Genomic DNA, 117,456 nt, shown 5'->3' with positions numbered 1-117,456 from the left:
TTACTCATCTTAAAACTGAAAGTTTTTTTTCCCTCTAACAGGTGTCTGCCCACCCCCTCTGCCTCTAGTAACCACCTTTCTACTCTCTATTTTTATGAATTCACCATTTTAGATTCCACTTATAAGTGAGATCATGCACTATTTATCTGTCTTGATTTCTTGATTTGACTTATTTCGTTTAGCATGTCCTAGGAGTTCATCCATGTTGAAACAAATGGAGAAGTTTCCTTTTTTTGTTTTGGAACTGGAGAGTGAACATAGGGGAGCTTAACCACTGAGCCACATATCTCCAGCTCTTCTCACATTTTTACTTTGAGACAGGTTCCTGAGGGCCTCACTAAGCTGCTGAGGCTGGCATGTGCCACTGCTCCCAGCAAGAAGCTCCTTTTTAAAAGGCTGAATAATATGTGTGTGTGTATACACATACACACACACAAATAAAACATAATTTCTTTATCCATTTATCCATCACTGGACCACACCTTGGCTGTTACAAATACCGCTGTAATAATCACGGGTGTGCGTTGTGGATATCTCTGTAGTGCTGATTTCATTTCTTTTTGGATACATGCCCAGAGGAGGGGTTACTGGGACATATGTTAGTTCTATTTTTAATGTTCTATTTTTAATGTTCTTCCATACTGTTCTTCGTTATGATGGGACTACTTCACATTCCCATCAACAGTGTGTAAGGATTTCCTGTTCTCTGCACCCCTAAATAACACTCTTATCATTTTGATAATACTCATTCTAATGGTATGAGATAATATCTCACTGTGATCCTGGTTGATATTGTCTGCTGATTAGTGACATGAGTACCCTCTCATGTACCTGTTCGCCCTTTGTTCTTCACTATCTGTGTGTGTGTGTGTGTGTGTGTCTGTGTGTTTCTGTGTGTGTGTGGCTGGGAATTAAACTCAGAGCCTTGAGCATGCTAACTATCTATCACTGAGCTACATCTCCATTGCCAATCTATAGGCCCTGTCTTCTTCAGAAAATGTCTATGCAGTCCAGCAGTCCAATTTGCCCATGGGGGTGGGTATTTGTTGAGGTTTTTTTTTTTTTTTTTTTTTTTTGTTGTTGTTGTTTCTTTATTTTTTTAAATTTGTCCTAATTAGTTATGCATGATAGTAGAATTCATTTTGACACATCATACATAAATGGAATATAACTTCTCATTCTTCTGGTTGTATAAGATGTAGAATCACACTGGTCATGTGGTTATATATGCACACAGGGTAATAATGTCTGTTTCATTCTACTCTCCTTCCTACCCCCATATCCTCTCTCTCCCTTTACTCCCCTCTACCTAATCTAAACTCTATTCTTCACTAACCCCATCACTTATTGTGAATTAATATCAGCATCTCAGAGAAAACATTCAGTCTTTGGTTTTTTGGGATTGGCCTATTTAATTTAGCATAATATTCTCCAACTCCATCAATTTACTGGCAAATGCCATAATTTCACTCTTCTTTAAGACTGATTACTATTCCACTGTGTATATATACTCCAGTTTATTTATCCATTCATCTGTTGAAGAGCACCTAGGTTTTTTCCATAGTTTAGCTATTGTGAATTGAGCTGCTATAAACATTGACATGGCTGCATCACTGTAATATGCTGATTTTAAGTCCTTTGGGTATAAACCAAGGCATGGAATAGCTGGGTCAAATGGTAGTTCCATTCCAAGTTTTCTGAGGAATCTCCACACCGCTTCCCATTGTGGTTGCATCAATTTTCAGTCCCATCAGTAATGTATGAATGTGCCCTTTCCCCCACATCCTCCCCAACATTTATTATTGCTTGGATTCTTGATATTTGCCATTCTGTATGAAGTGAGATGAAATCTTTTTTTTTTTTTCTGGTGCTGGGGATTGAACCCAGGGCCTTATGTCTGTGAAACAAGCACTCTACCAACTGAGCTATATCCCCAGCCCCAGAACCCACTTGAATCAAATGTATGAAATATGATATGTCAAGAACTATGTAATGTTTTGAACAACCAATAATAAAAATTAAAAAAAAGAAATCTTAAAGTAGTTTTGATTTGCATTTCTCTAATAACTAGAGATGTTAAACATTTTTCATATATTTGCTAATTGATTGTATTTCTTCTGTGAAATGTCTGTTCAGTTCCTTAGCCCATTCATTGGTTGGGTTATTTGTTTTTTTGATGTTAAGTTTTTTATAATCCTGGAAATTAATGCTGTATCTGGGGTGCATGTAGTAAAGATTTTTTCCCATTCTGTAGGCTCTCTTAATTTTTTTTTTATTATTTCCTTTGCTGAGAAGAGCCGCTTTTTAGTTTGAATAAATCTCATTTATTGATTCTAGATTTTACTTCTTGTGCTTTAGGGGTCTTGTTAAGGAAGTCAGATCCTAAGCTGACATGGTGAAGATGTAGGCCTACGTTTTCTTCTATTAGTCACAAGGTCTTTGTTTTAGTGCTAAAGTCTTTTTTTTTTTTGATACTGGGAATTGAACCAGAGGTACTTAACCACTGAACAACATTCCCAGTACTATTATATGATTTATTAGAGACATGGTCTCACTGAGTTGCTTAGGGCCTCACTAAATTGCTGAGGCTGGCTTTGAATTCATGATCCTCCTTCCTCAGCCTCCCAAGTTGATGGGATTACAGCCATGTGCACTGCACCTGGCTTAGTGCTTAAGTCTTTGATTCACTTTGAATTTAGTTTTGTACAGGGTGAGAAATAGAGTTTTAATTTAATTTTGTTACATATGGATTTCCAATTTTTCCAGCACCATGTGTGAATAGGCTACCTTTTTTCCAGTGAATGTTTTTGGCACCTTTAATGTAACTATATTTATGTGGTTTTTATCTCTGTGTCTTCTATTCTATACCATTGGTCTACATGTCTATTTTGGTGCCAATACCATGCTGTTTTTGTTACCATTTGCCCATTTTTAAAAGTGGATTATTTGTTTTGTTTTGTTTGCTATTGATTTGTTTTGTTTGCTATTGATTTATTTGAGTTCTTTGGATATTTTGGATATCAACCCCTTACCAGATAAATAGTTTATAACTATTTTCTCCAATTTCACACATTTTTTTTTCATTTTGCTAAGTGTTTCCTTTGCTGAGCAGCAGTTTTTCAGTTTGATTTAGTTACACTTATTTATTTTTGCTTTGTTGTTTGTGCTTTGGGTATCTTATACAAAATACCTTCAGTGGCCACTAACTACACAGAAGCTCCTTTGCTCTATTGTTTCTGGTGATTAACTTACAGATCAGTACCTTTGAATCACTGTTCATAATTTGACAGGATTCCATAGCAAATAAATATTTACCAAATATTTGGTTGATTTTTTAGGAGGCATCACCAGGATCCTTTCTTGTCAGACCTTTCTTTCTTTCCAATTCCTCAATATGTTTTGCATGCATTTTTTTTTACTCTATATACCCCATTCTATTGTAAGTGACAATTCATTTATGTGTTTTCTCTATAATAACTCTCTTGAAGTGGGAAATTCAATGCTATCTTTTCAATTTTTATGTCTTTAGAACCCTGCACATTAGATCACTTTAGGGGAACATTTTAAATGTTCCTATGTTTGGACTCATTCTGGACAATGAAATCTGAATTTCTGTGGGTAGAGGCTAAGCATGGGTATTTCTTCAAAGCCCCCCAGAAGATTACAATAAGTGGTCAGGTTGAGAACCACTAAAACAAATGGAAAAAGGTGTCTTTGAAGACCACACAGTAGAAATGAGCGCCAATTGGGATTTCATGATTAATTATTATTTTTTCCCAAGGAGATATAGGGAAACAGAGATTACAAATGATGAAGATGTTTGAGGATGGGCAAGTTGTTTCTCCAGGTTTAGGAGAACAGGATTTAAACTAGAAAATTAATTCAATGGCAGCATGAAATAGTTTTGTGTTTCTATTAAACAGTTTAAACTTTATTCTGAAGGTTGAGAAGAAGTAGCAAAGCTTGTTACCCAGAGAAATAACATGGTCAGATGGGGCTTTAGAAAGATATTTCTAATTACTGTGTTGAGAATTGATTAAAGATGAACAGTCCCTTGCAGGTGGCACAGGGCTGTAATCCCAGCTACTCAGGAGACTGATACAGGAAGATCTCAGGTTAGAGGCCAGACTCGGTAACTTAGCAAGACCCTGTTTCAAAATAACATTTAAAAAGGGCTTGGATATAGCTCAGTAGTAGGGTATGCTAGCCCTGAGTTTAATCCCTAGCACTGATAGAAAAAAACAAAAGCAGGGTCTGGGGATAGAGCTCAGTTGGTAGAGTGCTGGCCTTGCATGCACAAGATCTTGAGTTCAATCCCCAGCACCACCAAAAAAAAAAAAAAAGTGAACAGACCCATCAGGAGTCTGTTGAAATTTAAGAGCTGGTTGGGGCTTGAAGCAAAGGCAGTGCCACATGGAAACAGATGGCATGGGCTAGTGGTGCTCAATATGGGAACAATGAGCCCAAGAACCAGGGATGCAGGAGCACACACAGAACGTCTCTGGTGACTACTTTTAGTCACCAGATAGTGACATTAATTGAGGAAGAGAATGAATTTGGTTTCAGACATGATGGTCTTGAGAAGCTTACACAAACATTTATACCATAGCAAGGCTCCTTGAGGTGGGTCGACTAGGCTCTCCCAGTTTAAGAAAACCTGGACACCAAGATCTGGAACATTAGGCTGTTGCCTAGAAATAGTGGTCTACCCCTGGGGGAGCAGGCCTGGAGGAATCTACCTTGCCTCAGGACCTAGAAGCCATGTGGATAATAAGACAAACAAGGAATGGCCTATTGAATCCCTGAATTATATCCCTAACTCTAAATAGAGGTGGGAAACCTACCATATTTATGTTTGGGAAGTGACATGACCACTCTACCCTTTTTTAAATGACCCTGGTTTTAGGGCTCATAATCTGGCTAGAGAAGAGGTCTAGGAAACTCATCCTGAATTTGTGCTTGTATAGTAGGCACAATAATCTTATTTAAATTATTGTTTCTTTAGCCTGGCATGGTACCACAACCTGTAATCCCAGCTACTTGCACAAAGGCAGAAGGATCTCAAGTTTGAGGCCAGCCTTGGCAACCTAATAAGACCCTGTCTCAGATTTTAAAATTAAATAAAAAAGGGGGCTGTGGATATAATTCAGTGGTAGGGTGCCCCTGGGTTCTCTCCTCAATATTGAAAAAAAAATCACTGTTTCTTTGAATTGATTTTATTAAGGGACAGAATCTGTGGTATTTTTTTTTTCCTTTGGTGGTGCTGGGGATTGAACCCAGTGCTTTGTGCATGCAAGGCAAGCACTCTATCAACTGAGCTATAGCCTCCCAACACCCAGAACTTGAATATTACAGTGTATAAAGCTCTCAAGGCATCCCTTGGGAGGCACTACCAAATATGCAAATCCCATTACAAAGATGTGATTTGGGAGACTTAAAATGTTGTACTTTAGGGATCAAGAATTTCTGTGTGGAATGGGGAAATCAATAGTAAACATTGCAGATCTGGCTGGCGTTGGATGAATTGGTTTTGAAGCAGAGAAGATGTCAACAGTTACCTGCAGTGGCCACAGGGAAATCCCTAATGCATAGGTATGCTCAGGGAAGACACCTTCCACATCTGTGCACCATTCCTGGTAGGTTGAATGTCATGGGGCAGCCTAGTCTCTCTTTACACTTGGATACCAAACAGGTGTCCCCATTTAAATGGACCTACTATGCCACAACAGGCAAAGTGTGGCTGGAACAAACTTCTCACTCTGCCTCAAAAAAAGACACACATCTGTCCTCATTCTTGGATAGTCATAAATCAAACCAAGAGGTCAGAATTGTCATTGCCAAGGCAGTTGCAAGAGAAGACAGAAGGGCATTTGTTTTTCCTACATTAAATAACAAGAGCTATGTTTTCAAACAATTCCCCGATTCTTAGAATGAAAATCTATTTCATAAATGTCTGGGTAGGAAAGTGGCTTCTTCCTCCTAATTTCCAATCCAGGGAGAGGCAACAGCATGGATGGGTCCCTATGAATTGAGGGTGAGATGAAAAGCCTCCTGTGATTATGAATAGAAACATACAATGAGCCACTCCTCATGACCTACTTAAGGAAATTCCTACGTATGGCTCTCAGGGCTCAATCCTGAAGTGGAGAACTCTTTTTCTCTCTCTAATATACTGTAGATTGCTTGTGCAAGAGAAGTAAAGACTTGCTTAGATAACCGAGTGGACCACCCTGCCCTTCTGTTATCAAAGGGCAAAGGGCTTATACACTCATTGAGGCTCTTCTACATGTGGACACACTGTTTTAGTCAACTTTTTTTTCTCTGCTGTGACTAAAGGACCCAACCAGAACAACTGTAAAGAAGGAAAGGTTTATTTAGAGATTCATGGTTTCAGAGGTCTTAGTCCATAGAAGGCCTGCTCCATCCCTCAGGGCTTGAGTTGAGGCTAAACATCATGGCGGTAGAATGTGGCAGAGGGAAGCAACTCACATGATGATCAAAAAGCAGAGAGAGAGATGTCACTTGCCAGATACAAATATATACTTCATAGCTACACCCTCAATGCCCATCTCCTCCAGCCACACCATACCTGCCTTCAGTTATCACACAGTTAACCCCATAAGGTGATTAATTCACTGGGTTAAGGCACTTGTAACCCAATCACTTCTCTGAACCTTCTGCACTCTCTCAAGACTGTGAGCTTTTGGAAGACACTTCACATTCACACCATAACCATATACCCTGTTCCCAGGACTGTGACTTAGAGGGTACTGTTAACAGCTACTAAGGACCCTGAAGTGGCTAAGAAGAGTCTATCTGAGTTAACCCTTGTCTAACTGATGGAGAATTGATATTGACAGAGGTTAAATAACCTGACTTGAGACCCAGAAAAAAATCTGTGAAATGACAATTCAAATCCAAGCATATCCAACCTTCCCCTGCACCAATACCAGCTCCACTGAGCCACAAGGGTGCCAGCCAGTGTTTATGATATTTAACTGGAATGGAACAAACAAAAAACAATTGTTCAACTGAAAAAAAAAAGAGTCTATCTGAAAATTACAATTCAAAACAACAAAATACTCATGGAAAGATGAAAAAAATAACTTAAGAAAGAAGAGAAGAATAGATGGCAGCCGCAGGTCCACACTTTTGCAAGCTTCATCTCTGAATGGTGATGCCTGTAGGGCACAGCTCCTCTAATCTGGGTCAGTGATACAGGCTTTTCCTTTCCTGTTCCTCTGATCTGAATTGACACGACTGTGAACTAGATTTCAATGATACCAGCATCCCTCTTTCACCCACCTTTCCTGCTACCCTCTCATCCTTCACTGGGCGTGTACACCCCTGCCACACCCACTTTGCTTTGCCAAGGGTGCCCTGCTCACTGTCTGGGCCTGCCCTATACTGTTCAGTAGTCAACTCTGAGTAAGAAAGAAAAGTGCAATTTGAGTTGCATTGTTTTAATTAGGAAGGTTACAGAAAATATTGTACATTTCAAAAATTTTTATCAAAAATATTGAAATTATTGTCCTAAATTAATTTAACAGCTATGTGGAAAATATTGTACATTCCAAAAAATTTTTAATCAAAAATATTGAAATTATTGTGCTAGATTCATTTAACAGCTATGTGCTTATTTTAGCATATATTAGGAAAATTATAACTAGTATTTCCCACTGTTAAATGAACCTGAAGTTGTTAAGCATTAATTATCTTGAGGATTTTTTCCTTCATTTTTTAAATATGCCTGATAAATGAGGTGTGACTTTATCTTATTAATTTTCTCAACCACTGAACTGATAACCCTATTACTCATAAAAAGTTATGTAGATTCTTTTTTTTTTTTTTTTTTTTTTTTTTTTAATTTTTTATTGTGGGTTGTTCAAAACATTACAAATTTCTTGACATATCATATTCCACACTTTGATTCTAGTGGGTTATGAACTCCCACCTTCACCCCATACACAGATTGCAGATTCACATCAGTTACACATCCATTGATTTACAAATTGCCATACTAGTGTCTGTTGTGCTCCGCTGCCTTTCCCATCATCCACCCTCCCCCCTCCCCACCTCTCCCCTCCCCTCCCCTCCTCTCTCTCTACCCCCTCCACTGTATAACCCTGAGGGTCTCCTTCCATTACCGTGCAATTTACCTTCTCTCTCCCTTTCCCTCCCACCTCTCATCCCTGTTAAATGTTAATCTTCTTCTCCTGTTCTTCGTCCCTACTCTGTTCTTAGTTACTTTCCTTATATCAAAGAAGACATTTGGCATTTGTTTTTTAGGGATTGGCTAGCTTCACTTAGCATAATCTGCTCTAATGCCATCCATTTCCCTGTAAATTCTATGATTTTGTCATTTTTTAATGCAGAGTAATACTCCATTGTGTATAAATGCCACATTTTTTTTATCCATTCGTCTATTGAAGGGCATCTAGGTTGGTTCCACAGTCTTGCTATTGTGAACTGTGCTGCTATGAACATCGATGTAGCAGTGTCCCTGTAGCATGCTCTTTTTAGGTCTTTAGGGAATAGACCAAGAAGGGGAATAGCTGGGTCAAATGGTGGCTCCATTCCCAGCTTTCCAAGAAATCTCCATACTGCTTTCCAAATTGGCTGCACCAATCTGCAGTCCCACCAGCAATGTACAAGTGTACCCTTTTCCCCACATCCTCGCCAGCACTTGTTGTTGTTTGACTTCCTAATGGCTGCCAATCTTACTGGAGTGAGATGGTATCTTAGGGTGGTTTTGATTTGCATTTCTCTGACAGCTAGAGATGTTGAGCATTTTTTCATGTACTTGTTGATTGACTGCATGTCCTCCTCTGAGAAGTGTCTGTTCAGGTCCTTGGCCCATTTGTTGATTGGGTTGTTTGTTCTCTTATTGTCTAATTTTTTGAGTTCTTTGTATACTCTGGATATTAGGGCTCTATCTGAAGTGTGAGGAGTAAAGATTTGTTCCCAGGATGTAGGCTCCCTATTTACCTCTCTTATTGTTTCTTTTGCTGAGAAAAAACTTCTTAGTTTGAGTAAGTCCCATTTGTTGATTCTAGTTATTAACTTTTGTGCTATGGGTGTCCTATTGAGGAATTTGGAGCCCGACCCCACCGACTGTAGATCGTAGCCAACTTTTTCTTCTATCAGACGGCGCGTCTCTGATTTGATATCAAGTTCCTTGATCCATTTTGAATTCACTTTTGTGCATGGCGAGAGAAAGGGATTCAGTTTCATTTTGTTGCATATGGATTTCCAGTTTTCCCAGCACCATTTGTTGAAGATGCTATCCTTCCTCCATTGCATGCTTTTAGCCCCTTTATCAAATATAAGATAGTTGTAGTTTTGTGGATTGGTTTCTGTGTCCTCTATTCTGTACCATTGGTCCACACGCCTGTTTTGGTACCAGTACCATGCTGTTTTTGTTACTATTGCTCTGTAGTATAGTTTGAAGTCTGGTATCGCTATACCGCCTGATTCACACTTCTTGCTTAGCATTGTTTTTGCTATTCTGGGTCTTTTATTTTTCCATATGAATTTCATGATTGCTTTCTCTATTTCTACAAGAAATGCCATTGGGATTTTGATTGGCATTGCATTAAACCTATAGAGAACTTTTGGTAATATCGCCATTTTGATGATGTTAGTTCTGCCTATCCATGAACAGGGTATATTTTTCCATCTTCTAAGATCTTCTTCTATTTCTCTCTTTAGGGTTCTGTAGTTTTCATTGTATAAGTCTTTCACCTCTTTTGTTAGGTTGATTCCCAAGTATTTTATTTTTTTTGAAGATATTTTGAATGGAGTGGTTGTCCTCATTTCCATTTCAGAGGATTTGTCGCTGATATACAGGAATGCCTTTGATTTATGCGTGTTGATTTTAAATCCTGCCACTTTGCTGAATTCATTTATTAGCTCTAATAGTTTCTTTGTAGAGCCTTTTGGGTCTGCTAGATATAGAATCATATCATCTGCAAATAGTGATAATTTAATTTCTTCTTTTCCTATTTTTATGCCTTTAATTTCTTTCGTCTGTCTAATTGCTCTGGCCAGTGTTTCGAGAACTATGTTGAAGAGAAGTGGAGAGAGAGGGCATCCCTGTCTTGTTCCAGATTTTAGAGGGAATGCCTTCAGTTTTTCTCCATTCAGAATAATGCTAGCCTGAGGCTTAGCATAGATTGCTTTTACAATATTGAGGTATGTTCCTGTTATCCCTAGTTTTTCTAGAGTTTTGAACATAAAGGGATGCTGTACTTTGTCAAATGCTTTTTCCGCATCTATCGAGATGATCATATGGTTCTTATTTTTAAGTCTATTGATGTGGTGAATAACATTTATTGATTTCCGTATATTGAACCAGCCTTGCATCCCAGGGATGAATCCTACTTGATCATGGTGTACAATTTTTTTTATATGTTTTTGTATCCGATTCGCCAGAATTTTATTGAGGATTTTTGCATCTAGGTTCATTAGAGATATTGGTCTGTAGTTTTCTTTCTTTGAAGTGTCTTTGTCTGGTTTAGGTATCAGGGTGATGTTGGCCTCATAGAATGAATTTGGAAGTTCTCCCTCCTTTTCTATTTCCTGAAGTAGCTTGAAAAGTATTGGTATTAGTTCTTCTTTAAAGGTTTTGTAAAATTCTGCTGTATACCCATCGGGACCTGGGCTTTTCTTAGTTGGTAGTCTTTTGATGGTTTCTTCTATCTCCTCAATTGATATTGGTCTGTTTAGGTTTTCTATATCCTCCTGACTCAATCTGGGCAGATCATATGACTTAAGAAATTTATCTATGCCTTCACTATCTTCTAATTTATTGGAGTATAAGGATTCAAAATAGTTTTTGATTATCTTCTGTATTTCTGAAGTGTCTGTTGTGATATTGCCTTTTTCATCCCGTATGCTAGTAATTTGAGTTCTCTCTCTTCTTCTCTTCACTAGCATCGCTAAGGGTCTGTCGATTTTGTTTATTTTTTCAAAGAACCAACTTTTAGTTTTGTCAATTTTTTCAATTGTTTCTTTTGTTTCGATTTCATTAATTTCAGCTCTGATTTTAATTATTTCTTGCCTTCTACTTCTTTTGCTGTTGTTTTGCTCTTCTTTTTCAAAGATTTTGAGATGAAGTATGAGATCATTTATTTGTTGGTTTTTTCTTTTTTTAAGGAATGAACTCCAAGCAATGAATTTTCCTCTTAGAACTGCTTTCAATGTGTCCCATAGATTCCGATATGTTGTGTCTGTGTTTTCATTTATCTCTAAGAATTTTTTAATTTCCTCCTTGATGTCTTCTATAACCCATTGATCATTCAGTAACCTATTGTTCATTCTCCAATTGATGTATGCTTTTTCCTTCCTTCTTTTATCGTTGATTTTCAGTTTCATTCCATTATGATCAGATAAGATGCATGGTAATATCTCTACTCCTTTATATTGTCTAAGAGTTGCCCTGTGACATAATATATGATCTATTTTTGAGAAGGATCCATGTGCTGCTGAGAAAAAAGTGTAACTGCTTGATGTTGGGTGGTATACTCTATATATGTCAATTAGGTCTAGGTTATTAATAGTGTTATTGAGTTCTATAGTTTCCTTATTCAACTTTTGTTTGGAAGATCTGTCCAGTGGCGAGAGAGGTGTGTTGAAGTCTCCCATGATTATGGTGTGGTGGTCTATTAGACTCTTGAACTTGAGAAGAGTTTGTTTGACGAACATAGCTGCACCATTGTTTGGGGCATAAATATTTATGATTGTTATGTCTTGTTGGTGTATGGTTCCCTTAAGCAGTATGTAGTGTCCCTCTTTATCTCTTTTGATTAACTTTGGCTTGAAATCTATTTTATTTGATATGAGTATGGACACGCCTGCTTGTTTCCGAAGTCCATATGAGTGATATGATTTTTCCCAACCTTTCACCTTCAGCCTATGTATGTCTTTTCCTATCAAATGCGTCTCCTGTAGGCAGCATATTGTTGGGTCTTGTTTTGTGATCCATTCTACTAGCCTGTGTCTCTTAATTGGTGAGTTTAAGCCATTAACATTTAGGGTTATTATTGAGATATGGGTTGTTCTTCCAGCCATATTTGTTTATTTCTGTTACTAAACATTGTTTGTTTTCCTCTTTGATTGTTTCCCCCCCCCCTTTACTGTCCTACCTCCCACTGTTGGTTTTCATTGTTATTTTCCATTTCCTCTTCCTGTAATACTTTGGCTAGGATGTTTTGAAGAGATGGTTTTCTAGCTGCGAATTCTTTAAACTTTTGTTTATCGTGGAAGGTTTTAATTTCATTCTCCATCCTGAAGCTTAATTTCGCTGGATACACAATTCTTGGTTGGAACCCATTATCTTTCAGTGTTTGAAATATGTTATTCCAGGATATTCTAGCTTTCAGAGTCTGTGTTGAAAGATCAGCTGTTATCCTGATTGGCTTGCCCCTAAATGTAATCTGCTTCCTTTCTCTTGTAGCTTTTAAAATTCTCTCCTTATTCTGTATGTTGGGCATCTTCATTATAATGTGTCTAGGTGTGGATCTCTTATGATTTTGCACATTCGGCGTCCTGTAGGCTTCTAGGATTTGGGATTCTATCTCATTCTTCAAGTCTGGGAAGTTTTCTTGTATTATTTCATTGAATAGACTGCTCATTCCTTTGGTTTGGAGCTCTGTACCTTCCTGTATCCCAATGACTCTTAAGTTTGGTCTCTTAATGTTATCCCATATTTCTTGGATGTTCTGCTCATGGTTTCTTAACAGTCTTGCTGAGCTGTCTATGTTCTTTTCCAGTTGAAATACTTTGTCTTCATTGTCTGATGTTCTATCTTCTAAGTGTTCTACTCTGCTGGTAGTATTCTCCATTGAGTTTTTAAGTTGGTTTATTGCTTCCTGCATTTCTAGGATTTCTGATTGCTTGTTTTTTATAACCTCTATCTCCCTGTATAGTTGATCCTTTGCTTCCTGGATTTGTTTGCGTAATTCGTTGTCGAAGTGATCTTTCATTGTCTGATTTTGCTGTTTAATGTCTTCCTTGATACTCCAGATCATCTGAAGCATGTATATCCTGAATTCTTTATCTGACATTCCATCTGCTGCAGCTGTTACCTCTTCTAAAGTTGCGTTGACCTGCATTGCTTGTGGTCCTTTCTTTCCTTGTCTTTTCATACTGCTTGCGTATCTTTCCTGCAGGTGTGGGCGGCGGCTCTGCTCTCTCCTTATTCCAATTGGGGTGTCGTGGCTACCACGCCGGCAGGTCACTGGGCCTGTTCTGGGAGCTGGTGGCGGCTCTGTTCTGCCCCTACTCCAATTGGGGTGACGTGTCTGTCGTACCAGCAGGCCACTGGGCCTGTCCTGCTGGTCGGTCGCAGATCTGCCCACCTTTCGGGCACGAGTGGAGGCTCTGCTTTGCCCCTACTCCAATTGGGGTGTCGTGACTACCCCGCCTGCAGGATGCTGGGTCTGTTCCTGGCAAGGGAGGCGACTCTGCTCTGTCACTACTCCAATTAGGGTGGTGTTTGTACCCCGCCGGCAGGCTCCTGGGCCTGATCCGCCGGTCTGTTGTAGGTCTGCCTACCTTGAAGGCGCGGGCGGCGGATCTGCCCTGCCCCTCCTACCACGCCTGCGGACCCCTGGGCCTGATCTGCAGGTTGATCACTGGTCTGCTCACCCTGCGGGCACGGGTGGCGGTTCCGCTCCACCCCCACTCCAATTGGGGTCACGTGACCACCACACCGGCAGGGCCTGATCCGGGCGTGGGATAAGGATCTGCTCTGCCCCTACTCGAGTTGGGGTGACGTGTGTACCACACTGGCAGGCCACTGGGCCTGACCCGCCAGGCTGTCACAGGTCTGTTTACCTTGCAAGCGCGAAGGGCGGCTCTGCCCTGCCCCTCCTACCACGCCCATGTACTACTGGGTCGTGGGTCTGCCCACCTGGCGGGTGTGGGTGGCGGCTCCGCTCCGCCCCCTCTCCAATTGGGGTCACGCGGTCACCACGCTGGCGAGCCGCTGGGCCTGCTCCGGGGGCTGGCGGCGGCCCGGCTCCTTCCCTCTGGCTCGAGGACAAATTGAGGAGACTCGGGTGACTGAGCCTCACCCCCCTTACCAGGAGACCAACTGCTTATGTCACCGCTGGTATTGATGAAGATCTCTCCTCCACCGCTTTCTGCTGACATCAGATCTCTGCCATGTTGGTATCCTATGCGAATGGCAGCATTTCGTTCCCCTTGCCAGGCAACCCAAGCAATGGGTGAGTCCTGACCTGCCCTCAGCAGGACCCGGACCGAGACACAGTTTCCGCGGGCTCCTAGCCCCGGTCCAGGGAAGTTCCGGGAGCCGGAACTCGGCCGCTCCGTGCTCGGTGTAAGCTCCTATAAGTGTAGGCTCCAAGAAGCAGCCCCCGCGGGCTCAGTTCCGGGAGCCGGAATTCGGCCGCTTAGTGTTTGGTGTATGCTCTGATAGTAGCAGGGTCCAAGAAGCAGCCTCCGCGGGCTCCGCAGCCCTGAGCCAGGGCGGTTCCGGGACAGTTCCGGGAGCCGGAACTCGGCCGCTCTGTGCTCGGTGTAAGCTCCTATAAGTGTAAGCTCCAAGAAGCAGTCCCCGCGGGCTCAGTTCCGGGAGCTGGAATTCGGCTTCTTGGTGTTTCGTGTTTGCTCTGATATTAGCAGGGTCCAAGAAGCAGCCTCCGCAGGCTCCGCAGCCCGGAGCCAGGGCGGTTCCGGGACGGTTCCGGGAGCCGGGACTCGGCTGCCCCGCGCTCCGTGTTCACTCCGATAAGATCAGATTTTAAGAAGCCCCCAGGCGCTGAACCCTAGCAATCTGTCTGCAAGCCGCAGGCGAATTGCAGCCTGAAATTACCTGTTCTATGGCTGAATGAGCTGCGGTCAGTCAAAAACAGGTGTGGTGACGTCAGTTTACCAACATGGTGGCTGCTGGCCTCCTCTGTGGTCTGACCGGTGTGGAGAACCGAGATGGACCGCTTCCTTCCCCGTCTCGAACCCAGAATTCAGCCCTGAGTGCGGTGCTTGCGCGTCTGGCAGAAACTGCAGCGCTGTAACCCTGCGTCTCCGTTATGTAGATTCTTTAAAGAGTATAAAATACTGTCAATCTTTTGGCTCATCCAAAGGGTAGTACTGCCCACATGCAGCTGCTCAATTCTTAGCTGCAAGTGCCTTCTAGCCCCTTCAGCTCTGTGGAAGGGAAGGGCACCATGAAGACTGAGTCACTCCCACACACGCTTACTGTAAGGTGTACAGGAAAGACTGGCTTTGCCGTGTTTCCTAAGACAAGAACTCCAGACAAGAAGTCCAAGAAGTGGATGTGAATTCAAAATCATCCATGGACAACTCCAGATCTTGGAGACTGCTCAAATTAAAAAGGGGTCCATTTCCTGACTTTCAACTTTCACACATGCCCTTTCTTACATTTGATTTCTCAGAGAATGAACCTGCATTCACAGGAGTCATTCTTTCAATCATGAGGAGGAGTATCATTCAGGCTCAGCTCTCCGCACTGTGCCACGCCCTGTGTATAATGGCTCCAGGCTACCAAAATTGGATAAACATTAACATTAGTTAACATTAGATTAACATTAGTTCTAACAAGGCCTCCTTGGGTAGTTAATCAGGACGCTTTAAACTTACCAGGCCTCTAGACTTTCCCCACCTTACGTATGTATGCTTTAGAAAGTTGAAGTTCACTGAAAGACTTCTGTTTCTGCCCATGATTAAGTAGTCTGGATTTTAGAAAATTCAGAGGATATTTGGGCCTATTTTTGCATGGTTTGAATCTAGGGCATCAGAAGAGCTGCTTAGCACCTCACTGTTACTAAAGCTGGCTTTGAACTCATCCTTCCTCTGCTTCCCAAGCCACTGGGATTATTCCTATAATCACCTTGCCTAGCTAGTAATGAATATTTAAATATGCAAGGGAATATTTAGTTTTAAAAGCTTTTTAAAAAAATACTCAAGGAAAACATTTGTAAGACTTCAGGACTAGAGTTCGACTATGAAAGTCAAACAAAAACTGTATATAGAAAAAACATTCTAAAATATTAATAGTTGTTTTCTTTGGATTATGGAAGTATGATTATTTTTACTTTTTTATAACATCTCTTTTTAAGGATTATTACATTACATGTTGATAATCTTAAAATATTTTAAAACACTGAACTCATTAAAAGATTAGGAAAAATTTAAGGGAAGGAACATGCCTAGGAGGCTCCTTCCTAGACAATTGTAGACTATGATGCAGCTGAAGATAATTATTGACAGGTCTAGTGATGTACTCACTTCACCAATGCAAACTCAATTCTAAGTGGAGAAGAAAGTTTTTATCCCATTGACCTCCCCTTCTCTCTTCTTCCATCTTTTTCAAAATAGACATTCAACTTTAAGTGATTCAAAGAAAAGACCATACCTGAAATGCACAAATAACAATTATTATTAATAATGAAACTTAGTATCATTTATTTTTATTATTATCATCATCATTATTGGCTTTAATGAAAAATTTGTAACAATTGCTATAAATGATAGAAATAATAGAAGAAATAAAAATTTCTTCCACTCACTTCTCACCAATCCATAGGGGAAAATACTTTGAACTCTTTCTTAATGTTAAAAATATTTTCACAGATTAAAAAAAAAAAATAGAACTCAGCATGATGGACCATAACTGTTTCTTTTTTTTGTTTTTGTTTTTTTGATACCCAGGGAGTGAACACAGGGACATTTAACCACTGAGCCACAATCCCAACTCTTTTTTATTTGTTATTTAGAGACAGAGTCTTGCTGAGTTGCTTAGGGCCTCACTAAATTGCTAAGACTGGCTTTGAACTTGGAATCCTCCTGCCTCAATCTCTCTAGCTGCTGGAATTACAGAATGGGGTGTGGGACTACTTCAATTGCCCACAAATTTGCTGAATATTTATTATGTATACAACATGTGATAGGATACTTTAGGAAATGCACATATGAGTAAACACTGTCCTTTTCTTTTTAATTTTTAAATTATAATTGTTAATGCATATTAATTGTACAACTTGACGAGTTTCACTGAAACAATACCCATATACTTTTGCCCATATACTCTCTTCAAAGAGTGTCCTTAAACACTCCAAGTTAACATCTCTTTTTCTAATTGCTAATAATAAAAGTAGGCCATTACTTAAACTTTTAAACTTTTTTTTTTTTTTTTTAATCTGTGAAACAGCCCATGGTTGAGAGAAACATTCCAGAGCCAGCTCTATCTGAGGTTAAATTCAGCTTGGCCATTTACAGTTTGAATGCCTTTAGACAAGTCACCAATCTTTTTCGCTATCAGTTTTCTTCTGTCAAATGTGGATAATAATATAAACCATATAGGTGTATAAATTAAACATGATTACATTTATAAAATGTACATTGAAGAGTCTGGCACAGAAGTGTTCAATGTTAGTTTTTTGGTTATGGGGATAATGTGAAATATGGCAAAATTTCTACCTTGAGTTCAATGCTTTTCTCCTTTCCACACTAAAAATTGAATGCCATTATGAAATGGAAAAAAGCTCAAGTTAAATGGAGCAGAAGTTTACATAAGAAAAAAAAAAAGTATAACATTGAAGTCTTCAGCACTATACTTGAGACCAGACCAAAATTCTGTTGGGGGGGAAAAAAAGCAGTTGTTTGTTTTGTCAACTATTTCTCTCGGGAGAATCTTCTAGTAATTAATGTGAGCATTTCCATTTAATATTTCAGGCAGTAGTGGTATCCATGTAGATCATTGTTAAATTCTATTAGAGTACAGTTTAAGCACCAAAAACTTGAATGTAATTTTCATCATTCACAATTTTCAGGTATGACTCCATGATTATAATGAGGAAGAGTTATTAACAGTCAGTAGCTGACTATCTTTTTCAGAATATTTCTCCCATGTGCTTTATTTTTCCTCACATAATTGGAGCCAAAATGGTCACATTTGTAAACATGTGTAAAGGCAATTTATAGTACAAATGAGGTTGTCAAATTGCTACTTTCTCATTTCATTGAGTAAATCTTGAATGATGAATTTAATTTGTCTTCTTCAGACTTATCTGACATATTTCCTGCATGGTCCTTACTACAGCCTCATATATAAGAACCTTTATATTTTGCTCAGATTTTCTTATTAATATGGACTAGTTGTTAAATAACATTTGCTGTTAAAGAATATTTCAATATATTAAAGTTAAATGTTTATTCATGTTTCACTCTAAAAAACAATAGAAAGGATCATTAAATCCAGAGCACAAGAGAATCATATTATTATTCAGTATATATATATATTTTTTCAAAGAATGTCACTACTTCATTTTTTATCATGTATCACTTCTTTTGTGGATGAAAAAAATTTAGATATGTTCTCTTTTTCAAATTCCCAAATTTCAAATTAAAGTAGCAAGAGAAAACAGCAAACCTGAAACTTTTTCCCCCATACCAAGGATTGAACCCAGGGTTGCTTTTACCATTGAGCCACCATCCCAGCCCTTTTAATTTTTTTTTATTTTGAGACACTGTTTTGCTAAGTGGCTGAGGCTGACACTGAACTTGTCATCCACTAGCTTCAACCTCCCAGGCATGTACCATTGCAACTGGCAAAGCTGAGATTTCTAAAATTGTCATTTAACCTCAATAAAGCCCATGTTTTTTATAAATTTATCCCATTATTTAAAAACTCTAAAACTCTAATTTCCTTTTCTTAAAGAGTTTTTTAACCTCATTAGATCACAGTAATGCAAGCTATGTATAGCACGGTGATTTCTTACTAGATAACTCCTTAAATATGCTGCAACTGCAGCTTTCGATATTTTGTCATTCTCCCATTTTGAATATTAGAGTCTTATGAGTAAAAAAATAAGAAAAAAGATTTCACTATTTTAATGTGCTTGTGTTTACAATAGTCAGATTTTTTTCATTATAACTGACAAAAATCCAACTCAAACCAAGTAAAAAGTGGGAATGAATGGAAGAAGAATGGGGTCTGTTATGGAATTGGTAGAATTTCTGAGGGGAGCAGATAACTTCAGTTGCCTCAGGGAGAGGAACTTCAGGTCTCACGTGACCAAGACTTGGCACCATTTGTACCTCATCCGCTAAACTTCTTGTCTCCTCCAAGTGTTTTGTCCATGAAAGCCCAGGATTACAACTTTCTCATTCTATGCCTCAGGAAAGAAAGAGTCCCTTGAAAATATCTCAGAGAAGGATCAGAATGATCTATCTTGGAGACTTAATCACCCTTTAGAACAATCCCTTTCTCTAAAGATGAGGTGCTATGATTGACCAGAACAAGATCCTGTTCCTATCCCTATGGACAAGAGTAAGGTGATACACATAATCAGCATTCCCATCGCAACTAATTGGAAAGTGGGAAGAACAATTTCCCCAAGGTGGGGAGTAGCTGTTAGCAGATGAAAGTGGGAAGGGGAGAAGTATTCTGCACTGATGAAGATAGTAGATATCCTACTTCATGTACAACCAGAGAAGTGAAAAATTCTGCTTTATTTGTGTACAATGAATCAAAGAGCTTTCTACTGTCATGTATAACTGATTAGAACAACGAAAACAAAGATAGTAAATACCTCTAGCTAGAGTGTGGGCAGGTTGAACACTTAGGTTACCGGCTTCTCTGGATACATCTGAAAGTCTGTTGGTGGTTCATATCCTAGGATTTGTTTATATGAAAGACCTTGGAGCTTCCTTGAAAAATCCTCAATCCAGGGCAAGGGATTGTCATGGCACAGAAGTATGCTTTAAGGATAATGAGCTAGGATAAAGGATAAGTAATGGCTATGGATATGGAACTATTACAATCTGTTTACCACTCTGGCCCAGCCCCTGTGGAGTCATACCTAAGTCCTAGAAAGGGGTACAATAAAAATGTGAGTAAATATGAAAGATTATTTCACTATGATCTCTGTGGGACTCTGAAATGAAAGAGGTCAACACAATTCATGACAATAGCTTCTATAGTGACCTGAGGTGAGGGTCAGCAGTGGGAATGTGTTATACAAAGGTGTGACTATCTGGAGGTGTGGCTCACTGGGAGCCCCCTTTATAAACCAGCTACCATGGTCAGAGAATGCAGCTTTGTAGCTATATTGATTCTGTTTTCCCAACAGGCAATCTGGAAAACACATTAAAGCTAAAAATATTATTCACTTATTCCTGTATTCATTAATTCATTGAACAGATGTTTTATGCAATGTGTAGCAGACACTGTGCATAGTAGAGAAGATATTAAAAGGAACATGACATAGTCATTGAAATGAGCACAGACATAGGAGCACACAACCACAATGCAGTAGTGTCAGAGCTAGAAAAGAAGTGGGTGGGGTGTGAGAGCACAGAAGAGAGGGAACAGGGTGTGAAAGAAGATTTTTTTCCTAAAGGGCAACAACTAACTTGAGTTTCAAAAGATGCATATGAATATTCACCCAGCACATTAGGTAAGAAGAGGCATTCTCAAAAGAAGCAGCATAGTAGAAAGCATAATACAGTGCATTTAGGGACCCGAATGGGATGAATTTTGGGTTGGGGAGAGTGGCCAATGAAATACTTCACTATACCAAACTTGTCAAGGATTTTGTAGCTCACTTGGACAGTTGGTATTATGATGGGGAATGGAAAGCCTTTTAGAACTCTTAAGGACAGGATAGTAATAGAAAATTATTTTAGAAAGCTCACTCTAGCTATACTTTGGGTTATGGATTGGAGTTAGCTGAGAATGGAGGAAGTTCAGTTACTTAGAAGATGTAGGTAGGGGTCCCAACTGAGACTCTGTGAGGGTTTAGACTAAGGCAATGCACAGTGACAGAAGGGAAAAAGAGTAAAGGAAGAATGAGAAGATTTGGTGATTAGTTGGATGTGGACAGAGGAGAAGAGATTTTTTTGGCATAGTGCTCAGTTAGGATAGGTGAAGCTACTCTGTGGTCACAACAAACCCTGAACTCTCTCAGGTTTAACCTCAAGGCTTTTTTTTTTTTTTTCATTTGAAGCTATCTGCTTGGAATTCTTGCCCTCTAAGGATGCCACTATAGGAAGCCAGAATATGTCAATCCCAACTGACATGAAGATTTTTGAGCAGAAAAGCCCTCTGCCCTCCCTCAATTTCCCTAAAAGCAGAACATAAACTTGCAAGGAGTCCCCTCCTCCCGTCTCTACCAGGAAGGGTAGAAGTTATCATATGGGGCAACTCTCACTAGCTCAGAGTTGGTTTATCTTCATACGTCTACCTGCCCACGGTGTCCACCTCTGGAGACCTAAACCTGTTTTCCCTTGTTTGTCACTTCTCTTCATTGTTCTTTGTGGAAGATACTGTGTAAGGCAGAGTTCTGAGCCACTGTTCTGAGTTGCCTTTCGTTGAGGTTGCTCCTGTGTGAGGTGCACTGTGCACTTACAATAAAGTGGTTGTCCTTCTCTTGTTAATCTCTCCTTTTGTTACAGGGCTCTGTCCTGACTATGAACTTATGAGGGTTAAGAGGAAATTGTTTCCTCTCTGACACCCTAACTAAGGGGAATGGGGAGTGTGAGAGGAGTAGCGTTTCTTAACTACCATGTGGAAGAGACACTATCACTTCCATTCCCATTTTCCTGTCCATATCTAGAAGGACAATCCCAGTGTGATTGCAAGAGAGGTGAGAAAATGTTTAGAAACATACAAATATTTGATGTTGTTTTCATTAATAGTGTAGATTAACAGTAAAGACTCTGAAACATGCTGTCTGGGTTTAAATCTTAGTTCCTATTCTTACTAGCTCTGTAGCTATGGGCAATCTTCACTTAATAGAATTCTTTTGAAAATTAAATAAAATTAAATGTCCATAAAATACAGAGAACCTAGGATGGTAGGCACTTAATATTTTATGTTATTATTAGCCATCTTAAGATGATTCCAATATTTCATTCTGAATGTGACATGAAAAGGGAAAAAGGAGGAGAATGGAGCAAGCTTAGGGAGGAGAAGTGAATGTGTAGTCATGTTGAGTTTGCAACATCTGTGGGACCTCCAAAGAAGATCCTTCCTAGGCAGTCACAAGACAAAAATGGAGTTTGGGAGACTGGTGGGGGCCAAGAGCTTAAACCCAGGAATCATCAACAAATAGGTGATGCTTTGAAACTTGGCCATGGGCAAGGTCACCTTGGGTAGGTAAATAAGTTCAAGGAAAAAGAATTTTGAGGATGGAACCCTAGAGATTATCAACATTTAAGAAGTGAGAGGGGGGAAAAAGAGTCCACATAGATATACTTATTACAGGGCTGGGGCCTTCCAGGAAACTGAGGCAGCACGAAGACACCTCCAGCCTTGAAACCCTTTTTCTTGTGAGTAAGTCAGAAAGATTTCAGACATGTCAATCAAAGTAACAGGCATGAGTTTATTGAAGAGATAGGAAAAAGGAAAGGGGACATTGTCAAGGGAAAGAGTAGATTCTCTTAGAGAGGAGGGGGACAGTGTGCCTTTCCTGCACTCCAGTTTTTTGTTTTGTTGTTGTTCTTGTTGTTTTATTTGTATTTTGTAGATGGACACAATAGCTTTATTTATTTATTTGTTTTTTTGTGGTGCTGAGGATTGAACCCAGGGCCCCACACATGCCAGGAAGGCGCTTTACCACTGAGCCACAACCCCAGCCCCTGCTCTCCAGTTTTATTGGGGATCCCAGAGAAGTTTCCAGAGAGTTCCACCCATATCCACCTCTTGACTTTTGACTGACAGCAGAATGACATCAGCCTTTAAAATCCCCACTGCCAAGACAATTCTAGGTCACTTTGGCCTATGTTGACTGATTTTTAGTTGGATTCTTTGCCATAAATCCTTACATATTTTATACTAGGAGAAATTATCCTCATCTCCCTGTGTTTTAAGATCTGGTCTGTGAAAGGGTCACAAAAGTCTCCCACTTCAGTAACTTGGGTTCCTTTTATCAACATTATTTTGGACCTTCATTTCTCCTATAGATCACAGGTAGTTTGCTGAGGAATGTGACATAATCTGTCCACTTAAGCCAGGCAGGCTGCAGGTAACTTGCTTCTTGAAAAAAAGAATGTGGGGTCAGTACAGTGGGCCCATTTTATAGAATTATTCCTTTAACCTCATGTTCCCAACATTTGCAGCTCTCTGTTCCTATCATAACCAAATTAGTAGGAGGAAACCAAAAGGAAATAGAAGGGGAGTTTGAGACAGCATTAATCATTTAATAATTAGTAACAACTTACCAATATTTAATTTTTCCTTTAGTTCATGATAATAATACTATTTGATATTAACTTTTTTGATATAAGCTAATTGAATTTAGTTTATAGTTTTAAAATAAATTTAGTTTATAGTTTTAAAATAAATCATTATTAAGCAAGGCACAGTGGCACACCTGTAATTCCCAGCAGCTTGGGAGACTGAGGCAGAAGTTTCACAAGTTCAAGGCCAGCCTCAGCAACTTATTGAGGCCTTAAGCAACTTAGCAAGACCCTGCCTCAAAATAAAATAAAATAAAATAAAAAAAGGTCTAGGGATGTGGCTCAGTGGTAAAGTGTCCCTGGGTTCAATCCCCAGTACAAATAAAGAAGAAATACAAGATAGAGTTGTGGTTCAGTGGTAGAGCTCTTGCCTAGCATGTGTGAGGCACTGGGTTCAATCCTCAGCATCATATGAAAAAATAAATGAATAAAATAAAGGCGGTTGGTCCATCCACAACTACAAAAAAAAATTGAAAAAAAAAAGAAGAAATACAAGCGTAACTAAAGTGGGAAAAAAAATCAGGTTATAATTATCAGCATTTAGAATCAATTTTTTTTTTTTTTTTGGTCAGCATTGAGTTAGGAAAGCAACTCTTCTCTTACCAAAGAAAGATCTTCTTGTTTCTATAAGGAATGCTAATGAGAAAGATACAAATCAGGCCTCAGGAGCAGCAAAAAATAAAGACACATACAAAGTAAAAGTGGTTCAAAAAATAAAGACACATACAAAGTAAAGTGTTAAGTACTAATCCAGTGGTTTCCTGCTCCATAGTAGCAATTGCATGAATCTATAATAGGTTCATTATAGATTGTGGAGAAGCAAAGTACGTGTACTGTTGACGGTGGGCTTCACACTTGCTGGCTACGACACATGACTCCAGCCCAGCTCAATAAAGGGTATTTCTGAAAACCTACAACATAGTGATAGTAGCTTACCCTCTGACTGGAAAAGGGCACATCTGGGGGGAGTTGCTTTGCAGCTTTGATCATGAGCTATTTGGTGTCATTTCAAGTTATTACTATTTTAAAATTTCTAAAATTTCAACCATCTAAACTTTAGTATACTGCCATCAAGTGGTGGGAGGGTCTATAAAAGTAAGAGTGCATTGTATTTTTTCTGCATTTTATTCTACTCAAACTGAGGAAGTTCCCAGTGAAAATGGAAATGACTGGAATTTGTTATAAAGTAGGTATGAGGAGATGGTTTGAACCTCACAAGAGGTGACTTTTTTTAAATAAAAAGCAAATAAAGGTGTGAAAAGGACAATCGGAAAGCTGAAAAATATTGTCACTTCTCCCAGACCTCATAATCTGTGTGGGGAAAGGGCAAAATAAGCTGCCTTCTTCAGAGAGGGCAGAAAGTGGGGGTTTTCACCATTCTGAGCTACTAAATAGTGGACCATATATAGAAGATGTTTAGTAAAGAATTTGTAGAATATAATCTCTTGCTCAGAGAGAAAGTTTGACCTTTACCCTGGCTTTTGGGAAATAAACTGGGCCCTGGGGTTGTTGAGCCTAATAGGAAGATCTTTGTTTGCTGGGCACCTTGAGTCACACACAATAGCCTAGCAGTGTAATTCAGGGTGGGGAGCCAACCACACCTGCACAATCTTAGGGAGGGGACTGGCCACTGCAGAAAGATGAATAGTGTGACTTAAGGTGAGGGCTTTGGTCACATGATATCAGTCAACCTAGAAACTCATTAACCATGTGAGGAATCAACTAATCAGGACTTTGTGATGAAATCCCACTAAAAACTTTTGTAACCTTCAGGTGAGTTTCCCTGGTCGCATGACAATTCTGGGACAGCCAGTTGTCCTGACTCCACCGAAGGAGCTTGAGGGAAACTCCGTGCTTGGTACTTCTACAGCACACTCAATGATCTTTGCCCTATGAGCCTCCTCCCTTGGCTGATTCTCATTTGTGTCCTTTTTTGCAATTAACTATAATCCTAAATATAACAGCTTTCAATGATTTCTGTGAGTCTTTCTGGTGAATTGTCAAACCTGAGGGCTCTAGTCAGGGTTTGAGAACCCTGAACTTGGTGGCAAAAGTAATGACAGTCTTGAGAAGTGCTGCAGTCTGGCTGGGCACAAATCACGAGCCACTGACGCAGGAACAAACTTTATTTCTGAACTCCACCAGCACGCTCCACACACACTCCCGGGAAAAAATGCCGAACCATACCACGTGGCTCCTCCCCGGACACACTACTCCAACAGGAAATCCCTCCTCCGGAATTCCCTCCTACCGCACTTCCCCAACCAATGGGAACTCTCTGGGAGTCCCGTGAGAGCTCCAAAGTAGCAGGTAGGCCTAATCAGACAGCAGGGGTCTAATCTCCAATTGAATGCGCATCTTAACATAATCATTATCATCTCAATGGCTTGCTGGGGTCACCTTTCAACCAAAAATGCTGTGACAATGATTTCTAAAACTAAAGATAAATACATTTTCCATAGGTACTAGTTGGGGATTAAGGATTAGTGAAAATGAAGGCTGAAATGAGATATTATTAATTTTTATTATCTTTTTAAAATTCTTTTAATCTTTGTAGTGTTATCAGAATTCTGGATGTTTAACATTTGATCAGATCAAAATTAAGTGGAAGAAATTGTCATTTGCTCATTTGAGTCATACTTTCCTGTGATAGTGTTCTCTTGGTTTAATGTGGATCTAAATAAAACCTTGCCTAGGGGGAGGGAGGAAGAAAGGGGAAAGGAATAGTATAGGGAAGGAGATTGAACAATTTATGTGCATGTACAAATCCAACTATTATGTATAATTATAATACACCAATAAAAAACTTAAAAAGAAACCTTGCCTAGATTCTGAACTATGACAAGTTTGGACACAGTATTTCACATAAGCTTAGCTACACTAGGGCTCAGGGGGAGCCATATCCACTTCAGTGAAGAGAAGAATCCACCAAATAATCCCCTCAGGAAGTTGAGCTGCAGTATTTGATATTGAAGGGATATTCCACCAAAAAAGCCTAGTCAGCCAGGACACAGACCCTTCTAGTTTCTGTTGAAGCTGACAATGATGCCATCTCCTCATCACTCAATTTGAAGTCAATGACCTGAAAGTTCTGAACAAAGCATGTCCATGTCACAGACTTGGGAATCACCACCATGTGCCTCTGGATCTAGAACAAGATCAGAATCTGGGCCTGAAAGAATTCCCCACGCAAAGACACTTCGCCGGGAGAATTCCAATTTTATTGCAAAAAGCAGTGTGCTTATATAGAACTAAGGGGGAGATGGTAGGGCTTAGATAAATGGCAGGCAACCGTTCATTGGCAAGTTCTTTCAGATATCAGCTCCGGAGCCCAGGAATTAATTCTCATTGGGGCTAAGATTCCCCGCCAGAGAGATTTGAAATTGGCGCCGGCGGGAGAGTTCACACGGGCGGGAACTTTTCGCGCCACTGCAGAAAAGAAGAAGATAGGAAGAAGAGGTGCTTAGGCGCCATGTTGGGGTTTTTTCTCTGGGGTATGGCTGCCGTTTATACTTTTCCCAACAGGGCCAGGGAATTTTTTTTTCTTTGTAACAATCTCTTTAACCGGCATTCTCGAGAAGTGAAGAGTATTTTGGCTTGGGCCAAGGGCTATCTGGAGAGCCCAGGGAGTCCTAGACTGATATAGCAATGTCCTGGGAGTGGCAGTACAGGATCAGTTTCTCCTGGGTGAGATATGGGTGACACACGACCTGAGTAGTCACTGGTTCAGGTCTGAGTCCAGGCTTGCACAAGATGAAAGTGATTGAAGTAGAAGACACCAAGGGCTGTCACCAATCCCTCATTTACCAGCTCCTCCACGACCTTCCAGGCATCCAAGAATGTTAATATACTGATGAGGCTATTGCCTTTATCATCTTTGGGGAATAACTCCTTCCCAGGCTGAAATCCCTGTGGCCAGTGAATAAGACAGATGTTCTGACAGTCCAGTTTTAGATCCTTGAAGGTCTTCTGACAGGCTTCCTTCCCGAGGTTTCTCTCAAAGAAGGTATACCACAACTTTCTAAGAATGAAGAGGTCTTCCTATGGTATAACCTTCTCTTGGATCTTGAATGGCTTCTCCCACCTCATTCTCATTCTAATAGATGCATATACAATCTATCTGGAGATATTCTGCATCAGTGTCCACCTTCACACCTTCTTTGATTTTGACTGGAGTACACTTCAGGTGCCCAGACCCAAAATGGGCATCTTGGCTTTGGTGCTGAACTCCACAAAGGTGGCCTTGGTGGTGCAGAAATAGTTCTGAGAAAGCAGATAGATGTCTAGTGTCATATTATTTTTTAAATTTTTTTTAGCCAAATATCTGGCACATAGTACATGTTCTGTAAATATTAATTAAGAAAATGACAATATTCTAAGATTTTTATATAAGATTCACGCTTTATAAATTTTACTGACTACAGAGTGATGAGTAGCTAACATTTTTACCTTAATTTTCCTTTAAGAAGCTAATTTTGTCGGGTGCAGTGGTACATGTCTGTAATACCAGAAGCTCGGGAGGCAGAGGCAGGAGGATCACAAGTTCAAAGCCAGCCTCAGCAACTTAGTGAGGCCCTAAGCAACTTAGTGAGATCCTGTCTCAAAATTAAAAAAATAAAAAAAGGTCTGGGGTTATGTCTCAGTGGTTAAGCATCCCTGGGTTTAATCCCTGGTATGGAAGGAAGGAAGGAAGGAAGGAAGGAAGGAAGGAAGGAAGGAAGGAAAAAAGAAGAGGTTAATTTCATCTCTGTATCAATTTATGAGCTGAAGGCATAATAATCTTAGGCAAATTACCACAATCAACTACATTGTAGTTACCAATTCTGTACAAATTATTGTTCTTAAATGAATATAGTTTTTTTTAATTTATAGAATCAAACTACCTTATACTTTTTACTATTGTATTTTTATACATTAAGTATGTGAAAGAAACTGATTCCATTTTTTTTTTATGCATTATGACTAGCAACTTGTAGTTGTGTGTGTGTGTGTGTGTGTGTGTGAGAGAGAGAGAGAGAGAGAGAGAGAGAGAGAGAGAGAGAGAGAGAGAGAGATGGGGATTGAACCTGAAACAAAGACTTAAACTTTTCACTTTTGCCTACAACTGTCTGATAGGTAATTAAAAGCAGGATTAAAGACTTAGCATCTCTGCCTCCATTTTATATCTATTTCCTATAGTCTGAGTCACTTTAAATTCCAGAATAACAAGTCTGATGGATAAATATCTTGTGACAAGAGTCAAAACTATGTACAAGGCAACAGCAATTTTCTCATAGTGACAAGAGCCTGATAGCCAAATCCTAAGATAAAGATGGAGACCACTACTGACCAAGATCATCTACCAATATCATCTGCATCAGCAGCTGGAAGAAAAGCCTCCAGCTGTGCAAACACCCAATCCTTGACCTTATTCTCCTTTCTACAAGATCTCAAAGTCATTGTCAGCCCCTGGATAACAGTGATAAGGACACAGTTTCCCTTGTCTCCCAGGATAACTACACTGATTAAAGTTTCTTTCATGCTTTTCACAATTACTTTTTCTGTTTGTTTTTTGGGGCAAGAGTCCCAATCTCATTTGTTGAATTCCCAGAATCAGGGCCTCAACATTCCCAGCCCTGTCAAATTTTGATTACTACAGATCCACAAACACACTTTTTTTTTTTTTGGCCAAGTTTCTTGCATCGCCACTAGTGCTGACTTATTTTTTTGGTAATTAATGCTATTTTAAAAAACTTTTCTTTTTTTATTTTTGTTTTGATGTATCAGACAAGGTATATTCTTAAAATGCTTACCAAGATAACTCTTGAGTAAAAATGTAACTGATATTTTACAGAAATTTCCTGTTATTGTTGATCAAATAGAAGGTGTTTTCAAGTCAGTCCGTTTGGTATTATGATTCTGTGGTGTGTGTGTGTGGGTGTCCCCACACCTGCTATACAATTTATATAATACTAATTAGATGGGTGCTTTCTTGGCCTTGTGAATAAGATATATTCTTTTTTCACTTCCTCAGTCATGAAAAAACATATCCTATCAACTATTCAAAGATAGGCTATCGACCTCCATTGAACCTGCAAGCTGTATATTTACTCTTCTTTTTGAAATTCTGCCTTTCCAGGAAAATACAAGAGGAAGAAGTGACAATAGAGAGGAGCAACGTTAACTGTCCCTCAGTTCTTTTCCCTTGCTCTTCTTTCTTCCTGACCTCTCTTCTTTCCACTCCTTCAGCATAATCGGCTTTAGGCCCATGAGTATTTGGTGAATCACTTTGGCCTTTAGTGACAAAAGTATGCGGGCAAACGTCTCAAGACTTTTGAGAGGGGACGAGCTCTCGAAACTGTTTCTATGGACACAGGACGCGCGTTGTTTTCGGATCAGCGCTGCGGGGAGTTCCGAGCCATCCGAGAAAGTGACGCGCGGTTTGTTTGGAAAATCTGGAGATTAACATTTGTAGGGAGGTAGGAGAGAATCTTTCCACCCGCTCCCCGGCAGGAGGGTCTCGGGGAGAGCGCGGATGGGGGAGGCGCGGTGTCCACCTGGGTGGGGTCTGAGGGAGGCGGGGCAGATAGAAAACCCCTTTGCCTGTTCTTAACATTACCGAGCTGCCTCAATTTTGTCCCAGATTTTGGCTTTAACTCATTGCAGCATAAAGTGTTTCGACTTGGGCTCCCTACTTTCTGAACCGGGTGGAAGGGGCAGGGGAACTGGGGGCGGGGCGAGACGTGGGAGATGCCCTCAAGGGCACATAATTGATGCATTCCCAACTTGCCCAAGACAGAAAATACTTGGAATGGTTGGCAGGAGTTCATCACTCTTGTGGTTGGTAATTATGGTGTGATTTCGAGTTGGCCAATTAATTCATCGAATCCTTATCCTTATTGGTTGCTCACAATATTACCAAAGCCTGTATACCATACCTTTAAAAATCCTTTTATTTTTTTCCCCCTTTGGAAACTTCTCTTTTAATCTCAAATTGGTGACAATTTGTAGTAAAGATTAAAAATGAAGAGTAAGCTTTCTCTCAACTTCTCTTATAACAAAAAGGGGCCAAGAAAATGTATGTTATGTCTTGAGCTGTCAGTCATCATATGTGAACAAATTTAAAACAAATAAAATTTTAATACACGTTAAAAAAAAGAGAGAGAAAATGTATGTTATGTCTCTGAGCATAGGACCAGGTTTACAGTTACCTCTTTTTATAACAAAATTTTTAACTAGTTCTCCCTATTCAATGGCTACCTTAGTTTGCAGGTCATAAAGGCTGGGAGGTAAACAACAGAAATTTGTATATTCTCAAAACTGGAGGCTGAAAACCAGACATCAAGGTGTGGGCAGGGCTACTTCTTCCCAGATCTCTCTCCATGGCTTGCAGGTGTCTGCCTTCTCTCTGTCCTCACAAGGTCTTTGTATGTTATCTCTGACCTAATCTCTTCTTACTTGACATCAGTCATAAGGACCAGGACCCACAATAACAATGTTATTTTAGCTTGACCTTTTTCAAGGTGGACTTTCCAAACACAATCACATTCTGAGGAACTGGAGGTTAGAGCTTCATCATATGAGATGGATGGGAGTATAATTCAGTCTATAACATGGACCATTTATCAACATTTTAGATTTAAAAGAAAAGAAGATTCCTTTGTGTCTGCACTTGGAATATGAAGTGCAGGAATTCACCACTTTTTTCATTATGGAGTAAAAAATTAACCATGTAGGAAGTAAAATGAGGACTTACTGTGGTCTCAGGATAGTGTTTAGAGTCTATGTTAGATACAAACACAAGGCAGGGGCCTTGTCCTCAAGGAATAAATGTTTAAACTGATAAAGCCATAAAATGGAAGTAAATTTTAATGTTTCCATTTTCTAGATAATTGCTCACTTCTGCTCTTCAGTTTGTGAGTTTAGAGATTTTTTTGGTTTCCCTGAATTATTAAGAGGAGATGTTTAGAACTTGCTGAAGAAGCCTTCTCAAGGGAGCTTATTATATTGACAACCCTGGGTTTTGTTCTTTTTCTTTTCAGTCCCCAAGGTGCACACTGTTAAAATAAAATAGTGTCCCTAAAAGTAGGTTTTTAAAAGCTGTATTATTTTAGTAATGACTCATCTTCTGTTGTGCTAATATGTTGATGCTGAAATAAGTCCAATGTGGACAGACCTTCGATTTACTACAAGAGTGATTTTGGAAATGTATTGGGTCCTAATTGGCAAGTTCTCTATTTCACTATATTTTTTTTCCCTCAAGAAATGGTCATTGCTGATCCAGTAATTAAGAACATAAATCTGAGTTTCCTTTCAAAACAGTTTTACTGAGTTTAGATTTGGCAAGAACCACATTGTGTAATAATTCACTGTTTCATGTTTCATCCTCTATCCCGTAAATCATGAAAGAACATTGTTCATTACAGATAAATCGGAATGTTTATTCCTAAAATGTTATATTCAGGGACATCTCCAAATTAAAATGTCATTTTTCAGATTCAGATAGTTCTAAAATGCTCTGCCTGGCGCTGAGGTTCAGAGGTGGGTAACCCAATTTTTGCTTTCAATGAGCCTCAAGACAGTGGAGAAGAGATGTGTCAAAGAGTGAATCTCTTTAACATGAAACAGTGTGTGCTGCGTGTGGCAATGGGGGACAGAGTGCAACAGGAGCTCATAAGAAACAGACTGTCACAAGGCAAGGGATGAGTAGACGCCAAGTAGAGTTCTTAAGAGGACACCTTTACACCAGGATTTGATAGAGTAGGCTTGCGACTGGAATTCAGGAAGAGAGAACATTCTGAGTGGAAGAAAAAGCATGAGTACAGCACATGGTGGGAAAAGGGGTAGGGAATATCCAGGGAAGGAGGGTAGAATACTGCGGAAGATAAAAACGCTATGATGGGAGATCATTGGAAAGGGGAATTGAGCCAGATCTTAGGCTGTCTTTTCTTGAATGGCCTCGTATGTCTTCTGAAGATTTAGGGGATCATTCTGCAACTAATAAGGAGCAAGCCAAGATTTGCACACTAGAGCTGCATCCGATCCTATTTAAGACAGCTCCAATGGCATTTTGAAGGATCAACATTTGAAGGATGCAGAGGAACTTTAGGGGTAAGCAAATTAGAAGGTGCAGTAATCCAGGGGAAGAAAACCAGAAAGCTGAAGATTGGACAGGGAACAATGACAATGGAAATCAAAGCCAGGATCGGAAAGGTCTGGTCCTCTTTGTGTCCATGCAGACTCACTCTTCATGTGACAGACTGTGCCCGTGTCTAGCCCTGAGATTCTATGAGGTAGGCTTCTATGACCACATAAGAACCTTGTATTCTAGATGGAAGCATTGCACCCTAATTGTAAGAACATATAAGAATGCTTCAGTGAGAATTCTTTAAGTGAGATCATCTCTCCCACCTCAGTTACTATATCAGTTGAAAGGGGATAATTAGATCTACTGAATACAAAACTAATTTTTTTCGGGGGCTGGGGTATGGAGACATAGTAATGATTGGGCAATTTTCCTAAATAGTTCCTATTGATTCAATTCTACCCTTGGGTTTTATAGGACCATGAGTTTTAGTTTTGGCTCACTGAACTCTAAATAAGAATTTAACAAAAAATTCAAAATGAAACCAGGAGGAAGTTAGGGAAGGAAACAAGCTAATTAGATGACATTATTACAGAAGATCTTAAATTGTTGGATTACAATACAAGATACCAAAGTGCTTAAAATTCTTAATGTTTCCTAAGTTCCAAAGTGATTTTGTAGAGATATAGTTGAAGAAATATACTGAGAAGGAAACAAGTAGCCAATCAGACATATGGAGACCATTGTTGACTGCTTGGTGGTGGGCATGGAAGAAAAACATAAAATGGTCTACAACTGGAGAACATGCATTTTGCAGCATTTATAGAAAGGAAATCCCATTTTATCTCTAACTGGTAAGTATATCTTCACTTAGATTATTTATTCTATCAAACACTTACATGTTGCCATTTATATTTGCACAATTGAACCTCATAACAATCTTGTGAAGAACTTTTATTATTTCTATTTTATAGATGGACAACACAGCAAGTTAAACACAACACTACATTCACACAGCTGTTATGTGGTAGAGTTAAGAATCAGTGCAGGCAGTCTAAATCTAGTGACCATGTTCTTAAGCAGGATACTAGGCTACCTTTCTAAGTTTGAAAGTTGGGAAGAGTCAATGTTTGCTATATTGCTTTTAAATATGAGAGCTATTCCTTTAATTCTTATTTCCCTTCAACCAATTTTCTCCTTCTCCTCCTCCTCCTCCCCCTCCTCCTCCTCTTTACCCACCTGTCTCTTCTTTAAGCTATGGCTTTATCCAGAAGAACCTTGATAGGACTGTCAAAGATTTGTACATACTCATGAAGTAAACTAAAAGCAAAAGCTTGAATGTAGGCTGAAAGCAGCAATAGCATTTATACTTGTTGCATTTCTTCTGTGACTGATAGTTAACTCATTTAAGATAGCTCCAATGGCATTTTGAATTTAAGTTGTTAGGTACACTTAAATATGAAGATAAATTAGGTTCATAGCTTCAAAAAATACATAGTGAGGAGGAGACAAGGGTATGAAATATTTAGTTAGAGAAGGTAAGTGTTAGTCTAGCAGTGCACATAAGATTTCATATAAACAAAGACATTTGGCTTCTAAATCATAGGATTGGGGAACACTTCCTAGCAGAGGTTTCACTTGTGTTGGGTCTTGAAGGAGGAGGAGAATTTAGGAAGACAAGGAACAGAAGAATGGCATTGTAGACAGAATATCAAAAGTAAAGGAATGCCAGGCATGGTGGCGCATGCCTGATAATCCTAGTGGCTTGGGAGGTTGAGGGAGGAGGATGTGAGTTCAAAGCCAGCTCAGCAAAAGCAAGGTGCTAAGCAACCTAGTGAGACCTTGTCTCTTAATAAAATACAAAAGAGGGCTGGGCTGGGGATGTGGCTCAGTGATGGAGTACCTCTGAGTCAATCCCTGGTACCAAAAAAAAAAAAAAAAAAAAGTAAAGGAATAAATAGAGGTATAACATTTGAGGAACCACAGGTTGCTCATTTCATTGTGATAGAGTTATCAAGTATATTTCAACAACAAGCAAGTTAGGTTAAAGATTTAGCCAGAGGCCAGACTATAAACCTCATATGATAAATTAAGGACCTTGACATTTGTTTGTTTTTTGGCGGGGTGGGGGGGTGGGGGGTTGCTTTGCAATATAGGAAGTTGAACCCAGGAGTACTCTATCATGGAAATATATCCCCAGCCCTTTATATTTTTTTGTTTTGAGAAAGGGTCTCCCTAAACAACCCAGGCTGTCCTTGAATTTATGATCCTCCTGTCTCAGCCTCCCAAGTAGCTGGGAATACAGATGTGTGCCATTGCACTTGGCCTAAAATTTGTTTTGAAAGCAGTTGGAGGAATTGGAGCTCTAAGCAGAAAAACATATGACTATATATTTTTTTTTGAAAAAGTAATCAGATGTGAAGAATAGATTGGAGAATAGAATGGATCCAATGTAAAGACAATTTTTTAAAATATATGAATGTTATCTTTTTATTTTAATTTGTTATATGTAACAACATAATGCATTAGAATTCATTAAAAATATGGAATGCTTCATGAATTTGCGTGTCATCCTTACGCAGGGCCATGCTAATCTTCTCTGTATTGTTCCAATTTTAGTATATGTGCTCCCGAAGCAAGCACGTAAAGACAAATTTTTAAGCTGTGCAATAATCCAGGAAAGAAGTTACGAATCCTAAATGGAGGCAGTAGCAATGTAAATGGGTAAGAATAGAAGAGCTAAAAAGATATTTAAGATGTAGCATATACACATTTAGGTGGGGTGGGAGTAAAAGTTTTCCAGTAAAGTGGGGACCAAATTCTGTTTTTTGAGAAGAGCTGCATCACAATAGCATTAAAAACAGGTCACCAGTCTTCATTTCAATCAATTCTAACTGAGAAGGTCTGGGGTGGCAACTGGGAATCAGTATTTCTTGGAGGTTTCTTGGTTTATTCTGCAGTGTAACCAAGGTTGAGAATCATTATGATACCTAAGAGTGTAAGCTAGAAACCTAAGAGATGCTAACGTGATAATGAAGATTGGAAGAGATTTTTGGTTGGGGGATAAAAACAACAGGGGAAGTTTACTCTGAAATCTGCAGTTGGAGTTCCTATGGGAGATGTAAGTTAGCTGGGGATATTGGTTTGGAATTCAGAAGGGAGATTTTGTTTGAATACAGGTGGCAATAGATGAAGCCATGGGTCTCGAGAGGTTATCTTCCAAGAATATATGGAAAGATGAGAAAGATGGTCAAGCCCTTATGAGCACCAGTATTTAGGGGGTGAACTGAGGAAGAAGGACCAAGTTGAAGACACAAGTAAACTCCAGAGAAGGCAGGAAGATGTGACTGTTGTCAGAGAAACCAATATTAGCCAAAGTTACACCAATTCAAAGAAAGAGCAGAAAAGTATTCATTAACTTGCTAACATGGACTTTGGTCTCTTATTAAGGTTTGGTTTTGGAATGCAAATGAGGTTTTTCAAAGTCTAGCAAAATCAATCTCTTATAGTTTGTATATATTTATATTAATCATTTACAAGGACTGGGGGTCCATTGCATTACCAATCAAGAGGCTTTGGTGAATAACCAAATGTGTCCAACATAGAAAATAAATCTTTAGTCAAAAGTATAAAAGGATTGACCTCATTGGAAATATGAAAAAGCTCAGTACTTAGAAGATATATGAAAATACTCAGCATGGATATTATGAGAAGTTGGATAACAAAGTAACTTTTTTTTTCTAAAAAACTATTTTAGGCCACAATATGTAATGGAACTTATTGCTATTTGAAGTATCATTTAAAATAGGTTCATATATTGAAGAGATTATGTTTCAGTAACACCTCTTTACTGATATAAAATAATAGATCCCTTTTAGAAGACATACCCTCTAGAGTTCATTCCTAAATCTCTGTACTGTTTCTCACCTTAGTTCTTTACCCGGTAGCTTTAACCATTACACAAAATCAGGTGGATCAGATTCTGATTAAATGTGGCAGGTGGGGATTCTGTGTGTACCAGTACTCCAGCAGGATCAAGTATAAACAATTCTTGGGGGGGGGAATCCCCAAATCTGTTCTTCTTGATGGTGAAGGTGAAGCCTTTCCAGATCACTTCCTGAAGGTTTCCACCTTCCAGAAGGTGGAAACAGCTCTCGGCTTCACCTGCAAACTGAAGAGGTGTTTTTTAAAACACACTCATAAATGATGTTTGGCAAGTCTTTTAAAAATATGTTTTTGGTTTTGTACAGTTCAATGAAGTGATGTTAAATTTTTAAAAAATGTAATTCATCCTAAGAAAATATATAAACCATTGGAATGAAAACTTCACATCATGCTATGCTGTTAAATGTCTTATTATTATATAGAATAATAACGTTAGAAATATATTGTAAATATTTCATTTCCAATCATGATTGCAACTGAATTTTGTGATTCAAACTGGATTTTGTTTTAAAATTTAAAATCAATAAAAATACTAAAAATTGAAAAAAGTATTCATTAAATTATAATAGGCCTTTTGTACCCTTGGTTTAATGAGAAAAGCAAGAAAGTTAATTCCTGGTGTTTCCGCACCTCCACCTTCTCCCAGGCCATTTATCAGGCACGATTGGCACATTGCCAAAGATCCATGAAACTGTGTGCAAACTGGAAGAAAAAGTGTTGGTTCCAAAGTATAAGACTTCAAAGTGAATCATATTCTGTTAGTTTCACTAACAAATTTAGTATTCATAAAATTTTTATTGACACTCAAAAATAATTGGTTAGTTTTCCTCAATTTAAAAATTTTGTGATATGTGTAGTGATTTTCCAGAATTCATAGCAATAGCCAAATAATTCACTCATAGCAAAATAATTTTTAAACAAAACCATAAACATTGTTCCATATCATAGGATCCCATATATATAAAACTGGATGACATGGAACATTTTAAAATGTGTGATGTGAGGTTGAAGATGGGAGGACTCTAAAAGTAAGAGGCATAGAACATCTTACTCTAAAATGACCTGCTTTCTGTTCCTTACCACAAGTAAGCAGTGTGCCACAGTTGTCCCTCATATAATTTATACCTTCCCTAAACTGGGAAGCCCATTCGCTTCAATATGCTGGTCTTTCTGGTTATTTACCTTTCTGTCTCTTACTGAGAGGTAGAAATCTTTGATTCCCATGAAAGCAATTGTACTGAGGAATAGAGGTGTCTTACCCCCTTGAATTCACATACAGGGGAAACACAGAAACTAAAATACCTTAGGGCACAAAAGGATTGGTTCCTGGGCCTCAAAAAGAAAAAAATACGTAGTGTTTAAGTAATCTATTATTCTCCTCTAAAATCTGCCCCTGCTTTCCTGTAGGAGACTCAGAGTCCAAGGAATTCACATGTGCCTAACACCTTTATCCTGCATCTCCCCTTGCCCAGATACAACTCTGGTTATGTAGGTCATAATAAGGCAAGCTATCTACCCACGGAATAGAATTTCCTTTGCATAAATTCTTTGTCACATTCGTGCTATGGTTTGGATATAGTTTAAGGATGTCCTCCAAAGGCTCACATGTTGGGAGTTTGTTCCTGAGCCTAGCTAAGTGTGAGGTGATAGAGCCTTTAAGACATGGAGTTTAGTGGGAAATAACTAGATCACAGGAGGTCCTGCCCTCAGAGGGAGTTAGTACAGTTCTCCAGGGACTCTGGTTATTTCTCATGAGAGGGTTGATATAAAAGAGCAAAACTGGCCCAACCTGCTTTCTGGCTTTGTGTCTTGCCATGCTACGATGACTCTCTTTACACTTCCACCATTGTAATATCATCTGCCACGAGGCCTCACTTCAGGCCAAAAAAATGGGGCTGCTTGATCTTGGACTTTGAGTCTCCAAAATTGTAAGCTACACATACCTCTTTTCTTTATGAAGTACTCAGCCTCCGATATTTTGTTATAGCAATTAAAAAAAAAACCCTAATACACATGAAACTATGTCATGAGATGAAGATGAAGTAAGTGGATATAACAAAGTGGCAGAGAGCATGCTGGGACAGGAAGGGGAAAGGTACTATCAGAAGCTTTAAGAATTTATACGTGGTGCAATGTGTGGTAAAGGAAAGAGTGTTGAAAGAACTGAAAGAAATCAAGTACAAAATAATGTGAGCTTGAATCTTTGTTTTTCATGCATAATTGTCTCCATGTGATATTGACTGAATCACATACAATATGGGAGAAATAGTTTTTTTCTTTTGAGCTAGGAAGAAGCTAAGTGTGTACACTAAAAACATTAATGAGTTCAATTCTGTAATTCATATTAACTTATCGGGCTTTGTTTAAATTCATGCCATAAGTTCAGGGGGAAATAGCTTTTTATATGTAAACTAACATTAGAATTAGAAAGAATTGCTAATTGTATGTCTAGTTTAAAAGTCTAGAAAAATACGCTTCAATTAATGGTAGTTATCTAAGTTATGTCCTTACTTTCATCAAGGATTAAGTAAGTTATTCTTAGTACAATGATTCCTAGGAATAATTCTGTATCTCTTATCAATGAATAATTTGGTCCAGTAGTCCTAGCAGTTTGATCCCATAGCTTAGGCAATAGTCATTCTCTCAGTAACCAGCAAACAAAGGTCAGGTGAACTATGTTTGACAATGACTTGGACAACTTTGTCTGCAGACCATTGGAAACACCAGAAAGAAGTATTTTCTCCCATAACAAACAATAATAATAATTAATAATCAACATTGATGAGTTCAGTTCTTTTTGTGACCCATATAATGTTTACACTTAAATGCCACTGGAGCCTATTGAACTCACTGAGAAAAGATTTATGAAATGAATAGTCATCTGCTCAAATTTTTAAAATAAATAAAGGGAGTTTGAAGCTACCCTTCCTGGATTCTTGCCTCCACTCTACCCCAAGATATTTGTCTTGCACCAAGAAGGTACTTTGTGGCCTTCTGTTTTCTCATCTGAAAACAGAACTAAATTAGACAAGGTATTCATGTTTAAATAACTTACCAAACCTAATATAAACTGCTTGACCCTGGATGATATTTTCAGCAATATTAATTAACCAGAAATATGAATTATTGCCACAGTGGGACTAACCAGCTTAGTTGCTATGCCTTCTGTGTGACTAATTGCCTGCTAAATGCTATATTAACAGTCTTGGATCATAGACCAATTTAATTTAAATGCAATGAATTATGTAAATGTGAACTCTGCATTTAGTTTTATTAAAATCATATCATGGCAAAATAAAATAGACATAAATCATGCCACATGTCCTTACTTCAAGCCTGAGTCATGCTAGTTCTCATATGATAATCTTAAAGTTTCTCCAACTCAACTTCCTCTTAAATATAGAAATTCCTGGGACCCACACATATGTGGGAGTGCTAATCATGTGACCTTCTGAAAAAAATGTGGATACATGTATAATTCTATGATTTATTCCATGAATTCTATCACTTATCTAAATAGTAATGTAAAGATGAGTCATCTCTTATGTCTAATCAGTTTCATGTTTAAATTCTAATTGATTCGGAGATTTTTTTCTTCTCTTCCTTTTTAAGTAGGAATTTACTGACAGACAATGGCAGAAAGAGTCTTACAGAAGTTAGAACTCCTGGATAAGCAAGCAAAGATACTCATGAACAGAAGAATAAAGGTCTGTAAAGTGAAAGTTACATTCAATTTAATCATTAAAAAATCAATATTTCAAGGGGCTGGGGTTGTGGCTCAGTGGTAGAGCGCTTGCCTAGCATGCATGAGGCATGGGGTTCAATTTCCGCACCACATAAAAATAAGTAAAGGTATGTGACCATCTACAACTAAAAAAAAACATATTAAAAATTAACATTTCAAATAAGAATAATTTTGATTTTTAGTTAATGATAGATTAATCTGAAAATATAAACTAATTTATAAAAAGCAAATCATTACATTAGGTGAAAGAATCATCTAAGTGGATAATAAAAAGAATTGATTAACTGTACAAGAAAACCTCCAGACAGCTGCTACAGTAGGTTATGGTATATATCACACCTGCTTAGAAATCCTGTGCTGCTGAATATTAAATGTGACTACTGCTATAGTTCTTACCAATGTGTTAAACATATGCAGAGTTACTTAGGTTGGGCATGTTAAAAGAAAGAGAACATTTGGGATAGTTACCAAATTAGAAATAATTAAAACTTACAGAAATAATTGAAGTAAACTATAAATAGGCAAGACTCATAGAATTCAAGAAAAATATTAAAAGAGAATATGGTTCTCAAAACCCAGTTTGGGACATATAGGAACAATTAAAATTTGGTTTTCTGGAAATTCTTTTAAAATTATATACTGGGACTGATGATGTAGCTCAGCTGGTAGAGTGTTTGCCTCGAATGCACAAGGCCCTGGATTCAATCCCCAGCACCATTAAAAAATACACACACACACACACACACATACTCTATATGATCATATTTTAAAACTTTTATTATTTTAAAATTGTAAATATAAAACATACCTTTGGGAACAAGTTAAACAATGCATAGAGATGTATAAAGAAAAGTAGACATAAAGAAATTAAATAAAGAGAAGTTAATTAGTAGTCTTTGGCTTCTTTCCTATAATCCACTCATCACAGGCAAATACATTTTGACAATTAGAGTTTGTTCATTCATATCTTTTTATGTACTCTTATAAAGATATACATAAAGACATTTATCTTTGCATATAAATTTACATGTATTTAGAATAAGAACACACAGACACATAGACACATACCTACAGATTTTATCTATTTTTTAACGAAAATGAGCTAATACATAAATCACTCTGGTATTTGTTTTTTTAAATTTTTTTAAACTGAAAAATATTGTAGACCCAGTTTTTGCAATTACAAAAACCTCGTACCTTTTACCCAAGTTACCTACAATGATGACATCTTATACAGTTGTGGTACAATATTAAAACCAAGACGTTGATACCTGATGTCTGTCAACAGGACTACAGATTTTCTTCAGTTTTTACCTTCAGTTTTTTCATTTTTTGATCAGCATGAATTTGTGTGTGTGTGTGTGTGTGTGTACACCTGTGAGTGTGTATGTGTAGTTTCATGCAGTATTATTCCATTTACAGATGTGTGTAACCACCACAATCAAAATCCAGCCCTTTTCTGTCACTGTACACAACACTCTCATGCTACTTCTTTTATCCACTGCATTCACCATCTCTATATGTGAAAAAGCAGTCACTGATTTGTTTTCCATCTCCACAATTTTGTAATTTTGAAAATGTAATAGAAATAGAATCATCCGATATGTAAAATTTTGAGAGTGACTTTTTCACTAAACATAATGGACTTTGAAGTTCACCCAGAGTTTTGCATGAATCCATAGTTTTGTTATTATAAATAACATGCAAATTTTATTGCTGAGTAGTATTCCGTTATATGGAGGAACAGTTTCAATCACGTATCCATTGAAGGGCATTTGGGTTCTTGTCAGGATTTGGCTACAAAAAAAAAATAAGACTGCTAAAAATAAAATAAAGCTGCTATGAACGTTTTTATACAAGTTTTATACGAGTTTTTGTGTAAATTTAAGTTTTCATTTCTCTGGAGTTAATGCCCCAAAATACAACCACTACTGCAGTCTTTCATCTGAACAGCAGCAAGGCCAGAAAGTTTGGTTTGAATTCCCCCCAGACCCATAGGGTTCCCCTTCCCTGAACCTCAGCCCAGAAATTGCTCTAGGAAGTAATTTGGGCTATTGCAGCATTCACCTCATTTGTTTTTCTTCTTTCCAGGATTCATTCCTGCTGAAGAAGGTAGTTTTCATATATTCTGCCTGATTTTCTGTTTGTTTACAGTAGGAGTTGAATTACTATAGCACTTAATCCTTCATGGGCAGATGCAGAAGCTCCCTCTATCTTTTGACTTTCTTTTTCCTTCCTTCCTTCCCTAATTGCCCCCACCCCACCCCTCCCATCCCCCTCGCTCCGGCGCACCTCTGTACTGGGATGGAAACAGGGATGCCCTACCACTCAGCTACATCCACAGCCGTTTTTACTTTTGAGATGGAGCCTTGCTAAATTGCCCAAGCTGGTCTTGAGCTTGCAGTCTTCCTGCCTCAGCCTCCAGAGTAGCTAGGATCACCAGCATTTGCCACCATTTCTTTAACTTTCCTTTCAAAAGTTTTACCTTTATTTCTCTATGCTGTACTCTGAGAGAATTTTTTAGAGATAACTTCCAGCTCCTTAACTCACTCTTTAGTTATATCTTTTTTCTTTTCTCTTCAGTTCATCTGTGTAAATATTTTATATTTTAATGATTTTTTTTTTATTTTTTGGTCTTGGGGATTGAGCCCAGAGGTGCTTTTCCACCAAGCCACGTCCCCAGCTCTTTTTAGTTTTCATTTTCAGACAGGGTATCTCCAAGTTGCTTTAAAGACATTGTCTTTGCTAAATGTCATAGGCAGGTCTTTCCTTGTAATCTGAATGTTAGAGTTAGAAGGGAGCCTGAGTGGTCATCTAGTCCAGTACCCTCATTTTATAGTTGGGAAGAGCTTGCTCAGGTCACACAGCAAAGGCATAAAAGTTGGGGCACAAGACCCCAGTTTTCAATCTGTATATTCTCTCATTATTGCCTGCCATATGCATTGTGTGTGTGTGTGTGTGTGTGTGTAAAGTGAGATGAATTTTTGTCTTATCCAAACAGGATAGTCCCTCTAGGAAAAGTAATTATTTGTTGTCACTTTGGTTTTGTTGCAGAAAAACAAGCTTCAGTATGTAGGAACAGAAAATACTTTACCCCTGACATTTGATTATCATTCAGAATTTGAAGAGGGTAGTTCTACCCTTCAATCTGCATCGAGGACAGCATCAAAGACCATGGAAGATAAGTCACGTGATGTTAAAAAATCAAAAAAGTAACTATCATAACGACCTCAAACTTTCAGTTTGAAGGTTGGAAGCATTGCTTTATATTTGTATTAAACTATGCAATGTATATAACATGAAAATTTTGTCATATGGTATATTTTATAACAGTTATGAGTTAAAATATACTAGATTACTATTTGAAGATTCCCAGCTTATAAAATATTTCACTAGCATAGATAGTAATTTCAATTATTAATTTTTGTTTTTATTTATTTTTTTAAATACTTTTTATTTTTCACAGTGCTTAGAATGGAACCCAGTACTTCTCACATGCTAGGCAAACACTACCACTGAACTACATCCCCAGACACAATTCTGAATTTTTAAAGAAAGTTAGTCAGTGACATTTCTCCAAATTAATGTCAGGATTTATTTTAAACTTTAATTAATATATTATAAGAAAATTCCTGCCTAGAAAACTAAATAAGGCAGTTTCTTTGTGTACTTAACAATGGATAGCCTAATCATGCCATACTTGGTCTTTCGCTAGCATATGTACATGTGTAATGCTCTGTAATTTTTCCAAGCATCAGAAATGTAGAGAGCCTGAAAAGAAGTATAAAGAAATAGAATCAAACCAGGTCAACTGAATATTGGTGGTAGTGTTGATACTGTTCTTATCTCATTTATTTTATGTCACAATCCAATGTGGGAATTACAGTTTTACAGATGAAAAATCCATGTGTTAGGTTAAATAACTTCCAACGTCACACAACTAGCAAGAGGAAGGATTTAAAGCCTAGTAGTCTGATTTCAGAGCCCATTCTCTTTATCATCATCTGGTTCAATAGGATGACCTCAAGCCTGGGTTTGATGCCCAGATACATGCATCATAGTGCTTTGTAGAGAATATGTGGATAGAAGCAGCTCTATCTTGGGTGAGTAGGAGGATTAAGGTGAGAAGAGCTGGAATTTATTTTGGATTTGTTAAGTTTTAGATGCCTGTGGGGAATTCAGGTGAAGGTATCTGGAAGAAAGTTGGACAAACAACTCCCAGTCTATCATAAAACATGATGTGGAGAACTATAACTATTACTTATTGTTTTACTTGTAAGCATTCTGATAACAGCACAAAATACAGCTCATTCAGATTTTTAAAATTTGTGATTTACCAGAATATCAAAACATGTCCCCATTGAAGCAGTAAGTTAGAAGAAAGCAGTTTGTTCCTAGCACAAGTAAATATCAGTGGTTTACATAATTCAATTTTATCGCAAACTTCTTACATTACTACTTTGTTTTAGGTAGATAAGCCAATAATTTTACTTCAAAGTCATTTATAGAACTGTCCCTATTAATATGTGATATTTTAATAATTCATAGAAAAAATTCATAGAATGGAAGTAGGGAACGTGGGGAAGGACAAAAATCATGTGTGTATACTTACACAGTATATATGGTTATGTTGTGTGGATTCATTTTTTTTTAACAAGAAGAGAAACTCATGTATGGAAAAAATAATTAAATATGAATAAAGGGGGCTGGAGTTGTGGCTCAGTGGTAGAGCACTTGTCTAGCATGTGTGAGGTAGTAGGTTCGATTCTCAGCACCCCATATAAATAAATGAATAAAATAAGGTCCATCAACATCTAAAAAATATTTTTTAAAAACATATAAGGGTGGTAGAGTGCTTGCTTCACACATGTGGGGTGCTGGATTTGATTCTCAGCACCACATATAAATTAGTGAGTAAAATGGAGGTCCATTGATAACTAAAAAAAATTTAAAAAAACATGAATTGAGGATACAGTTGCAGTCTATGTAGATTTTTTTTCCCTCTTGTGCTGCTGGGAATCCAACCAAGGCCTCACACATGCTAGGCAGGTAGTCTACTAATGTGCTTTACCCTCAGCCCATTAGTGAAATTTAATGAAAAAAATTGTTCTCTTAGTTCAATAGACATCATGTAATCTGAGTGATATTAGCCTGATATAAAGATTAAGATGGTGAAGTTTTCAGTCTAATCATCAAGCTTGTATACTAGCTTTGCTTTCTATTAGCTTTACGACACAGGGCAAGTTATATAACTTCTCTATGCCTCAGTTTCCTATTTTTCAGGGGGGGATAGTAATAACATATATTCCATAGGGACTTCATGAGAATTAAATATGTTAATGTATGTGAAAAATTTAAAATTTATTGCCTACACATGGTAGGCACAAAAAAATAGCACAACAACAATAAAATTAAAGCTTAGTTTTTCCAATATACAATCATACATACTGATCTTTAAAAATAAGACAGTAAAGAAATACACTTAAGCTATGTTTACAAGAGGCAAACTTTTCTTTTTTTAATATTTTATGCTTTTGTTATAATATTTGAGTATTTCTGAAGAAATTAATATTTTTGAATTAAGAAAAACATAAAAATTTCTTTTGCTTTTTGATAAAACTCCTTTTAGGTCCTAACTTTATTGAAGGGAAAATTGGGGAGTAGATTAGGATTTATTTTTTTCTATTTTTGTTTTTTAATTTGTACTAATTAGTTATACATGACAGTCAAATGCATTTTGACACATTGTACACAAATAGAGCATAACTTATCATTCTTCTGGCTGTTCATGGTGCAGAGTCACACCAGTAGTGTAATCATACATGTGTATAGGATAATAAAGTCTGTCTCATTCTACCGTCCTTCCAATCCCCACAGCCCCACCTTTTCCCCTCTTCACAATCCAAAGTTCCTTCATTCTTCCCTACCCCACCCCCACCATGGATCAGCATCCACTTATCAGAGAAAACATTCGGCTTTTGGTTTGGGGGCATTGGCTTATTTCACTTAGCATGATATTCTCTAGTTCCATCCATTTACCTGTAAATTTCATTTTTCTTTAAGGCTGAATAATATTCATTGTGTATATGTACCACATTTTCTTTATCCATTCATCTGTTGAAGGGCATCTAGGTTGGTTCCATAGTTTAGGTATTGTGAATTGAGCTGCTATAAACATTGATGTGTCTGTGTCACGTAGTATCCTGACTTTAAATACGTTGAGTATAAACCCAGGAGTAGGATAGGTTGGTCAAATGGTGGTTCCATTCCAGGTTTTCTGGGGAATCTCCATACTGCCTTCCAGAGTGGTTGCACCAATCTGCAGTCCCACCAACAATGTATGAGTGTGCCTTTTTCCCCACATCCTTGCCAATACTTATTATCACTTATATTCTTGATAATTAAGGCAAAAATTTTTAATATCTTTGATAACATGTGATTTAATAGTTAAATGGAATAGGGTGGGAACAGGAAGTGTGAAAAAAAGTGGAGCACTTATGTGAGAGATTTATGCCTAATTTGCTATGACCAACACAGTTCCTCAGTAACATGGGCACAGGTTCCTTTAAGGCTCCTCGAGGATTCTGGGAAGTGAAGGGCTTTACCTCCTCCAGCTCTCTTTAGAGAGAGTTTCAGTACCCATTGAACGTGTTCTCTTCTCTGAGGAGCTGGAAGAGGATTCCCATTAGCCCATACAGTGAAGAAACTGGGGAATCTAGAGCAGGGCTTCTCATAGTAGCTGCTCATTAGAATCACTTGAGAGCTTTTTAAAAATGTACCCAGTCTCCCAACCCTTGAGATCATGAACTGTTAGTCTGTGTGTTTTTCAAAGCCCTCTGGGTAATTCTAATATACAGCTAGTGGTTTGAGAACCATTGCTGTAGACTTCTTCATTTCTCATTTTCTTCATCAAGAGATCCTAGATGACACCTGTGTGGCCAGTGATTCATTACATGAGGCTCTTATATCTTACTGCCCAATTAGAGTCCCAAATAACTGGAGCTTCAGAGGTGCCAGAGGAATCCACCCTCACAGGAAAGAGTGGCCAAAGAGAAATCAAAAGTCATTTAAGGAGACTCATTTGAAGGAGGGAGATGGAACCAAACATTCAGAACAGGTGACTCCTCATGAAGCAAATTTAATGGGAAGAACAGAAGAAAGCTTTAGAAAATATGTGTCTTAAGGACAAATAATCAGAGAGAAAAAGGAGATTAAAAAATAAACCTTTATCACAAACTAAATGGGGAAATTGAAAATAAAATACAGATGAAAAGTGGATAGATACTTTAGAAGATTAAATCAAGGCAGAATCTTGCAAAAAAAATACCTTATCAATTGAAAAGAGACATGTATCACAGTTTCAGTGTACTCAATATGTAAATGTGTATATACTGAATGCATGAATCAGAAGAGAGGAAAATAGATGGTTAAGGAATGATCCAAGAAATATTAGGGAAAAAATGCTCTTCTTTTAAAGAAAGAGTTGAATTTTCAGATCAAAAGGGTCACCAAGGTGCTAAAGTTATGATAAAAATCACTTAATTCTAAGGGCAGAAAAAAACTGTTTGATTACAAAGGAAAGGAAATAAAATTAGTTATATATTTCATTTTCATTTTTAAGGCAAGAAAACAGCAAACCAAATGTGAAAAGAGAAAAAAAAACACAGTAAATTATTTTCAACTTTTGAAATTATATGGTGGTGCTTGTTACGCATAGTGGCAGAGAACTTGGCTGAATTGTGTGTGTTCTAGTATTTTGTGGAATGTAGAGCTTGTGAACAATAAAATTGTGTATTTAGATGGAGAAATTTTTAAGTGTGGTTGGTTCTCTTGACCCATACAGTAAAACACAAGAAGAGATAATGAATTGAAGATAGAATTAAGCAAAAAGGAATAATAAAATATTTGGAAAAGTTTCAATTTGCCCATGTTCCAAATGTGAAAAAGCACATTTAGAAGAGAACACTTAGTTTGTGGTAGACTGACCATTGGATAATAAGATGAATGTGGTTATGAACAAACATGGACCTAATTAGATATCAACAGAAGTCAAGAGTAAAGATGAAATTATAAAGCAGGAAAAAACTATCAGCTGTGACAAAAGAAAACAGAGAAAATGGGGAAAAAATAAAAAAATTTGACTGTTTTTTAAAATTTTTTTAATGACTGTTAAAATTCCCAGACCCTCCAGGGCCAGACTGTAGAGCTGTTTGCAGCATAGATACTATGACATAACTCTCTCGTAAGTTGAGAGACATCTGTATAGATACTCAGCTGCAAACATGCACTATTCTTTTTTTTCCAATTTTTTATTGGTGCATTATAATTGTTCATATTGATGGGATTTGTTGTTGCATATTCATACATGCATACAACATAACAATATGATTTAGTCAGTATCACTCCCCAGCACTTCCCTCACCTCTCACCCTTTGATCTCTTTCCTCTACTGATTTCCCTTTGATATTTAGGAGATCCACACCTACTCTCATTTTCCTTTTTTCTCTATAGTTTCCATATATGTATAAGTTTCACTTATTTCCCTTAACATAATGGTCTCAAGTTTCATCCCTTTTCCTGCAAATGCTATAGTTTCATTTTTATTTATGGCTGAATAAAACTCCATTGTTTGTACACATCACATTTTCTTTATCCATTTATTCATTGATGGACACCTAGGCTAGTTTCATAGTTTGGCTATTGTGAATTGTGCTGCTATAAACATGAGTAAAACATACTCTATTCTTCAAGCAAGAGAAGAAGGGCCCAGAAGCAATTCAGAAAAGCACCAAGTCTGCCACTCCCACCACAGACCCAGAGTGCATGGACAGGCGGATACAGTGCTGTCACCAGCTCAGTTAAAAAGGGTGAGACCCTTCAGTGGCAACATCAGCAGTTTTTCAGCATGCATTTTGAAATTCTTCCAGCTTCTACCCATCACCAAAGCTTTGAATACATTTTTTACTTACAGTATTTTCATTTCACTATGGATTTATTAGAACATAACCCTCTCGTAAGTTGAGAGACATCTGTATAGCCAGCATCATTCTCAGGGTGGGACACTTGACCCATTCCCATTTCAGTTAGAGTCAGGATGATGCCCATTCTCACTAGAGCACCACACAATCATAGAAGTATTTCCCAGTGATATTAAATAAGCACTTAAAATAAAATACAAAATTTTAAAGAAACAGACCAGTTAAATTTAGAGGAGGGACATTCTGTCTACAGTACATAAATGCTGTGATCCTATCTGGTTGACCATTCTGGTATGTGGACTGTCCCTAATTCTGTATCCCACCATGATAATTCAGGTCTGCAATGCCCTCAATTTGTCATGGGACTAATTTGCAGCATAGTTTTCTGAAAAGGTTAGTTAGCTTGTGGAGAGTGATTGTCCTTGGACTGCCCTTAACCCTATCACAAACAGTGGGGTTCTTGTCCCCTCTGTTTCAAATGATTAACATTAGTATTTTCAGCTCCTGCTCAATCTTTTATATTTTTTATTATAATAGTATTAGTTTAATATCTAAATTTATATAACTGGGACTTCATATATTTTCCAAATTTGTTTTTTAGATTTTGTTTTATAAATTTTCTGATTCTTTTAATTTAGATTTGTTTTTTATGTCTTTCAGATGTGTCTATTTCAAAATTGAACCTGAACCCAGAAAGAGTGATTTTGAAAAGTTAAATTTAAGATCACAATTTGTTCCAACAAACATGAAAAATCAAGAAAGTAAGTCAAGGGCTGGGGCTGTGGCTCAAGTGGTAGAGTGCTCTTCTAGCACTTGTGAGGCACTGGGTTTAATCCTCAGCACCACATAAAAATAAAACAAAGATACTGTGTCCACCTAAAACTAAAAAATAAATATTAAAAAAAAATAAAAGAAGTCAAAGGTAATGTTTTATATAACATGTTTCCTTCTCCTTTGATTTGCTAATTTGCTAATATATTTACTATATATTATTGTATATTTTCAAAGTTCTTGATAATTTAATGTCTCTGTTGAAAGCAGGGTATGAGCAATAAAGAGTTTAACGAAGAGATGTTAAATATCACAATGGACAATTTATACAATTCATAATTCATGAATATATTTTTTATGTCTATCTTTAGTATTTCTTTCTTCTATGAGGACAGCAGACGCCTGAATTTCCTTTCAGCGTAACCTTAGGAGTTTCCTTGTTATGGTTAAATAAAAATCAACTTGCTTAACTTAAAATAATCAGTTTTGCCTAATAAGAGACAACTTGCTTAATAGAAACTTACTTTCAGGATTAGAAATTTGGGGAATCAGTGAACTACGAACCAGCAGTACAGACCCTCAGAGAATTTGAATGTGTGCTGTTGCCTTTGGTTTACTTTCTCTGCCATTGTCAAACAGCCATTCACTGACATCATTGTCCTCAGTCTCCTTGACTAAGGCCCCTTGTCTCCACTTTGCCCACACTGCCTCATTTCTGTACTGTATTTTATAATCTAAATACAAAAGATTTGTTTATACTCACTGCCTTTATTTCCTGTTTTTTGTTGTTGTTTTGTTGTTCGTTTGTTTTGTTTTGGGTTTTTTTTTTTTTTTGCTATTGGGGACTGAACCCAGGCCCTCATCCATGCTAGGCAGGAACTCTACCACTGGACTTCATCTCCAGATTTGTTTGTTTTGCTTTTTGTTTTTTGGTGTCAGAGATTGAATCCAGGGTGCTTAATCACTGAGCCCTTTTAAAAAACTTTTTAAATTTTGAGACAGAGTCTTACTCTTAAGTAAGACTTAGGGTCTTACTCTGAACTTACAATCCTCCTGCCTTTGATTCCCAAGTACTTGGGATTACAGGCATGCACCATGGCATCCATGGCACCTTTTTGTTTTATATGTTTGGGACAGTGGTCTCGCTAAATTGCCCAAGCTGGCCTCTAACTTGCATCCTCCTGCCTCAGCCTTCTGAATAGCTGAGATGACAAGCTTGCGCCACCGCACTGGGCTACTTGCTCAATTTCTGTTTAAACTTCAACGTATTTCAATCCAGTTTCCTGCCTTCACCCTTCTGAAACTACACTGCTCAAGATTACCAATGATCTCCACGTTGCTAAATCCCAAAGATATCTCTTTGTTCCCATTTTCTTCCACCTCTACGTACTGATATAGTTGGTTGATGGCTCCCTCCTCCTTCACTTTCATCTTGGAGCTTTTGGGATCCATGTCTGTTTTCCTGCTATCTCATAACGTCTCCGTTTTTTTTTTCTCTGTTATGTTATGTAGGTGCATTTAATCAGAGCTAGTCCTGAGCCTGCCTCTGTTTCTACACTTTCTTCAGGTGATCATATCCAGTCTTAACGTTTTAAAATAGCATAGAGATGCTATTAAATCCTTCGTTTATGTCATGCCTATATTGAACAACATAAATGATACCTCTAGATAAATAAACTTTTCACGGGCATCTTAAACTTAATTCCTAGAACAAGACACACAATTCCATATCCCAATCATTACTCCTAACCTTTTCTCCCCACCCCTTCCTCCAGCATCCTCAAGCCTGGAACAGAAGCCACGTGTGATTCCCCTTTCTCTCACCGCCGAAGTCCAGTCCTTTCCATTCTGACTTATCTTGAATTCATCTCTTTTCATTACTTCTGTACCACCATCGTAATCTAAGCCATCGCTGCCTTATATTTATTCAACCACAGTAGTTTGCCAACTGGTACATCTTTCATTCTTCCCTTTTTCTACTCAGTTTCCTTCTTTCTTGTTAAACCATTATAAATTAAAAAATAACAGACCAAAAAGTGCATATAACATCAAAATGTAAAGTATAACAGCCATTGTAAAAAACCAACACTTACATAACAAGAAAACAGATCAAGAAATAGAATATTGCCAACATCTTGACCTTTTCCAGATAATTTCTCCCTCCCTTTTCCCTAAAGGTTATCATTACCTTAACTTCTTAGGATATTGCTTCCTTCATTTTGTTTATATTCTTACCCTCTGTGTATATGTCTGAAGAATATAGTGTGCCTGATTTTTCTGGTTTCAAAAAAAACTATATATAATGTTATCATACACTATGTTTTTATTTATATTTTCTGTTTTCTTAGCCTTGTCTTCATAAGGTCATTTGTAGTTTTGGTTTTGGTTATTTTTTGTGGTGCTGGAGATTGAACCCATGGGTGCTCTACCACTGATCTACATCCTCAGCCTTTTTATTTTTTATCCTGAGGTAGGGTCATGCTACATTGTGGAGGCTGACCTCAAACTTGAGATTCTCTTTCCTCAACCTCTGGAGTGACTGGGATTAGGCATGGACGTATAGTTCTTTTATTTTCATTGCTGTAGAATATTCCGTTGTGTGAATATTTCACAATTTATCCATCCACTTTTGAATTTGGGGTTCTCAATTTTTAGCCATTACAATGCGAAAATGAACATTCATATTTATGTATTCTACTGTTTCTCAAGAGCATATTACTTGGTATGCTTAACTTTAACTATAAAAAATAAGAGCAAACTTTCCAAAGTGTTTGTACCAATTCATTCTCCTACCAGATTTTTGAGATTTTTTTTTTGTTGTTGTTCTGATTATTTACTGACACTTGAAATTGCCAATTTTTCAAATTTTACCTATCTGGTCATGTATAATAATAGCATGTCATTGTGGTTTAATTTGCATTTTATGATTACTAATAAGGTAGACACCTTTTTCATAGACTATTGATCAATTAAATTCATACTTTTAGAAACCACCCAGGTTTTAAGCTCACTGTAAAATTCAATTTTTGGAAGATTTGGAGATATATGTTTTCCTTCATGTGTGGAAGCTAGAGAGGAAAAAGGAAAATAAAAGTGGTGGGGATCTCGTGAAAATCACAGGGAGATCAATAGAGAAAAGGGACTCAAGGGTGGGAGGTGGGGAGGAAGAGGGGAAGTGTTGGGGAATGATATTGGTCAAATTATATTGGTATATTGTGTGTTGTGTGCATGCAGGAATATGTAACAAAAAAATCCATCAGTATGTATAACTATAATGTGCCAATAAAGATGTGGGAAAGATAAAAATCAAAAACATGTTGCCAACTTACAAAAATTCAATTTTTTCTATTATGTATTCCTTTGTATTTTCTGGTTTCTAGTTTTTGTTGGTTTCATGTATTATGAATATCTTTTCTTTCTCTGTGGGTTTTTCCTTTCACTCTTTATATGGTGTCTTTTCCGTGTGTGTGTGTGTGTGTGTGTGTGTGAGAGAGAGAGAGAGAGAGAGAGAGAGAGAGAGAGAGAATGAATGTGTGGTGCTGGGATTGATCCCAGGGCCTCTAACATGGCAGGCAAGCACTCTACCAGTGTGCTATATCCCCACCCCCTATTGTGCCCTTTTTTTAAAAATAGAAAATACAGGCATTTTATTTATTTTTATTATCATTTTTATATTTATATATGACAGCGGAATGCGTTACAATTCTTATTACACATATAGAGCACAGTTTTTCATGTCTCTGGTTGTACACAAAGTATAATCACACCAATTTAAAAAATATGGAATGCTTCACAAATTTGTATGTTATTCTTTCACAGGGATCATGCTGATCTTCCCTGTATTGTTCTAATTTTAGTGTATGTGCTGCCCAAGCAAGCACCCTATTGTGTCCTTTTGATGAACAGAAATTTATTCACACTAATAAGTTCAAATATACCAAATCTTTACCTATGTGACTAATGCTTTTTGTACTATAATTAGGAAGTCCTTTTGTCCTTTGTGATTGTAAAGAGATTATCTTATTTTTATAGTTAAATGATTTGAAAATAAATTTTGAGTAGGAAGGGGTCTGATTAATTTTTTTCTATGGCTAGCCAGTTATCTCAGCTTGTTATTAAGAAGGCTGTTCTCTTCCTAACACTCGTGGATTGTGTACTGGGGTTGTTACTCTGTGTCATTAGATTATCGGTCCATTTCTGAATCAGTACTACACAACATTAATGTTTGTCTCTTAAAATAAGCTTTACCATCTGGCAGAGCAATGTTTCCCAGAGTATCATGACTATTTTAAAATTCCCATTATTATTTCTTCTTTGATCTATTAAGTAGTTAGAAGTATATATTTTAATTCAAATTATATGAACTTTTCTATTTGTCTTTTTATTGTTGCTTTCTAACACAGTTGCACTGTGGTTAGAGGTTACACTCCATGTAATTTTATTCCTACAGAATTAGCACTAGCATGACCACCAAGTTCATTGTAAATGCACTGTAGATGCTGGAAAATAATGTATATTTTGCAATTGTTGGGTAGTGTGTTCTACCTATGTCTTTTAGATCAAATTTGTTTGCTCTGATTTTCGTTTTTCTACATCGTTAGTAAATTTTTCTGCTTGCTTGTTCTGTCAATAACTGAAAAGTTTTAGACTTGTTTTTCCTATAATGCTGCCAAACTTTGCCTTGTTTTACAAAATTTAGAATTATTATATATTTCCAGTTAATTGAATCCTTTTTCATTATATGACTGCCTTGTTAGACAGTGTTACCAGAGTTACCTCACCTTTCTTCTAGCTAGCATTGTCATGGTACGCCTTTTTTAAAAAAAATCATCTTATTACCACTTTGTATAACATTGTGGTCTAAATTTATCTCTTGTAAATATCATGTTGTTAAATTGAAAAAATCTAATCTTATTTTCTTTGGAATGGAACATTACCCTTATTGTAATTACTGATATCTTTCGATTTAAATCTTCTATCTTATTTCTATCCACCCTGTTTATTCTCTACTTCTTTTTCTATTCTCTTATGTTGTCTTTAGAATTGATTTTTAAAATTTCACTTTTCCCTTTTATTAGTGTGAAAGTTATATATGTACTCTGTTTCTATTCTTTAAATGATCACACTAGAAATTACAAATATGCACTTTTTCAGAATCTAATATTACCTCTTCTGGAAAGAACCCTAAATTATTTTACTGCTCCCTGTCTATTACTACTATTATGCATTTTAATATTGTATTTATTAAAAAACACAGACAGTATTAATAGTATTTTGAAGTGCAACATTGGAAAAACCCTTGTCAACATTAATAATTTCACTAGGATAAGAAGGTAATTTTCATGTAGTTTTTTTGTTTCCATTGAATTTTTGTTAAATGGACCTTATTTTTTAGAGCAGGTTTGGATTTACAGTGAAACTGAGTGGGAAGCACAGAGTTCCTATATACTTCCTGCCTCTCCCCAACTTACCCTCCCCTATTAACAATATGGCTCACTAGAGGATTAAATTTGCTGTCACCTGAGTGTAGTGTGGCACAGCACTATCCCTCACATCTTCATTTAACATTAGGGTTCACTGTTGGTGTTAAACGTTCTATGGGTTTGGACAAACATACAATGACATTATTCACCATTCATCATGCTGAGAAGTTCACTGCCCTAAACTCCTCGGCATTCTGCCTATCCATCCCTCCCCACCCCACCCCACCCCAAACCCCTCTCATCGCTTATCTTGACAGGTTCCCCTTTTTCTAGAATATCACATGGTTGGAATTATACAGTGTGCAGCCTTTTAAGATAAACTTTTTTCCCTCAGTAAAATGCATTTAAGTTTTCTTTATATGTTTTCATGGTTTGGTTTTGTATTCCATTGTCTGAATGCAAATTATTTTACTCCTTTCCTAACTTTTCTGCTCTTACTGTTGTATATTTTAATATTCTATATTTTAAGCACATAAGACATTATCATTATTACTATTACAAAGTCATTGTTCACTTAAATTTTTACTTCTCTGTCTACATCTGGCATTCTTTTTTGTCTTAAATTCCTCCTTTGGAATTTTACCGTCATCTCGTGGTAAGCACTCTCAATTTTTGTTTTTCCAACAAGTCTTTATCTCACTTTCATTCTGGAAGAATATTTTCTTGAGTGCAGACTTCTAGGTTGAAAGTTGTTTTCTTTTCCGCATGTTGCAAATTTCCTTCTAGTACCTTCTGACTTCCATTTCTGTCATTGGTAAGTCAGCCTACTTGCCATTTTCTCTTTTGACTTCTTGTAAGATTTTATCTTTTCTTGCTTTTATGTGTTTTGACTATGATATGTCCAGGGATCGATTTGTCTCTATTCATATTGCTTAAGGGTCACTGAACTTTGTAAATCTGTGTAATGTTTTCATTCACCAGTTCTGGAAAATCCTCATCCATATTTCTCCCAAAATCATGTTCGATGCTTTATTCTTATCCTCTCCTTCTAGAATAGTGATAAGATATATATTAGATTTTTATCCTCTTCTGTCTGCATTTTCCCTCTTTTTTATCTTTTTTAATGAGTTCCTAATTCTTTCTTCAGACCTATATTCTATGTTTCCATTTTCATCTGTTACTGAACCAGATCTATTATTTAAGGTGAAAAGGTATATAAAATTTTAAAATATGTTAGAAGAAAAAATAGGAATGTATCTTTTTCACGTCTGCTATGTTACTTTTATGGTTTTTAAATTTACTTTTATGTCTATTTCAGGGTTGTCTCTTACTTTGTTAAACATAGTAGACATTCTGATCTCTTGCTCTCTGCCTGGAAACTGCAATCATCAATGGTCTGTTTCATCATTGCCTATTATTTCTGATGGTTCACTCTTAAAATGTTATATTTTCCTGTTTGCATTATTATCTTTGAATGTGTGCTGGTCACTATTTAGAAAATTATATACAGGAAAAATTAAGAATTAGGATGATGATATCTTATTGCAGAGAAGATTTTTTTTTTACTATTTCTGCAAGATATCTAGAGGCAATACTTATGAATACTTATCATAATCCACATGCAAGGCTTTAATTTCCCTGAAACACACAGATGGCAGAAGTACTAGCTTTAACTCTATCAGCAAGCTTGTCTGTTCTGAATTAAGGTTGTAACCCTCTGGGATCCCTGGTAAAATGAATGCATGTGACGTTTTGGGGAGAGGTGACAAACAGAAGAATAAATCAAATATTCCATTTCAGGGCTTTGGTCGGCTTTGGATCTCAATTCATGTGCCTTTCAAGACCTGAGCTTCTTATCACAAATATGTTCAGTGCAGAAAGGGCTTTCCCTGCTGCGCTTACATATCTGAATTCTTACTTTCTTCTAGATTTAGGACCAGAAGTTCCCTTATACCTTTTAGCTCTTTGATGCTCTTTAGATTTTTTTAAAAATATCTCAACCAAATTTTTCAGTTGCCTTCAACAAGGGGGCTGGTACTAATTGGCTGACCCTCTGTAATGGTAGTAGAAATTTCGAATATATTTTCTTTTCTAAAACCAGAGTGATCTTTTTAAAGTCTGTTGAGGATCTCCTGTTAAAGCCTTTTCCATGGCTTATCACTGCCCTTTGGATGGAGTCTGTACTCTTTATAAAATAAAGAGTCTTGTGACCTTACTGAGTCTTGTGACCTTCACCTATGCATTCAACTTCTCCCCCTGCCTCCCTGCCTTTTACCCCACTACACATTCCGGCCTCCTTTCCATATAACTGCCAGGTTGTCACAAAGAAGTGACTTTCCTGCTCCTCTCTGCCCAGACACATTCACTCTTTTTTATCATATATATATTTTTCATATATATATATAATTTTTTTAAATTGGTGCCTTAGAGTTGTACGTAATGGTGGGATTTGTTGTTACATACTCATACATGCCCACAATGTAACAATATAATTTGGTTAATATAATTCCCCAGTATTTCCCCTCTTCCTTCCCCCTGGTCCCTTTCCTTTACTTTATTGATCTTTCTTTGATTTTCATGCGCACTCTTGCTCTGTAGCTCCACAGCTACTCCTCATTTGCTAACGTCAGTAGTTAGCATCTTCTAGGAGAAACTCTCTCGTCTATCCCTCTATCATTCTTGTTCACCAAAATGTGTTTATTGTTGTCACAGCATGTCTTTTAATTTATAATTATTTCATCCTTTGGTTTTTTGCTTATTTATTTTCTGTTACCTACTAAAATGTGTGCATCACTGGGTAAGAACACAATTCCAGGATCTAGCACTAGCACCTGGCATAGGGCAGCTGATCAATAAATAGCTCTTAATTTAATGGATATCAGACTCCATATTGTTTCTTATATCTATCATCTCATTGAATCCTCAGACCATCATTGAACAGCTGAGGAAAGTAACACTCAGAGAGGTTAAGTAACTTTTCTAAGGTGATAGAACTCACAAAATTGGTGTGATTTGGATGTAGTGTGGCTAAATTCAAAGTCTGTATTCTGTATGCTTCACTTTTACACTATACTTACTTTAAGAAAATCCAGGACCGGTGATATAGCTTAGTGGTGGCATACTTACCTAACATGTGTGAGGTCTTAGGTACAATCCCCAGTACTGTGACAAAAATAACAAGAAACTAGATTAATAAAACTCATAATTGGGAGCAGAAAAGTGTAGGGGGAATACTTTTCTTTTCAAAAGAATTAATCAAAGGATTCTTTTGAATAGCACATATAATTCTATTTTATTTAAAAATTCACTTTTTCCAAGAAGATAATCATGAAAATGTCATTTGTGTTTGGATTTCTTTAGAACCAGTACAAGAAAATCTAAAACCAAGATCTGTTAAATTCCTTCATTATCTTAAGAATACAACGGAGGTAGGAATAATTTGTATACTTACTGCTACGTCATACAAATTTGAACTAGCCCTAATTATCATATAAATGCTTCTATAGATTCTGGAATCAAATGAATTTTAGAATTCAAAAGCATAAGGATATAAAGTGATTTTATCTCTGATATTATATAAAACTTTATGTGTGAGAACAACAGAAAAGAAAATATATAATTTCTTAAAACATATACATGCATAGCTTAGACATTTTATTTAAATTTGTAATATTAAAATTTTATATCTGTTTGCTAATCTTTTAATGTGTAGCCAAGATCATGTTTTTGAGCACACTCAACTTAAATAAAATTATATAATTATAATAACCACTACCATAAATAGGTTTAGAATCAACACTATTGACTCTTTTTTTGTTAGTTTGAGGTTTTGTTTGTTTGTGTTTGGCACTGGGGATTGAACCCAGCTATACCACTCAGCTACATTCCCAGGTTTTCTATTTATTTATTCAGTTTTTTTATTTTGAGACAGGGACACACTAAGTTTCTTATGGTCTCTCTTTGCTGCTGAGGCTGGCCTCAAACTTGTGATACTGCTGCTTCAGCCTCCCAGGTAACTAGAATATTAATTCTTGATAATCATTGAGTGAGGGTTTCATGGCCACACTGAAAAGTAACTAGCTAGCCTTGGGTGTTGAGATGCCCTGGGGCATTATTCACCAGGTTGTATCTAGGGGACTAGAGAGAGAAATTAATCCAGAGAATCAATAAGGGAAAAATCACTTAAAAGAGCGTTTTATTTATTTATTTATTTATTTATTATTAACTCTGATGATTGCTGATATGGAGAAAGAAATATGAAGATAGACATACCCAGTAACCATAATTAATAACCATTATATTTTTGTCACATACTCCTATATTTTATAATTTAAAAAAACACTAGCAGTGTCCACCATCCAAATGATCAGTTTTATCCTCATCTACTTAGGTTACTTAGGTTCATGATTAATTAAAATTTATATGATCACATCACAAATCAGTGTGCTCATTGTAATAAATTTGCTAGCATCTTATACAGAACATGTAATATTTTCATTAAGAAACAAAAAAAGTCCATACAATGTTAAAAATTAAATTGTACCGAAAAGCTAAGAAGACCACACAGCCTCTCCATCCTTGCTTCTCTCTCATTTCCTCTGTCAGAGGCAGCCATGTTTAATCTTTATGGATTTTAGTTCTTATGATTAGTTGCCACATTTATAAAGAATAAGTTTCTACTGCTTTTTAAAAAATTATCACCTTTAAACATAGCTACTGAATATTCAATAAAAAGATTATGAATTAACTTATTTACACTACTTCCTATTTCACTTCTTATGCCTCTTCTGCATATTTGGTAGTTACTTTTTTGCTGGTTCTATTGTTAACTTTTCTAACTTGAAATAATGTATCTTTTTTTTTCTTTCTTATCATCTGTAATCACTAGCTCCTGATTCCCCCCATATAAGATGAAGATTGTAGCAGTCCTATCCTTCCCTCTAACTCTCCTCCACACCTCCTTCCTCAGATCAAGTATATTAAGGAATATTTTTGCTTTTTTTTAGGTCAATGATTACATTTCACTTTTCAATAAGTAAGTTCATTCTAAAAGTTAAAATGCAGTAACAACATTTCTATTATTATGACATTTTAAATAATCATTCATCTTAGAACCAAGTAACACTATGTTTGGATTACATTTCTTTTCAGTGGGTACAACACAAAAACAAGAGGCTCTCTTAGTCTCGCTGCTTTACTCAAAAAGTTGCCATGTTTTAGTTTCCCTCCTATTCAGACCATGCCTATGTTGTTCACCTTTGTGTTTTCTACTGCTGAAATTTCTTCTCACTTCTTTTTTTTCTTGTGGAGAATGGTGATACCAATGGAAAATACCAATGGTACTTAGGTGTGTGCCAATTATATTAAAATAAAATTCACACCCTCAACAACCAAATCAAGTACTATTATCCCTACTTATAAATGAGTAGAGGTACAAAGAAGATAAACAACATCCCTGAGCTCAAATAGTGAACAGAATCAGGAGAACCCAGCAGTCCAATTCCTGCTCTTGACCACTAAGACACTCGGCCTTAGAAAAGAAGCCTGACACTTTCTTATCGTGTGTGGATATGATCAAGTGTCTTACTCATCCTCTCCACTGAGTGGCACCCACTCCAGTCTTCTTGGAGGAACTGTTCTTGGTGACTGGTGACTTCTCATTCTAAACCTGACCCATTTCTTTTAAGCCTCCTCTGTCACTGTCACCAGGCTCATTCCACTCCTGGTTTAGTTCCCAGATTCTAGTATCCTATGTCTTTTTATTTCATGTTGGGTTTTGTTTTTATTTTTCTAGAATTTTTGTCAAAAATCTCTCCTAGAAATGGCACATGAATAGCTGAGAGTCTATTTTTCACACATACTTGATTCATAACATAGCTGAGTAGAATTAGAGATTCAAAATCTATTTTTTTTTTGCAACATTTCAAAGACAATGTTCCACTGTGCTGTGTAATTTAATATTATTATGGGAAGTTCTCAATCTTTGTATCAATTTAAAAAAACAAACTGTATGACTTTTCGTTAATAACATTGCTCTGAAATGTCTTCAGGATGTGCCTAGGTATGGAAATTTTATTTCAATTTATTCTGTTAAATGCTCAGTAGACTCTGCCTTAAAGCCAAATGTCCTTACTTAGTGCCCCCGCCATTTCTTTCTATTATTTCAGTTTCCTCTCCACTATTTTCTCTGATATTTCATCAGATCTGATATTAGTCTTCTTGCATTGATACTCTATATTGTTTTATTGGGTTTTTTTTTCTTTTTTTTCCATGAAGTACTGGGAATTAACTTCAGAGGTGCTTTGCCACTGAGACACATCCCCATTCCTTTTTATTTTTTATTTTGAGATAGGATCTCACAAAATTGCCTGAGGCTTGGCTCTCACTTGCAATCCTCCTGCCTCAGCCTCCTGGGTCACTGGGATTACAGGTGTGCATCACAACTCCTAGTTCTATTTTTTTGTCTCTTTTAAAATTTTTCCTTTAATATGAGAATTTTCCTCAGCTATTTCTTCAAATCTTCTTACTGAATTTTTGTTCAGCAATCATATTTTAATTTTTTATTTTATTTATTTTTTTCAGCAATCATATTTTAAATTTCCAATGTTTCTTTCATATTCTTGGTGATTGTTTTCCCCTATAGAATCTTGTCATATTTGTTCTCAAAAAATGTTAAATATATTGAAGTTTATTTTCTTAAATTCTTGTTTTTTCTAAACTATCTATTTCCAGTTTCAGGGTTTTTCATTTATCATATGTAACTTTGAAGTTGCTGATTTTTGTCAGATTTGTTTTGTGTAACATTGAGGATCTCCTTCCATTTCCATACATTTTCCCTTCTCTCTCCCTTTCCCTCCCACCACTTGTCTCTGATATAGTCTGAATGTATCCTCTCAAAATTCACATGCTGAAACTTGCAATGAGATAGTAGTAAGAACAGGATTATTAGGTGTCATCATAAATGGGATTAGGGAATTAAAGAGGTGTGAGAGAACTGTTTGTTCTTCCTATCCCATGAGGACATAGCAAGGAAGCAAAAATCTGTGGATGGATCAGAAAGCAAGTCTGTATCAGACACCAGATCTCCTAGCAACCTGATCTTAGACTTGCCAGCCTCCGATAATGAGAATCAAAATTTCTATTATTTAGAAATTACCCCATTTAAGGCATTTTATTATATCAGCTCAGGTAGACTAAGACGCTGTTCATTTGTTCATATTTAAGAATGCAGCCGGGCGTGGTGGTGCATGCCTGTAATCCCAGCAGCACAGGAGGCTGAGGCGGGAGGATCTCAAGTTCAAAGCCAGCCTCAGAAACTTAGTGAGGCCCTAAGCAACTCAGCAAGAACCTGTCTCTAAATAAAATATAAAAGGGGGCTGGAGATGGGACTCAGTGATTAAGCACTCCTGGGTTCAATCCCTGGTACTAAAAAAAATAAAAGGATGCAGATAGGTTTAAGTTTTCTAAGAAGCTGCCATCAATTTTATATGTAATTCTTTCCCCGGGGTTGAAAAGTAAACTCTTCTGGGTATATGAGAGTTCTCTATGGCCTTTCTTTACTTTAGGCTAAGATGGTAGAGAGCAGGTGGTTTGTCTGGTGGCTCTTTTTTCAGAAGCCAACATGAAGGGCTGGCTGTTGGGGTCTAAAATCTACACTAGCAGGAAGTTTAGAGAAGGGTGTTCTTTATTTTAGCCTGGTATTAATTAAATGCCATTTCCTGTAACTTTGCATGTAGGATAGGGCAACTGAAAAATGGTGGAAGGAGCAAATGGCTCAGAAATTTATAGACAGCATTTTAGTTAACTTGTCTCTTTATAACTTTTTTCTCATTCTCGCCCTTAATATCTGCCACCTCTAAGCCTGGAGTTGCTCCAGATCTCATCAGGAAAACAGCATACTTTTTTTTTATTGACTCTACTGCTATGCTTACTTGAAGTTTCAATTATCTGCCTGTGAGAAATCTTTTTGAAATCTCTCTCATATACTGATATCTGCCTGACCCACCCCCAAGTCCCTCTGTCCCCTCCCTTTCCAAAATGCACACCTCCCTGCTTTCCTTTTATTATAGACTGATTTTTTTTATTGCTTTGCCATAATTGTAAAGAGGTCTCAGTAGGGTGTGGCTGTAAACAGCATGGTCCAATGTAGTATTAACTCAGAAGCACTCTCCCCTTTAAAGTTTACACTTTCACCCGTTCCCCTAATCCACATGCATGCTGATTCCCTAAGACCTTGGTTCCTCAATGGTTTCTTCTTTAATTTTTTTTACATACTTTATTTTATTTTATTTATTTATTTTTTTATTGGTTGTTCAAAACATTACAAAGCTCATGACATATCATCTTTCATACATTTGATTCAAGTGGGTTATGAACTCCCATTTTTACCCCAAATACAAATTACAGAATCACATCAGTTACACATTCACATTTTTACATAATGGCATATTAGTGACTGTTGTATTCTGCTACCTTTCCTATCCCCTACTATCCCCCCTCCCTTCCTCCCATCTTCCCTCTCTACCTCATCTGCTGTTGTTCAATTCTTCTCCCTTGTTTCCCCCCCCTTTCCCCTCACAACCTCTTATATATAATTTTGTGTAACATTGAGGATCTCTTTCAATTTCCATACATTTTCCCTTCTCTCTCCCTTTCCCTCCCACCACTTGTCCCGTTTAATATTAAGCTTTTCCTCATGCTCTTCCTCCCTGCTCTATTCTTAGTTGCTCTCCTTATATCAAAGAAGACATTTGGCATTTGTTTTTTAAGGATTGGCTAGCTTCACTTAGCATAATCTGCTCTAATGCCATCCATTTCCCTGCAAATTCCATGATTTCTCATTTTTTAGTGCTGCGTAATACTCCATTGTGTATAAATGCCACGTTTTTTTTATCCATTCATCTATTGAAGGGCATCTAGGTTGGTTCCACAGTCTAGCTATTGTGAATTGTGCTGCTATGATCATTGATGTGGCAGTATCCCTATAGTACGCTCTTTTAAGGTCCTCAGGGAATAGTCCGAGAAGGGCGATAGCTGGGTCAAATGGTGGTTCCATTCCCAGCTTTCCCAGGAATCTCCATACTGCTTTCCAAATTGGCCGCACCAATTTGCAGTCCCACCAGCAATGTACAAGTGTACCCTTTTCCCCACATCCTCGCCAGCACTTATTGTTTTTTGACTTCATAATGGCTGCCAATCTTACTGGAGTGAGATGGTATCTTAGGGTGGTTTTGATTTGCATTTCTCTGACTGCTAGAGATGGTGAGCATTTTTTCATGTACTTGTTGATTGATTGTATGTCCTCCTCTGAGAAGTGTCTGTTCAGGTCCTTGGCCCATTTGTTGATTGGGTTATTTGTTATCTTATTGTTTAATTTTTTGAGTTCTTTGTATATTCTGGATATTAGGGCTCTATCTGAAGTGTGAGGGGTAAAAATTTGTTCCCAGGATGTAGGCTCCCTATTTACCTCTCTTATTGTTTCTCTTGCTGAGAAAAAACTTTTTAGTTTGAGTAAGTCCCATTTGTTTATTCTTGTTATTAACTCTTGGGCTATGGGCGTCTTATTAAGGAATTTGGAGCCCGACCCCACAATATGTAGATAGGAGCCAACTTTTTCTTCTATCAGGCACAGAGTCTCTGATTTGATATCAAGCTCTTTGATCCATTTTGAGTTAACTTTTGTGCATGGTGAGAGAAAGGGATTCAGTTTCATTTTGTTGCATATGGATTTCCAGTTTTCCCAGCACCATTTGTTGAAGATGCTATCCTTCTTCCATTGCATGCTTTTAGCCCCTTTATCAAATATAAGAAAGTTGTAATTGTGTGGATTGGTCTCTGTGTCCTCTATTCTGTACCATTGGTCCACCTGCCTGCTTTGGTACCAGTACCATGCTGTTTTTGTTACTATTGCTTTGTAGTACAGTTTGAAATCTGGTATCGCTATACCTCCAGATTCACACTTCCTGCTTAGAATTGCTTTTGCTATTCTGGGTCTTTTGTTTTTCCATATGAATTTCATGATTGCTTTATCTATTTCTACAAGAAATGCTGTTGGGATTTTGATTGGCATGGCATTAAACCTGTAGAGAACTTTGGGTAATATCGCCATTTTGATGATGTTAGTTCTGCCTATCCATGAACAGGGTATATTTTTCCATCTTCTAAGATCTTCTTCTATTTCTTTCTTTAGGGTTCTGTAGTTTTCATTGTATAAATCTTTCACCTCTTTTGTTAGGTTGATTCCCAAGTATTTTTTTTTTTTGAAGATATTTTGAATGGAGTGGTTTTCCTCATTTCCATTTCAGAAGTTTTGTTGCTGATATACAGGAATGCCTTTGATTTATGCATGTTGATTTTATATCCTGCCACTTTGCTGAATTCATAAAACAGTTCTAGTAGTTTCTTTGTAGACCTTTTTGGATCTTCATGTTGTCCGCAAATAGTGATAATTTAAGTTCTTCTTTTCCTATTTTTATGCCTTTAATTTCTTTTGTCTGTCTAATTGCTCTGGCTAGTATTTCAAGAACTAAATTGAATAGAAGTGGTGAGAGAGGGCATCCTGTCTTGTTCCAGATTTTAGAGGGAATGCCTTCAGTTTTTCTCCATTTAGAATGATGCTAGCCTGAGGCTTAGCATATGTAGCTTTTACAATGTTGAGGTAAGTTCCTGTTATCCCTAGTTTTTCTAGTGTTTTGAACATAAAGGGATGCTGTACTTTGTCGAATGCTTTTTCTGCATCTATCGAGATGATCATATGGTTCTTATTTTTAAGTCTATTGATGTGGTGAATAACATTTATTGATTTCCGTATATTGAACCAGCCTTGCATCCCAGGGATGAATCCTACTTGATCATGGTGCACAATTTTTTTGATATGCTTTTGTATTCAATTTTCCAGGATTTTATTGAGAATTTTTGCATCTAAGTTCATTAGAGATATTGGTCTGTAGTTTTCTTTCTTTGAAGTGTCTTTGTCTGGTTTCAGGATCAGGGTGATGTTGGCCTCATAGAATGAATTTGGAAGAGCTCCTTCTTTTTCTATTTCTTGAAATAGCTTGAAAAGTACTGGTATTAATTCTTCTTTGAAGGTTTTGTAAAACTCCACTGTATACCCATCTGGTCCAGGGCTTTTCTTGGTTGGTAGTCTTTTGATGGCTTCTTCTATTTCTTCCTTTGTTATTGGTCTGTTTAAATTGTGTGTGTCTTCCTGACTCAATCTGGGCAGATCATATGACTTGAGAAATTTATTGACATCTTCACTATCTTCTATTTTATTGGAATATAGGGTTTCAAAATACTTTCTAATTATCTTCTGTATTTCTGTAGTGTCCGTTGTGATATTGCCTTTTTCATCCCGTATGTTAGTAATTTGAATTCTCTCTCTTCTTCTCTTCGTTAGCATGGCTAAGGGGCTGTCGATCTTATTTATTTTTTTCGAAGAACCAACTTTTAGTTTTATCAATTTTTTCAATGGTTTTTTTGTTTTTGTTTCAATTTCGTTGATTTCCGCTCTGATTTTAATTATTTCTTGTCTTCTACTACATTTGCTGTTGTTTTGCTCTTCCTTTTCTAGGGTTTTGAGATGAAGTGTGAGTTCATTTATTTGTTGGTTTTTTTCTTTTTTTGAGGAATAAACTCCAGGAAATGAATTTCCCTCTTAAAACTGATTTCATTGTGTCCCATAGATTCCGGTATATTGTGTCTGTATTGTCGTTTATCTCTAAGAATTTTTTGATTTCCTCCTTTATGTCCTCTGTAACCCATTGATCATTCAGTAACATATTGTTCATTTTCCAGGTGATGCAGGATTTTTCCTTCCTTCTTTTATCATTGATTTCCAGTATCATTTCATTATGATCAGATAAGGTGCATGGTATTATCTCCACACCTTTATACTTACTAAGAGTTGCCCTATGGCATAATATATGGTCTATCTTTGAGTAAGATCCATGTGCTGCTGAGAAGAACGTGTATCCACTTGATGATGGTTGATATATTCTATATATGTCGGTTAAGTCTAGGTTATTGATTGTGTTATTGAGTTCTATAGTTTCTTTATTCAGCTTTTGTCTGGAGGATCTGTCTAATGGCGAGAGCGGTGTGTTGAAGTCACCCATAATTATTGTGTTGTGGTCTATTTGATTCTTGAACTTGAGGAGAGTTTGTTTTATGTACGTTGCAGCACCATTGTTTGGTGCATACATATTGATAATTGTTATGTCTTGTAGTAGATGGTTCCTTTTAACAGTATATAGTGTCCTTCTTTATCCCTTTTGATTAACTTAGGTTTGAAGTTGATTTTGTTCGATATGAGTATGGCCACTCCTGCTTGCTTCTGAGGGCCATGTGAGTGGTATGATTTTTCCCAACCTTTCACCTTCAGCCTGTGTATGTCTTTTCCTATCGTATGAGTCTCCTGAAGGCAGCATATTGTTGGATCTGTTTTTTTAGCCTATGCCTCTTGATTGGTGAATTTAAGCCATTAACATTTAAGGTTACTATTGAAATATGGTTTGTACTTCCAGTCATGTTTATTTATTTATTTATTTATTTTAGTTTGGCTAGTTTTTCCTCTTTGGTTATTTTTCTCCCCCTTTACTGAGATACCTCCCACTGTTAGTTTTGGGTGCTATTTTTCAATTCCTCTTCTTGTAGTATTTTGTTCAAAATGCCTTGCAGTGCTGGTTTTCTGGCTGTGAATTCTTTTAACTTTTGTTTATCGTGAAATATTTTAATTTCATTGTCAAATCTGAAGCTTAATTTTGCTGAATACAGTATTCTTGGTTGGAATCCATTATTTTTCAGCGTTTGAAATATGTTGTTCCAGGATCTTCTCACTTTCAACATCTGTGATGAAAAATCAGCCGTTAACCTAATTGGTTTACCCCTGAATGTAATCTGCCTCCTTTCTCTCATAGCTTTTAATATTCTCTCCTTGTTCTGCATGTTGGATATCTTCATAATTATGTGTCTTGGAGTTGGTCTATTACGGTTTTGAATGTTTGGGGTCCTGTAGGCTTCCAGGATTTGGCAATCCATTCCATCTTTTATATCTGGGAAGTTTTCTAGGATTATTTCATTTAATAGGTTGTCCATTCCTTTGGTTTGAACCTCTATACCTTCTTCTATCCTGATGACTCTCAAATTTGGTTTTTTTTTATGACATCCCATATCTCTTAGATAGATTGCTCGTGAGTTTTAAGCATCCTTTCTGTGTTGACTATATTCTTTTCAAGTTGATAAACTTTGTCTTCATTATCTGATGTCCTGACTTCTACTTGATCTAGTCTATTTGTAATATTCTCTTTTGAGTTTTTAATTTGGTTTATGGTTTCCTGCATTTCTAGGATTATTGTTTGATTTTTTTTTTAAATCTCTATCTCCTGGTAGAGCTCGTTCTTTGCCATATGAATTTGTTTGTTTAATTCGTATTCAAAATATACTTTCATTGCTTGGACTTGCTGTCTCATGTCTTCTCTAATATTCCATTCCATCTGAGTTAGGTATGCCTTGAGTTCTTTCTCTGTCCATTTTTCTGATGCCTCAAGGTCCTCCTGTAGATTTAAGTTGTCCTGCATTGTTTGTAATCCTTTAGTCCCTTGTTTTTTCATGTTGTTCACGTTACTTTCCAGCTCTGTTTGACTGCTGTGTTTCTGCTTTCTCCAGATCTCAGGAGAAAAACTTCCAAGTTTTCCCTATTGAGTATGATGTTAGCTGTGGGTTTGTCATTTATATGGACTTTATTGCATTGAGGTACATTTTTCCTATATCTAATTTGTTGAAAGTCTTTTTAATTTTTAATTTGTTCTAATTAGTTATACATGAGAGTAGAAATGCATTTTCACACATTGTACACAAATGGACCATAACGTCTCATTCCTCTGGCTGTACATGCTGTTGAACTTGATCATAAAAAGATGTTGGGGGTGGAGCTGAGGTTGTTGCTCAGCGGTAAAATGCTCATTTAGCATGTTCAAGGCCCTGGGTTCGATCCTCAGCACCACATAAAAAAATAAATTGAATAAAGTATTGTGTTCAACTACTTCTAAAACATAAATATTAAATAAATAAATAAATGTTGCATTTTACCAAAAAGCTTCTTCTTCATCTACTGAAATGATCATTTGATTTTTACCCTTCATTCTATCAATGAGATGAATCATGTTTATTGATTTGACTATGTTGAACTGTCTTTGCATACCTGGGATAAATTCCATTTGTTCATGGGGTACAGTCTTTTAAAAATGCTATTAAACCCAGTTTTCTAGTATTTTGTTGAGGACTTTTACATCCTTGTTTATGAGAGATATTGACCTGTAGTTTCCTTTTGTTGTTGTGTCTTTGTCTTGTTTTGGTGTCAAGATAACGCCACACTCATAGAATGAATTTGGAGGAGTTCCCTCTCCAAATTCATTTAGTAGTTCTCTTTAAAAGTTTGGTAGAATTCAGCAGTGAAGCCATCAGGTACTGAACTTTTTTTGGACAGAGACTTTTTATTACCACTACAATCCTATTACTCATTATTTGTCTGCTTAGATTTTCCATTTATTCTCTCTGCCTTGGTACATTATATGTGACCAGGAATTTATCCACTTCTTTAAGGCTTTCCATGTGCTTATGTACAGTTGCTCATAGTAGATCCTTATGATCCTCTGTATTTCTGTAAGTAATATAATTGTAAAGTCTCTTTTTCAACTCTAATTGTATTTATTTGAGTATTTTGCCCTTAGTCTAGCTTTAGCTTTGTTGATTTCAAAAGAATTAACTTATAATTTTGTTGATTTTTAGTATATTCTTTCCTTTGACTAATTTTTTGGGAGGTATAATGTGTTTTTACAACTGAGCTAGCACCCAGACTCTCTACTTTTTTGATGTAGACCTTTTTTTTTTCTTTAAACTTCCTAAGTCTTAGTACTGCTCTGATATATTCCATAAGTTCTAATACATTGTATTTTTATTTTCATTTGTTTCAAGAAGAATTTTTTTTAATTTCCATTTTAAATTTCTTCATTGATCATTGGGTCATTCAGTAGCATGTTATTTAATTTCTGTACATTTGTAATTTCCAAAGTTTCTTTTACTGTTGATTCCTAGTTTTATTCCATTGTGGTCAGAGAAGATAGGTGAGATAATTTGGATTTTCCTAAATTTATTGAGACTTATTTTGTGGTCTAACATATGATCCATCCTGGAGAATGTTTCATATGGTGATGAGAAGAATGTATTCTGCAGCTATTGAATGGATATTCTGTAGATGTCTGTCAAGTCATTTGTTCTACGGTATATTTTATCCCTGATGTTTCTTTGTGATTTTCTACATCTGTCTGTTTTTGAAAGTGGAGTGTTGAAGTCGCAAACTGTTACTGTGTTTAGTAGTGTTGGAGTCCATGTTTCCCTTTAGATCTGATAGTCTTTGCTTCATGTATTTGGATGTCCTGGTATTGAATGCATATGTAATTGTTATATCTCTTCATAAAATTACTCTGTTTATCACTATGTAATGTTCTTTTTGTCTCTCTTTATGGTTTTTGACTTAAATTTTTTTTTCTGATATAAAAGTATAGCTACTCCTGATCACTGTGGGTTTCCATTTGTGTAGAACATCATTGTCCATCCATTCATTTCAGTCTATGTGTGTCTTTACCAGTGAAGTGAATTTCTTATAGACAGCATATATAGTTGAATCAGTATATATCTTTTAGAATGGAAATTTAATGCATTTGATTCATGGTTGTTATTGATAAGTAAGAACTCACTCCCATCATTTCGTTAATTGTTTTTGGATTGTATTGTGTCTCCTTTGCTCCTTTCTTTCTCTTATCGTTGTGGTTTGGTGGCTTTCTGTGGTAATAAGGTATTACTACCTTTACTTTTTAAAAACTATTTTTAGTTGTAGATGGACACAATAACTTTTTTTTAAATTTATTTTTAAGTGGTGCTGAGGATAGAACCCAATGCTTTGCACATGCTAGACAAGTGCTCTGCCACTGAGCTATGAGCCCAGCCCACTACTTCTATTTTTTGTGTATTTTCTGTACCTCTGAGTTTTATACTATTGTGTGTTTTTAATGATGGTAGTTTATCATTTGGGAACTTTCAGATGTAGGACTCCCTTAGCATTTGTTATAAGGTGGGTCTAATGGTAAAGAAATTCCCTTGGTTTTTGGAGGGCCTTGTTGTTCTTTTAAACTATTTTGTAGAGATAATTATTTGAAATTTCTTTGCATTTCTTTTAAGAATTATTGGTATGCTCAAATTTTCTACTTCTAAAGACAATTTTGGTAGTTTTTCTTTATAATACACTTGTTTCAAAACATATTTTATCCATCTCATAATTCTCCTTCTTATCTACTCAAACTTACCTTTACACTCAATCAATAATAAATGCCTTCTGCTTGGAATATGCTGTTTTCCTAACCATCTTATGGGCCATCCAGACTTATGTTGTTGACCTCTCCTGAAATGCCATCATTTTCAATTAAATTCTCCCATTTCTATGAAATCTTCTCTGTCTGTTCCAGCCTTTATTGATATCCCTCTCTTTTTAACTGTTCCTCAGCTTCAGGTTTTATTCATTGGTTTAGTTCTTGATGATATTACTGTATTACATCACTTACTATTAATTTATGTATATTAATCATATTTATCCAATAAGAATGTGACCTCTTTATGGCCTCGATTTCTGTCGTATACCTTATTTTATTTCATATTAATCAGAACTAAACCCTTTCTATGCCTACTATGAAAAAAAAATGTAGTTCCCAAATAATTGATTGAGAATCACAAATTATGCACTTTGTATTATGTATGCATATGTCTAACTTGGATATCTAGGTACCCGTTGTTTTATTTTTGTTTTTGATATTGCAGATTTAACCCTAGGGTCCCTCTACCATGCAGCTATACGCCTTAGCCCTTTTTTATTTTTTATTTTGAGAGAGGGTCTCACTAAGTTGCTGAGGCTGACCTGAAACTTGCAATCCTCCTGCCTCAGCCTCACAAATTTTTGGAATAACAGACATGCACTACTGTGCCTGGTTAGGTATGTGTAATTTATATGTATATATATATATCTTTGAAAAAAAAATATATATATATATATATAATCTTTGAAACTAATTTAGGAAAAGCTGGATTATTTTTTCTAGTTGTTTTTTCTCTACTCAGATCTCTTCTGATGTACCTACTCTATGTGGTGAGAGTACATTTCTATTAAAACAGAGAATTTTTTTTTCTTTAGTATTTGAACTTTAGATTTTTGTTTACATTTGTAGAAATAAATTTGTGTTAATATGAAGGCTAAGTTTTAAGACAAAGGAAATAAAAGTTACTAAAAAAGAATGATAATGTGATAATGTCCATCTCAGAGGAGTTTTTGAGACTGAAAAAAATATTATATTTGAAAATATTTAAAGAACCAGATAGCTGTTATAATTAGAGACTTGGAATGTGAATGAGGTAATGAATAATCAAATGAAACTATGTATCAATAGACACATGGGAAGAAATAATTTCTAAGATAGCTTTTAATTTTCCCAATATTTAGGCAGAAAATGAAGAGCCCTTGCATATTCTACATTCACAGAATAGACAAGGATATAGAAGATCATTGAATTCTTCAATTTTTTCTCCTATATCCAGAAATCAATCTAATGCTTATACAAAGGGAAGAGACTCTACTTTCAAAGGTATACAAATTGCATGCTACAATTGAAATAACTGAAAGTTAAATGCATCTAAATTTAGAACACAAGCATTAAGAAAATCCTTTACTAAAGAATATCAATCTTTGATTATACTACCATATATGTCATGATTTAGGAACATTTCAAGACTTTCTAATACAAAAATGATAAAGTCCAGATTACTTGGTATTACATATAGCATATAGAATCTTTCTAGCCTTCTAGTCTTCTAACTACCATGTGATTTGATTTATTATTCATTGATTCATACTGGGTTTTGTTTGTTTCTTTTTATGGGGGTACCAGGGATTGAACTCAGGGGCACTTGACTACTGACCCACATCCCCAGCCCTATTTTATATTTTATTTAGAAACAGGGAGTCACCGAGTTGCTTAATGCCTCACTTTGGCTAAGTCTTGCTTTGAACTTGCCATCCTCCTGCCTCAGCCTCCTGAGCCACTGGGAGGCTGCCACATATTACAATACGAAACAACTCAAAAGAATATTCCAAATGTCAGCAATTTCTTTTCCTAGGAGAAAGGAACAACACTAAAAGAACCAGTAAAAAATATTCTCATTAATTGTCCTCCAGGTGTGAACCACTTCTCATGGACCATTCTGTTTTGTTTTTGTTTTTGTGTAGTGGGGTTGAACTCAGGGGCATTAACCACTGAGCCACAGGCTCAGCACTTTTTATTTTTTATTTTGAGACAGGGTTTCACTAAATTGCCTAGACCTTCTTAAAGTTGATAAAGTTGACATTCTAGATAACTGTGTGGATAATAACATCCATTGAAAAAGAGAAAAGTTTTTTTTATCCCTTTGTAAGAATGAAACCAAAAAAAAGTTCCCCCAAAGAAGACTTTCCATTATGTCTCCTTGGCTACAATAGCCTCATATATCCATATCTAAACCAACAAGTAATCATTAGTTTAAATCATTTTTTCCAGCTTTTAAAATGACTCACAATAAGAAATTCTTTTATTTTTTTCAGTAATGGAGATTGACCCCAGGGATACTCTACCATTGAGCAATACCCAGCTCTTTTTATTTTTAATTTATTTTTATTTTTTTAAAAATGCCTATCTTTTAAAAACATAACTTTTATTTTAATTTTATGTAGTGTTTAAGATCAAACCCAATACTTCACATGTGCTAAGTGAGTGCTCTACCACTGAGCTATAGCCCCGGCCCTTTTATTTTTTATTTTGAAACAAGGTCTTGCTATATTTCTGAGACTGTCATCTAACTTATGATCCTCCTTCCTCAGCCTCCAGAATCTCTGGGATTACATGAGTGTAACCAGTAAGCCTGACAAAAAATATCTTTTAATATTATACTCATATAAAGAGAGATATATAAATAATAGATCTAGATATTCTGCTATATGCTAGAAGATTCAGGTTTATGGAGTCCAAATTATCTCTCTTTTTTTCTGTTAGTTGAACTTGATTGCAATATTTCTGTGTTTTGTACGGTTATTGCTAAGGATTTATGTGAGACATTCTATTATACTTTATTCAATTTCATGTTTTTCAAAGGCTAATTAGTCAACACTAAGTTGACTTCACAAAACATAAATGGGTGACTCACATCACATTTTGAAAAACACAAGCTTAGATCATTCAAGATTTACTCCTTCAAGCTGGAAAAGACTCTATTCTCCCCTGAAGAAAATTGTTGTCTCTAAGAGCAGTGGCAGGATGTTCTACTCTTTTAAGAAGCAGATGTCTAAAAAATTTCTTGAATCATTGTATAAAAGCATTTTTAAAAACTTTTAAAAATCTAAGTTCAAATTAAGACTTCTGGGGACAAAAATAAATACAAGTTTATCCTGGCCAAAATGAATCACAAAAAGAAGGAAAGTTTTTTAGATTGAAAGTACTCTAGGGCGGTTTATTCTAGACACAAAGAAAATCTGCCACATATTACAATACAAAGCAAATCAAAAGAATATTCCTATGTCAGTGAGCAATTCCTTTTCAAGGGACAAAGGAACAATACTAAAAGAACCAGTAGAAAACATTCCCATTAATTGTCCTCCAGCATCATCACAAAGACTACATGCACACACTCACCTTGGGTCCGTCAACGACGGGCTGCAGAAGGACAGAAACCCTTCCTGTGGGATTTCTTTTCCTCATTGCAAGTCAAACAGTATTCCAAGTCTATGTTGACAGCATTTTCAGAGAAATGTGATGGCCATGACTAATCATTTTTTCTCTGAATCATGAATATTACTCCAAATGTATTTAGACTCAGAGGCAAAAACCTCCTAACATAGAGAAGCAAGGTATTGAAAGGAAAGTTGACAACAAGAAGAGACAGGAAACTATTTCCCAGGAATCATTTTTGGATGTATGCAATGTTGAAATGATTCCATCAAACGGCCCATGGGCTGCGAGACCTTTCTTTGACTAAATTCCTCCTGAAACTGAATTGCTTATCCAAAAAAAGAGGTTAAAAAAAATGAAATCCAAATGACACCTCACATGCAAAGGGACAGAGAGCCCATTGCCACCATCACCTTTGAGTCAGGAAAGGTTTCGCTAAACACAGTTCACAGAAATAAATTTCCCTATGATTATTTTTATGGTTCCTAGGAACTAGCCTCCTGTCTCTTCTGTTATCAATTTTCCTTTCAACATCTTGCTCCTCTAAGTTAGGAGGATTTTGTCTCTGAGTCTGAATACAGCTGAAGTAATATGATTCAGAGAAAGAAATGACTCCATGTGAGTGATATGTTTTTTTCCCATCCTGTGACCTTCAGTCTTTGCCTATTAGGTGAACCTCTTGGAGACAGCATATTGTTGGGTCTTGTTTTTAATCCAATCTGCCAGTCTGTGATTGATGAGCTTAGGCCATTAATGTTCAATGTTATTATTGAGATATGATTTGTATTCCCAGTCATTTTGGATTACTTCTAGTTTTTAATTTGACTTAGTTTCTTCTTTGATTGACTATTCCTTTAGTATTGTTCCTCCCTTTGCTGGTTTTCACTTTTTTTTTTTCATTTCATCTTCATGGAGTGTTTTGTTGAGAATATTATGAACTTCAGGTTCTCTGGTTGAAAATTCTCTTAATTTTTGTTTATCATGGAAGGTTTTTATTTCATCTTCAAATCTGAAGCTTAATTTTGCTGGATATAGGATTCTTGGTTGGTATCCATTTTCTTTCAGAGCGTGGTATATGTTATTCCAGGACCTCCTAGATTTGAGGGTCTGGATTGAGAAATCAGCTGAGATCTGTAATGGTTTCCACCTATCTGTAATCTGATATATATTTTTTCCTTACAGCCTTTAAAATTCTATACTTACTCTGGATGCTAGGCATTCTCATTATACTGTGCCTTGATGTGAGTCTGTTGTAATTTTGCACATTTGGGGTCCTGTAAGCCTCTTATATTTGATATTATATTTTATTCTTTAGATTTGGGAAATTTTCTGGTATTATTTCATTGAAAAGATTGTGCATTTCTTTGATTTATATCTCTATGCCTTCACCTATCCTGATAGATCTTAAATTTGGTCCTTTCATATTATCCCATAATTCTTGGAAGTTCTTTTCATTGTTTCTTTTTTTTTTTTTTTTTTTTTTTTTTTTTTTTTAATTTTTTATTGTGGGTTGTTCAAAACATTACAAATTTCTTGACATATCATATTCCACACTTTGATTCTAGTGGGTTATGAACTCCCACCTTCACCCCATACACAGATTGCAGATTCACATCAGTTACACATCCATTGATTTACAAATTGCCCTACTAGTGTCTGTTGTGCTCCGTTGCCTTTCCCATCATCCACCCTCCCCCCTCCCCACCTCTCCCCTCCCCTCCCCTCCTCTCTCTCTACCCCCTCCACTGTATAACCCTGAGGGTCTCCTTCTTCATTGTTTCTTAACATCTTCTCTCTGTGGTCAACTCTATGTTCAAGATTATATATTTTGTCTTCATTGCCTGAGGTTCTGTCTTCCAAGTTGCCTAGTCTATAAGGGATGATTTCTATTGAATATTTAATTTGTTTCCTTCATTTCAAGGATTTCTGTTTGTTTGTTTTTTTTTTTCACACTCTCCCTTTATTGAACTGATCTTTTGCTCTCTGTGTTTGCTCTCTTACATCATCCTTTACTTTGCAGATCAGTTGAAACCATGTACATTCTAAACTCCTACTCTGACATTTCTTCCACTGTGGTGTCAATGGATTCTGTTATTGGAGTTTCTTCGTTTTCTTGGGGTGATTTGTTCCCTTGCTTTTTCATGTTGTTTGTATGTCTACCCATCTAACAGTATGGATCTGAGGCAGTAGAGTTTTTACCCTGTGGACTTATAGTATCCCTGAAGCTTTCCAGTATCTCACTGTTTAGGGGGAGACAAGTAATAACAACAACCAATGCAAATAATTTACAGCATTAAACCAAACAGTTTCTGCTATGATGTCTACAATGTTAATTATCACAATAAACAGAAATAATATGATCAGTTATTGCCCATAATAAAACAGCAAGTTTGCAAAAGGGTTTACATTTTCAAATAATAGACAAAGAGAAAACAGAAGTGATATAGTATGTGATGATTATGAAGGAGGAAGAGAGAAGACAGAAGTCAATATTAAAGGAAGAGTGAAAGAGAAAAATAGATTGGCTGTTAGCAGAAGAAAAGAGAGAATCAAGCAAAACAGTAGGAGAAAATTTTTTTTATAGTCAAAAATCCTAGTTCACAAAAACTAATCCATGGGGATCCAACATGGTGGCGAGAGGGGAGGCAGCGCTTTCAGTACCTCCTCAACAACGGGATCAGAGAGACGCATGGATACGCTTAGATTCGACCTGCTGAGAAACTCCTAGCAAAATTCCACTAAAGAGAGACCGGCCGGGAATTGGAAGGATTTTTGGAGGTGACAGTCTGCGCTAGACGAGTGAATCTCCGCCACGCAGCGCAGAGGTCCAGACCCGCCAGCCGCTGCCCGCGCGACTCGGCGACTGTCGGCTGCCTGCATGCGGCCCCCGCGTCAGGGCGGATAGCCTCCGAGGTGCAGCGCAGCAGGAGCGGTGCAGGGACTCTAGGAAGAGGTCTCTCGCCAAGCCTTCATGAAATAGCAAACCGGGAGCTGAAACCAACCAGAGACAGACCAGTCCCACCCCTCCCTTCGGACACTCCGGCAAGGAGCCTGGGGCCCGCCATAGCAGAGTGGTGACATCACCAGAGTTCCACCGACAGAATTCCTTCCCAGCGGAATCCACATTAGCAGGTGTGTGACTCCCACCCCCTCCAGATACAAGCAGCCAGGAAACCACCGGGGGCGTGTCTGTAGGGAAGCAGAGGGGATTCCAGATCCCCACCTCCCCTTAACACCAGCCGTGACACCCAAGATCTTAGCCGCCAGTTTCTGGGGGCGTGCCCACCAAAGGGGTCCGGAAAAATTAAACTGTTGGTTCCCAGATCACCCCACCACAGCACTGGGACTTAATTGAATGACAGAGAGGGTGTTCATGGTTCGGGATATAGGACACACGGTGGGGCTGCAAGTGCAATCAGATCCTTGGGGAACCGCCTCTGGTGAACAGGACCTGGCTGGCTGGCTGGGAGGAGGAACAGGGGGAGGGGCCGGATAAGTGAAAGGGCTCTGGACTAACAGGATTGAGAGACTCCCAGGAGCCACCTTACAGGGATTTCTGTCAGCACATAGAGGGCAGAAGCTCGGCTCAGAGGGCACAGCTCCGCCTATTGGAAGAGAAGAAAATGGGATTCAGCCATAGAACAGGGGATGCCAGCATGGCAGAGATCTGATGTCATCGGAGAGCAGCCAAGGAGAAAACTTCATCGGTGCCAGCGGCGACGGAAACAGTTGGTCCCCTGGTAGGGAGGGTGAGTCACAGATACCCGAGTCTCTCTCGCTTTGTCGTCGAGCCAGAGGGGAGGAGCCGGGCCGCCGCCTGCACCCGCAAGGTAGGCAGACCTGCGACCAACCTGCAGATCAGGCCCAGCGGTCTGCAGGCGTGGTAGGAGGGGCAGGGCAGAGCCACCGCCCGTGCCGGCAAGGTAAGCAGACCTGCGACAGACCGGTGGATCAGGCCCAGCGGCCTGCCAGCGTGGTACACACTTCACCCCAACTGGAGTAGGGGCAGAGCAGAGCCTTCGCCCGAGCCCAGATCAGGCCCAGCGGCCCGCCTGTGTGGTGGTCAAGTAACCCCAATTGGAGTGGGGGAGGAGCGGAACTGACACCCGTGCCCGCAAGGTGGGCAGACCTGCGACCAACCTGCAGATCAGGCCTAGCGGTCCCCGGGCGTGGTAGGGGGGGCAGGGCAGAGCCTTCGCCCCCACCTGCAAGGTAGGCAGACCTGCGACAGAACGGCGGATCAGGCCCAGGGGTCCGCGGGCGTGGTAGACACCTCACACCAATTGGAGGAGGGGCAGAGCAGAGCCCCCGCCCGCACCGGCAAGGGAGACTTTTCAACTATACAAGAGCAATATAAATATATAGGGGGGGAAAAATTTCAAAAACACAACAGTTTCACCAAAAAGAAAGAAACGCAAGCAGTATGAAAAGACAAGGAAAGAAAGGACTACAAGCAATGCAGGTCAGCTCAACTTTAGAAGAGGTAACAGCTGCAGCAGATGGAATATCAGATAAAGAATTCAGGATATATATGCTTCAGATGATCTGGAGCATCAAGGAAGAAATTAGACAGCAAAATCAGACAATGAAAGATCACTTCGACAAGGAATTACGCAAACAAATCCAGGAAGCAAAGGATCAACTATACAGGGAGATAGAGGTTATAAAAAACAAACAAACAGAAATCCTAGAAATGCAGGAAGCAATAAACCAACTTAAAAACTCAATTGAGAGTACTACCAGCAGAGTAGAACACTTAGAAGATAGAACATCAGACAATGAAGACAAAGTATTTCAACTTGAAAAGAACATAGACAGCTCAGCAAGACTGTTAAGAAACCATGAGCAGAACATCCAAGAAATATGGGATAACATTAAGAGACCAAACTTAAGAGTCATTGGGATACAGGAAGGTATAGAACTCCATACCAAAGGAATGAGCAGTCTATTCAATGAAATAATACGAGAAAACTTCCCAGACTTGAAGAATGAGACAGAATCCCAAATTCTAGAAGCCTACAGGATGCCAAATGTGCAAAATTATAAGAGATCCACACCTAGACACATTATAATGAAGATGCCCACCATACAGAATAAGGAGAGAATTTTAAAAGCTACAAGAGAAAGGAAGCAGATTACATTTAGGGGTAAGCCAATCAGGATAACAGGTGATCTTTCAACACAGACTCTGAAAGCTAGAAGAACCTGGAATAACATATTTCAAACACTGAAAGAAAATGGGTTCCAACCAAGAATTGTGTATCCAGCGAAATTAAGCTTCAGGATGGAAGATGAAATTAAAACCTTCCACGATAATCAAAAGTTTAAAGAATTCGCAGCTAGAAAACCATCTCTTCAAAACATCCTCGGCAAAACATTACAGGAAGAGGAAATGGAAAATAACAATGAAAACCAACAGTGGGAGGTAGGACAATAAGGGGGGGGGGGATAATCAAAGAGGAAAACAAACCATGTTTAGTAACATAAATAAACAAATATGGCTGGAAGAACAACCCATATCTCAATAATAACCCTAAATGTTAATGGCTTAAACTCACCAATTAAGAGACACAGGCTAGTAGAATGGATCTCAAAACAAGACCCAACAATATGCTGCCTACAGGAGACACATTTGATAGGAAAAGACATACATAGGCTGAAGGTGAAAGGTTGGGAAAAATCATATCACTCATATGGACTTCGGAAACAAGCAGGAGTGTCCATACTCATATCAAATCAAATAGATTTCAAGCCAAAGTTAATCAAAAGGGATAAAGAGGGACACTACATACTGCTTAAGGGAACCATACACCAACAAGACATAACAATCATAAATATATATGCCCCAAACAATGGTGCAGCTATGTTCATCAAACAAACTCTTCTCAAGTTCAAGAGTCTAATAGACCACCATACAATAATCATGGGAGACTTCAACACACCTCTCTCGCCACTGGACAGATCTTCCAAACAAAAGTTGAATAAGGAAACTATAGAACTCAATAACACAATTAATAACCTAGACTTAATTGACATATATAGAATATACCACCCAACATCAAGCAGTTACACTTTTTTCTCAGCAGCACATGGATCCTTCTCAAAAATAGATCATATATTATGTCACAGGGCAACTCTTAGACAATATAAAGGAGTAGAGATAATACCATGCATCCTATCTGATCATAATGGAATGAAACTGAAAATCAACGATAAAAGAAGGAAGGAAAAAGCATACATCACTTGGAGAATGAACAATAGGTTACTGAATGATCAATGGGTTATAGAAGACATCAAGGAGGAAATTAAAAAATTCTTAGAGATTAATGAAAACACAGACACAACATATCGGAATCTGTGGGACACATTGAAAGCAGTTCTAAGAGGAGAATTCATTGCTTGGAGTTCATTCCTTAAAAAAAGAAAAAACCAACAAATAAATGATCTCATGCTTCATCTCAAAATCCTAGAAAAAGAAGAGCAAAACAACAGCAAAAGAAGTAGAAGGCAAGAAATAATTAAAATCAGAGCTGAAATTAATGAAATCGAAACAAAAGAAACAATTGAAAAAATTGACAAAACTAAAAGTTGGTTCTTTGAAAAAATAAACAAAATCGACAGACCCTTAGCCATGCTAGCGAAGAGAAGAAGAGAGAGAACTCAAATTACTAGCATACGGGATGAAAAAGGCAATATCACAACAGACACTTCAGAAATACAGAAGATAATCAAAAATTATTTTGAATCCTTATACTCCAATAAATTAGAAGATAGTGAAGTCATCGATAAATTTCTGAAGTCATATGATCTGCCCAGATTGAGTCAGGAGGATATAGACAACCTAAACAGACCAATATCAATCGAGGAAATAGAAGAAACCATCAAAAGACTACCAAGAAAAGCCCAGGACCGGATGGGTATACAGCAGAATTTTACAAAACCTTTAAAGAGGAACTAATACCAATACTTTTCAAGCTACTTCAGGAAATAGAAAAAGAGGGAGAACTTCCAAATTCATTCTACGAGGCCAACATCACCCTGATACCTAAACCAGACAAAGACACTTCAAAGAAAGAAAACTTCAGACCAATATCTCTAATGAACCTAGATGCAAAAATCCTCAATAAAATTCTGGCGAATCGGATACAAAAACATATCAAAAAAATTGTGCACCATGATCAAGTAGGATTCATCCCTGGGATGCAAGGCTGGTTCAATATACGGAAATCAATAAATGTTATTCACCACATCAATAGACTTAAAAATAAGAACCATATGATCATCTCGATAGATGCGGAAAAAGCATTCGACAAAGTACAGCATCCCTCTATGTTCAAAACTCTAGAAAAACTAGGGATAACAGGAACATACCTCAATATTGTAAAAGCAATCTATGCTAAGCCTCAGGCTAGCATCATTCTGAATGGAGAAAAACTGAAGGCATTCCCTCTAAAATCTGGAACAAGACAGGGATGCCCTCTCTCTCCACTTCTGTTCAACGTAGTTCTCGAAACACTGGCCAGAGCAATTAGACAGACGAAAGAAATTAAAGGCATAAAAATAGGAAAAGAAGAACTTAAATTATCACTATTTGCAGATGATATGATTCTATACCTAGCAGACCCAAAAGGCTCTACAAAGAAACTATTAGAGCTAATAAATGAATTCAGCAAAGTGGCAGGATATAAAATCAACACGCATAAATCAAAGGCATTCCTGTATATCAGCGACAAATCCTCTGAAATGGAAATGAGGACAACCACTCCATTCACAATATCTTCAAAAAAAAAAATACTTGGGAATCAACCTAACAAAAGAGGTGAAAGACTTATACAATGAAAACTACAGAACCTTAAAGAGAGAAATAGAAGATCTTAGAAGATGGAAAAATATACCCTGTTCATGGATAGGCAGAACTAACATCCTCAAAATGGCGATATTACCAAAAGTTCTCTATAGGTTTAATACAATGGCAATCAAAATCCCAAAGGCATTTCTTGTAGAAATAGAGAAAGCAATCATGAAATTCATATGGAAAAATAAAAGACCTAGAATAGCAAAAACAATGCTAAGCAGGAAGTGTGAATCAGGCGGTGTAGCGATACCAGACTTCAAACTATACTACAGAGCAATAGTAACAAAAACAGCATGGTACTGGTACCAAAACAGGCGGGTGGACCAATGGTACAGAATAGAGGACACAGAAACCAATCCACAAAACTACAACTATCTTATATTTGATAAAGGGGCTAAAAGCATGCAATGGAGGAAGGATAGCATCTTCAACAAATGGTGCTGGGAAAACTGGAAATCCATATGCAACAAAATGAAACTGAATCCCTTTCTCTCGCCATGCACAAAAGTTAATTCAAAATGGATCAAGGAGCTTGATATCAAATCAGAGACACGCCGTCTGATAGAAGAAAAAGTTGGCTACGATCTACATACTGTGGGGTCGGGCTCCAAATTCCTCAATAGGACACCCATAGCACAAGAGTTAATAACTAGAATCAACAAATGGGACTTACTCAAACTAAAAAGTTTTTTCTCAGCTAAAGAAACAATAAGAGAAAGATGGCGGCGAGGGGAGTGCATTACCCCCGTGTGCTGCTTCACTGTGTGGGAGTATGACAAGTCAGGACGGCTAAAGGATATCTTGTTAGGAATTTCCAGCAATAGTGGGGTGCGCCGGAACCTGGAGGAAGGATTTCCATCGCATGAGGATCGGCTACGGGGACTCAAACGCGAGAGGTTTGTCGCACGGAGGGTAACACTGCTTATTCAGCAAATCGCCCCGCGGCTAGAGTCTGCAAGGCGCGCTGGGATAGAGACGCAGGGTTACAGCGCTGCAGTTTCTGCCAGACGCGCAAGCACCGCACTCAGGGCTGAATTCTGGGTTCGAGACGGGGAAGGAAGCGGTCCATCTCGGTTCTCCACACCGGTCAGACCACAGAGGAGGCCAGCAGCCACCATGTTGGTAAACTGACGTCACCACACCTGTTTTTGACTGACCGCAGCTCATTCAGCCATAGAACAGGTAATTTCAGGCTGCAATTCGCCTGCGGCTTGCAGACAGATTGCTAGGGTTCAGCGCCTGGGGGCTTCTTAAAATCTGATCTTATCGGAGTGAACACGGAGCGCGGGGCGGCCAAGTCCCGGCTCCCGGAACCGTCCCGGAACCGCCCTGGCTCCGGGCTGCGGAGCCTGCGGAGGCTGCTTCTTGGACCCTGCTAATATCAGAGCAAACACGAAACACCAAGAAGCCGAATTCCAGCTCCCGGAACTGAGCCCGCGGGGACTGCTTCTTGGAGCTTACACTTATAGGAGCTTACACCGAGCACAGAGCGGCCGAGTTCCGGCTCCCGGAACCGTCCCGGAACCGCCCTGGCTCAGGGCTGCGGAGCCCGCGGAGGCTGCTTCTTGGACCCTGCTACTATCAGAGCATACACCAAACACTAAGCGGCCGAATTCCGGCTCCCGGAACTGAGCCCGCGGGGGCTGCTTCTTGGAGCCTACACTTATAGGAGCTTACACCGAGCACGGAGCGGCCGAGTTCCGGCTCCCGGAACTTCCCTGGACCGGGGCTAGGAGCCCGCGGAAACTGTGTCTCGGTCCGGGTCCTGCTGAGGGCAGGTCAGGACTCACCCATTGCTTGGGTTGCCTGGCAAGGGGAACGAAATGCTGCCATTCGCATAGGATACCAACATGGCAGAGATCTGATGTCAGCAGAAAGCGGTGGAGGAGAGATCTTCATCAATACCAGCGGTGACATAAGCAGTTGGTCTCCTGGTAAGGGGGGTGAGGCTCAGTCACCCGAGTCTCCTCAATTTGTCCTCGAGCCAGAGGGAAGGAGCCGGGCCGCCGCCAGCCCCCGGAGCAGGCCCAGCGGCTCGCCAGCGTGGTGACCGCGTGACCCCAATTGGAGAGGGGGCGGAGCGGAGCCGCCACCCACACCCGCCAGGTGGGCAGACCCACGACCCAGTAGTACATGGGCGTGGTAGGAGGGGCAGGGCAGAGCCGCCCTTCGCGCTGGCAAGGTAAACAGACCTGTGACAGCCTGGCGGGTCAGGCCCAGTGGCCTGCCAGTGTGGTACACACGTCACCCCAACTCGAGTAGGGGCAGAGCAGATCCTTATCCCACGCCCGGATCAGGCCCTGCCGGTGTGGTGGTCACGTGACCCCAATTGGAGTGGGGGTGGAGCGGAACCACCACCCGTGCCCGCAGGGTGAGCAGACCAGTGATCAACCTGCAGATCAGGCCCAGGGGTCCGCAGGCGTGGTAGGAGGGGCAGGGCAGATCCGCCGCCCGCGCCTTCAAGGTAGGCAGACCTACAACAGACCGGCGGATCAGGCCCAAGAGCCTGCCGGCGGGGTACAAACACCACCCTAATTGGAGTAGTGACAGAGCAGAGTCGCCTCCCTTGCCAGGAACAGACCCAGCATCCTGCAGGCGGGGTAGTCACGACACCCCAATTGGAGTAGGGGCAAAGCAGAGCCTCCACTCGTGCCCGAAAGGTGGGCAGATCTGCGACCGACCAGCAGGACAGGCCCAGTGGCCTGCTGGTACGACAGACACGTCACCCCAATTGGAGTAGGGGCAGAACAGAGCCGCCACCAGCTCCCAGAACAGGCCCAGTGACCTGCCGGCGTGGTAGCCACGACACCCCAATTGGAATAAAGAGAGAGCAGAGCTGCCGCCCGCACCTGCAGGAAAGATACGCAAGCAGTATGAAAAGACAAGGAAAGAAAGGACCACAAGCAATGCAGGTCAACGCAACTTTAGAAGAGGTAACAGCTGCAGCAGATGGAATGTCAGATAAAGAATTCAGGATATACATGCTTCAGATGATCTGGAGTATCAAGGAAGACATTAAACAGCAAAATCAGACAATGAAAGATCACTTCGACAACGAATTACGCAAACAAATCCAGGAAGCAAAGGATCAACTATACAGGGACATAGAGGTTATAAAAAACAAGCAATCAGAAATCCTAGAAATGCAGGAAGCAATAAACCAACTTAAAAACTCAATGGAGAATACTACCAACAGAGTAGAACACTTAGAAGATAGAACATCAGACAATGAAGACAAAGTATTTCAACTTGAAAAGAACATAGACAGCTCAGCAAGACTGTTAAGAAACCATGAGCAGAACATCCAAGAACTATGGGATAACATTAAGAGACCAAACTTAAGAGTCATTGGGATACAGGAAGGTACAGAGCTCCAAACCAAAGGAATGAGCAGTCTATTCAATGAAATAATACAAGAAAACTTCCCAGACTTGAAGAATGAGACAGAATCCCAAATCCTAGAAGCCTACAGGACGCCGAATGTGCAAAATCATAAGAGATCCACACCTAGACACATTATAATGAAGATGCCCAACATACAGAATAAGGAGAGAATTTTAAAAGCTACAAGAGAAAGGAAGCAGATTACATTTAGGGGCAAGCCAATCAGGATAACAGCTGATCTTTCAACACAGACTCTGAAAGCTAGAAGATCCTGGAATAACATATTTCAAACACTGAAAGATAATGGGTTCCAACCAAGAATTGTGTATCCAGCGAAATTAAGCTTCAGGATGGAGAATGAAATTAAAACCTTCCACGATAAACAAAAGTTTAAAGAATTCGCAGCTAGAAAACCATCTCTTCAAAACATCCTAGCCAAAGTATTACAGGAAGAGGAAATGGAAAATAACAATGAAAACCAACAGTGGGAGGTAGGACAGTAAAGGGGGGGGGAAACAATCAAAGAGGAAAACAAACAATGTTTAGTAACAGAAATAAACAAATATGGCTGGAAGAACAACCCATATCTCAATAATAACCCTAAATGTTAATGGCTTAAACTCACCAATTAAGAGACACAGGCTAGTAGAATGGATCACAAAACAAGACCCAACAATATGCTGCCTACAGGAGACGCATTTGATAGGAAAAGACATACATAGGCTGAAGGTGAAAGGTTGGGAAAAATCATATCACTCATATGGACTTCGGAAACAAGCAGGCGTGTCCATACTCATATCAAATAAAATAGATTTCAAGCCAAAGTTAATCAAAAGAGATAAAGAGGGACACTACATACTGCTTAAGGGAACCATACACCAACAAGACATAACAATCATAAATATTTATGCCCCAAACAATGGTGCAGCTATGTTCGTCAAACAAACTCTTCTCAAGTTCAAGAGTCTAATAGACCACCACACCATAATCATGGGAGACTTCAACACACCTCTCTCGCCACTGGACAGATCTTCCAAACAAAAGTTGAATAAGGAAACTATAGAACTCAATAACACTATTAATAACCTAGACCTAATTGACATATATAGAGTATACCACCCAACATCAAGCAGTTACACTTTTTTCTCAGCAGCGCATGGATCCTTCTCAAAAATAGATCATATATTATGTCACAGGGCAACTCTTAGACAATATAAAGGAGTAGAGATATTACCATGCATCTTATCTGATCATAATGGAATGAAACTGAAAATCAACGATAAAAGAAGGAAGGAAAAAGCATACATCAATTGGAGAATGAACAATAGGTTACTGAATGATCAATGGGTTATAGAAGACATCAAGGAGGAAATTAAAAAATTCTTAGAGATAAATGAAAACACAGACACAACATATCGGAATCTATGGGACACATTGAAAGCAGTTCTAAGAGGAAAATTCATTGCTTGGAGTTCATTCCTTAAAAAAAGAAAAAACCAACAAATAAATGATCTCATACTTCATCTCAAAATCCTTGAAAAAGAAGAGCAAAACAACAGCAAAAGAAGTAGAAGGCAAGAAATAATTAAAATCAGAGCTGAAATTAATGAAATCGAAACAAAAGAAACAATTGAAAAAATTGACAAAACTAAAAGTTGGTTCTTTGAAAAAATAAACAAAATCGACAGACCCTTAGCGATGCTAGTGAAGAGAAGAAGAGAGAGAACTCAAATTACTAGCATACGGGATGAAAAAGGCAATATCACAACAGACACTTCAGAAATACAGAAGATAATCAAAAACTATTTTGAATCCTTATACTCCAATAAATTAGAAGATAGTGAAGGCATAGATAAATTTCTTAAGTCATATGATCTGCCCAGATTGAGTCAGGAGGATATAGAAAACCTAAACAGACCAATATCAATTGAGGAGATAGAAGAAACCATCAAAAGACTACCAACTAAGAAAAGCCCAGGTCCCGATGGGTATACAGCAGAATTTTACAAAACCTTTAAAGAAGAACTAATACCAATACTTTTCAAGCTACTTCAGGAAATAGAAAAGGAGGGAGAACTTCCAAATTCATTCTATGAGGCCAACATCACCCTGATACCTAAACCAGACAAAGACACTTCAAAGAAAGAAAACTACAGACCAATATCTCTAATGAACCTAGATGCAAAAATCCTCAATAAAATTCTGGCGAATCGGATACAAAAACATATCAAAAAAATTGTACACCATGATCAAGTAGGATTCATCCCTGGGATGCAAGGCTGGTTCAATATACGGAAATCAATAAATGTTATTCACCACATCAATAGACTTAAAAATAAGAACCATATGATCATCTCGATAGATGCGGAAAAAGCATTTGACAAAGTACAGCATCCCTTTATGTTCAAAACTCTAGAAAAACTAGGGATAACAGGAACATACCTCAATATTGTAAAAGCAATCTGTGCTAAGCCTCAGGCTAGCATTATTCTGAATGGAGAAAAACTGAAGGCATTCCCTCTAAAATCTGGAACAAGACAGGGATGCCCTCTCTCTCCACTTCTCTTCAACATAGTTCTCGAAACACTGGCCAGAGCAATTAGACAGACGAAAGAAATTAAAGGCATAAAAATAGGAAAAGAAGAAATTAAATTATCACTATTTGCAGATGATATGATTCTATATCTAGCAGACCCAAAAGGCTCTACAAAGAAACTATTAGAGCTAATAAATGAATTCAGCAAAGTGGCAGGATTTAAAATCATCACGCATAAATCAAAGGCATTCCTGTATATCAGCGACAAATCCTCTGAAATGGAAATGAGGACAACCACTCCATTCAAAATATCTTCAAAAAAAATAAAATACTTGGGAATCAACCTAACAAAAGAGGTGAAAGACTTATACAATGAAAACTACAGAACCCTAAAGAGAGAAATAGAAGAAGATCTTAGAAGATGGAAAAATATACCCTGTTCATGGATAGGCAGAACTAACATCATCAAAATGGCGATATTACCAAAAGTTCTCTATAGGTTTAATGCAATGCCAATCAAAATCCCAATGGCATTTCTTGTAGAAATAGAGAAAGCAATCATGAAATTCATATGGAAAAATAAAAGACCCAGAATAGCAAAAACAATGCTAAGCAAGAAGTGTGAATCAGGCGGTATAGCGATACCAGACTTCAAACTATACTACAGAGCAATAGTAACAAAAACAGCATGGTACTGGTACCAAAACAGGCGTGTGGACCAATGGTACAGAATAGAGGACACAGAAACCAATCCACAAAACTACAACTATCTTATATTTGATAAGGGGGCTAAAAGCATGCAATGGAGGAAGGATAGCATCTTCAACAAATGGTGCTGGGAAAACTGGAAATCCATATGCAACAAAATGAAACTGAATCCCTTTCTCTCGCCATGCACAAAAGTGAATTCAAAATGGATCAAGGAACTTGATATCAAATCAGAGACGCGCCGTCTGATAGAAGAAAAAGTTGGCTACGATCTACAGTCGGTGGGGTCGGGCTCCAAATTCCTCAATAGGACACCCATAGCACAAAAGTTAATAACTAGAATCAACAAATGGGACTTACTCAAACTAAGAAGTTTTTTCTCAGCAAAAGAAACAATAAGAGAGGTAAATAGGGAGCCTACATCCTGGGAACAAATCTTTACTCCTCACACTTCAGATAGAGCCCTAATATCCAGAGTATACAAAGAACTCAAAAAATTAGACAATAAGAGAACAAACAACCCAATCAACAAATGGGCCAAGGACCTGAACAGACACTTCACAGAGGAGGACATACAGTCAATCAACAAGTACATGAAAAAATGCTCAACATCTCTAGCTGTCAGAGAAATGCAAATCAAAACCACCCTAAGATACCATCTCACTCCAGTAAGATTGGCAGCCATTAGGAAGTCAAACAACAACAAGTGCTGGCGAGGATGTGGGGAAAAGGGTACACTTGTACATTGCTGGTGGGACTGCAGATTGGTGCAGCCAATTTGGAAAGCAGTATGGAGATTTCTTGGAAAGCTGGGAATGGAGCCACCATTTGACCCAGCTATTCCCCTTCTTGGTCTATTCCCTAAAGACCTAAAAAGAGCATGCTACAGGGACACTGCTACATCGATGTTCATAGCAGCACAGTTCACAATAGCAAGACTGTGGAACCAACCTAGATGCCCTTCAATAGACGAATGGATAAAAAAAATGTGGCATTTATACACAATGGAGTATTACTCTGCATTAAAAAATGACAAAATCATAGAATTTACAGGGAAATGGATGGCATTAGAGCAGATTATGCTAAGTGAAGCTAGCCAATCCCTAAAAAACAAATGCCAAATGTCTTCTTTGATATAAGGAAAGTAACTAAGAACAGAGTAGGGACGAAGAACAGGAGAAGAAGATTAACATTTAACAGGGATGAGAGGTGGGAGGGAAAGGGAGAGAGAAGGTAAATTGCACGGTAATGGAAGGAGACCCTCAGGGTTATACAGTGGAGGGGGTAGAGAGAGAGGAGGGGAGGGGAGGGGAGAGGTGGGGAGGGGGGAGGGTGGATGATGGGAAAGGCAGCGGAGCACAACAGACACTAGTATGGCAATTTGTAAATCAATGGATGTGTAACTGATGTGAATCTGCAATCTGTGTATGGGGTGAAGGTGGGAGTTCATAACCCACTAGAATCAAAGTGTGGAATATGATATGTCAAGAAATTTGTAATGTTTTGAACAACCCACAATAAAAAATTAAAAGAAACAATAAGAGAGGTAAATAGAGAGCCTACATCCTGGGAACAAATCTTTACTCCTCACACTTCAGATAGAGCCCTAATATCCAGAGTATACAAAGAACTCAAAAAATTAGACAATAAGATAACAAACAACCCAATCAACAAATGGGCCAAGGACCTGAACAGACACTTCTTAGAGGAGGACATACAATCAATCAACAAGTACATGAAAAAATGCTCACCATCTCTAGCAGTCAGAGAAATGCAAATCAAAACCACCCTAAGATACCATCTCACTCCAGTAAGATTGGCAGCCATTATGAAGTCAAACAACAACAAGTGCTGGCGAGGATGTGGGGAAAAGGGTACACTTGTACATTGCTGGTGGGACTGCAAATTGGTGCAGCCAATTTGGAAAGCAGTATGGAGATTTCTTGGAAAGCTGGGAATGGAGCCACCATTTGACCCAGCTATTCCCCTTCTCGGTCTATTCCCTAAAGACCTAAAAAGAGCATGCTACAGGGACACTGCTACTTCGATGTTCATAGCAGCTCAATTCACAATAGCAAGACTGTGGAACCAACCCAGATGCCCTTCAATAGACGAATGGATTAAAAAAATGTGGCATTTATACACAATGGAGTATTACTCTGCATTAAAAAATGACAAAATCATAGAATTTGCAGGGAAATGGATGGCACTAGAGCAGATTATGCTAAGTGAAGCTAGCCAATCCCTAAAAAACAAATGCCAAATGTCTTCTTTGATATAAGGAAAGTAAATAAGAACAGAGTAGGGACGAAGAGCATGAGAAGAAGATTAACATTAAACAGAGATGAGAGGTGGGAGGGAAAGGGAAAGAAAAGCGAAATTGCATGGAAATGGAAGGAGACCCTCAGGGTTATACAAAAGAACATACAAGAGGAAATGAGGGGAAAGGGAAAAATAATACAAGGGGGAGAAATGAAGGTCAGTAGAGGGGGTAGAGAGAGAAGAGGGGTGGGGAGGTGAGGGGAGGGGGGATAGTAGAGGATAGGAAAGGTAGCAGAACATGACAGTCACTAGTATGGCAATATGTAAATCAATGGATGTGTAATTGATGTGATTCTGCAATCTGTATATGGGCTAAAAATGGGAGTTCATAACCCACTTGAATCAAAGTGTGAAAGATGATATATCAAGAACTATGTAATGTTTTGAACAACCAACAATAAAAAAAAATAAAATTATTCCACATTAAAAAAAAAACTAATCCATGTAAAATAAGTGGCCTCAAAAATGCTATAAATGAGAAATAGAAAAAAAATTGAAACTGTATAAATGTTCATGTGCCATTAAGGTCACAATTAAACAGTAAAAATGAACTAGGGAAAAAACTTTTTTGATGAAAAGTTATAGAATTCTTTCCGTTGGAGTTAAAAATATTCTCAGCTTCTCTTCTCAGCAGTTTTAGGTGAGGTCTTCTGGACTGTGATGCTCTAACCCACTGTATTGCTAGAGTGGGAGGGGTAATCCTGTAGGGGGAGTTCTAAAACATATATGTTGAAATATTGATTCTTCAGCCCTCAGGCTGTTCAGTTGGCCCTATGACAGCCTGCCACACAGGTCTACTCAAGTGTATATCCCAATGTACTATACAAATAATAGTCATCAGAATGTTTGCCATGATGTGGAAAGTTTAGGAAGCACTGCACTAGAATATCAACGACCAGAGGACAGGAAAATGCTTAATATGTTGCTAACAACATGTGTATCAGATAACACTTGGGAAAGCAGAAAAATGCTATGGTGATCATCTGGCATATTTGGGCACTTCCTTCATGCCAAGTGGCAAGATCTGTTCAATAGCTGCTAAATGACTTCCCTCCACAGCAACAGTGTTTAACCATATGAGGCTTCTTACTGGTTAATAATGACTTGACACACAAGCCAGGCCTGAAAATTTAGGAAAGCTTCCTTCTGCAAGACATCTCTCTTTGGACATCATCACATGTGTGTTCCATCTGCCTTAATTAAACATTGAAGCCTCCATCTGTCTTTTCCAGTTCTATCTTGTTCACTCAAGATAGAACTTACTTACCGAGTAGCTACTGCAGATCAGGTGCTCTCGGGTTATTTTAAGTTGTAAAATATTTTATACAAATATTTTCTAAATGCCATAATATATGTGTGTCTTTTATGAAAATCTTTTATAATTTCAGCTCAAATCGAAAAAAATACTAGAAAATCATTGGAGTCAATTGGTTTCTTAGAAGATGATGTAAACAAGAGGTAATTCACTTTAAAAATTTTAACATTCTATTCAGTTCAGTGATGTTTCTAGTAGGATATGAGTTTTTCCTTTTATTTTATAATTGATCACAATGAATTTATTCTAGCTAATTTTCAACATTTAGTTCCATATAGTGCCATCCAGTGAATGGTCCAAGGCTACTCAGCTCATAGGCATTACATCCAGACTTGGAGCAAAGTTAGCTGGTGGGGAAGCCCTGAAAAAAAATGAGCAAAAGGAACAGAGTTATGTTTTTGTAGTAGAGAGATGAATTTAATTACACTATAACATGGATGTGAAAAAAGTAGCTTCTTTATTTTTTTCCATCAAGTTCTGATCTTTCTCAGGAGCCTCTAAACCTCTGTAATTTTAAAAAGTTTTATTAATCCAATGTATTTAAACTCTGTTTAGAGCAATAATGAAGAGTCTCTTGAGGTTTAACTCATTCTTCTGTTTCTTTCCAAGATAATATCTGAGGAGTATACAGGTGAGGGTCTCAATGAATTCTGAGAATGAGGAAAATGTACCTGACCAATGTACCTGTGCTGCTATCAGAATTGGCAACCCCAGGATTCATGAAACCCATGGCGTGTTCTCTCTAAGCTTGGCTATGGCCCATTCTTGATTCTCACTGGTGTGGAAGGCCCTCTGAGTCTCTGTCATGCCCTCCAGGCTGGTTCTCTTTCCACGAGGCTATCTATACTTCACCTTTGTCAAACCTTTGCTGCAGGTCACCTCCATCCTGCAATAATAAGCCCTTGTGACTAGCCTAAAATCACCATCCACATCCTGAGTGAACCAAGGAAGACCTGTAATCCTCTTTATGCTTATTTCATCCTCCTAACAAAACTTAAGTCACCTTATGTTGACATGAATCTACCCTGCAAAGCTTCTCTCACACTCTCACTAAAGGGTGTGGCTAAGAATTCTCTACTTGTATGCTCTCCTCAACCTACATAATACATTCCATTCCCACCTCAAAGTCCCACAAAAGACTGTCTTGCTGCCACCTCTGCTTTGCTGTTTTCTCCTACAAACCAGACTGATGATCTTATCTGGTTGAAAGTCTATGGAACAGGAATTGGAGATGTCGTCAGTGACTTGTATAGGGATAAGCAGAGGCAGACAAGAACTGAAAACCTGAAATCAATCCAATAAACCATTCCTTGAACTTGTGTTCATTTTCAGAAGGAAGTATCCTCCACCAACGAATGATTTCAGTACAAAAGAAAAGAAGCCAATCACAAGTGATCCATTGAGTGACCACTGTTCAGTAAGAAAGAACACCTTGCTCCCCTTGTGTTTTGAGGATGAACTGAAAAATCCAAATGCCAAAATAGTGGACATTAGTCCAGCAAAGACAGAAACTTCTCAAGTGGTAATATCTACTATTATTTAATAAATACTAATACTATGAACTTCAGAGAAATCTAAAAAGATAACCTGTCATAAAAGTTATCTAGTCAGGAATCATTCAAGTATAGCTCTAGACTGCTCCACTGGGGCCCTTGCTATTGTACAGATCAGTTCACAACTGATGCTGAAGGGATTACACTTTCTAAGGCCTTTGCTCTTGATGCCTCTCAAAGCTAGATATGGCCTCTACCACCCTCACTAGAATAATTTCCACAGTCTGCAATTTTTCACACTGCCTCCTTTTTCTGAACTGAAGACTCTCCTAGGTATATCTGATTGGCAGAGCCTATATCAAATGCCTGTGCTCAAGCCCCAGAAAGGCTGCCTAAGATAGTTTCTGCCTCACCTAAGGACACATAGACCTGTAAGGTAGGAAATTCCCTAAGGTGTTGGACAGACCAAAAATATAAGAGACTTTCACTACTGTGGCTAAATAGGAAAATTTGTGATCACAAAACTAAATATTTTTTCTAGTAATCATAGACATCAATGTATCTTTCATACTAAAAGCACTCATAAAAGATGAATTTAATTTCACTTTTTTTGGGTGGGGGAGACCAGGAATTGAACTCAGGGACACTTAACTATTGAGCCATATTCCCAGCCCTATTTTTATATCTTATTTAGAGACAGGGTCTCACTGAGTTGCTTAGTGCCTTGCTTTTGCTGAGGCTGGCTCTGAACTCATGATCTTCCTGTCTTAGTCTCTTGAGACAGGCTTGAATTTAATTTCTTATTTTACTAATTACAGCCTTAAAGAAAAAGTAACAATCATTGACTTACATTTGCCAAATAAATACTGATAATATATGTATTTGACCAATTTCTTTGGAGTTAAAACTTTTTACTTAGGACAAGACAGAGAATATGAAAGCTAAAAAAGGAAATGAGGGGAAAATTTAAAATTGCAAATCATACAAACAGATTTCACCATTATTGTGGTAAAAAGTCTGTCTTTAAGTCAACCTATTATTTTGGCTATTTTATTCCACAAATATATGTTACATATTTTTTGTATGCTAAGTATTATGCTAAGTATTGGTTTACAATAGATATAACCATTATCAGATAATTTTAAATTTTTTGAATTTGTACTAGAATAACCCGGTGTTTGTAATTTTGGTTTACAATCAGTTATGTCTCTTATGATTTTTTTTTACATAATCATTTTTTTGTATGCTTTTTAAATTACAGAAGATAGAAACTTAAAAATACCATCCCAATGTTCTATCCTATATGAAAATTTTATTTTCATATTTAAAATATTTGTAGCTTTTTACCTCAATAGACTTATGACTAAGTATTCTTTCCTTTAATTCTCAGGAACAAAAGGACACAAATCCCATAATTTTCCATGATAAAAAATATATTCAAATGTTACTTTTCACAAAAAATGGACTTTCTGCCCATCTTTGGCAAAATGAAAAACTTTACCCTCATAAAAGAACAAATTTTGTTTTGGAAAGAAACTGTGCGATGCTCAAATCTTTTATTGGCAATGAAGTGATTACCTTTTCTGAACCCCAAAGAACTACACATATAACATTTGAAAAAGATAAACAAGCCACACCTTTGAGAGTGGACCAAAAAACAGTGAAGAATACTTGTGATCAGCCATCAAAAGGCAGACTTTGGAGTAGAAGTTATACTATCTCACCGACTTTTTCCCATTTCACAAAAAAATGTGTGGGCTATCTTGATAAACCTGTTATTCGAGAAAAGAGTGATAAAACTCACAAATTTGAAAGAATGCTTTCTACAGTGAAGCCGGTGCACACACACAAATTCACTGCCTCACCTATTAAAGACTACTCAAAGCCTTCGAAAAAAATACTGGAAGTTCATAAAATAAGTGACGTAACACCGTTGGATGATTTGTTAAAGTTGTCAAAAGATGATTAAAGGCCTCCAAAGATGTCATCTGTACAGTAGTATTTTGGTAACAAGAAGCAAATAACCAAGTTTCAAGATGATAAAAGAAATCCAAATTGTAATATTCTAATGAATGGCTCAAGAAAGCAAGGCATAGAAACTGGAGTTACAAATCGACAGTGGTCCAATGGAGAAAAATCAACATTTTTTTTAGTAAATAATAGGACACTGGGAAATAATTATCAATTAGAGGGACTAGTCCATGACTTTTTACTATCTCAATTAGATTGATCAGTCATTAGCATTCCTACAGTAAAGTCTGATTCAAGACCAAGAATGGCATGCACTAACCAGATATTTGCTGTTGGAAGCCAATAAGCTTGTTCTATAATTGAATATCAAATGAGACAAACATACCTTTACTTTATCACTGTGGAATTAATCATTATCAGCATTTTAGAGAACCATGGATAAATAGTATCACATTAACAATGTATACAATTAAAAGGGTTTTTGTAAAATTCTGAGTAACTTTTTTTGTTAGAGATATTGGAACTTCACTACTATATAGTGCTTTTTCCAAGTGTAAATTTGATTTTTAAAAAATGAATTGGTAAATAATTTAAAAGAACAACGTATTCTTAGTTGAAGTTAAATAATTTTGATAGCGAAGCCTATAAAATATATTTTGACATTACATTTTATTTATTTCTCATTAACTTCTCATTATATCAAACAATATAAAGGCAGAATTCATCTTAGAAACAAGTTGCGGGCTGGGGATGTGGCTCAAGTGATAGCCTGCTCGCCTGGCATGCATGAGGCACTGGGTTCGATTCTCAGCACCACATAAAAATAAAATAAAGATATTGTGTCCACCTAAAACTAAAATATATATATATATATATGTAAAGAAACAAGTTGCATTTCAAAAGTTCATTTGTAATCCATTTCTTTGGAATTCAGAATGTATTTTACATAAAAATAAGCTTGGGGGACGGGGCAGTAGAGCACTTGCCTAGCATGTGCAAACACTTGGGTTCGATCCCCAACATGGAAAAAAAACCCAAAAACATGGGGAAAAAAAGTGATAAATTCCAAGGTTAACCCACAAAAGACTTTTAATTTATCATTTTATCCCAGAGAGTTTAAGTAAAAATGGTAAAAAGCAATAATTATATAATTCCAATAATTAAAATGAGAAAGCTGAGTAAGAAAAGACTTTTAAAAATCTTCACTTTTAGTACTTGAGGAGAGAAGCTGGTCGGGTTAGAAGCACTTAGGGGAAGGTTTTGGGAGCCTTTGAGAATTTCCCGGGGGAAGCGGTCGCGGGCATAGGAGGAGGTGGGGCGGACCTGTCGCCGCCTCCTTTCTTCCTGTTACTGGCGGAGGTGGGAAAGCGGCTGCAGCTCAGTCATGAGTCACTTTTCTTTTTCCCTCTGTTCTGTTCTAATTGTCATCCATTCTCCTCCTGACTTACCTCCTTTCGAGTCAGGACAAAGCAGAACAGTTTCCCAAGTCCCCTGCCGGGTCACAAACTCTTGGTAAGTAGCAACCATAAGAACAACAGGGAGGAGAACACATAGTTAATGGTACAAGGGATGATGGCAGTTTTTCCGAGAAGGCGATAGAGAGAAGTGTGAGTGAGCCTTGGGATAGGGCAGACAGGAATGAATTTGGACAAACGAAATAAAATGATCATCAGTCTCAATTTATTTTATCTCCATCTTAAGATGGGGACAACAGTACTTTATTACAATCTGAGTATTTTCAGGATTAAATAATACATAGTATTTTGAGCATTGCAGCATTCAATAAAAATTCCCTTCCTTTTCCTGCCTTTTCCCCTTAGGCTGCTCTTAATGTAAGTATAACTTCTTAAAAGATATTCTCAGAAGTGTCCAATTTTTTTCTAAATGTTACACGTAATGATAGTATTCAGACTTTAGCCCACAGTGTTAGTTAAACTGTTCTGGAAGTTTCGGCCGGTGCTTCTGAGCTTCATCCTTTAAGAAAGTATTGCAGTAACTTAAAATTACATCTGACTGAGGATTCTTCATTAAAGCAACTTCATAACTGGGAGCAGGGGATTCTGAGAAGGTGGCAACCTAACTCTTCTACCTTTCTCTTCTACCTTCAGCTTAAATCTATCTTCTCTTCCGTAGCTGCTGGGGCTTTCAAGCAATGGGGTCAAGGTCAGACTTGGATTCTATTCTACAATGACATCTGAACAAGTCCTCAAAGGCCAATCTGAGTCACAGGCAGTGATGCAGATGGTATTGTACATTGCCTAGCTGGCCAGTTTGGATCTGTGGATCACCCCACTGGAAGGTTGCCTTGAATTCTGTGTAAGTGTTCTGGAGGCCAAAAAGAAACCACTAAACCCATGAAAAGCTGTCAGGGATCCATGAGTTTTCTCCCAGATGCCTCACTAGGGGACTGTGGTCTGCTTATTTCTGTTAAATAAGCAGGAGGCCATTAGCCTGAGGTTGTTTCCATGCTTTGAGTTCCTAACTAATGGCAGCCTAACTCAGTATATAAATAAACTGGAACCCAATTTAGGAATGTGACAAATAGCTGAGTTTCAGCCAATCACAAGGAGAGGGTTTCAGCAACACAGGCAGCCAACACATCACCCCATACCCAATAAGGCAAATGCCTCATCACACCAAGCCCAAATAGATGGCTAGTTGTAACTACTCATGTGATTTCTCTACTTTGCTTCTACATTCAGCCTATAAAAGCTTACTGCTCACACTGCTGGGCAGAGTTCTCTGAACATCTGGTTCTAAAGTGCTGCCTGATTCATCAATCATTCTTTCTTCAAACCGTGCTAAATCTATATTGTCTAAAGTTTTTCCTTTAACATTTCTATACCCCAGCCCACAGTAGGCAAGACATCTATCTTCTACCAAGCACAAGTCTATGGTCACTAAGGTACTGCAACGGTCTCATAAAAGTGGGAGCATAACTTTCCTAATATGAAAGGAAATGATAGGAACTCATCTGATTTACCATAAAATTAATAATTATGCATAGTAAGTAAGGAAAAATGAATAAAGAACACTTATTCCCTACCTCTCTAGTTTTCCTGTGTAGAGTCTTCCTTATAATAGCATCAATGATCTCCTACCTCACCCATTACTTCTCTTCCTTGAGGAGTGTGAAACCTGATTAGAGGTGGTAGCAGTCTGCCCAAGTTTCTTGATTGGATAAGACTCATCCATTAAAAGACTATAAGCAGAAGGGAATTGATTCTTTTCTCTTTTTGCTCTAATTCAAAAGGAACAGCAATCCTTGGTAAACGTGTGCATTCTGGAGACTCGCATGTACGTTGGATGAGCCATCTCACGATTGGTGATTGAGAAGCAGAACAGTCCTACTTGAGTCCATTTTTCTCTCAAACCTAAGCCATGCTGTCAAACAGCTTAAACTCTGTTATGATTGCCATCAACCTACCTGCTACATCTATCTCTCAATTGCCTTCAAATTTGAGCGGGGAAGATAGGCATTCTTTTCTTAAGCCTCCTCAGACTCTCTGTTAGGGTTCTTCAGAGGAACAGAACTGATAAAATATATGTAGTTATAAGAGTGGATTTGTTGGATTCACTTACGTGATCAGAGGCTGAGTAGTCCCCCAATAGCCCTCTGCAGGCTGGAGAGCCAGGGAAACCCACTAGCAGCTCAGTCCAAGAAGCTGGGAGCCTCAGCACAAAATGGGCCAATAAGGCAGCCCCAGTCAGAATGATGGTCTGGAAAGCCCTTTGAAGAGATATTGGAGCAAATCTGCCACTGAGAAAATCTGTATTCAAAGGCTAAAGAATCTAACTTTGATGTCCATGGATGATGGCAGCAGGAAAAAAAAATGCACCCACTCAAGAAAGTTCAAGCTCAGTTGCATAATTGAGCTTTCTTCTTCCACATTTTCATTCTGTCTGGACCTCCAACCTACTGGTCAATGCCACCTGCATATAGGGCCAGTTTTCCCCACCAGTTTGATGACCCACATGCCAGTCTTCTCTGGAAACACTCTCACAGATACACGCTGACAGATGCTTCACTACTTTTCTAGGTATTCCTCAAATTTAGTCAAGCTGACAACCAAAATTAGCCATCACAAATCCCAACACATTTCTTTCAATGTACTTTCTCTGATTCTATCACATAGCATTTAAGATTTAAAAAAATCAATCAATGCTGCCAGGACTGGGAAAGACTCATAGGGCAGATTTGTATTTTAGAACCTTTGGATTCTTTGCACCTGGTACAGGTACAGGCCCAGAATGAATGTGGATCGGGTGGCAAGGGAAAACTGCTACAGCAACTCAAACTGTTTGCAAGTCATCAATCTTGCCTTGCTTTCTGAGCCACACTCTCATGGAACTCAGATTCTAGTGCCCTGGCTCATCTTCACCTATTTCCATGCCTGCTCCAGCTTGGTTCAGTCTAAATCCCTACTTGTTCCTGCATGAGTAATGGACATTTAGCAAGTGTTACCTACTCACAAAGAACGCTTTCTACGAGAACATCACATAGTTAAATTTGATACGACATTTTACTATCTTTGTCAAATTATATGCAGCACATCTGTAAATTTTTCTTCCAGTTGAATTAAGTAATTGGTCCTTGGCATAAGCAAATCAAATCTATACCTGAGCATAATAAAATTTATTTAACTTTAGTTGGAGTGCACAGCCAGATAGTCACATCAAAAAAAATTTTTTTTGATAAGTTTGATCCAGCAAAATCTCTCAATTCCAGCACTTTTATTAATGTAACTGTCCTAGTTAACATTAGCACACCTGGCTTTACTATGAATATGGTAACAAGGCAATAGATTTCTCTTGACTTAACTCTTCCTTTTCCTTGTCTCTACACCCACCCTCTCTCTCTCTCACACACACACACACACTATAGCTTTTAATTGAACTCTGCAGCCTCTGTATTTAGGAAATGATTTTGCCTTTTCCTGGAGCTTCTTCCCAGAAGTGTCCATGAAGCCTAGGCTAGAATACCACTGGAATGGAGAGGCACTGTTCTCAAAGCAGCCTGTGCTACTTTCAGGCCTCACTAAAAGACACCAGGCAGGAATTGGGTGATACAATCAAATGGATAATTTGAGAATAATTTAATAAGAGGCTATTGTGAGGGTTCATGTAGTGCCCCAGCACTAGCCATCCCAGTAGCCTATGGGCTGAAAGGAAGTGGGAATTCACAGAATTCAAATAGAGCAGGATGTGATGCCAGCCCATGGTAACGCCTTGGGAAGGAAGCTTAGCTAATAATTCCTGAACCCTAATTTCCTCTTGCCCTCTTAAGCCTGTGGTGTATCTCATTGGCTAAAAGCAACCAAAAGTCGGGATTTACAGAGAGACAAGAAAGGGCACAAATTGTAAGAAGGTGCTTAGTGTGAGGTCTGTGCGACAGCAAGGTCAAGCCTGCAAGTAAATGCCCCCTTCTGTGTCTAGGTGCCTCTCCTGCCTCATTTAGTCCCAACCCTGGGTTAAGTGAGTCCAGTGAAGTGATTCATATAAATCAATTCTGTTTGTTCTCCCAAGCATGACAAATAGATTTGAAGGTGAACCGGAAGATATTGAGCACAAACTGTCAGGAAGTTCTCATTGTCTTGTTATAAAACTGTGGCTTCCACTAACCCCACTTGATCCACTGTGCTTGATCCAGAAACAATACCTGACCCAGTTAGATTTCCTTTAAGTATAATTTTCAAAAGTTGAGCTTGACTCTCATAGAAATATAAACTGAACACTTCTAAGTTTTATTCAACCCATTAATTAATAGAGATGCTAAACTAGTTTGAAAGAAAATATGAGGACATTTAAATAGTCAAGGAAGCCAAAAAAAATGCTAAAGTTAATATGCTAATGAATGCGAAGCTGGTCAATACTGTAAAGGTGATAAATTGAAAACTTTGGGGCTATCTTTTCTGCTGGAAGGAAATCAATGCTATCTCTACAGATAATTTCATTTGCATTGCTAAGGGCAGGTAATCTTTGCATTATTATTGGTTTTCTATGAGTTAACCTCTTCTAAATAGCCCTAGACTTAATGAATCCACCAGATATCCATCAGATAATTCCCAGCATTCTACTGCAATGCATTCAGTAATCATCTCTCCTATCTCTAAGTGCTGGATAATGTTTTTAAACATTTCTCTTCTCCTGGAAGCCATTCAGATGTTCAGTGACACCAGGAACAGTTCATCTTTCTCTGGGAGTCAGGTGCCTAGAGTTGGACGCAGGTGTGGTGTGAATAAAAGAGTGTCTTATTTCAGGAACCCAAAAGGAAAACTAAAACCAGTCATTATTAAAGCCAAAGAGATAATATTAATTGTAAATCCTATTTACTGCTTATTTTACTCTAAGGAACACCTTTATTGTGGACGTTCTCCGCCCAGAAAAGACATAGGGCTGTGCCTGTACAGCTTTAACAGTGAGACCACAAGAAAGAAAGAAAAGGACTCGTCAGACAAGTAGGGTGCAATGGTAGACTCCAAGGTGGCCTTTAATTTGTCAACAGGCCTATAGAGAGACAATAGTTTATTTGATCCAAATACTTCACTTCCTGTGAACAATATGTCTAGAACCAAAATATGGGCTCTCCGTTTTGGATATGAATTACCTATTTAGTGGTTCCAAGTAATTGGTCTTCAGAGGCAGTTTTCTTTCTTTCTCTTGCCTTTTCTCCTGGCATCCTTATATTTTTTGCTTTTTTTTCCTCTTTTCTTTCATTGTTTTGCTTGTGACCTTAGAGACAATAAACGGTCTTGTAAATCTTCCAGACTAGAGTTGTACAATAGCTGTTTCTATCAGCAATGATAGAACTATCAGTATCACTGCTAAGTAGAGTAGCTGCCAGCCACATGTAACTCTGAAACACTTAGAATGTTTCCAGGGCAGTCCTTTTAAAACTCAGCATTATTAATACTTGGGGCTGGATAATTATTTGTTGTTGATGACATTGCAAAGAAAACACATCTGTCCTTCTGGGTAGGACCCAACACCATCATCCCATTTGACTTTAGCCCTGTTCTCCCAGCCCTCAGCAATCTTATTTAACTCCTGTTGACTTCCCCTCATATATTCAGTCCCTGTGGCCATCTCAAACTCTCCCACTCTCATCAATCTCTTGACCTCATCCTGCCCACCAGTTGCCAGAAGAGAAGCAAAACAGCACCAATTGCAACTGTTGTATGAGATCACTTCCTCATGTAATTCTGGAGTTTACTTAAAATTTCCCATTCTCATGAGGATGATAAATATTAGTGAATTTCTTCATTCTGTGAGAAATTCAAACTGGGGTTACCTGTCTACCTAGATCTAAGAGAGGAAGCTAAGTAAACAAAAACAAGAACAAAAACAAAAGAGCGCAAGCACGCGCGCACGCACACACACACACACACACAATGAATGAAGATATAAGAGTATAAGAGGCCAGGGTTCAACAACCAGTTCTGTTAACTCATGTTCATTTGGTAAAGACCTTCAACCTCTTCAAACCTTAGGTTCCCCACCTGTATAACAGGAAAAAATGTTGATTTTTTTTCCTAAGATTTTGGATGATCTTTCTAGGTCTAGACTTTTAAGATTAAACCCTTTTCTTCTTTGCTATTAAATTTTCAATTTAAAAAAATATTTATTGAGTGCTTACTATGTGCCATCACTGAGCTACCTGCTGGGAATGTAACGGTGAAAAAACAGACTTGGCTTCTGCCCTCTGGTAGCTTTGTGGGAAAGCTGGCTACCTACCCAATGCTTTACCTTGGGAATGTTCAACTCTTGAGAGAACAAGTGGTCTAAGCAGAAGGTTGTATTGCTCTATTCCTGGGTTAACCCACAGGATACTACGAAAGTGAGACTAGGCTTCCCCTCAGTTCACGATTTCTTCCATGCACCTTTATTAACTGCGTAACAGCACTGGAGATTCTATGTAAATGCTTCTACAAGGAACCCAGAACAGACATCAGCCAATCAGAACAAACTATGACTAAAATATGTTGTCACTCTTAGACTTATTCCTTTGGTTGCTGGTGTATGATGAGGTCTGGCAGATTCCACAGAAGGGACCAGAGTGACCATGGTATTAGGTCAATTCTTGGAGGACTTGGGGAAGTTACTTTTTTTCCCCCAGTTTTTATAGAAATATTTCAATATTCTAGTTATAGGGTGGCCATACTGGTATGCTATTATTGAATACAAACCCTAAGTAGAATTGATGAGCTAATGTGGACACCCAGCTATATTATTTATCAATAGCATTGATCTTTCCAAGATCACCAAAGTCTATAATACTTCTAACATTTTTAGCAATGTCTACTTGGACAATCTTAATTTTAATTTCAATCTTAATTTTATTTTGCTCATTTGACTCTACCCAGGACTTCCTTCTCCTGAGCCATTTCACAGTTCTTTTCTCTGAGTTCAAAGTAAATTTATCCAGGGTCTGAGCCTGTGGTGCAGTGGTGTAACACTTGCCTAGCATGCACAAAGCCCTGGATTCAATCCTTGATCCTCCAAAAAAGAGAAAAAAAAAGAAAGAAAGAAAAATAGGTTTATACATCACCTCCTTGTATGGACATGTTATTCTAATACTTGTAATGGTTTAGAGTCCTACACTGTCTTGTTTGGCTCAATGCAATGTCCTTCCTTGGAAATAACTCTAATGGTAGTTATTTTTCTCTAAGTATGGAGAAACTATTTCATGCTTCTATAATCCAGAATGTGTGAAGAATTATTCCACTTCTCTATCTCTCTCTCCCTTCCTCCTTCCTTTCTTTCCTCCTCCTTTTCCTTCCTTCCTTCCTTTGTTCCTTCCTTCATTCATTCCTTCATTCCTTCCCTCCTTTTGTTATTCATTCATTAATTTAACATACATACAGTGTATATCTTCTGTTCTGTGTACTGAAAATAGAGCTATGAGCAAAAACTGAGTTCCCCACTCTTAGGGACGTGGATGAAGATATCAATGGAACTTAATTTCATGGTTCCTCACTTTCATTAGCTTTTTCTTAGGCCCCATAGGGGGCATTAGCAAAATATTACCTGTCTTATGTATTTTACAAATTTTAAAAAACATACAATTATTTGCCAGTGTCCCTTTCCACTCCAATATTTCTGCCCTTGCCTTTTTAATAGATGATATTTAAATGGCAAAAGATATTTTAGGAATTCTTCTAAGGAGAAGCTGCATTAGGAATAAATCTAATCTGGATCTATAGAGGTGGCATGCAACCATATCTATACAGAGGCATTTAATTAATGGCTTCCAAGAATACTACTACTGCCTATTGTGCTGTCTTATCTACTGCAGAACACAATGGTACAAGTTCAGAGAACATAACATGAAACAAAATGTGTCCTATGGTGGCCACTGTGAAGTTTGTGGCTAGAAGCAGAAACAAGATTTGAAACATAAAGTTGGAAGCTAGCGGTAAAACACATTTTCATCACCAATACAGCTACTAGCAAAGAACTGAGGTGTCATTAATACTTAGAATAAGTTCTTGCTTGTTGAAAATATGCTAAAAATGTGTATACAGTGAAAGATATGTTGTATTCTTAATTTTTTCATAGGAACTATGCAAAATAGAAGTCATCAGAATTCCTGTGTTTGTAGAACACAGATTTGTAGCTATACTTCAGTGAGTCTGTTAAGTGTGAAGATGCATGTTTTATAAATCCCAAGTATTGATAATAAAAATAAACTAGCAAAGCACTAAAAGAGAAAATGAGTTATTTTTCAATTAATTTATGAGAACTGTAGTACAGAATTACTATCATATACAGAGGTAAATATATATATATATAGCTGAAGACAGAAAATTAATAAAACTATTGTTAATTTTCTGCTACTTGTCACATTTTTAAAATGTCTTAGTTCTGATTCCCTGTGAGTAGACAGTAAGTTTTATACTTTGCCATGACCTGTGTGGCATCAAAAAAGAATCTCAAGTAGGGGCAACAGGAGATGGAGAAAAACACAGAGACAAAGAAAACACAGAGAAATTTTTAAGCAAAGCTGGGACCAGGTGGGACACTGCACTCTGATGGAGAAACAGTGACCCAGAACTAGCTCTGCAAGTTTATTACATAGGGTCTCATAATCAGGAAGTTTAACTATATGAGCATTGTAAATTATTCAAGGCTTGTGAGTTATCAAGAGGTTTTTTTGTGCATTAAAAAGTTACAAAGCTAGAAACATTTTTGCAGCTATCCTACCATTACAGTGCTAAGAACATCCTGCTATTACCCTGCTGCATCCAGGAAGCCTTTTGTACTAGAACATCGGATAACTGTTAGCATCAGAGCCAGTGTCAAGGCTGTTAAAATCCTCGCCTTTTGGCAAGGAATGTTTCCCAGGTTTGGCTTTTGCCAACACCGCAGGATCAGCGATGACCTGGGGCTCATCTGCTCTCTACAGTTCTTCATTTATAGTTTTATTTATTTATTTTTCTTAAAAAGGGCTCCCCCTTTGTCAAAGTGAACCCTACTGTTATGTATAACTATAATGCACTAATAAAAATATTAAAAAAGAAAAAAAAGGGCTCCCCCAAACTTCGAGTCTTATAAACCTTACATCGACTTCTGCTCATGGAGCTAATATTTTATTGGGAGGACACATAAAGTAAACAAATATAACGTAGTCAAGAAATGGCAAACCTGGGCTGGGATTATGGCTCAGCAGCAGAGTGCTTGCCTCGCACATATGGGGCACTGGGTTCAATCCTCAGCACCATACAAAAATAAATAAATAATAAAGGCATTGTGTCCATCTACAGCTAAAAATATATTTAAAAAAAGAAGAAGAACTGGCAAACCTAAGACTACAAGATAGGATTAGAGGACAGAGAACCTAGGAACCCGCAACATTTAAAATAGGTTGGTCAATGAAGACCACTTTAAAAAACAACAACAACAAAAAAAAACTAAGATTTTATTTGAATTTTACTAGCTTTTCAAAAATGTGTTTTTTTCTGATCTGGATTCAGCATGGCACATTGAATTTAGTCAGCATGTCTCGTACTTGTTCTCTGATCTGTCATTCCTTATTTTTTATTACCTTGAGTGTGTTTCATATTTTTCTTTCTTTCTTTTCTTTCCTTCCTTTCTTTTCTTTCCTTCCTTTCTTTTCTTTCTTTCTTTCTCTCTTTCTCTCTCTCTTTCTTCCTTCCTTTCTTTCTTTCTTTCTTTCTTATTAGATGAGGGTTGTGAGCTTTGGAGAAGGGAACCACAGAAGTGTGCATTCTCATCATAGCGGTGAGAAATAGGTCAACCACATGACTTCATTCACTGGTGACACTTGGTTAAGGTAGTGTCTGCCATGTTCTCTAATATAAAGTTATTATTTTCTTTATGCTTTGTCAGAATATTTATTAAAGTAACTAAGACAAGCCTGCACTCAAGGGTAAGAAATTAAGCTCTATTCCCTTTAGAAAGAAATATCAAGGATTTATGGATACACGCTATAATGTGTATAGTGATATCTCATTGTGATTTTCACATAATTTCCCTGAAGACACACATTGAACATCTTTTCATGTATGCATTTTTCACCTGTACATTTTCTTTGGTGAGGTGTTTGTTCAGATATTTTCCTAATTTTTAATTGCTTATTTTTTTTTCTTATTGAGTTGTAAAAACTCCTTGTGTATTTGGAGCAAAGTCTGTTGACATATGTGATTTATAAGTATTTCTCTTGTATGTGGTTTGCTTAATAATTTTCTTAATGTTATTGCAAAATGAAAATTTTGAATTTGAATAAAATCCAATTCATTGATTTTTTATTTTATGGAATGTTATTTTGATGACATATCTAAACTCTAACCACTAAAAAGTGATGATGTCAACAAGATAGTGCAATAGGAAGTCCCAGACCTTTCTCCCACCCTCAAGGAGATATCAATTTGACAATAGATGGACCAACATTTACTGACTCACATAATACCTTCATAATACCTGGACAAGTACAGAACAAGTGTAAGAAAATCTATTCTTCCAGAATAGAGAAAGAATTAGCATGTATCCAATGTTCTCATCTTTTTTTAATTATTAAAAGTTTTATTTATTTATTGGTATGTGGTACTGAGAATCGAATCCTACATATGTTAGGCAAGTGCTCTACCACAATCCTAGCTCTGTTCTCATCTTTTGTGGTACTAGTTTTCTGCCTCTCCTTGTCAGAGCTTGGACAGAATCCAGTATATTATAGATGGCTGGGGGCATTGGAAGCAAAGAAGAGGTGGGTGTTTTGCTGCTATTCTAGAGGACCCACAGAATAGCAGATAAAGGCTATATACTCAGCAACATTTCTGTGGAGAGAGGGGAAAGAGTAAAGGGTATATCCAATGTTCTGTCTCTCAGGGGCCCATCCAAGGGTCTAGTTTATGTTTCATCTGACTTGGGTCATCAATGGGATCCAGTATGTTCTAGAAATTTGGGGCTACACTAAGAACAAAAGTGAGTGATTTTCAGGAGCTGTAGAGAACTAGTAGTAGTATTACAGACAGATACTAGAGAGATCAAGAGAAGGAAGGAAAGAAGGAAGGAAGGAAGGAAGGAAACTAGCAGATCTCTCTGTTTGGGAATGTACATGTATAAATCTAAGAAGAGCATATGCAGAAAAAGTTTGAGAGGTCCTCAGAATTTCCAGCTGGGCTAATTGGGGAAGGTTTTTTCACTCTACAAATTCAGTTTAGAAAGACTGGAAGAGGTTGCTATTTTTTCCAATGGTCTGATCAAAGGTGCAAATAAATTTCCAGAAACTAACTTTAAGGAAATCCTCAAAAAATTATGACAAAGAATTTAAAATAACTATTATAAAGATGTTCATGAGCGCATAAAAATAATTTATAATCAAAATGACAATATCAATAAAAACATAGAAAATAAGTAAAAGAACCAAACAAATTTTGGAGCTGAAGAATACAACAACCGAATTGAAAAATTCACTAGAGAGGTTCAATAGCTAACTTGATCAAGTAGCAGAAAAAATCAACAAAATCAAAGGCAGATCATTTGAAATTATCCAGACAGAGCAACAAAAAAGAAAAAAGTGAAAATGAGTCAAGAAAGCCTAAGGCAGGGGTGGAAAATTATCAAGTGGACCAATATATGCCTTATGGAGCTTTCAAAAGGTAAAGAGAGAAACAGGCACAAAGTTTATTTGAAAAACTAATGGCCTCAAACTTTCTGAATCTGGGAAAGGACATTATAATAAAATATCAAAAGGCAAAGACAGAGAATGTTGAATACGGCAAGAGAACAAGTGAGTTGCCAGAAGACTATTAGTGGATTTTTCAGGGGAAAATCTCACAGACCAGAGGGAGTAGAATAACATATTTAAAGCATTGGGGGAAAAAATTTGCCAAAAATGATAGTATATTTGGCAAAACTGTCCTTCAAAAATCAAGGAAAAATTAAGACTGCCCGATAAACAAAAGCTGAAAAAGTTAATCACCATTAGGTCTGCTTTATAAGAAATGTTAGAGGGAATTTTTAAAGTTGAAATGAAGATGCAAAACAATAACATGCCAATGTGAAAGCATAAAGCTTGCTGGCCAAGGTAAACATATATTTGAATACATAATACAGTAGTATTGGAATTGTGGTGCACACAACACTTTTGACTTTGGTATAGAAGTTAAAAATTATGACTATAAAATGTTAATAGATATATAATAAAGAGATATAATTTGTGGGGGCTGGGGATATACCACTTGCCTAGGATGTGTAGGGGCCCTGGGTTCAATCTCTAGCACCACAGGGGAAGAAAGAGATGTCATTTGTGACATTGATAACACAAAGTATGAAGGGGAAGAGAAGTCAAAGAGTGGAATTTTCATATGCAAAACTGTTGTTAAGTGGTTATCAGTTTAAAATAGATTGTTGTATGTTTTATACAAGCCCCATTGTAACTGCAAAAAAAAAGTACTTATAGAAAATACACAAAAAGAAAAAGAAAGAAATCATAGTGTGCACTACAAAACAAAACAAAAAATAAAAACCCACAAAAGAAGAAAGAGAGGAAAAGAGGGACAAAAATGTTACAGGCCAGATAGAAGACAGCTAACAAAATGGCAATACTAGTACTTCCAAGTGAATTAAACTTCCCACAAAGTAAAATTATATGTTTGCAAATGACATAGTCTGAAATGCCCATTAAAAACTAAAATTCCTGGGGATGGGGTTGTGGCTCAGCAGTAGAGCACTCGCCTAGCACATGCGAGGCGCTGGGTTCAATCCTTAGCACCATATAAAAATAAATAAAATAAAGGTATATTAAAAAAAAAACCCAAACTAAAATTCCTTTAAACACTATGAGAACTAATAAATTCTACAAGTTTGCAGGATTAAAAAACATCAATCTATAAAAATCAGTTGCAGTTCTATAGTTTAGCAATAAGCTACCTAAAAAAGAAATTTATATTAGCAATAAAAAAGGGGGGCTAGTGTGTTCTGCTCTATGGTAGTATTCATCCTTAGGTTGCATGAGGCCCTGAGTTCAATTTCCATCATGCCTCTCCCCACCAAGAAAGAATGAAATAGATAGGAATAAACTTAGGCAAGAAGGCAAAAGACTTAGCACTGAAAACTACAAATGTCACTGAGAAAAATGGAAGAAGATATAAATAAATGGAGAGACATCTAACATTTATGGATTGGAAGACTTAATGTTGTTACGATGTCCATACTACCTAAAAAATCCACAGATTCAGTGCCATTCTTATGAAAATCTCACTGGCATTTTAATTTTTTTTTTAGAAATGAAAAGGATAATCATAAAATTCATAAGGATCCTGAAAACCCCAAAAGAGTCATGAGAGAGAAGAGCAAAGCTGGAGAGGCCCCGTGCATCCTGATTTCAAAGCATATTACAAATCTATGATAATCAAAACAGTGTGGTACTAGCATAAAGACACAACAGAAAACACAACAGAGACTACAGAAATAAATCCAAGTATATGATCAAGTGGTCTTTGATACGTGTCCCAAACTTCACAATGTATAATGGATAGTTTCTTCAACAAATGATGCTAGGAAAACTGGATATACACGTGAAAAAAAATGAAATTAAACCCTTATCTTAGACTATATGCAAAAATCAAACTCAAATGCATTAGTTAAGTCCCCAAACCATAAATATCCTAAAAGAAAACATAAAGGAAAATCCCCACGAGTGCTCTTTTTTTTGTTGTTGTTTTTAAATCTTCATTTTTATTTATTTATTTTTATGTGGTACTGAGGATTGAACTCAGGTCTCATGCATGGGAGGCAAGTGCTCTACCCTGAGCCACAACCCAGCCCCTCCCACGAGTGCTCTTGATAAAAATTTCTTGGTTCTGATGCCAAAAACAGGTTTAAAAACAAAAATAGATAAATGGGACTACTCATACCAAAAAAAGGCTTTTATGTAGCAAAGAAGAAAAGTAGCTCAGTGAAAGGCAAACTATGGAAAGGGAGAAAATTTTTACAAGCTATAGAAATTTGATAAGGGGTTAATATCCAAAGAGTATTTGGAACTCTCATAATTCGATAGCAAAATAATAACAATAACACCAACAGCCCGATTTAAAATATGGGCAAAAGGACTGAACAGACATTTCTCCAAAGAATACATACAAATGGTCCATAGGTATATGCAAACATACTCAACATCACCAATCATCAGGGAAATGTAAGCTGAAACCACAATAAAAAATGTCATCAGGGCTGGGGATGTGGTTCAAGCGGTAGCACGCTCGCCTGGCATGCGTGCGGCCCAGGTTCGATCCTCAGCACCACATACAAACAAAGATGTTGTGTTCGCTGAAAAAACTAAAAAATAAATATTAAAAAGATTTAAAAAAATTCTCTCTCTCTCTCTCTCTCTCTCTCAAAAAAAAAAATGTCATCTCACATTTGTTAGAATAACTACTATCAATGAAGCAGACAATAGCAATTGTTGACAAGAATATGAAAAATTGAGGACTGGGGTTGTGGCTCAGTGGTAGTACACTTGCCTAACACATGTGAGGCACTGGTTTTGATCCTCAGCACCACATAAATAAATAAATAAAATAAAGATATTGTGTCCATCTACAACTAAAATATACATTTTAAAAAAAAGAATATAGAAAATTGGAACCTATGTGCTCTATCATTGGTGAGGATTAAAATGGTGCAGCTACTGTAGAAAAGTATAACATTGAGCGGGGAAGATGGCGGCGAGGGGAGTGCATTGCCCCCGTGTGCTGCTTCACTGTGTGGGAGTATGACAAGTCAGGACAGCTAAACGCTATCTTGTTAGGAATTTCCAGCAATAGTGGGGTGCTCCGGAACCTGGAGGAAGGATTTCCATCGCACGAGGATCGGCTACGGGGACTCAAACGCGAGAGGTTTGTCGCACGGAGGGTAACACTGCTTATTCAGCAAATCGCCCCTCGGCTAGAGTCTGCAGCGCAGCTGGGAAACGAGGAGATAGCGACGCAGGGATACAGCGCTGCAGTTTCTGCCAGCTGTGCAAGCACCGTACTCAGGGCTGAATTCTGGGTTCGAGACAGGGGAAGGAAGCGGTCCATCTCGGTTCTCCACACTGGTCAGACCACAGAGGAGGGCAGCGGCCACCATGTTGAAAAGCTGACGTCACCATCCCTGTTTTCGACTGACCGCAGCTCATTCAGCCATAGAACAGGTAATTTCAGGCTGCCAGTCGCCTGTGGCTTGCAGACAGATTGCTCGGGCTCAGTGCCTGGTTGCTTCTTAGTGCCTGCTCTTATCAGAGCGAGCACCGAGCGTGGGGCGGCCGAGTTCCAGCTCCCGGAACCGCCCTGACCCAGGGCTGGGGAGCCTGCGGAGGCTGCTTCTTGGAGTCTGCTCTTATCAGAGCATACACCGAGCACGGAGCGGCCGAGTTCCGGCTCCCGGAACTGCCCTGGCCCAGGGCTAGGAGCCCACGGAAACTGCTTCTCGGTCTGGGTCCTGCTGAGGGCCGGTCAGGACTCACCCGTTGTTTTGGTTGCCTGGCAAGGGGAACGAAATGCTGCCATTCGCATAGGATACCAACATGGCAGAGAACTGATGTCATCAGAAAGCGGCGGAGGAGAGAACTTCATCAATACCAGCGGCGACAGAAACAGTTGGTCTCCTGGTAGGGGGGGTGAGGCACAGACACCCGAGTCTCTCTCGATTTGTCCTCGAGCCAGAGGGGAGGAGCCGGGCCGCTGCCAGCGCCCTGAGCAGGCCCAGTGGCTCGCTGGCGTGGTGACCGCGTGACCCCAATTGGAGAGGGGGCGGAGCGGAGCCGCCACCCGCGCCCGCAAGGTGGGCAGACCCACGACCCAGGGGTACACGGGCATGGTAGGAAGGGCAGGGCAGAGCAGCCGCCCGCACTTGCAAGGTAAGCAGACCTGTGACAGACTGGCGGGTCAGGCTCAGTGGCCTGCCAGCGTGGTACACACATCACCCCAACTGGAGTAGGGGCAGAGCAGATCATTCGCCCACACCTGGATCAGGCCCTGCCGGTGTGGTGGTCACGTGACCCCAATTGGAGTGGGGGCGGAGCAAAACCGCCACCCGTGCCCGCAGGGTGAGCAGACCTGTGACCAACCTGCAGATCAGGCACAGCGGTCAGCAGGCGTGGTAGGAGGGGCAGGGCAGAGCCGCCGCCCGTGCCTGCAAGGTAGGCAGACCTGCGACAGACCGGTGGATCAGGACCAGGAGCCTGCCGGCGTGGTAGCAGAGTCGCCGCCCGTGCCAGGAACAGGCCCAGCGACCTGCCGACAGGGTAGTCAAGACACCCTAATTGGAGTAGGGGCAGAGCAGAGCCACCACCCGTGCCCGAAAGGTGGGCAGATCTGCGACCGACCAGCGGGACAGGCCCAGTGGCCTGCCGGTACGACAGACACGTCACCCCATTTGGAGTAGGGGCAGAGTAGAGCCGCTGCCCGCGCCTGCAGGGTAGGCAAACCTGCAACTGACCTGCGGATCAGGCCCGGTGGCCTGCCGGCGTGGTACACTCGTCACCCCAATTGGAGTAGGGGCAGAACAGAGCCGCCGCCAGCACCCAGAACAGGCCCAGTGACCTGCCGGCGTGGTAGTCACGACACCCCAATTGGAATAAGGAGAGACCAGAGCCGCCACCCGCGCCTGCAGGAAAGAAACGCAAGCAGTATGAAAACACAAGGAAAGAAAGGACCACAAGCAATGCAGGTCAACGCAACTTTAGAAGAGGTAACAGCTGCAGCAGATGGAATGCCAGATAAAGAATTCAGGATATACGTGCTTCAGATGATCTGGAGTATCAAGGAAGACATTAAACAGCAAAATCAGACAATGAAAGATCACTTCGACAATGAATTACGCAAACAAATCCAGGAAGCAAAGGACCAACTATACAGGGAGATAGAGGTTATAAAAAACAAACAAACAGAAATCCTAGAAATGCAGGAAGCAATAAACCAACTTAAAAACTCAATGGAGAATACTACCAGCAGAGTAGAACACGTAGAAGATAGAATATCAGACAATGAAGACAAAGTATTTCAACTGGAAAAGAACATAGACAGCTCAGCAAGACTGTTAAGAAACCATGAGCAAAACATCCAAGAAATATGGGATAACATTAAGAGACCAAACTTAGGAGTCATTGGGATACAGGAAGGTACAGAGCTCCAAACCAAAGGAATGAGCAGTCTATTCAATGAAATAATACGAGAAAACTTCCCAGACTTGAAGAATGAGACAGAATCCCAAATCCTAGAAGCCTACAGGATGCCGAATGTGCAAAATCATAAGAGATCCACACCTAGACACATTATAATGAAGATGCCCACCATACAGAATAAGGAGAGAATTTTAAAATCTACAAGAGAAAGGAAGCAGATTACATTTAGGGGTAAGCCAATCAGGATAACAGGTGATCTTTCAACACAGACTCTGAAAGCTAGAAGAACCTGGAATAACATATTTCAAACACTGAAAGAAAATGGGTTCCAACCAAGAATTGTGTATCCAGCGAAATTAAGCTTCAGGATGGAAGATGAAATTAAAACCTTCCACGATAATCAAAAGTTTAAAGAATTCGCAGCTAGAAAACCATCTCTTCAAAACATCCTCGGCAAAACATTACAGGAAGAGGAAATGGAAAATAACAATGAAAACCAACAGTGGGAGGTAGGACAGTAAAGGGGGGAAAATAATCAAAGAGGAAAACAAACCATGTTTAGTAACAGAAATAAACAAAAATGGCTGGAAGAACAACCCATATCTCAATAATAACCCTAAATGTTAATGGCTTAAACTCACTAATTAAGAGACACAGGCTAGTAGAATGGATCACAAAACAAGACCCAACAATATGCTGCCTACAGGAGACGCATTTGATAGGAAAAGACATACATAGGCTGAAGGTGAAAGGTTGGGAAAAATCATATCACTCATATGGACTTTGGAAACAAGCAGGAGTGTCCATACTCATATCAAATAAAATAGATTAGATTTCAAGCCAAAGTTAATCAAAAGGGATAAAGAGGGACACTACATACTGCTTAAGGGAACCATATACCAACAAGACATAACAATCATAAATATTTATGCCCCAAACAATGGTACAGCTATGTTCGTCAAACAAACTCTTTTCAAGTTCAAGAGTCTAATAGACCACCATACAATAATCATGGGAGACTTCAACACACCTCTCTCGCCACTGGACAGATCTTCCAAACAAAAGTTGAATAAGGAAACCATAGAACTCAATAACACAATTAATAACCTAGACTTAATTGACATATATAGAATATACCACCCAACATCAAGCAGTTACACTTTTTTCTCAGTAGCACATGGATCCTTCTCAAAAATAGATCATATATTATGTCACAGGGCAACTCTTAGACAATATAAAGGAGTAGAGATAATACCATGCATCTTATCTGATCATAATGGAATGAAACTGAAAATCAATGATAAAAGAAGGAAGGAAAAAGCATACATCACTTGGAGAATGAACAATAGGTTACTGAATGATCAATGGGTTATAGAAGACATCAAGGAGGAAATTAAAAAATTCTTAGAGATAAATGAAAACACAGATACAACATATCGGAATCTATGGGACACATTGAAAGCAGTTCTAAGAGGAAAATTCATTGCTTGGAGTTCATTCCTTAAAAAAAGAAAAAACCAACAAATAAATGATCTCACACTTCATCTCAAAATCCTTGAAAAAGAAGAGCAAAACAACAACAAAAGAAGTAGAAGGCAAGAAATAATTAAAATCAGAGCTGAAATTAATGAAATCGAAACAAAAGAAACAATTGAAAAAATTGACAAAACTAAAAGTTGGTTCTTTGAAAAAATAAACAAAATCGACAGACCCTTAGCCATGCTAGCGAAGAGAAGAAGAGAGAGAACTCAAATTACTAGCATACGGGATGAAAAAGGCAATATCACAACAGACACTTCAGAAATACAGAAGACAATCAAAAACTATTTTGAATCCTTATACTCCAATAAATTAGAAGATAGTGAAGGCATAGATAAATTTCTTAAGTCATATGATCTGCCCAGATTGAGTCAGGAGGATATAGACAACCTAAACAGACCAATATCTATTGAGGAAATAGAAGAAACCATCAAAAGACTACCAAGAAAAGCCCAGGACCGGATGGGTATACAGCAGAGTTTTACAAAACCTTTAAAGAAGAACTAATACCAATAGTTTTCAAGCTACTTCAGGAAATAGAAAAAGAGGGAGAACTTCCAAATTCATTCTACGAGGCCAACATCACCCTGATACCTAAACCAGACAAAAACACTTCAAAGAAAGAAAACTTCAGACCAATATCTCTAATGAACCTAGATGCAAAAATCCTCAATAAAATTCTGGCGAATCGGATACAAAAACATATCAAAAAAATTGTGCACCATGATCAAGTAGGATTCATCCCTGGGATGCAAGG

General features: G+C 38.0%; 1 protein-coding gene, 1 long non-coding RNA gene, 3 other non-coding genes and 1 pseudogene across 6 annotated transcripts; 3 read left to right on the top strand and 3 right to left on the bottom strand.

Annotated features, from left to right (window-relative positions):
• Positions 1-26,221: 26,221 nt before the first annotated feature.
• On the bottom strand, positions 26,222-27,519 carry LOC124096878 (aldose reductase-related protein 2-like; annotated as a pseudogene).
• A 1,782-nt stretch (positions 27,520-29,301) lies between these two features.
• Positions 29,302-97,002, top strand: CUNH1orf141 (chromosome unknown C1orf141 homolog). Of its 2 annotated transcripts, XM_058581579.1 has the most exons (8): positions 29,825-33,144; positions 34,910-35,014; positions 39,848-39,942; positions 43,035-43,192; positions 49,619-49,719; positions 93,145-93,214; positions 94,404-94,593; positions 95,955-97,002. In XM_058581579.1, the coding sequence occupies exons 3-8, from the start codon at positions 39,868-39,870 to the stop codon at positions 96,531-96,533; spliced, it is 1,173 nt and encodes a 390-aa protein (XP_058437562.1). In that variant the 5' UTR covers positions 29,825-33,144; positions 34,910-35,014; positions 39,848-39,867; the 3' UTR covers positions 96,534-97,002. The 2 variants fall into 2 exon arrangements, with proteins under 2 accessions (XP_058437563.1, XP_058437562.1); XM_058581580.1 differs by lacking the exons at positions 29,825-33,144; positions 34,910-35,014 and adding an exon at positions 29,302-29,684 and having other exon boundaries at positions 39,851-39,942.
• Positions 34,828-34,933, bottom strand: LOC124097064 (U6 spliceosomal RNA). The gene has a single exon (XR_006853104.1). It is a non-coding gene; the product is annotated as a U6 spliceosomal RNA (small nuclear RNA).
• On the top strand, positions 40,628-40,700 carry Trnas-cga (transfer RNA serine (anticodon CGA)). Its single transcript has one exon. It is a non-coding gene; the product is annotated as a tRNA-Ser (tRNA).
• On the bottom strand, positions 53,504-53,610 carry LOC124097051 (U6 spliceosomal RNA). Its single transcript, XR_006853093.1, has one exon. It is a non-coding gene; the product is annotated as a U6 spliceosomal RNA (small nuclear RNA).
• Positions 97,003-97,902: 900 nt separating the features above from the next.
• LOC124096837 (uncharacterized) lies at positions 97,903-105,020 on the top strand. The gene is made up of 3 exons (XR_006853025.2): positions 97,903-98,047; positions 98,669-98,851; positions 99,789-105,020. It is a non-coding gene; the product is annotated as an uncharacterized LOC124096837 (long non-coding RNA).
• The last annotated feature ends 12,436 nt before the right edge of the window (positions 105,021-117,456 follow it).

This window comes from Marmota monax, unplaced genomic scaffold, assembly GCF_021218885.2.
Source record: "Marmota monax isolate L192 unplaced genomic scaffold, Marmota_monax_Labrador192_F-V1.1 WCK01_AAM20220418_F8-fsc00023, whole genome shotgun sequence".
Classification (NCBI taxonomy): domain Eukaryota; kingdom Metazoa; phylum Chordata; class Mammalia; order Rodentia; family Sciuridae; genus Marmota; species Marmota monax.
Note: the sequence above shows the minus strand (reverse complement) of the source record. Positions and strands in the feature narration are given on the sequence as shown.

Bases quoted from the DNA above. Each gene is read 5' to 3' on its own strand.
- CUNH1orf141 (XM_058581580.1), top strand. From the start codon at position 39,868: ATGGCAGAAAGAGTCTTACAGAAGTTAGAACTCCTGGATAAGCAAGCA. The intron at 43,193-49,618 runs GTAACTATCATA...TATGTCTTTCAG, and splicing joins GATGTTAAAAAATCAAAAAA to ATGTGTCTATTTCAAAATTG. The intron at 93,215-94,403 runs GTAATTCACTTT...GTTCATTTTCAG, and splicing joins GAAGATGATGTAAACAAGAG to AAGGAAGTATCCTCCACCAA.